The 138,650-nt window shown below is 33.5% G+C and overlaps 3 protein-coding genes, 1 long non-coding RNA gene, 1 other non-coding gene and 1 pseudogene across 6 annotated transcripts; 3 read left to right on the plus strand and 3 right to left on the minus strand.

Moving 5' to 3' along the window:
• Positions 1 to 4,183: 4,183 nt before the first annotated feature.
• LOC145242180 (uncharacterized) lies at positions 4,184 to 18,609 on the minus strand. The gene is made up of 2 exons (XM_080105175.1): positions 18,337 to 18,609; positions 4,184 to 9,784 (listed from the first exon to the last, which is right to left on the minus strand). The coding sequence occupies exon 2, from the start codon at positions 9,771 to 9,773 to the stop codon at positions 8,640 to 8,642; it is 1,134 nt and encodes a 377-aa protein (XP_079961301.1). The 5' UTR covers positions 9,774 to 9,784; positions 18,337 to 18,609; the 3' UTR covers positions 4,184 to 8,639.
• A 14,144-nt stretch (positions 18,610 to 32,753) lies between these two features.
• On the minus strand, positions 32,754 to 107,364 carry LOC145242773 (uncharacterized). The gene is made up of 4 exons (XM_080105911.1): positions 107,203 to 107,364; positions 99,868 to 101,228; positions 57,337 to 58,275; positions 32,754 to 37,225 (listed from the first exon to the last, which is right to left on the minus strand). Exons 2-4 carry the CDS (start codon positions 100,822 to 100,824, stop codon positions 36,335 to 36,337), a joined length of 2,787 nt encoding a protein of 928 aa, XP_079962037.1. The 5' UTR covers positions 100,825 to 101,228; positions 107,203 to 107,364; the 3' UTR covers positions 32,754 to 36,334.
• Positions 35,627 to 35,744, plus strand: LOC145243342 (5S ribosomal RNA; annotated as a pseudogene).
• On the plus strand, positions 67,231 to 73,085 carry LOC145242189 (uncharacterized). The gene is made up of 2 exons (XR_013862666.1): positions 67,231 to 67,450; positions 72,081 to 73,085. It is a non-coding gene; the product is annotated as an uncharacterized LOC145242189 (long non-coding RNA).
• LOC145242183 (uncharacterized) lies at positions 74,924 to 92,966 on the plus strand. Of its 2 annotated transcripts, none has more exons than XM_080105177.1 (2): positions 74,924 to 75,134; positions 89,573 to 92,966. In XM_080105177.1, the coding sequence occupies exon 2, from the start codon at positions 90,699 to 90,701 to the stop codon at positions 91,725 to 91,727; it is 1,029 nt and encodes a 342-aa protein (XP_079961303.1). In that variant the 5' UTR covers positions 74,924 to 75,134; positions 89,573 to 90,698; the 3' UTR covers positions 91,728 to 92,966. The 2 variants fall into 2 exon arrangements, with proteins under 2 accessions (XP_079961303.1, XP_079961304.1); XM_080105178.1 differs by having other exon boundaries at positions 90,694 to 92,966.
• A 17,103-nt stretch (positions 107,365 to 124,467) lies between the features above and the next one.
• On the minus strand, positions 124,468 to 124,585 carry LOC145243314 (U6atac minor spliceosomal RNA). The gene has a single exon (XR_013862855.1). It is a non-coding gene; the product is annotated as a U6atac minor spliceosomal RNA (small nuclear RNA).
• Between the last annotated feature and the right edge of the window lie 14,065 nt (positions 124,586 to 138,650).

Below are 138,650 nucleotides of genomic sequence, written 5' to 3' on the forward strand. Positions count from 1 at the left end.
ATCCAAAAGAATAATCTAAATCTTCTGTGGTGTAATGTATTTCTATAGAATATTTCTTGGTTTCTTTTCACGTGAATTCTAACGCCTCACTGGAGTTAGTATTCTTTTTTACAAGACCAATTCTAGCCCTTAAAATCGTTATTTCTTCCTCGGTGAAGAGGTAGATGTATCAGAATCGGCCATTAAAAATGCCGTATATGAACATTAAAATGCCGTATATGAACTTGAATAAATCAACTTACTATCTTTCGAAGCTTGTAACTACTTAAAATATGTAATTCAAACCCTAATTTTTTTTTCAATTAAAGGAGCAAAGACCAAATTTTATAAAAAAATTACAAGTTTAATAGCAAATTATGCAATATTTTTTTAAATCGGTTTTCTTTAAAAAAGATTTAAAGAAAATCAACGAAATTTTACTTAGTTCGATTATAAAAAATATATATAAATTCTAAAAAATCACTTACCTATAAAAATTTCTAGTCAGTGTGTACTTCCATTGTTCATTGTTAAGAATTTATCCACATTTATACTTATATTCCATTCTTTTTTAAATAAAATACTTTTTTAAACAAGGATCCCCTCTTCCCCCCCCCCAAAAAAATGCGAACTCAGATATATTCGCCTGTATCAACCCATAATATAAAATGGTGTCAGGATAAAACATCGAATCATCAACACTTACAGCCATATATCAATAGCTTCTCGAAAAAAAAAATAAATGGAATTTTTACCACATCCAAAAGGATTTAATTTTTCTTCGGATAATCTCGGACAGGAATGGAAAACTTGGAAAAAACAATTTCAATTGTTCCTGCAAGCTACAGAGTCAGACAAGAAACCGGAGAAGGTGAAAACTTCAATATTGCTGACCTGTATAGGAAACGAGGGAAGTAAAATATATTATACGTTCAACTTTGAAAATAACGACAAGAAGCTAAACTTAAAAAAAGTAATAGAAAAATTTGATGCGCACTGCCAACCAAGAAAAAACCTGACGTTCCTCACATATCAATTTCTCACGTGCAAACAGAAAAAAAACACAGAGATTTGATGAGTACGTCACGGAATTACGACAAAAGGCAAACAAATGTGAATTCGGTGACCTCACTGAAAGGTTAATAAAAGACATTCTAATTTGTGGCGTTAACAACAACATGTTGAGAGAAAGAATGCTCAGAGAACCTTCACTGGATTTATAGAAGGCGATACAAGCAGGCGTGAGTGCTGAAGAATTGAAGAGACACTCCAAGATAATGGCTACATGCAAAACAGAAAATATTTCAACAATTCACAATCCAAAGAAAAACAAGCTGTCTTCCAACATCATGTTCAAACATGAAGACACAAAGCCCGCCAAAACACAACAATGGATTGAAACATGTTTCTACTGTGCTGGGTCACATCAGAAAGGAAACTGTCCAGCATACAATAAAAACTTCACAAATTGCGGTAAAAAAGGACATTTCACTCGAATGTGTCGAACGAAAAAGAAAAAAACTATACAATGTCGGACATTCATACAATTCAGACCACGTTGAGCAACACCATTTTAACATGGACGCCATATTGGAAAAAAAGGTAGACGTACTACAAACTGACAAACGGAAAGTAAAGATTCGAGGCAACACTCATCAACTTCAAAATCGATACAGGTGCTGAAGTAAACGTATTACCAGCAAAAATATATAAACTATTGAACCAAAGCCAAAATTAAAGAAAACGTCTATAAAATTAACCGCCTACAACTGTACGCAAATTCCCACGATAGGGAGCTGTGTTATACAATTACAAAATAAAAATATAAAAATAAGTACGCATTTCATTGTGGCGAATACAAATGCAAACGCAGTAATTGGCGCAGAAACAGCGGAAGAGCTAGGACTGATAAAAAGAATGTATGAAATAAACAAGACAGACATAGAAACATTAAAAGAAGAAAATAATCATGAAAAGTTGTCCGTTTTGCAAATGCACAACGATAATTTTCAGGAGAAATTGCAGACGCTGCAAAGAAACCTTGAAAAAGAACAGCAGAAAATTTTTAACCTACGAAAGAATCGCAAAAAGTTGCAGGTGGAGAAGATACAAAATCAAAGCCATTGGTAACTGTAATGCCAGCGTCTTCTCAAGTCTTAGCAGAAAGAAACATTCAAACAAGTAAAAGAACATTAAAGAAATCGTTTGAAAGTAGACAAGACCCATACCCAGAAATGTTAGCATTACGGACTTCACCATTAAAAAGATGAAACTCCGTCACCAGCCCAACAGTTGATGAAAAGAACGCTAAGGACAAATTTTCCAAATATCATGCATAACAAAACAATGAAAAAGCATGAAATAAATCAAACGGTCAAAGAACTACCAAAATTAAAGAAAGACGATACTGTCCGTATTCTTTCACAAGAAAAATGGAACCTAAAAGGTAAGATTGTGAAAAAATTAAAAGAGCCTCGTTCATATCTAATAAAAACAGAACAAGGAAAACATGTACGGCGTAACAGACGCCATATTTTAAAAACAAAATCAAAAGTTTAAAGTCAGACATGACTATGAAAACATATTTAACCAAGAAAATAGTCAAAAGCAAGTATCACAAACGTGCTCAGAAAACAAAATAATATCAAACTTCATAAAGAAAGGGAGACCAACTAAACGTCCAGCCCGATACAGAGACTAAATGAGAAAACTTTAAAAATAAAAATACTTTTATTTTTTAGTAAAAAAAAAACAAAAACGGAGATGTTACATATGGAGTAAACACGAGTTATCTCCCTTTGACTTAGTAACTGCCACCGTCACTCTTGACTGCAACCTTCCACTACCATTGAGAGAGACTCTTTTTAGTAGTAAACTGCTTTGTTTCTATTCAGTTTAATTAAATTCCTCATTACGATACCATGTGCGTTTCGTTTTTACCAATGAATGTTTCACTAACAAATTACTAACATGATTCTAACTAATATCACCTGTATCAACCCATAATATAAAACGTTGTTACTGTTGATTAGAATCAGTTAATATTTCGGATTGCAACATTTATTAGTTATATAAGAACAAATTAATAAAACATGTTAAAAACACTTTACGGAGAGTTAAAAACATTTAATTTTCAAAAAGTAAACGCAAATTAAGTGGATTGTCCTTAATCCGTGGAGTTTCGAAAGAAATACTTTCCTTCTCGTCAGAGAGTAGGAATTAGCAAAACGCGGAATCAGATTTTGCTTGCAAAGTATTTAATGAAACTACAAGTAAGCCATAGAGCTTACTTGTTAAAAATAGTGAAACAGAGGGAATGGGGGGAAAAAGAAAATGATTTCACGTGAATGGATGGTCGGGTGAAGAGAAGAATATCCAATGACGGTAAAATCCAAGAAAAGTTTGTTAAAGTTCCGTATCCACAAGTAAAAATCCAAAGGAATTGTTAATTGTTGGTTCTTCTTCGTTATTGTGTTATGTAATAGGTCGAACACAAGAATATCCAATGACGGTAAAATCCAAGAAAAGTTGGTTAAAGTTCCGTATCCACAAGTAAAAATCCAAAGGAATTGTTAATTGTTGATTCTTCTTCGTTATTGTGTTATGTAATAGGTTGAACACAAGAAAGTGTCGATCTATCTATTTAGTTTTCTATTTCTGTATCTATCAATCTTGGCCTATCTATCTAACTGGAGAGATGGACGGGAGATGAATATGAAGAATATTTATAAGATCTGTCAAAATATGGTAAATCATATCGTAGACACATTTACTGGAAGAGATGATCAGCTGATCGGATCTGCGTGTGAGTCACGTGATCAGGTTAGTTGGAGACCAGAGAGTTGGAATTTGGATGTAAAGAAGAGCAGACGGTTTAACAGGTCATCCCCACCCCTTCACTGGGGAGGGAGCTGATGTGTGTGAAAATAGAGACCTAGAAGTAACCATGCAAGCAAAGATATTCACTTGCTATTCTTCTGCGATCCACACCTGGAAAATGAATAAAAACATATATAAACCAACCAGCGTTTTTGGAAGTGAATGAATATTCGTCCAAACAGGTTCCAGCCTCCTCTCCAAGAACAAGATGAATTCCAGGTAGACAAGATCAACGGCGCATGAAGTATGTCCAAAATACATGTATCACATACACACCCACATTGTTACGTCCACGGGTTAATATCAGAGTGAAGACGACACGGAGTTAGGATGTAATAGCAGCTTTATTGAGCGCCATGTTTTTTCATACAGAACCGTCTTCCTCCTTTTTCGGAGAGTTCATAGAAAGGGAAGGTGGGGGCAGTGGTGGGGGGTTTAGCTATACGCAACACACATGAATAATTAGATATGAATATATCATAAATAGACAGCAAAAGCATAATTCTAGGGTTCAAATAGTGAAGAAGCAACGACAATAGACATTTAGTGACGTGTATACACATCAGGATGAATCTTTTGTCTCAAGAATTCATATCAACAGACGATTATACAACATACAGCATATACACTGTTTTGGTGCCTTTTTGGTACACGAGTATATAACAATTGTAGTGAAATTTGAAAACTGAAATATTGAATTTCAAGGGAAACCGATGGTATCTACTTAATTGTCATGCCACAGTAATGAAAATATCCAAAAATTACGAAAAACGATAAGGTAGAAAATCAATTATTAAGGAAAACAGTTTTCGAAGAAAATTAGCAAAAATTAAGTTTTGCTAAATTAGTGAAAGAATTTCAGTTTTCCGAAAAGATTTATCTCCTTTTTGTTATGTTTTGAACTGGCTGGTTTCTTTTTTATTTAGAAAAGTTTTTTTTGTGAAACTCAATTTTCGCTAATTGTCTTTTAAAACTATTTTTGGTAAATGTTTACAACTACAACAGAACACCGACCAATAAAATTTAGTTCTCTATAGGTTTCCAGAGTTGCTGACAACGAAATTTACCGTTTCCATGCTATTAACCCCTGAACTATTTTGTGCCAACTCACTGCCATCGTTTATGCTATTCTTACATGATGCGTTCGCGCATGGACGCGCATAGTAAGGTAACTTGTCACATCGCGGAATAATTTTTTAGCAGACATTTGAAATAACGAGTTTTCAGAAATCAAAAAATGTAGTTCATTTTTCTATGTTACGTAGTTTTTTATACTTTTTAATTGATCTAAAAATATAAGTTTTCTAAGTTTAATTGATCTAAAAATATAAGTTTTTTAATTTTTATATATATATATATATAAACAAATAACAAATTGATATCGTTAGAACTTGGAAACTTAATTATTTCCACAGTTAACTCACTAATTCAAATCAGTAAATTTGGAAATCAAATCACTAGATATTTACAAATGCCTTTTTTCATGAATAATCATTTTCCTATTTTTATTGTGTTTTTGTAATTTTTGGATATGTTACTATTTACAACATAGCATTTCGTAGGTACCATTTGTTTTACTTGAAATTCAATATTTTTCGTTATTATAATATAGAAGCACTAATGTATATTTCAGCTGACTGTGAAACTGGGATGACAAACGTTCTTGTGAATGAAGGGATATAGTATATTCCAGCAGGACAAAAAATAAGTGATAAGCTATCACGAACATGCCAGATACAACAAACACTTCGGACCAAGATCAAAGTGTAGTATCTGTTCTGAACTACACTTCAATTTTGGGTTCTTGGCTAGTGGAGGAGAAATCCTTCACGACTGAGACAATTTTTATTTTTGTTCCTTCCCCCACATTAAAAACTGACCTTAGTGTCTAACTCTGCCCTCGTGGGGAGGCAAGTAAACAGGAACAAAACAGAATTTCAGCGTTTTTTAAGCATGATAAATTACTTAGGAAAATTCATGCCCAGCATCAAATAAAACTGCACTTGTTCATCTCTTGTTAGCAAAATAACATGTGGTTCTTTGACAAACCACAAAAAGAAGCAAAGTTATTGAAACTAAAAGCAATATTCAGAGTACAACATTAAAATACTTTGATCAGTATTTCTTATCAGTTTCTTCAGAGGCATCAACACTGGGATTTAGAGCCACAATAACAATGACAAAAGCTTCAGTGGCATTTGCTAGCCACTGTCTTACATAAACTAAGAGATAACTATTTCCTCCCTCCCAAAATCTTGTCTCTAGTATTTACCTGCAAACAGTTTTCATTTCTCTATGGACAAAACTTTCTAATAAATAATGATCACAAACCTCTTAAAACCACTGACACAAAATCAATTGCAAAAAGAAAACACTGACACAAAATCAACTGCAAAAAAAAACGAGAAAAAAATTGAACAAATGAACAACAATATAACAATATAACAAATAACAAATAAAAAAAAACTAAATAAAATATTTATAAAAAGCTTATTAAAAATTATGTTCTTGGAAAAGATGCAATTTTAGTTAATACTAAATTAAAGATTATCCCTTACAATATGATTTAATTATTTGTATTGAACCATGTAGCATAATATTACTTTCTGATTATTGATTAGTATTTATTAATTTATCTCATTTGGGTCAGTTCTATATTTAAACAACAATAGGCATAAATTTAACAGAAATGTAAAGTAACTCATATTTGCTGTGGGTTATTTTTCTGTCCAAAAATTTAATTTTTTGCACAATCAAGAAAAATATCAGCTTCATCAAAAAATTTGCTGGTTAATATATTTCTTGTTCGGTAGAATTTTCATGGGCCCTGCTGGGTCTTATTAAATAAACATTCCACACAAATGTATTAATAAATTACAGGCAATTATTTTTTCACAATAATAACTCTGGAAGTTTGTTGTTTCTGTTGGGAATGAATTTGACATGTCTCAATCAAATAGTTGCGTTTGTGGGAATTGTTTCTCTGAATTTCTGACTTTTCTTTCCTTTGTTTTTGCTGAAGATGGGGTAGACATTCATCAGTTATTTCCAAAAATTCCAACCAAAAGACTTTTTGAGGAATCTAACCGTTCTTACAACCCATTGGCTTTCATGTTCCTATTTTAGTATCAGAAGGATAATTAACCGTTTTTGTAATAACATCTGCATTTTAAGAGGTACTCCCAGTTAATCATATAGATTGGAGTGTTTTTTCAAATATGAGATATACTGTCTGATCTATATTGGTAAGACTGATGTTCTTAATATACTATGAAAAACCAGTCCCATCACTTATTCAATCAAAATTTTTAGGTAAATTGTTTTGATAACCGACTTACATTTATATCCAGGATGTCCACAATTTTATAAATGCGTTAAAATATTTAAGAAGTGCTATGAAGATAATTCCTTTTTACGAAATAATCAGTTATATAAATTTCAATATCACTTTAGAACTGGTCATGTAAAAAGAATTATTTTGACAGTACTTCTGTATAGTATAAGTGAATGCACTATTCTATAAAGTAAATCTTTGTGTCAAATTATATTGTAGTCCTAAAAACATTTCAGATTAAATTAGACAAAAATTTGTACTAATAGAGCAATTGGAATAGTTTGGATCTCTTGCCAATGCATATATATATATGAGAGCATTGAATATTTTGACCTATAATCGATATAATATATATTATATAATATACATGTAATATATATACTTGATATTTAATATATATCAAATTATATTCATAGAATATATTATATGTCAACTGAGTCTATTCGCCAGGCCGTTTTAAACATGATTTTCACTCAATAAGTACTGGAATGATTATAATCTTCCAAGGCTTTTGGTTTCTTCTGTTTTTTTTTTTTCTTTCCAGTTCCTTCATTCTTCGATTTTGCTGAAAATGGGGCATTCTATCAGATGCTAGAAATTTACCTCATTTATTTATGGGACTCTAACCAACATGTTTTTCTTTTTAGGATTATAACCATACCTTTCAGTGCGATTGTTTGTATTTTCCTTAAACATGATTCAATGAGTATATTAGCTTGGTAGTTTTTGTTTATAATCCATTGACGCCAATGATTACTGAAATGATTGCAATATTTTGGAGTTTCTTCTGCGTTTTTCTGTTTTACTTCAGTTACTTTTAAGAAATCAAGCGGCTCCCTCTTGAAGTTAACACTTTATTATGATTTTAATTTATATGTGAGGCTCTTTTAAGAATAGGCATTCTTCCCTTTATCGCAGCCATCTGTATTTAGCTACAGCTTAGTCTTCCAGGGATTGTTTCTGTTGTGTCCAGAGAAATGGGTTGTCAGAATCATGGAATATTTGAATGAAAAGTAAACAAGATCATTCCAGGTTAAATACTGTTTATTACAGTAAAAACACAAATTATATTTACAGCATGATATGCATATATTAGCGTAATCACCATCTTGTCCATTTTCCCTGGAACTCTCTAGTCTTTTTCTTTTCTATATAAGAGCAATAACTCTTACTTACTTTATTAGAGTTATTTCCCCTTTAGCTTTTGATCGCTATAACAGTTTCCAAGTATTTATAAGATTTTTTTTCATTAGGCCAGTTGCTCCTATCACAATCGGTGTAATGTTTATTTGTTTCAGAAACCATATCACCTTTAAATCATAGTTTAGGTCCTGATATTGAGTTATATTTTCCCATTGTGTGTATTCTCATGAATTTTCAAATGTGAACTCCTTGAAAACGATGTTCCACATATCTGACAAGAATATGGCTTCTCGCCAGTATGTGTTCACACATGTAGATTTAAGGAGGAACTTGCTGAAAATGCTGATCCACACACTTCACAGGAAAATGGTTTCTCATTAGAATGGGTTCGTATGTGGTTTCGCAGAGTTGAATGGTTTGAAAATGCTGACGCACACACTTTGCAGGAATAGGGTTTCTCGCCGGTGTGTGTTCGCCTGTGGTTTCTTAAGGTTGAACAATTTGAAAATGATAATGCACACACCTCACAGAAATAAGGCTTCTCTCCTGTGTGCGTTCTCACATGTGATCGCAAATTTGAATTCAGAGAAAATGACAATCCGCACGCTTCGCAAGAATATGGTTGTTCTCCAGTGTGACTCCGCTCATGTCTTTTCAAATGTGAACTTGTTAAAAAAGATGCATCACACACTTCACATGGATATGGTTTCTCTCCAGTGTGTGCACGTGTGTGTACTTTCAGAGATGAACGCCTTGCAAAGGTTGAACCACACACTTCACAGGAAAATGGTTTCTCATTAGAATGGGTTCGCATGTGGTTTCGCAGAGTTGAATGGTTTGAAAATGCTGATTCACACACTTCGCAGGAATAGGGTTTCTCACCAGTGTGTGTTCGCCTGTGGTTTCTTAAGGTTGAACAATTTGAAAATGATAACGCACACACCTCACAGAAATAAGGTTTCTCTCCTGTGTGCGTTCTCACATGTGATCGCAAATTTGAATTCAGGGAAAATGACAATCCACATGCTTCGCAAGAATATGGTTGTTCTCCAGTGTGACTCCGCTCATGTCTTTTCAAATGTGAACTTGTTAAAAATGATGCACCACACACTTCACATGGATATGGTTTCTCTCCAGTGTGTGCACGTATGTGTACTTTCAGAGATGAACGCCTTGCAAAGGTTGAACCACATTCTTCACAGGAAAAGGGTTTCTCTCCAGTGTGTATTCGCATATGGTCTTTCAAAGAGCCCCTTGTCGTGAAGGATGATGTACACACTTCGCAAGAATAGGGTTTCCAGTCACTTTTCTTTTTTTTCAAAGACCTACTCAAGGTTTTCTGGTGTGCATTCAAACTTGCCTCTTTTAGACATGATGATTCAAATGCTTCGAACAAATCAATTTTCTCATCTGTATGTGCTGGCGTGTGTTTCTTCATGGTTGCACTATCTGAAAATGATGATCCACAATTATTGATGAAAAAGACAAGCAGGGAAATGTATATGGAACCCTTAGACAGAAATAGTTTATATAACAAGGCTAAGCTTCTACATGCATGATATTCATATATTAAAAATTAATATTACCCGAAAAAGTTAAAACATAGACTTTACAGATGTATTATTTAAATGAGTAATTATATGTAGATGACAGTAATTATTTATATAACAGCAATCATATATTTTTTAAAAAGGGTCACCACTTATAAAAGCCAAAGCATAAGGGTTAATGAGTGTACAGTAATCAATAGAATAAGGTCATAGTAATCATTAGTAGTGGAAATTTGGTAAATTAGATTCCTTAAGGGGATGCCTGATCAAGAACTTGTTCACATTTAACTTGAAGACGACCATATTGTAATCAGGTGGAAAGCAGGAAAATGGAAGAGAGTTCCACGGGCATGCAGTTCTAAGAAAGAAGCTTTGTTCATGGAATCTATATTTAGGTTTAGACACAGATAATGAATGGGGGGAAATTATTGATAGTGGTTTCAGCTAGGTTTCATGAAAGCCAGATCAGGGGGGACTAACGATTGGAGCTCAGACGAGAACTTGCCATGAAAATAACAATAAATCAGAGAAGGCTTGCAACATCTCTTCTGTGGGAAAGAGGTTGCAGGGAACGAAAAAGGGTATCCCCTACTGAACTACAAAGTCTATTTTGAACTCTGTCAAGACAGGATAAGCTGCTTCTAGCAGCTTCTGTCCAGATGTGGCAACCGTACTCCATTCTTTGACATACTTGGCTCTTATACAGGTAGAGAATTGCATCAGCAGTAAGATATCTACTGGAGCATTAGAATGACACCACCATTTTTCCAGCGACCTTGGCAACAGATTAGATGTACGTATTCCATCTCAGATCAGGAGTAAAGGTCAGACCTAGAAGCTTGTCAAAACATAGAGCCTCCCCAAGACAAGAGCTATTCATTTAAATTGATGGCAAATGGGGATCAGAGCGTTGATGATGAAAAGATAAAAGCTTAGTTTTAGATGCATTAAAATTAACAAGCGACCTCTTTCCCCATTGTATCACATGATCAATATCAGAGGAGACAGAATCAGAGAGAACTTGGTCGTTTATGGCCTTTGAAGTGTTGCCATAGATGGTAATGTTGTCAGTATAAATGTCTACAAATGATCTTAGAATGTGATTTTTGAGATCATTGATATAGATCAGGAAGAGAGTTGGACCAAGGATTGACCCCTGGGCATTAATACTGTGAACTTCTGATTTTTGTCTATCAGCCACTACTTTTATGAACCTATTAAAAATATTCACCCCACATAAAAACATGTGGGGGCAACCCTATATATACCATCCTCTCCCCCTTCCCCTCCACCCCACATAAAAACCGACCTTGTGTCATATTTTGCTTACACAGGGAAGCAAATAAATACCTACATATGCACATGCACACACACACACACACACACACACATATATATATATATATGCATACGTAAATATACCTAATACAGAGTATCATAATTTGTAATAATTTTGGGAACAAATCACTTCAATATAACCTAATAATCGAATGATTAGTAGTAAAATTTTAATGGTTTCAGTATTTAATTTTAATAATTTTGAGCGATTATCAAAACTTCAAAAAGGCTGTATGTTTTTTTTTACAGAATTGCATCATGTGTAGAAGCTGATGTAATTTTATATGTTTATGCGATTATTGAGTGTTAAAGAAGCTATATATATATTTTTTTACTTATGCATATGTATGTTAACATGCTGAATTGTTAAAAATAAGTTGCCATTATTTATGAAACATTAGGATAATTTTAAAGTTACGAGTAGTTAAATTTCTGTTTTTGAGCAATTATTATGCTTGTATTTGTCTTTTGGACACTATTGTGTCCTGTAGAGAAGTGTTTTGTTTTTTTACATCATCTGTTATTAATTTGTAAGGTGAAAGTATGCAGTAGTTGCAAAACACTATCCCCTCACGTTTATAATGGAATTATAAATAATCACATGATTATGTTAGTGTGCTTCAATAAATGCATAAGTCCAAAAGGAATATAATGAATGTCCAAAGAGGAAAAGTATGAATTATATAAATAAAAAATGAGTGAACATTATTCATCAAATGGCAGCATATGTTTTGTGTAAACATTGTCAGATTATACCGAGTGAGTAAAAGGAGATGCAAGTGAGCAGACGGCTAGGTGTATCAGAAGAACTTGAATAATTACACTTACTATTTTCAAAGCTTATAACTACTTGAAAAATGTAATTCAAACACTGATTTTTTTTCAATTAAAGGAGCAAAGACCAAATTTGAAAAAAATAACAGGTTTGATAGCAAATTATGCAATATTAGTTTTTTTTATTAAATCGGGTTTCTTCAAAAAAGTATTTAAAGAAAATCAACCAAATTTTGCTTAGTTCGATTATAAAAAATATATATAAACTCCAAAAATCACTTACCTATAAAAAATACTATTCAATGGGTACTTCCATTGTTCATTGTTAAGAAGTTATTCATATTTATACATATATTCCATGGGTCATTCCATGTTAAAACACCAGCAAAAAGTTCAAATCTGCACACACCGACACCGAATTAGTTGAAATTTGGCACAAATATTCCCCTTCATGAGTTAGGAAAATTTGCCAACTTATTTGGTCCTAAACATTACTGTTTGGATTTTAGGGGGGTGTAAAATTTGCATATTTTGCTTCCAAATTTATGCCGTGCAAACCGTACGGAATTTCAGTGTTTATTAAATAAGAAAAAAAATACTTCCACTTATTCAATATTTCTGAAATTTGGTAGGAAGGGCATTTAGGGACTGTAGAATCCGAATATCTAATTATTTTAACCCCATACCTAGTAGAAAATAAAATTTTGTTCACCCAAAAGCATGTCCCCCAAATCATCAATTTTTTACCTATGTAGCTTATGATCAGTCTGGAGAAAATATGTCCTCTTCAATTTTCATAATATTTTGTTTATAGCATCTACTATGACTGCTTAAGTTCTCAAAAATATTTTGTGAGGGTTTCTAGCCTACTTCAGGAGATATGACCCTGCCAATTTTATAGGTTTTCTTTTCCTATGTACATTCAGTAATTCAGGGAAAGATTGATAAAGACAATCATCTTAATGTTCCCAAACTTCTCAAATGTTCATATTGTGTTAAGTAATTTCTTAAACTATTCAATATTTGTTAATTCAAAAAGAAAATAATTTAAATAAATTTTGCAGATATTGCATTTTGTATGGTATGATAAACATTGACTCATGCATTAGGATCAGCACTTTATAGAGTTTTTTTTAGATAGCATTAAGCAAATTAAAAAAAAGTAATTTTATAATTTTCACGAAACAAAATTATTTTATTTTTTTGTTTTAAATGCATGTGAATTTTTAAAACCTAGAATATTTGTAATTGGCACTAAACATTTATATATTTTTTATTCATAAGAAATGTTTTCAATTACATCAATCTAAAAATTATTTATTTATATTTTTTACAATTTTTCAAAAAGTTATTTTCATTAATCTAAAAATTTTTATATTTAGAAGAAAGTGATAACAATAGACAAATTTTAAACTATGCCATGCACCAAATTTTGTTGTGTACATAGATTAATTTGTTTTGTATACAATTCTTTGCACAGATGATTTATTCACTTTGGACAAATGATAAACTCTACCATTTGGTGTTGTAGAGACATCAATAGTGCACAGAATATTTGCTAATGTCACAAAGCATATATCCTTAAAATCCTCTTTCCAATAAAATGAATGTGATGGAAGAGCTGGATGCATGAACTTAATCAGCAAGTCCTTATTTTCCACATTAATTTTTAGGACCATGCCAATCCAAACGTTACTGTCATACCTGCAACAAACATATTCTGAAACAACAAATTTCATTGGTTTTTCTTCAACCCCAATAGAGAAGTCATATATCATTTCATAGTTTTCATCTTCACTACATTGTTTCATGGCTATTTTATCTCTGTCAAGTGGAATAAATTGATGAAAACTTCTTGTCCCTGGAACTGTGGATGCATTTTCAAACCTAATAGTGAGACTTCTCCTTGCTTCCTCCTTTTTTAATCAAAATGAATTTGATTCCTTCAATTGCAGATTTACAGTATTCAAACATAGTTTCTGTTGAAAGGATTTGTTTGGAATTTGGTCTTCATAGACTTTCTTTTGCTACTATCCTTTTCACTGTCCCACCTATGCCATCACATGGTTGTTTACCATGACTAGTTGCAAAGAAGTTCCATTTTGCATCAAGTCCAAAATCTTTTTGATGGTTGCATAAATTGGCAAAGTTCTTATAATTCTTGTATTGCGCTGCACAACCATCTGTAAAATATTCAATACTTTTCACATTTGGCAAATTAGCCTTGATCATCTCGATAATGTTTTTCTGTACCGTATAAACAAATGCCACATCATGGGAATTGTCACTTGATATAATACAAAAACTTTGACTTTGCATTGTGTTTTCAAGCTTAAAATAGAGTACCACTGGGTGTAAAGTACATTGAGAGGTACTCCAATGAAAACTCTGGATCTCATCTTGAACAACAAATTTGTAATTTTCAGCAAAATCCCCAAGCAATAAAACTTCACTATCACTGATATCTTCTTTTTTTTTGCTTTAAATATCTGGATTGTGATTTAGCCAAGTAAGAATGAGGTGCTAATTTATTTAATTACAAAATAACTAAATCCACATAAGTTTGACAGGATTCCTTGTGAGTTATTAAAGTTGATCTGTCACTTGTTGTCCACTGGGAGAACTCAATAGAGTTTCATTACCAATACATTCTCCAAGGGTGTCATTAAGAAATTTTTCCAGCTTCTGTGATGATTTAGGACAATTTGGGCACCTATGAACCATACGCTGTCTATTACTTGTATTGCAGACAATATACTTCAAGAGATCTTGATATGGTACATTCAATGGTTCCAGTAATAGTTGAATGTTTTGGTGGATAGTGCATACACATACAGCATGTGTACCTGCTCTACCAGCAAGGACACACCATTTTGGTCTAATACTACAAAATTTTGAAAACCCTAAAGATACTGTCGGATTCTGTTCCTTGAATGCTTTGAAGAGCTCATTTAGGTTGCACAATATGAATCTCTTCTGCTGATGTAAATTACGTTTAATACTAAAAAGCCTTTCCTGCCTGCATCAATCGAATGTACTCATCATCTTGATAAAATGCTTGCACTAATATCAGCAGGCAAAGACTTACCTTATTTTTGTTCGTGCACAGCTAAAATACCGCTTTTCAAACACAATTTGTGAGCATTGCATACAATGTGTTCTGAAACACCAAATACATTCATGACTTTTGTGTGACTAATCGATAGGGGAAAGTGTCAAGATCTGTACTTTCATTTTAGTGGATTCCACAGTCTTCACTTTCACTGCAAGAACCTCTATCATTTTATCAAAGCACTTAGCTTGATCTAAAATCTCACTTTTTAATTTTAAAGGTTCATCACATAACAGCTCAGAGTCAATGTTTAATGACCTACTGACTTTGGTCTTAATACTTTGTATTGCAGAAGAAAATTTTCTCTTACCTAAACGAGCCTTTCCAGAGTCATGAAGCCCTTTTATTTTCATTGGAAAAATTCCAATAGCAGAGAAACATTCATTGATATTTGTCTTCTCTGTTTCCGTCAAAGTACTTGCATCAAGCTCTTGCATTTCCTCATCCGATACATGCCTTTGTTTTTCATCACCAAGAAGTTTGCTGATTCGTATTCGACAATTAAGACAGAGTTTCTTGCCTGGAATAAGTAACAACTTAGCTTTTGCTTTATCTGCCAACTTCAAAGAAATTGCTTTCAAACTGCCTTTAATTTGCTTCTTATGATTTTTAAATGTTAACAAGGTCTGCTTGTGATGGTCACAGATAGTTTTTTATCCTCATCAAGTTCTGTCCAATAGGCAATAAGCTTTACATCCATTGTATCCAAATGATCCACTGAAATTAATCCAACCTGTTTATCATGGAATAAATTAGTACTTGTTTCAACTGTTAGGTCAGTACATTTAGAACAATTCATCTTTATCTGAAAAAAAAAAAACTACTTCAATTATTCTGTGTATTTTAGGTGCCACAGACAAGTTCCAGTCTGGGTCAAAGGAGGGTCATTCACTTCACGGTTGGCCTAATTCTAAATGTATTACAATTATTACCTATCAGATATCTTATGTTTAACCAATAGTCTACAAACAATTTATTGCTCAGTGTAGCTTAATCTTAGTGTTTTAAACTAATGAAAAATACATTTTATTATCACCTTCTTCTAAATGAAAAAAAAAATGTTTTAATTGAATAAAATTAACTTTTTGAAAAACTGTAAAAAAAAAAAATGTTTAATGCCATCAACAAAAACTCTATACAGTGTTGATCTTTATCAATCTTCCACTGAATTACTGAACGTACATAGGAAAAAAAAAACTATAAAATTGGCAGGGCCATATCTCCTAAAGTAGGCTAGAAACCCTCACAAAATATTTTTGAGAACTTAAGCAGTCATAGTAGATGCTATAAACAAAATATTATGAAAATTGAAGAGGACATATTTTCTCCAGACTGATCATAAGCTACATAGGTAAAAAATTGATGATTTGGGGGACATGCTTTTGGGTGAACAAAATTTTATTTTCTACCAGGTATGGGGTTAAAATAATTAGATATTCGGATTCTACAGTCCCTAAATGCCCTTCCTACCAAATTTCAGAAATATTGAATAAGTGGAAGTATTTTTTTTCTTATTTAATAAAACACTGAAATTTCGTGACGTTTCACAGCATAAATTTGGAAGCAAAATATGCAAATTTTACACCCCCCTAAAATCCAAACGGTAAGGTTTAGGACCAAATAATTTGGCAAATTTTCCTAACTCATGAAGGGGAATATTTGTGCCAAATTTCAAGTAATTTGGAGTCGGTGGGTGTAATGGCCTGGTGAATTGACATGGAATGACCCCCATGTCTTTTTAAATAAAATACTTTTTTAAACAAGGATTAAAAAAACAAAAAACAAAAAAAAAACACAAACTTAGATGTTTTTCACTGTTCAAATAAAGGGAGACAAATATCTGATTTTCTTTGCGTTTATCTTTCAGTGGCTTCTAAGCGCCACAATTAATGTCTCTTTCTATTGTGTGCTGTAAACCAAAATTAGTATTTTGGGCCACCTTAGGTGAAAATTGAACACATTCACTTATAAGTTTTTGGCGTTAAAAAAATCCCACTCTACCATTTTTTTTTATTTTTTTAATTCTCTTAATGAAATACGTGCGTTTTTTTTATTAATATATTATATTTCTACTTTATCGAGTGAATTTTTTTAAATATCTAAAAAAGGAAAACATTGAATGAAATAGAAAAAATTGTCAGCGTCCGATATTTACTTGACAATCTAAGCATAACATGAGCTTTCACTTAAAAAAAAAAAATCAACGTGGTTAAAAAAAAAAAAGGACTTTACAGGTAAATTTCCAAAGCACTTCTTTTTTATTATTTTTTTTTAAATTAGAATATTTTATTTGTTGATCTTTTATCTTCAATTTGTGATATATAAAACTTTGGTGAGTAAATTAATTATTTAAATTTTAATAGACATTTCAAAATAGGGGTGGGGTGAATTAAAAAAAAAACGTTTATCTAAAATATTATATTCGGTTTATTGGAAAGAGCAAAAAATTTCATATCGAACCTGAAAATATCATAATAATTGAACCAATATAAACATTTGGATAGATTTTTAAAGTGAAAAAATTGGAAAAAATATAACTTGTAAAATTACATTGATTTCATTACGTCAACAAAATGGCTGCATGAACGCGCGCAGTCACTTTGTAAACAGTTTTTTTAAAAACAAAAAAAATATTTCTATTATTTTTTAAACGTCTTTAATAGTTTATTTTTTTAAGTATATTCCATAAATAAAATAAACAATCCACTTTAAAAAGAGAAATTACGAGTATTTTTATATTTTATTCGCAGTTTTGTGTTAGGGGGTGTCAAAAATTCCCCCCAAATTCTGACACACCTAATGATGTACGTCCTCATTACAGAACAAAGATGTCATATTCCAAAAATTACGTAAATCGATCAAATAGTTAAAAAAAAAAAAAAATTTTAAACAAAGAAAACGCAAATTTGCAATTTTTAGCGATTTTACTACTAAACATAAGACTATTTTTTTTTTACCTCAATACTTCAAATGAAGTTGTCTCCCCCTTCTTTATTTCATCGGATTTTCATGCAGACACGCTTAATGTAATTTTCTTTGAATAAAAATAAAACCTACTTGATCAAATTAGGTAAATTTTGTAATATGACATGTTCGTTTTTTAACGAATACATACATCATACAGACTTTTCTGTACTTTCTTTTCCGCCATAAAGTTTCAATTTGAATAAGCGCTACAAAATAGTACTTATTTGTAAAGAATAGAACTTTGGCAATTTTATACTTACATTGTTTTTCTGCTTTTGAGTAAGATACAAAATAAAAAAAAAAAGAGGAAGAAGAGAGAAAAAAAAAATGTTATTCAAAATTATTTGAGATCATGAGAGCAAAATTCAGGGGAGATAATTGCTCCCGTACTATGCACCGGTGCTTCTTCCCAGAAAGCTGAAATTAAGCAACGCTCATTTGAAAATACCAAACGTTGTTGGGGGACGATGAAATCTCCAAGCAAATAAATAAAACGTTATCTTTACGATTTCGGTTTCAACTTCACTTCCGGTTGCTTCTTCCCATTTAATTTTTTTTTTTTCTAAATAATAATGTTATTTAGAAATGCCCGTCTGATATGATAATGTTGACGCATAGATGTCGACTGCCAATGCTCAAAATTGAAAATGTACAAACATTTTGACTCCTGCCTTGACTTGAAAATTCACCAAAAAATCAGGAAATGAACCAATTTTACTGAAATTTTCGCTGTTTATCAAATAATTATCACGGAATACCCATTATTTTTTTTTATTTAAATCTTAGTGGAGATGTATTATTTCGATTAAACAAAAACTACCTTTACTAAAGTTATGTTTTGCAGTAGTAAAAAAAAAAAAGAAAAAAAAAGCATGAATTTATTTTACTTTTTTTTAATGAAAATAAAGCATCGAAAATTATAACAATTAAAAAAAAAATTATTTAATTTTTACAGGAACATTACGAAAAAGCCTTTAAAGTCCGTATTAATGAATTCGATATAACTCGAAGAAAAATTAATTTCTCGAACTACTGATAGTATCATCGAATTAAGCATTATTTATTTAATATTTTTACACACAAAATTATAATTGCAAAAAATATTTTTTTCTTAAATTACAGGTTTCACATAATTTTTATATGTAAGATTCTAATATACAAACGTTCAGGATAGGAATGTACAGATGGAGATGCACGTCTGTGGAAAAAAGAAAACTAGCACCCACGTAGCTCCTTTTAATTACATGACGTCATTTTCAGACAGCCTTTCAACTGTCTCAGATTTGGAGCTTCCGTATAATCAATGTTTACAAAACTTCCGTTTGTTCTGATTTTGCGGAGATTTGAAATCTCTCGATTGGGGGGGGGGGGACTAATTAAGCTATTTTTTTTGTACAAACAAGGTGTTTTTTTTTTTTTTTAAATTCAATATCTTAGGATTCTACTAATTATCTTTGAAATAGATCCAGAAAACTAATATTTATCTTTCAAAGGATTTTTATACTGAATTTATTTAACTTTTAAAATTTAGCTGAATTAGTTAGCTCGCCATGAAAACATTTCTCATAACTTTTTTTTTTTTTTCCACATGTACAAATATTTTTTTCCTGGGCGGAATGTTCATAATGAAAGATTAGTGAAGTGAGAATAACACAAAGTTTGAAATTACTGTTTTTTTTATGATAAGACTGCCACATGCGGGCTTAAGGTCCTCATAGCTACTTTTGAGAACAGTCCATAAATCATATATAAATGCATGTGTGTGGGTGGGTGTGTTCATATCATAAGAACAGTATTTCGAAATAAAATTGTTTAAAGGAAAATTTAAGTCCTCGTTCAATGTGGTAAGCTTCATGTCTGTCACGCACAAAATCATGATGGGTGTTTGTATGGCCCCTTGGATGGAGTTTATGTGAACACGTGTTAACACTTGAGAAATTGAAGAGAAAACTGATTTGATTTTTGCCAGGCAAATCTTTATATACAGGCCTTCTCGAACATTCAAGCCTGTTTACTGTATTTATACATGAGGCAATGTAACATCGTTCGTTTTCTTTTATGTGTGCAGTGGTTGCATCACAACATCATGTACCTACGCATTCTTCATATAAGTGGATGTATCAAAGTGGTGATTGCTGTGAAATGTTCCTGCCGGGCATTTGTTTCAGCTAGGCATAGCAGTTTCTACACAGTAAACGCCCGGATTTGCCTGGTCATAAAATATGCTTAAATATATTTTAATACATAAATATATTTTAATACATAAATATATTTTAATACATAAATATATTTTAATGCATGCAGATTTCGTATTTATTAGTACAGAACTAATTCTCTATCGAATATAATGTACCTAATATATAGTACTGTTTTCAAAAGTTAAAAACATGACTTTGGTGCCATCAGCTAGAATCGAAACAAAAACTTTAGCACTCCACCTGCATTCTCTACTGTTTGAGCTATCGACAGCTAGATAATAAAGGTTTAAAATTAAACCCCTTCAAGCCTGTAGAAAATCGCAGAGATGAAAGACCTTTGAAGACACAAAATTTATAAGCCAGAACACTTACCTTTGAATAGATTTCTCATTTAATCTGTCGTAGCATGCCAATTGGTAGAAGCCTTTTCCAAGCTATCTATCCTACTTGATTGAGGCAAATCAAGAATTTGGGAGAATAGTGATTATTAGGCATAAAAAAATGACTAAGCCCATCATTTGCCGCCCCCCATTTAGCCCCAAAAGTCCCCAAGGCCTTAACATATTTAAATTTGAGTTCAACACCATGCCAAACTGCTTAATAGACATACACAGAAAAATTTGGACAAATATGGTAAAACAGTTCCAAAAATGGAGTGTTATTAGCCCTAAAAGAGCCCCTGTGGCACACCCAAGAGTTATCGCAAAGTATAGACAAACAAAATCATATAGAAATTAGTTACAACTTTTCAGAAAGTTTTTATAAAGATCCAAGGCAGCAGCTATTTTTTAATAAGCACAAAAGTGTCAATTTGAACCATTTTAACTCGAAAGGAACCCCTATGGAGGGGGGGGGGGCAACCGGAGTTTTCCCTCAAAATCCGTTCTGTTACTTTTTATTCATATCATGTTTAATGTTTGTGCAAAATTTCAAAAAATTCCAAACCATAGTTAGTGAGAAAAGTGTGGACAAGCGAACGGACAAAGGTGAATTTACAGGCCCACCTTCCTTTTGTCATGGGACCAATAAAAATTACTATAAAAAAAAATCAATTAAAAATGGAGCAACCGGAAGTGAAGTGGAAACAGTAATTATAAAGATAACCAAATAAATAAATAATGCAACCTTTCATAACTACTTTAATATAACCTTCTTATCCTCAAGTGTAGACATGAAGGTATCTATGAATAAAATAATAAAACTCCCAACCGGATGTTGACTCGTCTGCTGATACATACAAAGTGTACAAAAGCGTCTCTGCATATCAGCTCCACACACGTTTCTGCTAAGAAAAAGAAAAATAGTTAAAAATTAATCTGACCATTGGGTGAGTGAGTGAGTGAGTGAGTGAGTGAGTGTATTTGTTTAACGGCATTTCAACCTCTAAGAGTCATTTAATGCCAAAAAAGTTTTGTTGGTATAATAGATTTTCAGTTTCTTGTAAAATTTTTTTAAGTTTCTTGAAAAAGTTTATTTTTTGAAGCAAGATGTTTTAGGTTTTCTGAAAAATTGTTTTAGTTGCAAGAGATTTGTTTTTCTAAACTGAATTTTACTTGTTTGCTTTATAGGAGTTTGAATACATTTGTTTCTTTTAAATAGTTTATGATTTGTTGGGGTTCCACTTCCTGGAACACTTTTCTAATGTTTGTTGTTTTAAAATATTTCTTCTGAGTGTGTTTGTGTTTTCTACATTCTGTCAGTAGATGTTTAATTGTTAGTTGTTGGTTGCAGAGTGTGCAATTTGGTGTTTCCTCCGCTTTGATTAGGTAGGAATGAGTTAATTTTGTATGTCCGATTTTTATTCGGTTTAGTACAATTTCTTCTCTTCTTCCTTTAAAAATTTTTTGTTTTTCGTTTTTAATTATTGGTTGATGTTCATGCAGTTTGTTTGCAGTGCATTTGTTCCATTCCTCTTGCCACATGTTTTCTATATATTCGTTGATTTTTCTTTTTAGGTCTGTGTGTGGTATTTTAATTTTTTCCATTTGGTGGTTTGTGGCTTCTTTAGCCAGTTTGTCTGCTTTTTCATTTCCTGGAATGCCGACATGACTTGGTATCCAGGCTATTATAATTTTTTAATTGTTTTTTTTCGGTTATTTCATTGTATTCTTGTATAATTTCTGTGATAAAAGGATGTTTAGATTTTACTTCAAGGGCCATGATACAGAATAGCGAGTCTGTATATATTATGTCTTTTTGTTCGTTGATGTCTTTGATGTGTTTGAGAGCTATTTTGATGGCCTGCAGTTCGGCTGTATATATTGAAGCCTCGTTGGGCAGTCTTATTTGATATTGATTTTGTCCATCTGTGCATGCTGCGCTTGTTCCGTTTATAGTTTTAGACCCATCGGTGTATATTTCTATGTATTCTGCATATTTTTCTCTTAGTTATCCAAAGTTGCTTCTGTTTGTTATATTATTTGTAATGTTTTTCTTGTAAGTAGTAAGTGTTATGTCAGTTTCTGGTTTGTGTAATGTCCATGGGGGTCTGTCGTTTGTTTTCTGAGTAATTATATTGTCGGGGTTTTCATTGATTTGATGTATTATTTCTTTAATTCTGTGTCCAAAGGAGGGTATACTTCTTGGTTTCCTTGAATAAGAGTTTGTACATTGTAAGTTGAAGGTAGTTTTGTATGTTGGGTTTCCGGGGTTGGTTTGTAGTTTTGTTGCGTATTGTAACGCTAGTTTTTTCCATCTTAAGTGCAGGGGTAGTTCTTGGGCTTCTACATGAAGGCTTTCCATTGGAGAAGTTCGGTAGGCTCCCAGGCTGAGTCTTAAACTTTGATTCTGTATTGTTAGTAGTTTGTTTTTGTAGGATTTGTAAGTAGAGCTGTATATGGCACAACCATAATCCAGTTTGGATCTGATATGTGAGCGATATATTTTGAGCATTGTAGCTTGATCTGCTCCCCAATCTAGTTTTGATACTATTTTTAAGATATTTATTGCTTTTAAGCATTTTTGTTTTAATTTGTTAATGTGCTCCTTGAAGTTTAGTTTGTTGTCTAAAATGATCCCTAGAAATTTGGTGTGTTGTACTACTGGTATTAGTTGTCCATCTAGTTTGAGCTGTGGGTTAAGGTGGTATTTTCGTTTCCTACAAAAGTGGATACATGTGGTTTTGCTTTTGGACATTTTAAATCCATTTTGGTTAACCCAAAGGTCTATTTTGTTAAGGCAATGTTGCATTTGTCTTTCAATAGTTGGCATATTTGGTGATGAGTAAGTTATTGAAAAGTCATCAACAAATAGTGTTTTTTCGAATCCCATGTTAACATTTTCGATTATACTGTTGATTTTAATTAGAAAAAGGGTGGCAGATAGTACGCTACCCTGTGGTACCCCTGTTTCTTGTGTGTGTTGATCTGATGTTGTATTTCCTAAGCATACTTTAAATGTTCTGTGGGATAGGAATTCTTGGATAAATTTTGCTAGGTTTCCTCTGATTCCCATATTATGAATATCTTTCAAGATTCCATATCTCCACGTGGTGTCATACGCCTTTTCAATATCAAAAAAGATTGAGACCACGTGGTGGTTTCTTATTAGACCGTTACGAATATATGTTTCTAGCCGAATAAGTTGGTCATTAGTACCTTGATTTTGTCTAAATCCGCTTTGGTATGTAGAAATGAGGTTATATTTTTCTAAATGCCACATTAGTCTTGTATTGACCATCCTTTCTGTTGTTTTGCATATACAGCTTGTTAGAGCGATAGGACGATAATTGGTAGGGTTGGAGTGATCTTTTCCTGCTTTAGGAATTGGGATGATATTGGAGTCGAGCCAGTGTTTTGGAAAATTGTTAGTCCACCATATTTTGTTAATTATCTGTAAGAGAATGTTGAGAGATGTATCTGGCATGTGTTTTAGAAATTGATAGTGGATGTCGTCTGGACCAGTAGCTGTATCTTTACTTTTATGAATTGCATTTTTTAGTTCTGTTATAGTGAAAGAGGTGTTATAGTATTCTTTGTTATTGGATGTGAAATTGAGTTTTTCTTTTTCTGCGTTGTTTTTGTATTTTTGGAATTTGGGGGAGTAGTGGTTGGATGATGAGTTTTGGCGGAATTCATTTGCGATTATGTTTGCTATTTCTTTTTTGTCTATAGTTTGTCTACCATTTGGTGTACTTATATTATTTATTGGTGTTCCAAGTTTTTTTCCAGTTATTTTTCTTATTATTTCCCATGTTTTTTTTTATGGCGTGTTGTTGTTCAATTTGGAAATATAGTTTTGCCAGGTTTCTTTTTTGCTTTTTTTTATAATATAGCGTGCTTTTGCTCGTGCTTGTAGGTATTTTTGAAGGTTGGGTTTTGTAGGATGTTGTTTGAAGTGTTTTAGCATTTTTTTCCTGTTGGTTATTGCTTGCTTACATTCTATTGTGAACCATGGCGTTGATTTTGGGTGTGGTTTGGTGGAAGATTTTGGGATTGTCTTGGTTGCTATTTCGTTTAGTGTATTGGTGAAATCTAACATAGGATCTGGTTTGTTAACTATTTCTTGATTAATTAGATTTGTGCAAAGTTTGCTAAATTCAGTCCAGTTAGCTTTATTAATTTGCCATTTTGGTTTTGATTCTTCTGTTGTAGGTTCTTGGGTTTTGAGAAAAATTGGGAAGTGATCGCTGCCACACTGGTCGTTATGTACCTCCCATTGGAAGTCCATAAATATTGTGGGGGAGCATAGTGTTAGGTCGATAGCTGATGTCGTTCCTGTGCCTGGGTGAAGGTATGTATGTGTTTTGTCGTTAAATATAGTTACTTCAGGTGATTCCAGTAATGATTCAATGGTTTTCCCATTTTGATTAATATTCTCACTTCCCCACATTTTGTTATGGGCGTTGAAGTTCCCCATTAATATAAAAGGTATGGGGAGTTGTGTTATAAAATCTTCAATTTCGGTTTTGTTTAGTTTATGTTTAGGTGGAATGTATATTGAACAAATGGTTATTGGTCGGTGAAGTGTAACTTTAATTGCTATTGTTTGTAGGTTTGTTTGGAGTTGTAATTTTATATGTGGTATCTGTTTTTTTTATTATAATTGAAGTGCCACCTGTGGGTCGATTATCTGCTTGTGATCTGTTTGTTTGATTGTAGATGTGGTATCCTTTGAAGTTGATGGTGTCCGTTTCTTTTAGAAGAGTTTCCTGTAGGCCGATTATGCTGGGGTCATATTGTGCTATTATATGTTTGATTTCTTCGTAGTTTGGTTTTATGCCTCTGCAGTTCCACTGTATGTAAGTAAGTTCGTTTATTTATTAATTTTTTTCCTTTATTTTTCTGTTTGGTTTTTGTTTAGGTTTTTATATCTATTATTCTATTGGTTTTTTGTGTTTTGAGTGGTTTTTGTTTTGTGTTTACTTGAACTGCTTGGTTCCTCAGTCTCCATTTTCTCTTCCTGATCAGTTCTGTTTTTGGAGCTAGATTTTTTCCTGTGACTCTCGATTTCAATCAATTCAAATTTGTTTTCATTTTCGATTAATATTGTCTCTGTTTTTTGTTTACTTTGGTTTTTGGAAAGAGGATTTGTGTTTTCCCGTTCTGTTTCCATCTTTCCAGATATTGTGTTTTTATCTTCTGCTTTTGTCCTTGTACGTGATTTCGATCTTTCACGATTTATTTGTGGTTTTTGTTGTTCAGGTTCTTTTTTGCTCTTTGGGACTTGTTTTAGATCATTTGACTGAGTTTTCAAAGATACTGATATTTGTTTCTTGTTTTCGTTTTGGTTAGTTTTTAAAGTTTCAATTAAATTCTTGAGTTCGGAGATTAGTTTAAGTAGGTCTTGGTTTTGGGTTTGGTTTGTTTGGTTTGAAGTTTTTGTAATGTCTGCGTAAGTGTTTATTTTTTCTCGAGAGTTTGCTATTTTCCTTGCTTCAGGAAAGGGCACGTTTTGTTTGTATTTTATTTCGGCTATTTCTTTTTCTTTTGTGTAGATTTTGCATATTTTAGAGTATGCTGGGTGTTTTTCTTGGCAATTTGGGCATTTTGTTTCGTTTGGGCATTCACTTTCAGTATGGTTAGGTTCTTTTAAGCCACATTTTCCACATACTTTCTGTCCTTTGCATGCTTCTCTGCTATGTCCATATTTATGACACTTATAACATCTCAGAGGGGCTGGTATATATTGTTCTACTTTTTCTATTGTGTATCCGATTTTTATTTCTTTGGGAATTTTTGGTGTATTGAAAGTTAGTATGTAGGTTTTTGTAGGTATGGTTTGACCATTCCTTTTTATGTTTATTCGGACGTGATCGATTACTCCCTGTTTTCTTAGGGCATTTTCTATTTCTTCTGCTGTAGCCAAGGTTAATTCATGGCTTTTTATAACACCTTTTGATATGTTTAGTCTTTCATGAGCATAACTTTTGCATTTATAAATATGGAATTTTTCCATCTCTAAGATGTTTTTTGCGTCTTTATAGTTGTCGACTGTGACAAGTAGATTGCCATTTTTCATTTTTTTTTTGCTGTTTTTGGGTTGCTGTTTTGAGACAGAATTTTTTCAATTAAGAATGGAGATAGATCGCTGATCTTTTTTCCTTCTAAGGTTTCGATTACTATGAATCTTGGATATTTTTCTTTATCAATTATTTCATAGTTATATTCTTGTTCACTGTCTGAGCTGGTTACGTCAGAGTGGGTTCTTTTCGATTTTGTAGTATTTTTTTGATTTCTGGGTTTTTTGTTTGGGTTTATTATATCCATAGAAGTTTGTTTAGATTTTCATCTCTCTTGCTCCCCACCCTCCTCGGAGCCCGAAATTGGGAGATGTTAGGAGGGGAAACCCATTCGCCCTTTCATCCCAGGGATACAAAAGAGATATACTCAATTGATTGAGTTTGTTCCATCATTTCCTGTTTCCTCCTTTAGTTTCTTCTTTCCCAGTTTGATAGAAACGTTCGTTAGGGAGCAGTTTTTTGTCTCATCAATTGATTGGCCCTTGCCATCGCCTTCTGACACTTAACTGGTTTGTCTATGTTTGTAGTAATGAAATGTATTATCTTTGGATTAAGTTTTTTTTTTTTTTAAATTTTATTTAGATGTTATAATTGACATTTTCAGTGTAAGTGTTAGGGCTTGACATGACTAGCCGATTGGTTGGATCGGGCCTCTCCAACCGCCCGTCTAGCCTAGTACAAGGCCAAAGTAGAGTGTTGCTACAGGTACCTTTATTTTCCCTAGGCATCGGTTGCTCAGCCACCAGGATCCTTTTCCTAGGCATCATGGGTTGCCACCCACGGCCAACAGGTAGCCCCGTTGAGGGACTTTTACCCTCTGCAGGGGGGCAGTCGGCGTATTCTAATGCCCTGCCGACAGGGTCAACCGGGAAGTAGAGAAGGAAAAAAGGAGGGGGGAAGGGGAGGGGGATGTTGTTTTTATTTTGTTTTTTGTAGAACATAATTAAGTTTTACAAAAGAGAATAGAAAACAAAAACAGAAATCGATGTAGGTGCGTTTCGTCTCAGGAAGCCAAACTGACCATTGGGAAACGTGTGCCTAAAATAAAGTATGAATAGCCGGCATGTTGCAGGAGCTGCTTGGAAGGGATAAATAGCTGAGATTTTGTGAACCGAAGAAAAAAGAAATTGATTTAAAGAGAGTGTGAAGAAGGAGAGGGTTCTAGCACTTCTCTGACACTATTGCATTCAACTGAACAGAAATTCTAGAGTCAGTGGGTGAGAATATTTGAAGCTCTTTTATTTAAGTAGACGTGATAGCGCTTATCCATAGAAATTTAAAGCTATCAAAATATTTATATTAGATTTAATTTTTTTTTACATTTAAATTTCCGAGTTTTTAAGTATCATTTTCTATCGAGAACTATCTTAAATCATTCAAACATGGTAGTGTTTGAATATATGGTTAAGTGGCAGATTTAGTGATTTAGAACTGCTTTAAAGCTTCACCGCTCACTCATTTTTCGACCAAATTTCAAACAACTATCACAGTTTATAGATCACCTTCTCAGCTATATTGTGAAAAATATTTTCAATTTTCGTTCAGCAAAACAAAAATTATGATGAATTTTCTGGTGTTCAAAATCGTAACAAAAACGTAAGGAGGTAAGCAACGTTTTTTTATTACTGGTTTCCATAGCAACCACGTTGCTTCAGCGACTACTGTTGCTACTAATTCACTGCTGTCGCGAAAAAAGAAGTAACAAGTGAAACAGAGAGAGAATGAAAGCATGAAAGGGAGATAATTGGAGGGATTTTATTGAAAGCAGACGTGTGGCGTACACTGTTATTACATATGTGGGTGCTATGTTTAGGAGAGCAAAAATTAAGACTGAAATTAAACAAAGAACAAGTGAATTTAGTAGAAGCCTGAAAAAAATCATGGATTACAATAGAACAATGCGAGCGTGAAAATATGGTTAAGCTTAAAGATGGAAAAGTAAAGAACTAGTTGTTAAAACTGGAAAAGAAAAGGACAAGATATTCTAGTAAAAAAATAAAATAAATTTATAACTTAAAATATCGCAGCATTAAGAATTAAAAAAAAATGCAATTCATAACATTATATAATCAATTCTTAATGCTGCAATATTTTAATTTATAAATTTATGATATTTTTTACTAGAATATCTTGTCCTTTTCCAGTTTTAACAACTAGTCCTTTACTTTTCTATGTTTAAGCTTAACCATATTACTTTTCATGGTCGCATTTTTCTATTGTAATATATTTTTTATTCGTACCTCCTGGGTGTTATCTTTATAAATATAGTCATTGTGTTTCAGCTATGGATATAAAAGAATTATTTCCTTCTGGAAATAAAGTTTTGTGGTACTTGCAGGCATTATGTACACAAAAAGTGGGATGGAGTTACTATTAGGTTGAAAGAGGATAATCAGTTTATATGCAAATAGGGGAAAATGCAAAAAGGGGAAAACTCAGATGTAGAGTAAGTATATGTTATATTTCCGTTAAAGTAAAAGTTTCTATGGCATGTGATTTTGCACACGTTCCTTTTCCTTTTTAAAAGGGCTGAGTTTTTTTCTTCTTCAACATTTCGTTACTAACAGTTCCTGCGTTTACTGCTGCTACCTGCTCTTACGTTTACTATTTGCTCTTACGTTTATTATTGGCTGTGAAATCAGTTCGGTAAAGCCTAGTAAAGAGGTTTTGGTCTGTCTTCCGTTCTACGATAAAACACCACAGTATATCTGAATGACAAAACTATTTAAGTCGTTTATAGGTGATACCATTGGAACATAAGGGTGGGCAGATGCTAGTGTGATGGCAAAAGTTAGGGGTCGATGGGCAAGTTCATGGAACTTCTATTATTACAAACGAGCACAACGTTAACACTAGACCAAGGGAAAATATTTATTAAGCATGTGGACACAGTGTTGATGTATGAAAAGATATCAGGACGTGTGTTGCATCAAGAGAATTGATATGAGAGTGATATGATAAATGAGTAATGTGATTCATAAAAATCTGATGTCTTCAGAAGATTAAATGTGGATGTAGTATAAGCAGACGTATAGAACCCTTTATCAATAAGCAGATAGCAAGCAAGCGAATGTGCCATAAATAATATTGATTCTCAAATAGATGAAAATCTAAAAATGAAAAATGCTATTTCAGCCATTTGTTAAGATATGGATTATCTCATCTTGTTTTGTATTTTTAACTGTACAAATTACCTCCCTTGGAACATAATAAAAAATGAACAAAAAAAAAAAAATAGTTTCTGGTACCATAAAGACGTCTCGTTGTTATTTCTTCTTTATGCTTACTTATTCGTCCTAACAAATACAACACCATCAGAAGTCTAGATGTAGCAGAACAATGTGATAAGTTTCCACGAGGGTAATGAAGTTCATGTTTGTCACTCACAAAATCATGATGGATGTTTGTATGTCTCCCGGGATGAAGTTTATGTAAACACGTGTAACACTTGAGAAATTGAAGAGAAAACACATTTGATTTTTGCCAGGCAAATCTTTATATACAGGCCTTCTCGAACATTCAAGCCTGTTTACTGTATTTATACATGAGGAAACATAACATCGTTCGTTTTCTTTATGTGTGCAGTGGTCGCATCACAATGTCATATACCTACGCATTCTTTATATAAGTGGATGTATCAAAATGGTGATTGCTGCAAAATGTTCCTGCCAGGCATTTGTTCCAGTCGGGTATAGCGGTTCCTACACAGAAAACGCCTGGCCTTGCCTGGTCATAAAATATGCTTAAATATATTTATGCCAATACCGAGCCATGTGCGAAATGACGTCATGGTAAGAGAAAAAAAAAAACACTTAAAAAGGAGAGCGATCACGTTAGGGATGTGGGTGACATCACAGCCATAACAAAAAGTCACACGTGATGGGAGAATGAGGAAATAAATGTCAATAAAGAGTCAAGTTATTACTTGTCCTATGTTACTTGCGACATACTCTGCTACAAAGTGTAGGTTCCACGTATAAACGTAACATTACATAGAAACCACACCATGAAATTTTCCAGAAAAAGGAGAGTTGTAACTCATCCTGAAAATTAGTTTCTTTCAGTTTACCCAAACAAACCTGTTACAAGGAAGCAAGAATGAACACTCTCACTGGCAACTTGCAGCAGGAAAGAAACCCAAACTACTACAAACTTGTCGGTACACATAATCATCACACTGACTTCTACAAAGAACAATTAATCTGTCTGGCTTAAAAATCTATGTAGTGCAACAAACTGAGAATCAACCAGTTTCTAAAGACACTGGTGAGTTATTTCCCTTTATTAGACCAAATAATAACGGGGCTGGCAAATAAAAGGTGAAGCCTGGGAAGTTCTCTGGTCAACCCTCCCACCCATTGCTCAGTCCTGCCAGAAGCTGACAAAATGTTGTTGTACAGGTGAATCTTGGGGACAATGTAAATGTTATCGCTATACCCTGAAGTGCACACTAATGTGTAGCTGTAAAAACAAAGAGTAAAACAATGATTCAAGTTAAATTCAAGCAAGCCACTTCAGTCTGTTGTAGCATATTGTGCTTCTGTCACAACAATTTGAGATACCACATCGGTAACTTCACTGAAACAAAGTTAGTTCATATAATTGTCATCATGTCACAATAACGCTTAATGATATAGAAATTTTTATTGCAGAGTTCGATTCCTCTTGTCAAAAAACATATTTTGATGTACAGATCATCAAAATGTCATTACTTTGACAATATTTTGTGCAAATACTGTTTTGTACTGGTATGAATTGCGGCCATCTTGAAAAATGGCAGCCATTTGTTTTTGAAGTTGGCTAGCGAGCTTTTCTGAAAGAGGGAGTTCTAAAACACCTGTGTGCCAATTTTAGTGCCTGTATAACCACGTAAAAGATTGATTCAGCAATCTGCCCCACTATGCTGGGTAGCTACTTCTTGATTACTTTAACTTTCCTGAAAGATATTTGTTAACTGACTGTAAGCTAAGGTAGATGCACATTGTTTCCTTTTCTCGACTGAGCAGTTATTGGATTTTTTTAGGGAAAAAATTAATTATTTTTTTTCACATAACCTCAGTGACGTCAGATAAATCATGATTAGATCTTACTTTTTAATGTGTGAAAGATGACGCCTGTATGAACATTGACTAAGCATATTAATATGTAGATACAAGTAGAGAGACTTATTTTAAATAAAACTAGTAAAACTATTCTCTATTCATGTAAAATTGTAGAAATTTAATTGTAAAAAATCATACAAATAATTGCCTGCTAAATTATCTTTCAAATCATTAAAATGAATGTCATTTTTTATGTATTTATTTAATATCATACTATTTCAGTCAAGGTTACGACATAATTTGGTTTTGTAACAATTCTATTTTTAAAATGGGTAAAATTAAATTTTTTATCAATCAATCACAATTTCCAAATTGTAAGATCTCATTATTTGTTTAATTTTTGTGAAATAATGTACTTACGAACATGAAGTGGTGTAGTATATTATTCCTATTATATAGGTAGTAAACATTCATAATGTATATTTTCAATGTTTTAACTATATAGTTCTTCAAATGTTAATTTGAATAAGATTTATGAATTAGATAAATAAGTGAACGTTTCCAGTCTTAACATATTGGAATGATAATTGACATTGGGTGGATATTACTATAAGCTGATAAATGTTGAAAATATGATGTGGTGAATGTGACAATCCTGAACTCCGATCAAGCAGCAGAAGTGGCCACAACTTGCCTCCTCCCAACATAAAAGAGTCTGTCTTTGCCTAATGTGTAGTTTGAAAATTAAGGAAATGTGAAAATCATAGGTAACTGGTGTGGATCAAAGTGTATAGTTTAGACTGATAAATGCTTAAAATACAATATGATTTGCTGCAGATGTAATGATCTCAAACCCAGATTGAGCAGTGGACATGGTCCCAACTTGCTTCATCCTTGCCATAAAAAGGTTCATCTTTGTATGGCATGTATTTTGAAAATGAAATAAATGTTAAAATCTTAAAAAGAATGAACTGAGATTTTTTAATGTTTGAAATCTGTTGTATTTATTAATTTGAAAATAAAAAAAAAGTCAGAAAGGAGAAAAGTGAAAGAAACTTCCACTGATTTGTTATCTGCATTATTTTTAATCGAATTGACAATTTGATTATTATTTTCATATTAATCGACTGAAATTGAGCATTAATGGTCCTATTGAAATCAGAGGATAAATGATTCCTTAGATATTGGACTTCTGGAAGGATAAGAAAGGTTATAGAAAAGAAATCAATGAATAGGAATCAAAAGTCGTGAGAACAGAAGTAAGGATACAAGAAAGTGAAAGTGACGTCATAATTTGAATTTGCATAAGTGTGCATTCCTTGATCGAGATACAAATCTTTTGGAGATTTTGTCGTAGGTTAATATTAAATATCATAATTGCAGACAGATTAAGTTTATTTCTGGAGGAGGAAAGATTGAAGTTTTGCACAGCTTCTTAGGTGGGTGATTGCATTCCATGTAAGTTTGGTAGATTTTCCTGTTTGACATTCACGTTTTAGACAAACAAAAAAAAAATCTTATTTGTATTTTGCTATTTTGAGCGACGGCATGCATTATCTTCCAATGCTTTTCACATCATAATAATACTAATAATTAAACTAAAAACGATTCAAATAAACGATGAAACTAGTTTCATATTAAAATGCAAAAATAGAAGCACAGAACTGAAACATTAGGGTTATTTTAAATAAAAGTTGGCATCTATAGTATTCCTGCCATGCATGCAGTGCCGTCTGTCAGAAGAAATGATTATGAGGTGTTACATTGAATTCTCATAGAGCTTCTGAGCAAACCTGAATCGAAAAAAGTCTTGTGATTTTCAACAGACATAGACAAACAACCTGAACGATCTTGTTATGGAATGGCCCGAAGAAAAACGGTGCAAATCTGGTGGTTGATGTGTGGTTATAGTTATGCAATTCCACCAGAAAGAGGAAAGTTTAGCTGTTCAGTTTGTTGATCCGGAGTTGGGAGAAACTCAATTTTTTTGTGGTAATCATAAGCACAAGGTGCAACAAAAATTTCAGGAAGGTTGAGAGATGATGACTAGTTTGTGTGCAAGACTGTAAGACAATGCAGATGGGTGAGAACTCAGATGTGGAGAGAGTATGTCTGGATGGCGAAGCTATTGAAATCGTCCAAACATTTTATTGCCCTGATGATATTGTAACAAAGCCACTGATGCTGGTAGCAGCAGCAGCAGCCCCATAATACATATATGCAAATGATTAAACCAGTGTGTAATGTGACGTCACAGCAAGGGGAAAGAAAGAGCAGAGATAAAAAGACACATGTGGGCAAAGAAGAATGGGCAAGGAGTGACGTCACAGCAGAGACGAAAAGTCACATGCAGTCGGAGAAGCAAGGGGGGAAGCACATGTTCAAGACATGGCTGGAAAATAACAGCGGGCGACACGTGGGTGATAAGAGCATCTTAGAAAGACATGTCGGTACGAGAAGTGAACTGCTTAAAACAAGAGGAAGTGCATTGTTGGAAATACCAAGAATAAATGCCTTGTTAGAAAAGAAAAATGCTGAGTAGTATTTCTTTCCTTTTCTTTTCCTGTTTTTTATTTTGTGAGACTTTCATCTACAATGTTTTGGGTTCATTAAAATGGTACAATATCATTTGAGTTTAGAGAGCAGCTGGTATAATTGCGAGAGTTAGGACTGGATAAGGTAAGTTCAGAAAACTTTTGCCATTACGAAACAGTGCATTACTATCAGCCATGCGTATGCAGTGTGATAATGTATGGAAGTGACACATGGCCACCGAGAGTTGATAGTATGTGTTGCATGCAGAGAAATATGATTGATGCTAAATGTGAGTCTGAAAGAAACAAGTTAGATATGCTGACCTCAGAGGAAGATGAAATGAGATGTGAGCAGAACAGGAGACCATTGGTTTTATCAAGCAGAATAAATTCATACAACTTTATAGATGAGTAAATGTAAAACAGTTGAGATAGGTGAGTTGATAGGTGAACCCCAAGGAAAAGATAGATGATCAGTAAAACTCTGGTCAGAAATAGATTAGTTTGGAAGTCAATTTCAAAAATCACTCAATACACGCCAGCAAGTAAAACAAAATATTATAATGATGACGATGTTATGTTTAAAATACAAAGCAATGATATCGTTTTATTGGAAATGAATATAAATAGGTCATACATAATAACCACCAGAAAATTACTGCTAATTTCCAGCATGAATCGGTTTGTGAAATTTTACATGTCGGCTTTGTTTGGATGCATAGTAAAAAATATCTCAAGTAAATTGCATTTCTTTTTAGTTTTCTCATCATTTTGTGCTATCGGGGGGTTGTGGCATCTTACTAGATACCAGATATTCATCTACTATCTTAAACATTTCAACCACGAGATCTTTTAAAGATTCCAACCGTCCCTTCAAGTGCAATTGTTTGCATCTCTCTTACACTTGGTTTACTGTGTATATTCATTAGGAAATTTTTGAAATTCTTCCCAAGTTTGATTGCTCCTATAATTATTATCCAGAAGAGATATTTACACACTCGATTGTGTCACATTATATACTGGCCAACCCCAAATAGAACCTTATGTCAACTGAATATCAGGTGGCTCACACTCTCTACTTCTGTGTGGCAGAACCTGCACTTGTCATTGCTGAGACCATTCATCTTCTTGAAGGTATTTGTCATGAAGCTTGGATCTTGTCAGCCATTATAGTCTTCGGATCATAGTGGAGCGATCCTCCTTTGAGCCAGTCTATAAAGCATTCTTTATCTATAGTTTGTCTCTAATGCTGAGAACATTCATTACTAATTACCAGCATAAATCAGTTTGTGAGCTTCTATCGCATATAAAACAGCATATATGGCATAATCATACTGACACACCAGTTCTCATTAGATCACCAAAGGTAAGCAACATTGAGCCTGGTCAGTACTAAAATGGGTGACCATTTGGGAATTCCAGGTGCTGTATGTGCTCTCTGCTTATCTTGGCATTGTTTCCAGTCATCTAGCACTTCTCCTTGCCACTGAACTCAAGTAATGCCGATTCAGAAGAGGTGTGTTTTGGGATTGTGAAACCCTTGCTTCACAATAATATGTGTAGGTAGTCTTACAGAGAGTATCCATTGTCTTTCAAGACTGAACAGAGGCATACATACCTACAAATACATAATATATTTATTAATAAGTAGCCATCCCCAGTAGATCCTTACAATCGTATGTCAAATGGCTCACACTCTCTACTTCTGTGTGGCAGAACCTGCACTGTTGTCATTGCTGAGACCACTCTTCTTAAAGGGATTGGTCACCAAGCCTTGATCTTGGCCATCATTTTAATCGTCTCCTGATCCTAGTGGAGCGATCCTCTTTTTAACCAGTCTATAGAGCCTTCCTTTATAGTTTGCCTCTATTGCTGAGACCACTCAGTTCATAAACTTTATAGCATATCTATAGTTGAGTAGCCATCCCCCAGCAGAATCTTATAGTCGAATCTCAGATGACTCACACTCTCTACTTCTGTGTGGCAAGACCTGCACTTGTTGTCATTACTGAGACAATTCATTACTAATTGCCAGCGTGAATCAGTTTGTGGGATTTTAAATGTGAGCTTTGTTTGCATGAATAATCGCAAATATCACATGTGAATGGTTTCTCACCCGTATGTGTTCGGATGTGTGTTTTCAGGTTCGAACTGACCGAACACGAATATCCACAAATATCACAAGAATACGGTTTCTCTCCCGTGTGCACACGTTTGTGTATCCGTAATTTGGAGCTGTCCAAACCGGCATAGTCACAAATGTCGCACGCAAATAGCTTCTCCCCCGTGTGTGTCTGTATGTGTCGTTTTAAACTTGATGATCGTAAGGAGGCATAGCTGCAAAGCTGGCACGAGTACGGCTTTTCTCCACCGTGCGTTTTCTTGTGCCTTTGCAATGCTGACTTTTGTGAAAATGCAAATCCGCAAGCGTCGCAGGCAAATGGTTTCTCTCCACTATGAGTTCGCAAGTGCGTCTTGAAATACGAGGCATCGTAGCAAACATAGCCACAAATGTCACATGTCTGTTTTTTGCCATCATCATGCTTCTTGAAATGCGAGCTGTGATTAAATGCACGTTTACAGATATCACAGAAATAGGGCTTCTCTCCACTGTGTGTTAAGACATGTTCTTTCAGCTTGTAATTCTGTGCAAATTCGGCTCCGCATACTTGACACAAGTAAGGTTTTTCCCCAGTGTGTATTCGATAATGTCTTTTTAACGATGAGCTTTTTGAGAATGCATATCCACAGATATCACAGGGGTATGGTTTCTCACCAGTGTGTACACGTTTGTGAGCTTTCAGGTCCCAGCTTGTCATCGAGGCAAAACTACAAACATCACAGAAATGTGATTTCACTTTTATCTTTTCTGTTTTCTTTATTTCCATTTTTTCCCTTTTATTCTGCATTATTTTTTAATTTGGAATTTGGTTTCTAGTTTTGCTGTTTAAAATCTTTTTATTCATGCATTTTAACGTATTTTCAAATTTAAATCCATTCCCTCCATTTTACTGCTAATATGTTTTTCTAGGTTTCAAAGTTTGGACTAGAATTAATATTTGCACTGAGAAAGTACAAAATAGTTTGTACTTTATAAGTATGTTAGAAAATTAAACAAAATTTTAATTTAGTTTTTAATGTGTTTTCAAAATTAAATTTCCCCTTATTTCACTGTTGATATATTTTTTAAACATTTCATAGTTTGAAGCTCAATCGAGCACCTGCCATGAAAATCTTTGTTATTTTTAATATTTTGGTTGCTGATATGATTCCCAACGTTGTTTTATATCGTGGAAGCTATGGTGTTTTTGTTTTGTTTTTTATTTGAGAATTCTATTTTGAAATTATTTTATATATTTTATATAATTTAAGTTAATTTTTTTATTCAAATGGAATATCAAGTTAAAATAAATGAACACTTTTTCTATTCTTTATACCTTTGGGTTTTTGCCAATTGAAAATCTTATTAAATCTTGGGAAGAAGCCGAAAACAACAATGAAGAATACATTATTGATTAATTATTGTTTCTTATTAAACCTTTGAAAGTAAACAAATGGCTGCAACTCAATGGCCAACCGAATCTGTCTCTTTTGTGTGTGTGTGTGTGTGTGTGTGCAGAACGGTCTCTACCAAACAACTCTGTCAGGTTTTGGTTTAAAAACTTGTTTTGAATTGAATATAATGATTTTAAAATCTGCAAACAAAAATTCCAAGCTAAAATGATTTAACTGCATCTTAATAACTGATTTTTATGTTGAACTTTAGAATCTATACAGAATATCGAACTAAACCCTTTATATATATATATATATATATATATATATATATATATATATATATATATATATATATATTAACGGTATGTGTGTTTTGTTAGAATAAATACACTGTGTCTAGTTGAATTGTAAATTTTAGTTCATGTTGGTTTTTCACAACTTTTTTTTATTCTCTGGGTTTGATCCATTAAAATGCTTGATAATCCATAACAGGTGCTATGAAATCTTGTTTGAAAAGATGTATTTAAATGTTCATTTCATGCTGCCAAATTTTTTTATGACGGAATATTTTTTTTAGTTTTTCAGCACCTGGAAAGAGAAATTATATTAAATTAATTTAAAATTTTATTTTTGTGATTCATTAATATAAAATTAAGTTTTCAGAATTTTACAGATAAGGATTGGTAATTTGCAATGTTTTTTTATTATTCAAACTATTATTCTCATCTTGGTTGTTATTTTTGACCTTCGTTCAGATATATCATTTTGAATTTGCAAATTTATGTCTTTATGACAAATTTTACGAATCTATATAAAATTTTTAAATTAATGGTAGTAGATTGTTATTCTGTTAGCCATGACCTGTGGAAACAGCGAATAAAAATGATCAGTAACGATCAGTTCTAAATGACAGTTAATCTTACAGAACTGGACCCTTTAAATTCACGATTACCAGCCTTAACTTGGTAGAAGTGTTAATTTTTAGTTTAGTTTTATCTATTATTGTCTGTAGTAAGGATTGAACCTTATATCACACCAAACACACACCTTGCATATATTTATATATGTGCATGCAAATATTATGCTTTTTATAAACAGTTCACTTTTTGTAAGAAAAAAAAAGATAATCAAGCCGAGATCAAGCTAAAACCTAAAGACAGTGAATCAAATACAATAACCATTAGATCAGCTTGACATGATCTTTAAATGGTGTTTTCAAACCTGCTTATTCTTAACATAAGTAATTTGCCATGGATACCATTCACACATGCACATTCGTGAAACAGTTGACAAATAGATAGAAATCCGATCACCCCTACATACCAATTTTTCAATTTTGACCCCCTTAGCAGTTCTTTTTTTCCGGATGAAAATCGATTAAAAAGATTTCCATATGTCTGCATACTCCATAAGCTTCAAGTCTGTAGATAAAAAATATGTTGAGTATATAGGTTGAGAAGTGTCCTCACACACACATTCTCACTTTTGTAGACATATAGATTTAGGACAGATACCTTAATATCCCCCCCCCCCAATTATCCCCTTAGCTAGATGTAACATTGAAATGTTTGTAACCTAGCCCTTCTTCTGATGAGAAGCATTAGGCTTCAAAATACCTTGGTATAAAGAGCATATAACCTCCCCAATTATAGCTTTTTCTTATTCCATCGACAAATAAACCTATGTGTACCAACATATGTCTTTGTCTTGTCTTAAGCTCCACCGTACCTATTGAGCTTTAAATGTCTTGATAAGTCCTCATTTAAAGAAACCTTCACTACTTTTTTTAATCCTCTTCTAATTTTATAATTCATAATATTTAGTATATTATCAAGAACATATATATTAATAATCATGAAGCAACCCTTTTAAAAATGTATTATTTAACATAACTCCAAATTTGTAATATTTAATATAATGTAAAATTTGATGTAGACTAATTCTTTCTCTATTAAATGTTTTATATCTAATTTATTTTAAATGTTTAAAGAAAACAGACATGCGTTAAAATGATGACAGCCCTAAATCGTAATGTTTACAAAAAATAATATGCTCATGAAGGTTGTCAAAAATACTGATTTCTAAATTAAAGCTGATGAGAGCATTTGAGAATTTTCTTCCTTTTTTAGTTTATCCAACATTATATTATAATTCACCTTTTAAAATTTCAATATAGGAAAAAAATATATATTAATTCAATATAAATCAGCTACTAAGAAAGTTGTTGGCAAAAAATACATAAAAAACTGCTTTCTAGTTAATTCTCTCCAGCATTTTTCCTGCACAAATATCGCGTTATCTAAAGGACATTTTAAAGAATTCTTTGGTTGTTTTTGATTATTTTTTGTTTTACGGCATACCAACCCTTTCCAGGTTATTTAATGCCGAATCTAGTGATTTTGGAGAAAATATTTTTAGTAGAATGTTTTGTTATTGTTTTCAAGTCAGTTACTATTTAACCCATAGTTGGGACCCTAACAGGTACTACCACTCAGGGTCAGAGTGGACCTGGGAGCAATGGCAATTAAGGGGTTGCTGAACACTCCCCAAAGCCCGCAAGCTGGGGCCTCACCATCGGATATAGTTTTAGGTCATATCCAGGATCTCAAAGAATTCTATCACATTGAAAATAATAGATTACCAAACATACATGATTTGGATCTTATCTTCCAGCTTATAATATGCTATTAAAAAAAAACGCAATTCATTCCGGATTATACCAGTATTTATTGGATTTTACAACTGTTCCTGGATTTTCATTATTTCAACTATACAATATACTTTTTACACTATCACTTCAATTTTAATTTTCAATTCATGTGCTAATTACAAAATTTATAATTACTCACATATTTTGCTAATAGCATTTTCTCTGGTGAGATGAGCTATTCATTGAAAATCAATTGATTAAGGAAAAACTTGAATAATTATTTGTACTTTTTTGTCAAAAAATAAATTTTGTTACTGTATGTGGATGACTATAATGCTCCCTATCTTAGGTTGAGCATATTGGAAAGTGATATACAAATTACCATTAGCATATGAAGCGATGCTCTTTGTGTAAACAAATTGAGCTTAGGTACTTTGGACAATGACAAAACATTGTTAATTCATCACCCTTATAGCAGCAGCTGAATAACACAATGGTTAGAAGCTCCGACTGTCGTTTGGGCGATCGAGTTTCGATCCTGGCTTGAGGTAATTGCTCGTCTAGCCACACTGATGAGCTGTGAAACAGCGAAACCGTACTGTATGTGGAATACTATATATATATATATATATTTCTAGAACTGGAGGGAAAACAACAACTTTGACAGATAAATAGCGAGCTTACCTTTATTTTGTATAGATTAAATGATCAAAATAAAGTCAGCTCAATAGTAGAAGAAACGAATTTGCCAGAGCTATATATAAAGGTCATGGAAAAATCATTTACTTAGGCTCCAATAATTCAGCATTAACAACGAATATGTGTACAATCGTATCTGAGATGATACAAATTTTTATTGAAAGAAAGTTTCTTTGTTAACAAAAAGATTAGACACCAAATAGAAAACGTAAACGGCCTAACAAAAAATCTGTTCTTTGGTACAACCCCTGGCAAAAGAGGATGTGGAAAACCAAAAATAAGAATATCAGACAATATAAAGGACATCGCGGACATTATGCTACAGTGGTATTTTTTTGTTGAATAGTAATTTCAAGTTTTACGATATCTTTTAAATTGTTTGGTGAAAGTACAGAAAAATTACAAAACACCCTCCCCTCTCTCTGTTAAAAATGGCGGGTTTGTATTACTGTACACATAGATTCGAAAAAGTTGTCAAAAAATAAATATATAACAAATAAATGTCATCAAAGGCAAGATAAGTTACTTTTCTACCAAACTGGATATATTTTTCGTGTTTTTAATCAATGTAACATGTTTATTCAGCTCGAAAACCATACAGTGTTTACCGATGTATTGGAAAATTCAAGATGGCGCCTGACTCTCTTTAACACGGTAAGTTGTGGAAAAGGTGTTATAAATAAAAAAAAAAAAACGAGACAAAATACTATTAAAAACCCGCCGAATATATGTTGACCTATGTCACAGTAACATATATTGAGCGGGTTTTTAATAGTATTTTGTCTAGTATTTTATTTATAATACCTTTTCCACAACTTACCGTGTTAAATAGAGAGTCAGACGCCATCTTGAATTTTCCAATAAATCGGTAAACACTGTATGGTTTTCGAGCTGCATAAACATGTTACATTGATTAAAAACACGAAAAATATATCCAGTTTGGTAGAAAAGTAACTTATCTTGCCTTTGATAACATTTATTTGTTATATATTTGTTTTTTGACAACTTTTTCGAATCTATGTGTACAGTAATACAAACCCCAAAAAACAGTTGTCGCTATTTATTTCCCTCCCTACGAGGTCAAAATTAGACGTAAGGTCGATTTTTAATGTGAGGGAAATCCAGCTCATTCTAGATATTCTAGATTGGGACAGAAACAAGAACTCCGTCAGTCTAGAAGGATTTCTCCTTTACTTACAGAGGACACAAAAACTGAAGTGTGGTATCAGAACAGATACTTCATTTTGCTCATAATTTTTGTCATCTCTCTTAGATCTAAAGACTTCACAGAAGGAGGGGGGTATCTTCAAGTTTGTTTTTTTTTATCTCGTGTTTACAAAGGCGTTTTGTGCAGAACTGTCACCTGTAAATTGAAACAATTTTTTTTTTCGTTTTACTTTTCAGATTGTATATTTTTTTAAATAAGTGAACGAAAAAAAAAAAATAGCGTTTTCAATTTTTTTTTTTTTTTGTTCAATTTACTTATTTTAAAAAATACAGCTTGAAAAAAAAAAACTTTGTAAACATGGGGGTGAAGAAATATGAAGGTCTTGAATTATTATGTTGTTCTCAGCCGATACTGTTGAGCTTCATATACCTTAATATGTCCCCATATAAAGATTCATTCGAATTCTTTAAACCTACTAGAGAGAGAGAGAGAGAGAGAGAGAGAGAGAGAGAGAGAGAGAGAGAGAGACAGACAGGTTCCATCCTCAGTACGAGCGATACTAAGGTTGGTCCTCTTGCAGTTTAAGGAAACAGAAATGTGAAGAAGAAAATGGGACACAAGTCGTGTTACAGTGTAAACAGTAACACTGTAACACCGCACTTGATTGGATAGTGAAATTGACGTTATTACTATATAAAATATTGATAGCATTTAAAAATTGAAATTATTTTAAAAGAATTTAATTACTAAGTACTTAATAATTATTAGTAAAAAGATAATTATTGTAAAAGAATTTTTAAAAAGTTCAAGTCATAAGTAAGTAACACAATTCGATTGCCTATTTTTAGTGAACTATTTTACTTTATTTAAAAAAAAACAACATATATATTGTCAATTTCAATATCGTTTCTTTTTATCATTTCTAATCATTGTTTTTTATTTGTTTGTCATTCATTTATAAAATTACGTGGGAGTGATTCAATAAAAACAAATCTGAAGTGCTAAAAATCATTTTTTTTTTTTTTAATTCCTGTATTTAATTAAAAACCATTAAAAAATATTCTGTTTTCTAATATTGTTAATTTCAATATTTAATTTTATTTATAAAATGACGTCAATTTCACTATCAAATCAAGTGGTATTCTTACTACCGGTGTAACACGACTTGTGTCCCATTTTCTTCCTCATATTTTTGTTTCCTTAAACTGCAAGAGTTACGCCGGTCGGTTGATGGAACGAGAACAATATACCTTCATCTCCATAGATTAAATAAAGAGTTCAGTTCGAAATTTCTTTCTTTTTTTTTAGAAGACACCTGAAGAAGGCCGTGGATTACATCGACTAAAACGTTATGAGAATAACATCCAACATGAGAAGTGAGTCCGAATAATGATTATTCAAATTACCAATCTTCATCTAAAAATTCCAAAACAAATAAAGATTATATTTTTACTTACGTGTTTCTGTTTCCATCAGCTTTAGAAAAAAAGAAAAAAAAAGGCAGTTTAATAGTTTAAAAGAGAATCAATATTGAAATGTAAAAAGATGAGAAATATACGACTATAAATAATTATTTCCATCATGTCTTTGTTGTGCGGGGGGGGGGGGGGACAGATCTGTACTCCTCAGCAAATTAAGGTCAAGGGAGATAAGTCAGTAAAAATATAAATAAAAAATAAAACTTACTTTCGAGCAAATCGTAAAATTTATTCCTATTTATTGTCTAAATATAATAGAATATTTTATAACAAAACTGTATTTGGCATTATTGTAGATTGATACGCTCCACTAAATCACCTGTTCAAAAAAAAAAAAAAAAAAAAAACATGAGATTCAACATTTTTAGGCGATTACCCTGAAAAACTTCGCTGAAAAAAAGAAACAATAAAAGAAAGAAAGAAAAACAACAATTACTTTAGAATTCAGAAAAAAGGATCTCTTTCGCATTTAAATTTAACGTAAACTTATCTAATTTCCGGATCATTCTAGTGTTTTAGCGCAGTTTAAAACAATTCTCCTTAATTTCTCCTTAAAAATAAAATATTTAAAAAAAAAGTCTATACGATGTACTTTCCTGTGACGGAAAGAAAATATCGTTATTCTAAAAATGGCAACTCGGAATCTTAACTTATTGGGTTAAGGGAGGTAATTCTATTTTACTAAAGTAGTTAAAAATATTTTTTTCTTACAATTACTCGAATCTTTTGTTTAAGAAAACTTACCAATCGTCGCAGTCAGTACATATTATACATTAAAATATACATTAAATAAAGTAGTTGAAAAAGTATTATTTTTTTCTAACAATACTTAGTAAAACATATTTACCCCCAATAAAATATTCCGAAAATTGAGTAAATTGATCAGGTAATTTTATTTTTAAATTAGAAAATCAAACTTTATGGCTAAAACGAGCGGCGACTATCATCATTTCGAATAGTCTAAAGGGAGATAACTTCAAAACGTGCAATTTAATGGCGGGAACTGATTTGGAAACCCAGCTTAATTTTTTTTTGTAGGTTTCTGATTACTTTTTGATTGTGTTTTCCTAAACTTAACTTCTAGGAGAAGAAGAAAAAATTGGGGGGAGGGGGTTTGTATTACTGTACACATAGATTCGACAAAAAAAAGTTGTCAAAAAAATAAATATACAACATAAATGTTATCAAAGGCAAGATAAGTTACTTTTCTGCCTAACTGGATATGTTTTTAGTATTTTATTTAATGTAATATGTTTATTCAGCTCGAAAAACATACAGTGTTTACCGATGTATTGGAAAATTTAAAATGGCGCCCAACTCTCTTTCGCACGGTAAGTTTGGGAAAAGGAGTTAAAAAAAAAATGAAAAATACTGTTAAAAACCCACCGAATATATGTCAGCCTTACGGTAACATATATTAAGCGAGTTTCTAACAGTATTTTGTTTAGTTTTTTATTTATAACCCCTTTTCCCAAACTTACCGTGTCTGGACGCCATTTAAAATTTTCCAATACATCGGTGAACACTGTATGTTTTTCGAGCTGAATAAACATGTTACATTAAATAAAAACACTAGAAAATTATCCAGTTAGGGAGAAAAGTAACTTATCTTGCTTTTGATAACATTTATTTGTTATATATTTGTTTTTTGACAACTTTTTCGAATCTATCTGTACAGTAATACAAACCCAAATTTTTTTTTACACGTGAAAAAACAAACAAACAAACAAAAACTTACAATAAAAAGTATTTTCACTGCGGCGTAACCGACATGTGTAGCTAAATTTGGGAGTTAAATAAATTCATAGTAAAAAATCATTAAAAAGAAGTATTAGTTCTCACGTGATTAAATGTTACCTATTTAAAATTTGTAAAACATTTCTAATATACTCATATTGTTCATTTCATACATGTAAACAAACTTATGTTTATATTAATTGATATACCGGTGTTGTCCGAAAGAGTAGGTGTGTCAGAGTTTTGGGGGAATTTTTGACACCCCTAACAAAAAACTGCGAATAAAATATTAAAAAAAACTCGTCATTTCTCTTTTTAAAGTGGGTTGTTTATTTTCTTTATGGAATATACTTCCAAAATGAACTATTAAAGTCGTTCAAAAAATGATAGAAATATTATTTTTTTATTTAAAAAAAACAACAACAGTGTTTACAAAGTGCCTGCGCGTCTTCATGCAGCCATTTTGTTTACGTAATGAAATCAATTGAATTTTACGAGTTAATTTTTTCCAATTTTTTTCACTTTAAAACTCTATCAAAATTTTTCTATTGGTTCAATTTTTACGATATTTTCAGATTCAATGTGAAATTTTATGCTCTTTCCAATGAACTGAATATAATATTCTAGACAAGGGTTTTTTTTGAAAATTCATCCCCCCCCATTTTGAAATGTCTATTAAAATGAAAATAATTAATTTTCTCACCTCAAATTTATATATCACAAATTGAAGATAAAAGATCAATAAATAAAATAAGCTAATTAAAAAAAAACCAGTTATTTGCAAATTTACCTGTAAACTCCAAAGTTTAAAACCATTTTTTTTTTAAAAACATGTTGATTTTTTTTTTAATGAAACCTTATAATCTTCTTATATTGCACAGAAAGTTTCGTTTTATTATGAAAATTATTTCTATTTCATTCAATGCTTTTTTGTTTTTTTTTAAATATTAAAAAAAAAATTCACTCCATAAAGTGGAAATAAAATATATTAAATCAAAAACTCATGTATTTCTTTGAGAAAAGAAAAAAAAAAACTTCTTCGACTGTTTTTTTTTTTTTTTTTTTTTTTTTTTAAAAGGCAAAAACTTATAAGTAAAATGTGACTAGTTTCAGTTATGGAGACACAAATTTCTTCACGCGCAAGGCTAGATGGCTAATGTGAACATGTGGTTTTTACGTCCTTCTGTTCATCCGTAGTTCAAAACAAAATGAATCACCGGTTTGGCATTTGGCTAAACACTGTAATAATCCTTATGCATAATGGCGGGGTTTTCAAATACTTGTTTAAAAAAATTCTTTTATTTAAAAAATACATGGAATTTGAAATATAAATATGGATAAATTCTTAACAATGAAGAATGGAACTACCCATTGAATAGTATTTTTTTTATAGGTAAGTGATTTTTTGGCATTTATATATACATATATTTTATCGAAGCAAGTTAAAATACATTGATTTCTTTAAATCTTTTTTTTAAAGAAAACCGATTAAAAAAAAAAAACAAATATTGCATAATTCGCCATTAAACTTGTTATTTTTTAAAATTTGGTCTTCGCTCCTTTAATTGATAAAAAAAATTAGGGTTTGAATTACATTTTTCAAGTAGTTATAAGCTTCGAAAGATAGTTAGTTGAATTATTAAATTTCTTATCACGTCATTTTTAATGGCCGCTTTTGATACACCTACCGAAAGAGCTTCTTTTAGTGATTACATGGTTCGGGGATATTTGTCCAACTAAACGGCAAATTTAAAAGATTACTAGTAAAGTCTTTAGATATTGAATTAAAGGCGCCATTTTAAAATTTGTGATTGTGCATAGGGAGATAACATTCGTTTACTAAGAAATTTGTTCATTTTTTTCATCTCATAATTTAGGACGCTCGATTCGAGAGTATTTTTTTTAATCAAATCAAAACATTAAATACGAAAACTGCAGTGAATGTGTTTTAATGTAACAAAGCTGATAACATTAATAATACGAAACGTATTTTACGACGCTAAAACTAACGAACCAACAATATTTTCATTAGATGAAAACATTTAAAAAAAGAAGTTGCGGCAACATTTTTCTACGTTTTTTACGACTATTTTTTTTTTTTTTTGATTAAAAAGTAAATGTTTTTTGATTAAAAAGTAAATGTTATGGTAAGGTTTTTAAAAAAAATAATCTTTAACCTTAAGAAATACAAAGAATGAAACTCTTTAATAAAACAAAAATGAAACTTTTAAAAATGCGGTGACTTTTTTTTTTTTTTTTTACTGTAACTAGCTTATAATATTAATAATGCCAACATCTAGTTTTTAACATGTCATGTTGTATCTAGCGGTTGTATCTCGTGTTGCCTACGTACAGTTAAAATATTTCAAAATACAACCACTAGATACAACGCACGGCTCTTTACAGACTTCTGTCTCCAACTTTACAACATGGCAAGGAAGAAGAAGAAAAGGAAAAAAAAGAAAAGAAAAAACTGCACACTGGAGATGGAGTATACCTCTGAAATATATTTGTGATAAATTTCAAACAAGTAAAATATTTGTTTATTTTCTTAATATTACGTTGTGATTTAGAATTCAAGCGCACTTGATGCATATTTTATTTTATTCAAGACCTATGTTTTCTGAGGTGGCATCAATAATGACATTGACCTAATTATACAGCAATGTGCCATATGCCAAGAACTGCAGAGGCCCTCATGCCACATGAGATTCCTGTGTGACCGTGGCAAATCCTAGCCACTGACTTTTTCAACCTTAATGAAACTAATTATCTCCTCATCATAGATTATTACTGTAAGTACCCCTTTATCTGCAGACTCAGGGAATTCTCCAGCATGGAAGTCATTAGTTTTCTCAAGCAAATATTTGCTAAGCGAGGAGTCCCAGAAAAGCTTACGTTACGTTAGTTTGTTGGTTTTAGCGTCGTAAATTATATGAAAAACAGAAATGATGCTCTTAATAGTCCTGTGAAGATTACATTTGTATTATTAATGTTATCAACTTTGATACTTTAAAAAAAATTCGGCGCAGCTTTCTTTTTTTTAATGTTTTGATTTAATAAAAAATATCGTCGAATCGAGCGTCCTAAATTATAAAATGAAAAAATGAACGAATCTCTTCGTAAACGAGAGTTGTCTCCCTCTGCACAATGAGAAATTGTAAAACAGCACTCTCTATAAAAGGGAGCGCAGAAGTGATTTTCACCAATTGAAAGTTGAGAATTGAGAGTAGAGAATCCCGGTCGGAATCAAGGTTGGGTCTGTCCTGCACCTGCAACAGGAAGTGTGGTGCAGTGCAGTGCACCACACTTCCTGTTTACTGACCGTCTGATAAAGGGAGAATAGAAAATCGATTGTTGAAAAAAGTCCTGTTTGAGTTACCATTTAGCAGACTGCTAGTGAAAGAAGACATTGCATATATTTTTTATCTTCCTTTCCTCCTGTTCATAATTGTACAAAAACAACATTTTTCTTGTAATTAGAATTTATTATAATACTTAATCTATACAAACAAAACCCCAAGCGGTCCTGGATATGACCTTAAACTATATCCGATGGTGAGGCCCCAGCTTGTGGGCTTTGGGGAGTGTGGAGCCACCCTTTAATTGCCGTTGCTCCCAGGTCCACTCTGACCCGGAATGGTAGTACCTGTTAGGGTCCCAACTATGGATTAAATAGAAACCGACTTAAAAAAACAAATATACTCTATTAAAAAATTGTTCTTCAAAATCACTGGATTTGGCATTAAATAAACCTGAAAAGGGTTGATATGCCGTAAAACAAAAACAAACAAACAAAAAATCCAAGCTTGCATCTGGAGTCAGTTATTTGTCGCTTACAGAACTTGTGACTAACTTGCAGATGAACGATACCAAACTGAAGTAATTTTTTTCAGTGAGCAGCAAGCAAGAGGAGAGGGTGGCTAACTAAACGCCATGCATTTGGCCCGCAGCATTTGTATTCTGGGAGATTTTCAGTTGAGTAATTTCAACTTTTGGAGATGTTTTTTCTTTGATCATTCTCCTTATGCCTTGCAGGTCGTTGAATTATGCAAATCTCACACCAACCCTGTCATCATAGAAATTACTGAGACCATGCTATTGGACCTCTGTAGGTGTTTGAATCAGAACCACCTTGGGCAACATTTATGTACTGGTGAATACTATGGTCTTCATCCTGTTATAATTCTACTTTTTGTGAATTGCAAAAAAACAAAAACAAAAAAAACCCCAACAAACAAACAAATCCTACTAATAGGTAGATAACTCTCATTGCAATATGTTGTTTTATGTGACGTCACACCTATGGCTGATCTCATCCACATATTGTTTTCATTCTGGTCCATCTGACCTTTTCTCATAAAATCTGTCAAATCAGTTTAGAGTACACCATAAGAGTGTTATTTGTTTCACTCTAGGTGGATCATTGTGACTGTATTCATGCACGTGTGTCAAAATCTTTACTGATGGATCTACCATCCATGATCTAACAGCTTTCAAATCTATACTAGTGGAATAAATTGCCCCACACACACACACACACACACACACACACACACACACACATACACACACACACACACACACACACACATGAGAAGGGGGCAGGTTGGGAAATTTATCTTGATTTCAGTTTTTGGCCATTGGCTAATCACATCCCTTTTGATTGAAACATGAGCCAATACATTGGTTTACTTTATATTTATCTTAAAATATACCATTTGTACAGGATGGAACAATAAAGTTGTCACCATAAAGAAAACAACACTACAGCTTTATTTTAAAACTTTTATTGAAAAAAAATCAATTCAGGTAACTTGATTATGTAGTAGAGCTGACATCTATTCAATGTAGCTGCCTTCAGCCTCAATCACCGCCTTGATACAGGTCTGGAACTGAGGGCATGTCTTTTCCACAAGCGCCGGCAAGAGCTTGGCCTGGATGGCGACGATCAGTCTGACTTTAATGTTGTGGGAGGTCATGTTGGTGATATTCTCGACATATGATCAAATGAAGTAGTCGAGTGGGTCCAGGTTGGGGGAGGAGGGGGGCCAGTGAGAGAAGGGTACAGAGTCGTAGCACTCCTTCTGAAGCCAAGCCTGGATCTCTTTGGACTTGTGGGCTGGCATTGAGTCCTGCTGACACACAAAGTCTGTCATCGGCCAGCTGAATACACCAGGAGATCACCACACCCTTCAGCATATCTAGGTACACTTTGGTGTTGACTTTCAAGCTGACTTCGAAGATCTGAGGTATTATGATGTGATCCTCACTTGAAACCACACCAAAGACCATGAATCGTGGCTGGGGAGTTTGTTGAGCTGCATCCTCAAACGTTGAATCATCCGGATTTGCATTTTGAGGGTGCTGAAAATGGTCCTGTTGTCATAACTTGGATTGGTAAAGAGCATGAGTTGTACAGCGGTGCATCTCTGATCTTGCTTGTTGAACATGGATTCACTTTCAGACATGATAGAAGGCTTTTATCGCTCTTGGGATTTGTACAAAACTAATAGATGGTCTGCAACACGAAAGAAAACCGGTCCTGGATATGACCTTAAACTATATCCGATGGTGAGGCCCCAGCTTGAAGGCCTTAGGGAGTGTGGAGCCACCCTTTAATTGCCATTGCTCCCAGGTCCACTCTGACCTGGAGTGGTAGCACCTGTTAGGGTCCCAACTATGGGTTAAATAGAATACAACTTAAAAAACAAATATACTATATTAAAAAATCGTTCTTCAAAATCACCAGATTCGGCATTAAATAACCTCAAAAGGGTTGAAATGCCGTAAAACAAAACAACCAACCAACCCCAAAAGAAAACCGGTTTACATCAAATGGAAATGAAATCATGTCGCCTTTTATAGGGCGACAATTTTATCGTTCCACAGTGTACATCTGTCTAACCCGATATTTATTCACAAGCCTAATTGGTACTTGTATTTGTTTCAGCATTCACTTTGGAGCAGTTGGGCCAGTTTCATCCAGATAGTTTGCTGAGTCCCGAATGAATGCTCATCAGGTATGAGTCCACTGTGGTAGCAGATACAAGTGTTAGCCAATCACGGTTCCAGTGGCAAACCCCATAGAGACGAGGGTCCAGGATCAGCTTAGTATCTTGTTCCACCATTCTGAGCTAAGTATTCAGCTGACCTTCGTATCAATTTTTCCGGCCCTGTGGAGGAGGAGGAGGAGTTGGTTCAATTACTTTGTGGATGAAATCATCTGGGTAATGACTAAGAACGTAACTGAGCCAGTGAAGACGTCTTGAGAGGGGAGTTTGCTACAAAGAGGACATGAAAGGCTAAATCCTCAAATCACTACTAATCCGCATACACAAAGTAAATAGACGAACTTTACCTATTAATATGAACAGAATAAAAATTTATCTAACTTCATTAAACAAGACCATTTCTATCATCATTTTGTTATACTGGCACATCACCTTTATCTCTTTTTATCGTTACAATCTTAAACTGATCACACAATTTCGGACCCATATTTTAAATATTACAAGAGGTTACAGTCAAATTCTTTTAGCAACTCCTGGTCAGAGATATTTTGTAAACCTTGTCACTAATTGCCATTAATATATATCTGAAATTCTTCCTAGGCCTGGTGAGTTGTGCCTTACAAACAAGATGTGTGCTTTATGTTAAATCTAGTTGGTTCAGTAGAGGCCGTTTAAACCTCACACTTACCCAACCCTAACCCTAACCCAACCGCAGCCCATCAGGCCTGGTGAGTTGTGCCTTATTAGTACTTGAGATTAGTGTTGGGATGATTTATCCAAAACACAAAAAACTTATTTCCATTTTACAAAACAATTCTTTTTTAACTGAATTTTTCATTACTGCTAATAATTATGAAATGACAAATATTTATTAGTTTTAAACTATCAGTAAAACTAAAATCCTTGGCCCAAGGCCAAGGTCAAAATGTAGTATCTATTCTGAGGCTACACTTCTCCTTTTCTGTCCTCGGTCAGTGGAGTAGAAACAAATCCTTCATGACCGAGACAATTTTGATTTTCGTTCTATCCAGAGTGCCCCTTTTTGGGGAGCTGAATTTTCCCCCCATTAAAAACCGACCTTGTATCTAACTCTGCCCTCATGGAAAGGCAAGAAGTAAGAACATCAAAATATGATGTCAATTTATTCTACTTGCATAAAAATACAATTTTGCATCCATTCACTAGCAAACTTTTAAAAGAATGCAATTGATTTACAAGATTCGGAAAAATGCTTAACGATTAAATAAAACATTTTTGTCAAGAAAAAATACTGACAAATACTAACATTATGGAGAAAATTTGATGTGAATATTTGAAATATTAATTGTTAAATACCAGCACATGAAAACTGCAAAAGAATTCTTGTTTTCACATGTGCATTTTTATATTGTTTGGATTATTTGGACTACTGTAATTTTTAATCTTGTTGCGGTCCTTGCAGATAAGTAGATAAGGTATTTGGTAAAATTTAATTGTAAGTTACACTCTTCTGGAGGTTGAAGGTTTAATCATCAGTGTAGACAACACTAAACATACAATTGTGAATTAGGACTTGTACCCAGTTATGGATGATGAAACAAGAACATTTTATCCCTATACATTAAAGTATTCTATTAGAAATTCTGTGCAGATTCCTGAGTTTGAGAAAAAAAATCCTAAGTTCAGCAAGATACACCTAAAGAATATCAGAAGTTATATTGACTGAAATACTTCGCAAATAACACTCATGAGAACAGTAGTCTGAATAATCCAAATACGAATTATCAAGCCCTCATCTAAAAAAAAGTTGAAAACTCACAGCCTAACTCGATTGTCGCCCTTTAACTCAGAAGAGCGACCTAGCTACGTCACTTCCTGTTCCCTATATTTCTTCCTTTTTTGCGCTGGACCTTCAAGCAGTCAAGATGTAAGAAACATTGCTCTGGGTGACATGAGCCACCACAGCGCGCTGACTAGCCAGTCAGCCTTTCACAGCTACCGATCGCAAGTAACGAACTCTTATTCTAACGAACTCTCATTCTTTCATTCGCTTCTTCATATATATTTATGTAAATAAATTACATTTTTTTCACTCACATATAACGGTATATTTTTGTCCTCATTATGCAACCTTTTGCCTTTTAAATTCCTCTACCATTAAATACATCCATCACCATTACACATGGGGACGGGGTCGTCTATCACACAGCAGACCATCCTGTCCCCAACAGATTGGTAGACCGCCGATGTAATATTTCTTCAAAGGGTGACCTAACAAACGCTGAACAATCATCATTCCCAAAAACATTTAAAACGTTCTCACTGTCGCGATGAAACATACCATTATATTGTTAAATAATCAGCGAAATATACTCAAAAAAGAAAGAAAAAAAAACAAAAAACACAATTTAAAAAAAAAAGGAGAAAAAACTTTTTTGTTGCATTTTCAATTTTACGTCTAAACACACGTGCGTCAATTATCTATCGTCCGCCATTTTGATTTTTTTACTACTCGTGGACAACTAATGTAAATAAACCACCTCGAAAGAAAAAATAAAAATCTTTTTTCCGTTGCAGCCTAAATAATAATAATAATAATAATAATAATAAAATGAGAACAATAAGTTTTATCTATATTCATGCACTTATAAAAAATATAGGCATTTTATTCTCTTCTTCACATTTTTTATAATGAAGCGTATCTTTAAACAACGATAAACGATGTCTGTTAAAAAAATTGACGATACCAATGGACTACTTTCTTCACTTTATCAAAATATTTTTTTTGCCATGTGCAAAAAAAAAAAAAATTTCAGCTTTCAATTTCATCATGGAGAACGTGTGGCAACAAGCCCACTACAAAACTCAAATAGCAACTCCCACGCTATTTCAACTCCAGTTTTCCACAATTATGGAATGGAAAAAGCGACAACAAGCCTCTCCACGGCATATCAACCCTTTCCAGCAACACCTTACAGGATATCAACCTTTTCTAGCACCAAATGCGACAAGCAACACAAAGATGTTCATCAAACACTGTACATGTTTGGATCTCACAAAGACTCAACTCATCCCACCTCACCGAAGTTACCCAGCTAACATGAGTAAGCTGCATCACGCACACTGATACACTCATCGCTGGACGTTCAGACCGTACCGACCCACTGAGTACACCTGAGCACCTGAACAACGTTGACACAGCTCTCTATGGACGGACCAATTTCCTTGCAGACCCACTTGTGACCGTAGGCGTGTAGTCGACGCATTCGCGACCAACGCGAACCAACTTCAACCCATCGTGCTGACCCTTGCGCACGCTTCATAGACTCCGTGGCAATACAGTCTATGACCGCAACACTTGCACTCATACTCATAACGTCATTCCTCTGACTATCCCACAGTTGTACAAGTTTGAACACCTTTTTTCCTGATATCCTTTAACGTTGCAACTCTATCTTTTCACCCTGCTACTTAATAAATAAAAAAAATTCTTCCTCGTTCTCTATACAGTGGACATATGCACACACATATATATGCATGCTTTTTCTCCAGTTATCTTTTCTTTTCTTTAGTTTCCAGCTAACTAGGAAGGGAGTATTGTGGGAGTTGAAAATTTCCAGCCTAACTCGATTGTCACACTTTAACTCAGAAGAGCGACCTAGCTATGTCACTTCCTGTTCCCCATATTTCTTCCTTTTTTTGTGCTGGACCTTACATCAGTCAAGATGTCACAAACACTGCTCTGGGTGGCATGAGCCACCACAGCGCCCTGACTAGCCAGTCAGCCTTTCACAGCAAGTAACGAACTCTTATTCTAACGAACTCTCATTCTTTCTATCGCTGTTTCATGTATATTTATGTAAATAAATTGCATGTCTTTCGCTAATATATAGCGGTATGTTTTTGTCTTCATTATGCGACCTTTTGCCTTTTCAATTCCTCTACCATTAAATACATCCACCATTACACACATGGGGACAGGGTCGTCCATCAAACAGCAGACCATCCCGTCCCCAACACATATTTGTTTTTTTTCAAATGGACATTTATGAAAAAAAAAAAAGGGCAAGCTCCTCGCAAGAAATCCTCACAAGTTGCAGATAGATAATTTTCATTAACAAATCAATAATTCATTTAAAAACATTTTCTTGCTATAAAGAATATTTTCAATTTAATATCTGAGGTAAGACACATAGGATTCATACAAACATGCATCCTCTCTCAAATGTGGATTTAAATGTAATTTTTTTGAAGTTGTCTTTAAAAATAAATGAATAACCACATACTTTCTCACCTTTTTACTATTTTAGATCAGTTCGTTCTGCAGAGATCAAGGAACCTCTTCTTAGACTAAAACTCAATATATTTGATGTCATATTTATTTACCACCTTGAGTAAAGCAGCAGAGAACCTTCGCAACAGCCTTGGCAACGTCTTCTGTGTAATAAAAGCAGTGGAGAACCTTTTCTTATTCCAAACAGACCATTTAACTATGTTTATTTATTTATTTATTTCGTGTGGCCACTGCTTAGTTTTGCAAAATTTCAAGACTAAAACTCAACTGGTCTGGTTGGTCTATAACTTGTGCAAAGTTGTATTTAAGTAGGGTTTGCTAAACATATAAATTAAATCTGTCCCAAATAAGCTTCTCAATGAGAACTATAAAACGTCTGATTTACAACCTTTGCAGTAAAATTTTCTTGTTTCCAAGTAAGAATTCATGGAGAAATCAGTAGCCCTCCAATTGCCAGTTAATAATGGTTTTTCTAGTAATGCATATCAACATACTGTAAAACCATTTAATTACAACAAACAGGTGTTTCCACCTTGATATTTGTGGGAATTAAAGACCTACTGGATTCAGACAAACATGACTCCTCTCTCAAGTGTAGGTTCACGTGTATGGTTTTGCATGTGTTGGTATTTTAGTTCAGGTAATTCTCAGAGATCAAGACTAACACTGAATTTATTTTGTAACAAGTACTCTTTGAAAGATCTTCACCACTTAGAAAACCTTCAGCAAATTAAGCGGTTCAGAATTCTATCTTTATTATTTTTTTTTCTTGTTGTCTTTTCTGAAGTTCAAAACCAAAAAGTTGTAGTAAATTCTTGGAGTGGAGGAAAGCTCATTGGTAAATGGTTGTTTGCACCTAAATGACCTGGAATTCTGAAGTGAAATGGTTATAGAATATTTCATACTCTTGTTTTAAGTTACCTGAGGAGTAATGTTAGAATTTAACGTTTTCTGATATTTTTTTAATCTATAAAAAATGAAATTGCTAGAGAATACTGAATTTTAAAAGTAGGATTCACCGAAAAGACAGTTCCAAAAAAATTTGTTGTTTTTTATTTTACTTTGCTTAGTTTTAAGAGGTCAAGGAGCTCCATCCTGAATTTCATTATGATCTGAGTTTATATCCAAGGGCTCTTTTAAGGGTAGACGCTGTTCCCTTTATGGCTGCTATCTATATTTCATGCCAGCTTGGTCTTCCCGGGATTGTTTTTAAGCATTTCTTAAGATGTTTTTTCATTAGGACAGTTGCTTCTATCACAATTGTTATGTTGATTTCTTTCAGAGACCATGTCGTTTTTAGATCATGCTTGACATCCTGATATTTTGTCATCTTTTCTCTTTCAGCTCTATTAAGGCCACAGTTATTTGGGACAATGACATCGATAATGAGCGCAGTTCTTTCAGACCTGTTCCATATTACAATGTCTGGTTTAATGGCCTTGTCTTGCGAGAGAATACAAATTTTGAAACTAGAATTCCCCAAAAATACAGTCCCACAAAAATTGGTTAACTTCCTGTGTGTATTCGCAGATGTTTTTTCAAAGTCGACTTAACAGGAAATGCTGATCCGCAAATATCACAGGAAAATGGTTTTTCTCCCGTATGTTTTCGCAAATGCATTTTCAATGACGATTTAACGGTAAAGGCAGCATCACATTTCTCGCATGAATATGGCTTGTCGCCCGTGTGTATTCGAACGTGTCGCGTCAGCGACGATTCGATCGAAAAAGAAGATCCGCACGTTTCACAGGAAAACGGTTTCTCCCCTGTGTGTGTTCGCATGTGCATTTTCAGCGTCGATTTTTCAGAGAATGACGATGCACACACGTTGCATGTGAACGGCTTCTCACCTGTATGGATGCGGACGTGCACTTTAAGATTCGAGTTGCTCGTAAACGCCGACCCACACACCTCGCATGCAAACGGACGCTCACCCGTGTGAATACGCGCGTGTTTCGCCAGATTGTGCTTGTCAAAAAACGCCGACCCACACTCGCGGCAGGAGAATGGCTTGTCACCGACGTGGATCCGCATGTGGACTTTCAAGACAGACTTCCGCGTGAAGGCAGCACCACACTCGTCACAAGCAAATGGTTTCTCTCCGCTGTGTCGTCGCATGTGAATCTTCAGGTGCGTATTGCTTGAGAACGATGATTCGCAGATCTTACATGGAAAGGGTTTCTCACCTGTGTGTAGACGTATATGTCGTTGCAGATTGGAATTCTGGGAAAAAGCTGCCCCACATTCTTCACAAGAGTATGGTTTCTCTCCTGTGTGTATTCGAAGGTGTTTCGTTAGCGATGACTTCAAAGTAAATCGCGTGCCACAATCTTCACAAGAAAAAGGTTTCTCCACTGGATAGATTTCCATAGTATTTTTTTTGTCTTTTTTAGTTAAGAAAAGGGCTTGAGCCACAAGATGTTTTGGAAAAATTGCTGTTTTTTTACCCTGAGCACATTCTCATATTTAAATTTACAATTTCTTGTTAAAAGTATATTCTCATATTCCACTAGAAAATTTTGTATGTTCTATGTATAGTTTCATATAACATTCACTCTGAAATCTTTATAAGTTTTCATAATTTCCATTCATTAAGAAAAAAAAAACTGGGTCCACAAATTGTTTTAGAAAATTGTTTTATAGCCCAAGTGTATTCTCATGCAATATTTAATATTGTAATTTTTTGCAAAACTACTCTCATATTTCACTATAAAATGCTGTATCTCCTATGTGTACTTGTATAAAGTGATGGTCAACTGAGGACATGACTCGCAATGATCAAAAGCTATGACCGACCCTCACATCTTTGGTGTGTGATGATGAAACTGTCAATGGCTGAATTAGGCTTAGAAGACAGCAGCAAACAGACCTGGATGGACTGCTCTGACTCGTGATACAACAAATTCACTTGGAGCTGGCTCAACTCACCTCAAGTGAATGCTGTCACAAGTACATGCACAAGTGTAGTTAAATATCATGATCTGAAAAATATAGTAATAATGATAATATCATAAGAAAAACGTCAGAATTAAATTTTTGTTAAATATCTTAGTTATTATCAACTTTGCACATTATTTTTAAAATGATAATGTCTATTGTTTGTAAATGACAGTCTTCTGGAGGTCTAACATTCAATGCTACACAATTCTAATAATGAAATAAACATGCATTAATACGAGGGGTGTGCAATAAGTAATGCCCCTTACCCACTTCCCATAGCAGTAGAGCAATGAAACTTGGCATAGTTATTAGTCTTTCTCTACATAGGAACCACCCAAAGTTATGCATTTCTTCCATTGTTTGATGCAGCTCTGGAGACCGTTTTTGTAGAACACCCCACGTTGGTCCTCCAACCACGACGTGACTTCAGAAATCAAGGCTGCATCATCTGGGAAACGCTTTCCTTTCAAAAATAACTTCATGGCTGAGATGAGATGAAAGTCAGAGGGTGCAAGGTCAGGAGAGTAGGGAGGATGGGGTAGAATTTCATAACCACACGTCCGTGCTTCTGATCTGGTGACATACAAGTTGTGGACCGGAGCATTGTCCTGCAGGAGGAGGGTACCTTTGTTGATCTTGTCTCGCCTCTTGATTTTGATAGCTTCCCTTAATTTCCTCAAAAGTGAAGCATAATAGGCTCCTGTAATTGTGGTACCCTTTGCCAGGAAATCTGTCATCACTACTCTGTCCTGGTCCCAGAAGACTGTGAGCATGACCTTGCCAGCGGAGGGCTGCACCCTTGCCTTCTTTGGAGATGGTGAGTCCAAGTGCTTCCACTGCATTGATTGGGCTTTCGTCTCTGGATCATAGTGATGGACCCAGGTTTCATCCTGTGTAATCAGTCTTTTGAAAAACTTTGACTCATCTTCTTGGCACATCTCCAAATTCATCCTTGAGCACTCGATGCGTTCTGGCTTCTCGAATGGTGTGAGCAACCTGGGAATCCATCTGGTAGACACTTTATGCATATACAAATGGTCATGAATGATAGTTTCCACAGACCCTGTACTAATCTTGACATTTTGAGCTATTTGGTGAATAATAATGCGCTGATTTCCCAAAATGGCACCCTCAACTTGACGGACAGATGCCTCATCAATGGCAGAAGGGGGGGGGGGCGACCAGGTCTGGGAGCTGTTTCCACAGACTTCCAGCCATGTTTGAATTCACGATGCCAGCGTTTTACAAGGTCATATGATGGAACATTATCACTATAAGTTTCTTTCATTTCATCAAAAGTCTCCTGTGGTGTGCGTCCTTTCAAATACAAAAACCAGATCACTGCTCGACATTCAACAGGCTCCATTTCACACCTGACTCCGTTCAAACACCTGTAAAACAGAAACCACAATTAGTTCAGAGCTGTAATTTGCCACATAACCCATAGAGATAGAAATCATTGCACATGCAAAATTTCAGCTAGATCAGACAAATGGAAGTGGGCCAGGGGCATTACTTATTGCACGCCCCTCGTACTTGTAACCAGCCATGGTTAATGGAACAAGAACAATCTGACTCTATAGATTAGATAAGGGGTGCAATCACAATTTTATATAAATTCATAAGTTCAAAGAATTCTGAGTTTGAAAAGTTATTTAAAGGTTGGAGATCGTTTTGAAAATAACAAACAAGACGAGAGTCATCATTTGAATAATCTTAACAATAGAAAATAAATTATTTGTCCAATTATAAACACAAGGCACAGCGAATCCAGAATACAAAAGTTTGAAAATAGGAACACAATCTTATCCAGCTTTGAAATCTTTTATTTAAAAAGATAAATAGGATTCAAAATCGTATTTCGCGAGGTAAACTAAACAATGGTTGTAGGGGTTTGTGTTACTATACACAACGATTCGAAAAAATGATCAAAAATCAAATAAATGTTACCAAAGGCAAGATAAGTTACTCTTCTACCTATCTGCAAAATTTTTTAGTGTTTTTATTCACTTTAAAACCTGTAATTGTCTTTATCGATATATTTTAAAAAGCAAAATTGCGGTGGGCTTGCTGTTGATTACAGAAACTTTGGGAAAATTAGTTCAAACTAAATAATTATACAAACTATGTTAAAAACTCACTCAATATATGTTACTGTGACATAGGCTGACATATATTCAGTGGGTTTCTAACAGTATTTTGTGTAATTATTTAGTTTGAACTCATTTTCGCAAACTTACCGCATTCAACAGTGAGCCCAACACAATTTCGCTTTTTCAAACATACCGATAAACGCTGTATGATTTTTTAAAACTGAATACACGTTTTAAAGTGAGTAAAAACACTAAAAACTTTTGCAGATAAGTAGAAGAGTAACTTATTTTGCCTTTGGTAACATTTTTTTTGTTATATATTTGATGATTGACCACTTTTTCGAATCTATGTATATAGTAATGCAAACCCAGTTGTTCTGTCAGTGGAGGAGAAATCCTTCACGACTGAGATAATTTTTTATTTTTGTTCCTTTTCTCCACGTTAAAAAACGACCCTGGTGTCTAACTCTGTCCCGTGGGGAGGCATGGTAAATAGGAACATAGGATTTATAAATTTTAAACAACTTTGCTCGTTGTATCGGCCTGTGAGCAGGGTGATCAGTTAAAAACTCTTTCTAGCCTGAATCCTTACAAAATATTTACTTCAAAAAGGGCCATTTTAGTTTTTAAGATTATAATTTAAGGATACCAAACATAAAAAGAGCAGAAATAAAATGTTTTTTCTTAGATAATTCAACTATTTGGATTCTTTTATCAGCTTGAATGTTATTTGCGCAATATTTCACTCAATGTAAACCCAATCTGCTTCAGTTTCATTGTGTAAACTGAAGTTTTATCAATTATGCACATTATTTTAAGATGATACTGTCAATCATTTTTAAGGGACAGCCTCCTGGAGGTTTAACATTCAATGCTACATATAATTCTAATAATAAAATAAACATCCATTTTGGTCAATGTAACTGTCATCTTCTTCACGTGTATCTTGTCAAACTCAGGAATTGGCACAGAATTTCGAATGGAATCATTTATTTAATCCACAGGAATAGCATGTTCTTGTTGTGAAAGATGAGAATAGTAATTTGAATAATGCAAATAATAAGAATTATCCTCGTCTCTACATTTAAGAAATATAATATTTCACATACTTTCTGACCAATTTGAACTTTCATCAAACCAATTTGTGAGCAATAACTGAATACCAGTTGTGGAACTATCTCTTGAACTCCAAACATCCATAATTTAACTGCTACACACGGTAGAGACTTAATTTTGTTTGCTCAGAAATTTGAGGTCAATTTTTAGAAATAGAAAACTTTTAAATGTATGGATCAACATAATTTTCAGCCTATTTGATCACCTCTGGTCCGACCAAACAGCAATTTAATTTCCTAAACAATTTAGTATAAATTTGCCTCAATATTTGATTGTTCAACCAGTTTTTAGCTGAAATCACCGACTTTGACTTACATGACCTGAATTCATGTATAAAATCATTCCATGTTTCATCCTCATAAGAATTCATCAGGTTTATGTCAGCATAAGCCTGACGAATTCTCATGAGGATGAAACACGGAATATTCTGTGTAGCTTAATTGCTATATATATTTTCATATTTACTACCTAGCGCTACTTATGTACTGAGAACTGTTGAAGTAAATACTGAAAATGTACACATACAATTATATCTTCTTATATTAAATTATGTGAGTAAATGAAATATATATATATATATATATATATATATATATATATATATATATATTCCATACTATTTGTAAGCACTTTTTTCTTTTCTTTTTTTCCAAATTTGTGTTGTCACTTGACCTCAGCCGATTTCGTGAAAAAACTGTCTAGCTTATTTAAGGCTTAAAAGATAAAAAAAAAGGTTATCGTAGTCAAAGTTTGAGGGTAGTTTCTGGTCAAATTAGGGTATTAAATTGACAATCATATGGATTGATGTCAGACAATATAATGCAATAAAAAGGTGTATAAGTGATACAAATGGTTTTATGTTGAGTTTTTTTAAATATTATTAAATGAAGAACCATGTTGACTAAAAATCTATGCATGTAGAAAAATTATGCATATGACTGAAAGAAAAACACGTTTGAAATGTGTAAATATATTACAAGAATCGAGTCAAACGTTTACAAAATCGAGTCTATCAAACTGAAAGTAGCATCCAATGTAAAACTAGAGCAGAGTTAAACTGAAACGAAACGAAATTTTGTAAATAAATCATTTTTGTAAACCAATACAAGACTTTATTTCATTTCAGTATTAATGGTTTAATGATCTAGGATTGCCGCCATTTTCTCTTGTTGGCAAAAAAAAAAAAAAAAAAAAAAAAATCATTTTTATCGCTTATAAATTTTTTATCACGTTATGTTGTCTGCCATTAGTTTATAGAACTGCCATTAAATTTTTTATCATTTAATAACTGTGTTTTGTTGTCTGTTTTTTTTTTTCGATTTGACTTCCTTTGGCATTGTTCAAGTTCTGCATATCTTTGTTTACTTCCGTTTTCTGCTGACCGTTCTGCTGAAAAAGTCTCTTTTGATTAATGTTCACAAAGTACATGCAAAATGAATAGCCGATCATCAAAAGTGTATAAACATTTTGGCACCTTCCTTCACTTAAAAATTCATCCAAATTTAAGAAATCATTTAATTTTAATGAAATTTACAGTATTCATTAATTAACGATCACAGAATAAAATAAACCCATTATTTTTTTTTAATCTTAGAAATTCTTATTTGTGTTCAGGCATAAATATTCTAAATTAAATAAGCATTTCTTGTTTTATTACAACAAAATTAAATTAATTAAACGAAATTATTATACAGGGTGGTCACGATTGGAAAATAATTTTCAACGTTTGTTTTACAATACGCATTATTACGAAAAAGTGGCCCAAAACAAATATACAACAAATGAATGTTATCACGGGCAAGATAAGTTACTCGTATACCTTGCTGAATAGGTTTTTAGTATTTTTACTGACTTTAAAACGTTTATTTGGCCCGAAAAGCAAATAGTGGACAGCGACGACAGCGTTAGGTGAGAACAAGAAAAATGGCCGCGAATTAATATGTAAATATTTGAAGTTTTGATAATGACTTAAAAATAAAAGTAAAACAAAATACTGTTAGAAACACACCTAATAAATGTCACGGTAACGTTTACTGAGAGGGTCCCTAACAATATTTTGTTTTGGTACTAGTACACTTATTGATCCGTGCTGAAATCATAACGTTATTATTCAAAAAGCCATTCTTAAAATGAGGAGGGGGAGGGTGTTTTGTGCCTGTTCTGTACAATTTAATAAAAAACAGATTTCATAAAACTTTAATTAAACTTGAAAATACCATTTAAAAAAAATAGCGCAGATCAATAAGTGCACTAGCACCTTTATTTTATTTTAAAGTTCTTAAAATTTCAAATATTTAGGAGTTAAGCCGCGGCCATTTTCCTTGCTCTCATCAAACGCTGCTCGACACTGTGTGTTTTTGGAACAGAGTAAATTTTTTTAAAGTGGACAAAACCACTAAAAACTTTTCCAGATAGGTAGAAGAGCTTCTTATCTTATCTTTGAAAAGATTTATTTATTTTATATATTTGACGACCTTTTCGTACCAATGTGAATTGTAAAATAAACCCAAAATGTAAAACTAAGTAAAGATACATTGCCACCCTAAAGTAAGAAAAAATATCAAATTCTCAATCCCGAAAAATAATTATTGGGTCAAAAAACTTGTTTTACCTTCGACTGCTGAACGATATTTTTGTTTTCGCTTTTTTATTATAAATAAATAAATACTTACATTTTTCGCCACCGTCTACAATTTGGCGTGATTTCTTGCGAATAACACGCACGGAAAATAACGAATGAAAGTTTTTTTAAAAGTAAGATTTGTAAAACGTTAACCGATTAAATAATTTAAGAAAACGATGGATAAGATTTTTGAATTTTGTAAGAACGATAGTCAAGGAAGACAACTCGTGGAAACTAAAATCGGATTCTCATATTTTTCGCCTCTTTTCTTTATTTCTTTCTTTAAGTTGGTAGCATTTAAATGTCTTTTTAGCTACACTTGCCCAAAACAAGATAATACCTTTTTAGGCGATTACGTATGAACACCCTGAAAAACTATGGTACGTATGCAGAATACAGACCGTGCTGGAATAAGAACGTTATTATTTATAAACATATTCTTAACACGGGGAGGAGGGCCCCTCCCCGTGTTAAGAATGTGTTTCCAAAAAAAAGAAACCCCTCCCCGGGAGGGGTTTCTTTTTTTTTTGGTGCTTCTTAAAATAGAGTCGACAGATCGATTTTTTTTATGTGGTTTTAAGCAAAAACAGTAGTACTTACTTAATTGTCATGTCGAAAATATTAATATATCCCAAATTTACGAAAATTTATCGAGTAGGAAATTATTTATAGTTAAAAGTAATTTTACGGAAAATTGGAAGAAATTGCATTTTCCCTAGATGTGAACACCTTGAAGATTGCGAACACGGACATACTTATCTCCCTTTTTGCCACTGTAATAGCCAACGTAGTGTTTCAATGAAAAACGTGTCCCTTTTTTCTTTTTTTTTTTTTTACTAAAAAATCAATAACTGCTAGTTCTAATTTTTGTATGACAATTAAGTAAGTAGTTATTTTTGCTTAAGACCACATGTATTTTTTTTTAATTGATCTGCCGACTCTATCTTAACAAGCATTTAGTACTTCTACACTTTATCGCCGAAACTGGAGACGCAATTTTATTTCGCGCACCTGCTGTTAAAATTCAAGGGAGAAATCAGTATTTTAAACTATGTGCAAAGTATGAAATAAATAACAAAAACATTAAACTGGAGAACGATTGCTTCCGGAAAGAATAAATTAACCTAAAATTAAATGAAAAACTTTTCCGTTTTCATTAATTAAATCGAAACATTTCCAATTAAACAATGACGGATATATGTTCTCTTTCACTTTATTTACTTTTTTTCATAGTTCTTTCCGGAAGTTTATCTAGTTTAATTTTTTTGTTATTTATTTCTAACTTCGGCCATAGGTTAAAATAATGATCTCTCCCTCTGATTCTAATCGACAGGTGCTCGAAATAAAATGGTGTCTCCAGTTTCGGCGATAAAGAGTAGAAGTACCAAGCATTTTTTTTTTTTTTATTTATTTATGGTTATAGTCAGCCAACGTACTTCCATATTTTCTGTGGAGCGCTGCCGGAAGTGGTAACAAGGCAAATCAGTTCCTTCACTTTTATTGTTATTGTGAAGCGATTTATTAAAACAAAATGTATATTATTGGAAAATATTCAATAAAAATTAACAAAATTATAAAAAGATAAAAATAACACAATTATTCTTTATTTGCACTTTTAATAGCAAAATAAAAAATAAAAAGTTTTTATTTTATAAGAAATCTGTTATTATAAAATTATAAAAATAACATTTTTTTCTTTAATTTTTAAAGTTTTTTATTTGAATTTATATAATAAATTGTAGCAGTTGAAACTTGCTACAATAACAGGCAGGGGTGAAATCTCACAGCTCAAGATTTAAATCAACCGTCGCCCTGGCTTGTCCAATCACAAGCCAGCTCTCAATCACGTGACTTGAGTACATAAAAGGCAAAATCGGCAACACTTCCTCCTCTTTTTCTCCCTGCTGGCTGGCAGCAAACACTGCCTGGGGGCTTTGGCACAGGACACTAACCCTTAGCCTCATCTCTACGATCAAACACACACTCCTACAACATGTATACACTGAACATTTTTCTCTCTCTCTCTTTCTATAGGCTTGTCAGATATCTAATCTACATTGCAGGACTCTTTAATCCTTTGTCCACAACACGTGGTACATGCACAAACTTTATGTACGAGCTACAGGACTACTCACGTCAACACATAGACTAGACGCACACTGAATACCTTTCCCTTTCTTTATCTATTAACCGGCTTAGCTTATCTACATTGCAGAACTGTCTAATTCTTTATTCTAACTACTACTGACTACAAATGTGTGAACTGAACAATTCTCTCCATCAATAAGCCGACATGATATTAAATCTATCTTTATACACAAGAACACTTCCAGCTACTAACCCGTTTCTCTCTTGTACATGCTACTAACGAAGATAACAAATAAAGTTGCTTTTAAATGTTAAAATGAGACTTCCTTTCGTTGTCTTCATTATTAAACCAAACAAATTATGAAAGTATAAAAATAAAATAATTGAAATCAAAATAACAGTTGAAATTATTGAAATGAAAATAATAAAATTTCAAACACCATAAAAAAAAAAACGTATCCAATACATAATAAAACTGAAAAAAAACCCCAAAAAACTGCCATGTCACCACTTCCGGCAATGCTCCACAGAAAATTACGAAGTATGCTAGCTGATTATAATCTTATTTTGCTGCTGTACTTTTAATTTAATAAACAAAAGATACCATAAAAATTTAATTCAACTTGAAAATCCTACCTATAACAAATGAAAAAAAAAAAAAGCACAATCCGTATTCTGTATAAGTACCAACACTCTTATATGAAAATGATTTTATCAAATCTTGAATACAATCGACAGTGGTTTTTGATGCTGTCGGATTGAGGTATGTTTCTGTTCAGTGCTCAGGGGTTCATCCTTCCAGACTTTATCTCTGAGAAAAGGTTTTTTAAATTTTTGTTTGAGTCTTATTTACCTCGAACAAGGCCTATTGACACTTAGACATAAAGAGCTACTATTTGGGACCACAACATCAGAGATACTATGTAGGGAATTATGTCTGTATCAATAACAACACAAACGCAGAAAGTAAAGGTAAAACAAATATATTAAGATGAAAAGATAATACATATTTATAAAGGTGCAGTTGTACTGCAGTTGGAAGATTGTCCGGCAGAGGGTGTGTTAAAGTCTTTCATGGAGCAACTGGCATCTGCGTCTTGCCTATCCGGCGTTCGAACACAGCTGCCCGGTCTTGCTGACTTGATACCTTTATCTATACCTTTTCACCCATGTATGCTAATTAGTGGGCGTCTCCACAACAGGAATTGAGCAGTGAGATGTCTGTTCACATTACATTTAAATTTCTGCATGTTAGGGCAGTCAGGAAAATAAGATGGCTTTCCTGCATCCAGAAATCTACAGTGAAGGGTAGATTTTGCTGCTTGTGGGGTTAATTGGGAATATTTACCTCGAGGAGACATAAATGATACTATTTTTTTAAAGAAAAAAGTTTGAAAGGAATTGTTTGAAGGATATGACAATGCAGTCTTGTAGGATAACACTTTTAGGTACGGCCTTGTCAGTGGGGCATTAGAATACGCTGACTGCCCCCCCCCTGCAGAGGGTAAAAGTCCCTCAATGGGGGTCCTGGATATAACCTTAAACTATATCCAGTGGTGAGGGCCCCAGCTTGTGGGCTTTGGGGAGTGTGGAGCCACCCTTTAATTGCCATTGCTCCCAGGTCCACTCTGACCCAGAGTGGTAGTACCTGTTAGGGTCCCAACTATGGGTTGAATAGAAACCGATGTGAAAACAACAAATATATTCTATTAAAAAAATCTTTCTTCAAAATCTTTGGATTTGGCATTAAATAACCCGAAAAGGGTTGATATGCCGTAAAACAACCAACCAAACAAACAAACAAACAAACAAACAAACTTTTAGGTACAAGACCAGGAATTAAAAGGAATAATGAAAAAATTGAAAGATTTTAATAATTTTCAATCATAAAATATTTATTTACCAACCAGAATGGTAATGTAGTGTAAGGTTCCCAAATTTTGGGGTATACTCCATTTTTAAGAGGAAGAACAATATATGCGATCATTCAGTGTAGGTGTTTATGTTTATGCAAGAAGCCAGAAGTTGAGTGGAGTTATGCAGCCAGACAAGTTCAAATTCTATTTAAGTTATAACATTAGTGTTAGTTAAATTGTTTTTATTTATTTATTTTTAGGGGGGTTCAAAATGTTCAAATTTGTGTAGAAAAAATAATGTTTGATGCTGGTACTCCTCCTACATGCTAGGATGTGGAGGTAACTGACCGGCCACAATGTCACCTGTGGAAACTGCATGCGCATGAACCTGTGGATTGGGCAAGAGCAAAAATTAAAGACAATCATCATCAACTAGATTCTCAATGGCTGATGATAGAGCTTTTAGTCATGTGCTATGTGTGATTATGTATTGAAGTGAAATCTGGATAATAAGAGTTGAGGACATGCATTGCATGGAGAGAAATGATATGAGAATGAGACTATGAATGTGTAATGTGAATCTTGGAGACAGGCTTAGATCTGATGACTTCAGAGGAGGATTAACATGAGGAGATGTGTGCAGAACAGGACACTTTGATGATATGGCCATATTGAAAAAATGGATGAGATTTCTTGTGTTAATAGATACAGAATAGTTGAGGTAGCAACTTCAGTCCACGGAGGAAGAAAAAGGAAAACATAGGAGGAAATAATAAAAATTGACTTGAGAGTGAAAACCTAGCTAGATTATCTTTTTTGTTTTTTTTTATTTTTGGAATCTTTTGAGATGAGGCTTTATAATTTGTGCATTCATTCATTTCGCAGACTGTTATCCTCATCCTCAGACCACAACAACTACGAAGATGAGGATAACGGATAACAGTATGCAAAAAGAATGAATGCGCAGAGATAGATTTGTTTGGAAATCAGTTTTTAAAAGCTGTTGCTGCTGCTACTGATGATAATGATGATGATGATTATGATAATACTGCTGCAACATTATCATATCGGATTATGATCTTTACATTTGCAGCAAGATCTGTATCAATAGAGAAATCATTTATTGTCTTTCTGATCATGAAATCAAAAATTTCTAGAGATATAAATCCATAGAATATACTTTTATCTATATTTTCTGTTCAATCCTAAATGTTTGTATTATTTGCAAGAATATTATTTGCAGTGCACATGCCCCATTACTCTGATATCTCCATATCACCATACTGTTGAAAATAGGACATTGTCAAATGAAAGAATGACAGACTGTGAAGTTCTTGGAAAGAAACTCTGTCCATGGGAATTCTGTTTGATGTTAGGCACACAAAGATGAAAAGAAAATCATTTATAGTTGTCACAGTAAGGCGAGTTGTCTGACTGGCTAGATATTGATTCGTTTTTATTATTATGCAGAGATGGAGGTATCCTCCATATTAGTGGTTCTCCTTCCAGCTGACTGGCTTGCTGCATAAATGCTTGATCTCATACCATATTTCTATCTGGGTCAGTACATGGGATGAAAATTATTCACGTTACAGGCAGTAATGTTTTTGTTTTTTTTACTCTTGTGCACTCGAAATAAGATATATTACTGCTTGGATGTAAAGGGTTACCATTTGAGACTATGTGTATAGGGAACTATATAAGAAATGAGCAAGATATTTATTCACATTACATTTAAACTTCTGCATATTAGTACAGTCATGGAAGCAGGAAACAGGAAGTCCAGCATTCTGAGGGAAGAAACTATTAGTGTAGAAGTCTTTTTAGCGTTTAAGGACTTCTACAGTGAAACGGTGGGATTTTGCTGCTAGACAGGTTTGTCGTGCATATGTACATCAACGGTGTACAATTGCAATGAGTTTGTCAGAGCATATTCAATTAAAGTGCAGGCACAGGGTTGCGGTTGCAATATAACAGTGATGGGACAGGAGGTGGAGCTTGGGTGATTGTGTGGGATCTATTATATTTGAGGATTTTTTGGATCCTGTCTAAGAGGGAGATGCTAGTGGTAATTGCACCAGCCCAAGTGTTGTCTTTGATGACATCACACTGTCTTTTTGGTCTGCCAGGTTGGTGGCAACTATCCATGGATAGTTTCAGGGAATGCTTGATGACTCCATCAGGTCCTTGGTTCTTCTAATTATGGATTCAATGTCTGAAATAATAAGTCTAGACATCAGTTGCTTGAACAAGGTGGATATGATACACTCAAGTCTGATGTTGCAGGTTTTTCTGATCATGGCCCTGTTGTTACAATCAATGCAGAGTATGTCACTTTTTGACATTGGCCACATCTCTTTTTTTTCTTTTTTTTTACATAAGAGTCACCACTTATCAAGGCCTGGAGGCCACTTGAAGATAAGGGTTAATGAGTATACAGTAGCCAATGAGATAATATCGTAGTAATCGTTAGTAGTAAAAATTTGGTGAATTGGATTACTTAAGGGGACGACTCATCAAGAACTTGTTCACATTGGACTTGAAGACAATCAAATTGTAGTCAGCTGGAAAGCAGGAAAACAGAAAACAGTTTTACAGGTGTGCAGTTCTAAGAAAGAAGCTTTGTTCATGGAATCTGTTTAGGTTTAGGCACAGATAAAGAGTGGCGGAAATTATTGATAGTAGTTTCAGCTAGATGAGTGTTTTTCATGAGAGTTTCGTGAGGAGGGACCGTAGATTGGAGCTCAGACGAGCACTTGCCATCAAAATAACGATAAAGCAGAGACAGGCACGTAATGTCTCTTTTGTAGGAAAGCGGTTGCAGAACAGAAAAGAGCATCACTCACTAGGCTATGAAGTTTATTCTGAAGGTACTTAAAAAATGCAACAACAAAAACAAGAAAGAAGCAAGAAACAACCATCTAGAAGATAAAATAATTTATTTAAAAAAAAAAGAGGTTAAAAAAACAAGATGTAAAATGTTCACTTACATCAGCAAATGCCAAATTTGTCCCTTTAGCAAGGTCTAACAGACCTTAAGTAGCTATAAAAAAAAATAGAGAGAGAGTGCAGAATAGAAGGAAGAAAGAGATAGAAAGAAAACACTTACTGAGATACTTCTTATAATGGTCGACCAATTTTTATCTTTTTTACTTGTGTAAGCAAATAAGTCAATACAGTTACCTCCCCTCAACTGTCTTTTATCATGGTAAAAATCCTTGAAAGTTCTTCTAGATGATGAAAAATAACCACCACTGTTCGTTTAAAGTTCTTTTGGTCATTCCCGTAGAATTGACTCTTTGACAGCTTGGTGAAATTTTTTTCTTAATTGTTCACACCGCAAGCGATTCTACATTGTAATCTGGCCACTTAGCCATCCAGAGTCTCGACCTCATGTTAAAGACATAAACCAATTTCTCCATTCCTAGAAGAAATGTATTGTAATTATGTTCCAATATAGGAATGTTTCGGATTTTTATGTTTTCACTGACATTTTAGATTTTTATGTCTTTACTGAAATTTCTTCTTCTTCTTCAGCGTGTTCATAGTCAAGACACGACATCAGGATAAACATAACCACCACTTGGTTAGCTTTTCCAAACTTCCGAATTTCCAACTGGTTGTTAAGTCTATTTTTATACCTTTATTGACGGAGACAAAGTTTACATGTCTGCAGCATTGGACCACAAATCTCTAACTAATGAAAATGTCGCAAATCTTTAAACAAAACAAGCGGGAACTTTCCAAACCAATCAGTGAGTAGAATTCAGTCATGTGATACAAAAATCATCATCATTTTTGGCTTATGATCCCGCACAGTCAGGAGATTCTATTTATAAGCGATGCTGCTAGGAACTGACGAATCGAATTAATTCACGTTCCGCTACCAATTAATCAGAAACCAGAATTGCTTCATAAAAATGAAACCTTTTCTGTAGCAACTTCGCTTATGTTTTCTTCGTGTCAACACGGGGAAAAATCTTTTGCTCTGAGGCTTCCAAATCAAGAACTGTCTATGTGGTTTGAGTTGTCCCCCTTTGCAAATTGGCTGTTTGGAGAAATGGAAAACTAGATGGCTCTGGTTGATAGTCAATTTGCATAAGTGGAGAAATGGACAGCATAAAAACGGTACTTTTTTTTTTTTTTTTTTAAGCAGGGCGAAGAGCGCAGAGAGTGAAACGACGGTTGGAAGAAGTGACGGTGAATTAATTTTGGACGTTGAAGAGCTCAACCTTTTGGAAGGAACAGCTGTGTCTTATATATATATTTTTTTAATTTCTTTTTTTTTCTACTTCACTACAGTCTACTAAGAACAACTCACCTGCAGGACTTGTATAGAACATCTAACCATCGGAAACTGCTCTGAAACTAAACATGGCTTACAACATCATCATTATCAGAAATAGATAAAAAGTAAGAAGGAAGAAGAGGAAAAAGAAAGGAAGAAAGATTAAACAAGAATAAAATTCCAACAAATAAAATAAAAACTTATTTAAAAAATGTAGAAATATTGAAAGTGCAAATAAAGACTGTGTTATTTTTTATTTGTATGATTTAGTTAATTTTTATTGAATAATTTTTAATAATTTACTTTTTTATATTTAATAGTGGGAGAGGCAGGCGCCTGGCTTTACGTTTAAATATGACATCTTCATTTGTCCAGACTTCGTATATATTATTACAGAATCGTGATTTCAAAAATTAAAAAAAAAAAAGAAGAGTATTTGGGTGTCTTCAGCTAGAATCGAAACCAAAACTATAACATTTGTTGAAAGTCTGACAAATCTCATCTTATGATTATCTCCCTTTGATTGTACCTATTTACTATGCCTCCTCACGGGACAGAGTTAGACACCAGGGTCGTTTTTTAACGTGAAGAAAAGGTACAAAAATAAAAATTGTCTCAGTCGTGAAGGATTTCTCCTCCACCGACAGAGAACAAGAAATGGAAGTGCAGCATCTGAAGAACAGATACTACACTTTGATCTTGACCAAAAGTCCAATATGCAGATCTCCCTTTTATTGTAACAATCCCACAATTCCTTCTTCTTTGTTCAATAGTTTTCTTCCCTCGACTCTCCACACGTGCCATTTTTTTTTTTTATCAGAATTTCTGCTCGGTTTTAACCCCTTCCACTCAAGATGCAATTGTCAACAGCATTCAAAGCTTGTAATGTTACCACTGTACCAACGTGACATGCATATGAACTGATTAAAAATTAAAAATAAACTAAGATGAATGTACAAAATGTATATACCATTTTTTTTTCAGTTTTTACCCCTTAAAAACAATTTTAACCGGTTAAAGACCCATAAAAGAATGGCACATAAAAAAATCCAATCATTTGAAGTCCCTAGCGCCACTCTACCATTTTTAGTTTCGGAAGAGAAAGAGTTTGAAAATATGAAGACAGACAGACAAAGAAGCGGACAGACATATAGCCTTTTATATATTAGATTTTAAATAAATCGTTTCCCAATAAAAGTACTGAAGAACAATAAAAATGAAGGAACTGAATTGCCTTATCGGGTTTGTATTACTGTACTACTACACACATATTCGAAAAAGTTGTCAAAAAACAAATATATAACAAATAAATGTTATCAAAGGCAAGATAAGTTACTTTTCTACCTAACTGGATATATTTTCCGTGTTTTTATTCAATGTAACATGTTTAAGCTCGAAAAGCATACAGTATTTACCGATGTATTGGAAAATTCAAGATGGCGCCCGACTCTCTCTTTAACACGGTAAGTTCAGGAAAAGATGTTATAAATAATAAACTAGACAAAGTAAAGTACTGTTAGAAATTCGCTCAATATATGTTATCGTGACATAAGTTGACATATATTCGGTGTTTTTTTTAATAGTATTTTGTCAAGTTTATAATTTATAACACCTTTTCTCAAACTTACCATGTTAAAGAGAGTGTCGGGCGCCATTTTGAATTTTCCAATATATCGGTAAACACTGCATGTTTTTCGAGGTGAATAAACATGTTACATTGAATAAAAACACAAAAAATGTATCCTGTTTGGTAGAAAAATAACTTATCTTGCCTTTGATAATATTTATTATATTATACTTTTTGCGAATCTATGTGTACAGATATACAAACCCGCCTTATCACATCATCCGGTAGTTCTTCACAGAAAATAGGAAGTACGTTAGCCGACTATAATAAAAAAACAACAGCAAAAAATGAAATTGTGTTTTTCTTTTAATAAAACAACCTTCTGCGTGTGCTAAATATTTATTCGTAAATTTTTATACAAAATAAACAAGTGTTTAAAAACAGATACGTAATATGGGTAATCCATTCAAATTTTAAACACGTGATATATAACGTAACGGTGTAATTTCAAAAGTTGTCCCTTTTAGTCATGCAAGAACTGTTAGAGACTGTCTCAAACAGGCACGTCTGTCGATTTATTTCCCTTGATTTTGATTCTGTCAAACAAAAAACTCTCTCCATCTTCAAAGAAACCGCCATCTTCTTCGACATTTTCATCCGTTTGAACGAGTTAAAGCTTAAATGTCTTTTAGATCGAGCCATTTTTCAAGTATAGAATATTAAGTACCAAACAAATGTAAGTATTGTTACAGTACACTGTCTTAATTTGAAAATAACAAACAGCAAAAAAAAAAAAAAAAAAAAAAAAAAAAGTGCATGGAATTAATTATTCTAAAAAGATGTGTTAAAATGTGATTGACATTAGTTATATTGAAGCGGTTAGCTCCTAAATAACTGCTAAAATGTACTGATTTATCCTCTGATTTTTCAAAACCATGAAAGGGCAAATTATTTACTGTTACTTGTCTGGGTTTTTTTTCTAGCAAACACTAAATTGTTTCTGATTTTTTTTTTCTGATTTCTTTTTTTTTTTCTTTTCATTCTAATCGTGAAAATATTAAATAATAAAACCGAACAATGTTTATTAAAAATTATGACATTCTGACTTAGGATTAATGGTACGGTAGGCACCTCCAAAAGTCACCACAGAATTACCCCCCCCCGTATATGTAAAACGATGTAACATTATTATAAATCAATATTATCAATATAACTTTTGTACCATTTAAAAGAAGGGCAGAATAAACTAGTAATAATTAAAAAAAATTTTTTTTCATCAAACGAAAATAATGAAATTGCGAGACGAAAATCGTGTTTACATAATTGGCGCTTTAAAATAACGTTCCCATGTAGTAAGCATTTCGAACGTGAAAACATACCCGTTTTTAATTAATCTAGCAAAACTCAACTAATCATCAGATTTTCGTGAAATCTTCGATACTTAGCTATTTTAGAATGAAATTAAATATAAAATGCAGTTTCCGTAAAATATACGAGGGGGAAATATTATATAGTGCGTGCCCTCCCCCCATATATATTTTTTTTTTTCGAAATTTGAACAAAATATATTTAAATCTATCGACATTTCTATTTATTATGAAACATAAGAGTTCAAATAAGTAAAATATATTTATTTTTTAAAAATTTAAATACACATATTGAATAAAAAATTACCTTGAAGTTACAATTAAAAAAATTATATAAGCTTAATATTATTGTTTTTTTTTTAAAATAGCGTTTTTTCGAATTAATATATACTATAATCAGTTGAACTGCCAAGAAAAAGAAACTTCCTAAAAATTAATTAATTTTTAAAAGATTAAAACGAATAAATTCCATTATTTCAAAATGTTCCGTTACAACATAGATTTTTAATTAATTGTGTTTAATTTTTTTTTTTAGATATTAAGTTTTTAATATAAACATGACTCTTGTCAGCTATTTTATCGCCAGATTAAAACCAATTTGAAAATATTATTGCACAAATATTAAGCATTTTGTAGGCCTTCCCTCATATTTTGTATGTCTCTTTTTACCAAACAAAATATGGAACCCCGTAGGTAACCAAATGAACATTCAGTAAAACCGTATTTCGTATTTAATATACAAATGTTTATAATATTATTAATCGTTAAACTGTGCAAATCTTAAAACCTAACAAAATTATAACAAAGATTAATTATTAATTGCAGTTTGAAGAAGATAAACAAAGGTCTTAAAAAAAATCATTAAGTCGTATCTGCTTTTCCATAGTTCATATAGTTAACACAAATCTGACGTCACGGGAACATGCGGTTCATTTTTCACAATCGTTTGGCAGATCATATGGTACGGTTAAAGGGGGATGTGTTTTGTTTTGTAAGAAATAATTAAATTAAACCATGTTTATTAAAAAGGATGCGTGTGTGCATGTGTGTCAGTTTAAATTTAAAACAATAACAAACAAAAAATCTTGTGTCCGCTTCCTGTTTAACGAAAGCCATGTTGTGTATGCCAAGGAAGAGTACTTTTTAGGTAATTCCGATTCAATTTTAAAAGTTTAGATGCAAAAATAAAGAAAAAAGAAAATAATAACAAAAAATAAACAAATAAACTACTTTGAAAATATTATTTTGGAACATGATTTTATTTTTAATAGCATATGTTATTTTCTCTCTCTGCCTCTCTCTCTCTCTGCCTTTCTCTCTCTGCCTCTCTCTCTCTGCATCTCCCTAAAGAAATATAATATACACATTCTACTCTTCAGTTATGAAGAATGCGGTGACTGAACCATTATCGTCTCCGTTTGTAACAGTTCCAACTTTTTTCTCAGTATATTGACTTTAAGTATAATATGTTTATTTACTTATATAAGGAAAATAATAGAGTAGATAATTTTATTGTTTTTATTATTGCTTTATTTATTTTATGTTTTTAATATTGCAAATATTTAAAGGACACTAACTCATTTTCCTTTTGTCTTCAAAGCAACCACCGTTTTCAACATTTTCATCCATTTAAACGAGTTAAAACATTACTTTCTTTTAACTCAAACTTTTTTGGCCTCCCACAAAAAGTATAAAATATTGAGTATTAAGCAACTATAAGCATTTTTACACTCCCCTAATTTGAAAATAACAAAGTGCAAAAAAGGAAAGACCAAAATGTGCATGGAATTAATTATTCTAAAAAGTAAAACTTTCTACTTGGCAGTTTAAATTTTTTCTAAATTCTATTAAATTATTTTCTCAACTTCAATTTCCGATGACCTAAATAGATTACGCAGGTTTTCACAATCATTATTTTTGAAAATAAATAAATATGAATAAATAACTAATTTTTTAGATATAATATATTTTTAAAATTGTGCAAAAAAAAACATTTATTAGCAAAAAAAACAAACAATAACATAATAATCAAACAATAATATTTATTTGCAATATTGCAAAACAACAAAAATAAAAACAATGAAATTATCTATTATATATATATTGTAAAGAAAATTCACATCGGAGATAGGCCCTAAAAGGCACAAAATTCAGAACACAAAGGCACTCAATTCTGTAGGTGTTTGCATAAGCAATGTGCCTTTGCATGCCGATTGGGCTGATAGAGATTACTTTAAGTAATCCATTCTCTTTAACCAAGACAAGTCAAGAATTTGGAATAGTGATTTCGACTTTGTCGTAAAGCAGAAAGTTCAATATAGTTCATGTCGGAAATTATGCCGAATCAATAATTTCTTATACAAGTTCCTCACTAAAAATTAATTGAAGCTCCCTATAACAGAGATTCAGTTACAGAAAGCATGAATTCCCAATAATGCTCTCTGCTGGATAAAGTAGGAAAGTTCTCTTGATAGAGACAAATCTTTCACATCGACCTCAAAACTGGAAACTTGGGAATTAATCCAAATTCCTCAGAATAGGAAAGCATGAGTCTCTCTGGAATGCTTTCTGCTGGAATAAAGTGGGAAGAGATGCCTTGAAATGGAGATGATTTATTTACGTCCATTCGGTTCAACAGCAAAATGGAAACTAATTTTTTGCACCTTTAAATTTGGTGCAACCCATGATAATCACATGTGAAGTAAAAGGGAAAAAAGAAAACGTTCAATACAGCATCCAAAATGCTATAGCAGGAGTGTGCTAGGCATTTACAAATTTCAACATTACTTGTAATATATAAATTAATAAACGTAAATATTATATTTAAAGTCAATACTGAAAAGAAACAAGTTGTAACTGTTAGGAACAGGGACAATAATCATTCAGTCACCGTGTTATTCGACTTCTTGGTCTTCATAAATGAAGAGTACATTGAGTTATATTTCAATATCATATATATATATATATATATATATATATATATGTGTCCTCATTTTTCAGAATGGGTTTATGCATACCCTACTATACATACGGCCCCGTTTCTAAGAGGCCATTGTTTTTATTGTGAAAAACTGTGTAAGCTCGAGCCGCATACAATGTTGAAAATTTCAAAGGGAAGTAATTCAAAAGTAGTTAATATTAACTCTTGAAATAATGAATAATAAACTTTTATTTAAATATTTTTATATTATTTCATTCTTAAAATACATGTTTTTATCCATATAAAATGTTTTTCACCGCTTTTATTCATGTTAATTTACAGAAAAAAAGTACAATAGAGTAACCTCCCTTGACTTTTTTTTCAAAGACGTAAGCGATCTTTATGCTTACAACCATTTTTGCGATCGCTACTTGTTGAATTTTTTCTACCCGTTTGTAAAAAATATATATTATCTTTTTTAAAATATTGTTTAAGTTTTGTTATGATTTGCTTAACAAAATGGTGAACAAATGCATTGCATTTGGCTGCAAAACTGGTTATAAAAACCACGAAAATCTATCAACTTTTCATTTTCCACATCACAAACCCGACCTGTTTGAAAAATGGACAAAATTTGTAAATTGTGCTGATGTGATTGCAACAAAAAATTCAGTTTTATGTATAAAACATTTTGAGGAAAAATTCATTTTAAAAGGGAAAAGAAATAAGTTAAATTGGTTCCTACATCCAATACCAACAATTCATTCACCGTTAGTGAATATTAAGCCATCTCTTCTACTTACATCAAACACGATGAGAAAAGCCCCAAAGGATCGAAATTACCAAGATGATGAACTACCAAATTTTCTTTCAACAGATATTATTATGAGTTTTGAAGATTTGGAAGAAACAAAATGTTGCCCCGCTGGTTTCAGTTTTAAAAAAAATGAAAAATATGCATGGATTTTCTGGATACATTTTGAGACAAATTTTCCATCATAGAAAGAGTGCATTCAGATTGACAACAATTTACACGTTCAACTTCAGTATTATGGAAATCCAATATTGGTTTGTGAAGGGTCACAATGCAAAACTTACAAGGTATAACATGTTAGAAAATTTCCCCTCTTATATTCAAAACATTGTAGCAGAACCTCTAAATTCCATTCTAAAAGAACTATACAAATTTCAACATTTTAAACCTAAGGGTCGCCCTTCATTTTCTGTTGAACTAATCAGATTCTCTTTATTATTGCGCTATACTTCTCCTCAAACATATAAACTACTGGTTGAGCAATTACCATTTCCTTCATTTTCTTCATTAGAAAAAATACAAAAAGGTGATGTAGAATCTATAACTGCTGCAAAATCTCTTTGGGAAAAGGTGAATTTTCTCAGGATTGTATCTTGATGTTGGATGAAATGTACCTTCAAAAGGGAACTCAGTTTCATGGTGGGAAGTATGTTGGTGGTGATGAAACTGGCAACTTATATAAAGGTATCATGATATTTATGATTTCAGGGTTGAAAGAGACAGTGCCAAGTGTAGTTAAAGTCTGTCCTGAAGTGACTGTTACTGGTGACTGGCTCTCTCAGGGGATAATTGCATGCATTGTACAGCTTTTAAATGCAGGATTTAATATAAGGGCTGTAGTTGCAGACAACCATTTTGTAAATGTAAATGCCTTTAAAATTTTATTAAACAAATTTGAAGGAGATAAAAAACATTTTATTACTTATGCAGATTCTCCAAACAAATTTTTTTTCTTTTTTGACACTGTTCATTTGTTGAAGAATATTCGAAACACTTTACTAAACAAAAGCAAGTTTGTGATTCCTTCTTTCGATTTCAATATTTTGGACCTTCATTTGTGTTCCCAGTCAGGAGTTTTATCTTGGTCTGATATACATAAAATATATGACAAGGACAGGGTTTTGGATGCTACATTACAAAAAGCACCAAAACTAACTTTTAAGGCATTACATCCCAGTGACAATAAGCAAAGTGTCAATTTGGCTATTGCTGTATTCCACAAGACAACAATTGCTGCTTGTAAAAGCTACTTTCCAGAACGGACTGACATTGCCAATTTTCTTAAATTGATATGGTGCTGGTGGACTATAGCCAATTCTAATCAAAGATTTGCCCCTAATTTTTTTGAATAATGCTGTTACTGCAAGTGATGATAAAATCAACTTTTACTAAACATTTTCTAACTGGGCCGAGTCTTGATCAAAAACTTCTGACTTTTGCCTCACTGCACAGACTAGCAAAGCACTTGTCACAACTTTGAGAGCACAAGCAATGCTTATGAAAGAACTGCTGAATAATGGGTATGAATATATTCTCACTCGTAGATTTCAAAGTGATCCCCTTGAAAAGCGATTTTCACAGTATCGTCAAATGAACAGAGGGAGATTTTTAGTGGGTCTTCATGAGATTTATAGCAGTGAAAAGATTTTAATCTGTAGATCCCTTTTAAAAGAAAATATTAACATTTGGCAGGAAAACCTCAATCCATTGTCAAAGAATGAAAATTATAATAATCTTCTGGATATTTTGTCCAAACATGAGTCAGAAATAAATGAACTATGTTTATCACCTGACAGCAAAAGAAGTAGCATATTCAATTGCTGGTTATGTTGCAAAAAAAACCTTTGAAGCGCTTTAACTGTGATATTTGTTCTACTTTTATGGTTGGCAATAATACGGAGATCACTGAGAATCATTATCTTAATTTATTATCTCGAGGAGGTTTGACGATTTCATCCACTCAGATTGCTGAATTTATTTATTCTTGCTTTGCAATTTTGGATTTTTCTTCTCAATTCATTGAAAAACATGGTCAGTCTACAACTAGGAAGTCTGCAGAAATAATTTTTAAAACTTATTCGCCAAAGCGTGTATTTATATGTGAGAAACACATTGAAAAAGTACATACATTTGCAACAAAAATTGTTATAAATATATTCTATAACAACAAACAAAAACTTTCTTCAGATGAAATTAAAAAAGATTCATTAAAATTTTTAAAAAGTGGCAACGATCAAAATAAAAGTGAAATTTACTGTTGAACATTTACCTTTACAATTTTTATTGAATTTCTTGTGCTTTGTAAAGATACTTTAAAATTCCTCTTATAAGAAAGATGGCAGTTAATGATTTGGTAATTTTGTAACAGAGTGAAAAACAATTTAGTTTCCAATCTTTATATTCATGTGTTTTGTAAATATTCTGATATTCTTAAAAAAAAGATATTCTAATAAAATCTTTAAAAAACAAATAACCTGTTGTAGTCAAAGCAAAATTATTTTTTCATATTTATAAACAGCAAAATTATTGGAAAGGTCAGGGGAGACAACTCAAAATTAATTTGTTTTTGTTTTGTCCTGTATTATAAATAAATAAAAGGGAAAAATACATATAATTAATGGAAACATCTTACTTTGGACAGGATAACAGTAAAATATGTAAGTAGAATTCATTTAAGCATTATTTCAAATATTAAAGCCTGAAATAATTATTTAATTATCAAAGCATTAACATCTGAAATAATGTTCGATAGAAAACAATTTCTGGGTTACCTCCCTTTTTCTTAGTTTTAATGTTTTCTGGTACTAAGGTTTTTTATACTAAGGTTTTCTTGTACTAATATTTTTTATACTAATGTTTTCTTGTACTAATGGTTTCTTGTACTAATGTTTTCTTGTATTAATGTTTTCTTGTACTAATGTTTTCTTGTACTAATGTTTTCTTGTACTAATGTTTTCTTGTATTAATGTTTTCTTGTACTAATATTTTTTATACTAATGTTTTCTTGTACTAATGTTTTCTTGTACTAATGTTTTCTTGTACTAATGTTTTCTTGCACTAATGTTTTCTTGTACTAATGTTTCTTGTACTAATGTTTCTTGTACTAATGTTTCTTGTACTAATGTTTTCTTGTACTAATGTTTTCTTGTACTAAGGTTTTTTATACTAAGGTTTTCTTGTACTAATATTTTTTATACTAATGTTTTCTTGTACTAATGTTTTCTTGTACTAATGTTTTCTTGTACTAATGTTTCTTGTACTAATGTTTTACTTGTACTAAGGTTTTTTATACTAATGTTTTCTTGTACTAATATTTTTTATACTAATGGTTTCTTGTACTAATGGTTTCTTGTACTAATGGTTTCTTGTACTAATGTTTTCTTGTACTAATGTTTTCTTGTACTAATATTTTTTATACTAATGTTTTCTTGTACTAATGGTTTCTTGTACTAATGGTTTCTTGTACTAATGTTTCTTGTACTAATGTTTTCTTGTACTAATATTTTTTATACTAATGTTTTCTTGTACTAATATTTTTTATACTAATGTTTTCTTGTACTAATGTTTTCTTGTACTAATATTTTTTATACTAATGTTTTCTTGTACTAATGTTTTCTTGTACTAATGTTTCTTGTACTAATGTTTTCTTGTACTAATGTTTTCTTGTACTAATATTTTTTATACTAATGTTTTCTTGTACTAATGTTTTCTTGTACTAATGTTTTCTTGTACTAATGTTTTCTTGTACTAATGTTTTCTTGTACTAATATTTTTTATACTAATGTTTTCTTGTACTAATGTTTTCTTGTACTAATATTTTTTATACTAATGTTTTCTTGTACTAATGGTTTCTTGTACTAATGTTTCTTGTACTAATGTTTCTTGTACTAATGTTTTCTTGTACTAATGTTTTTTATACTAATGTTTTCTTGTACTAATATTTTTTATACTAATGTTTTCTTGTACTAATGTTTTCTTGTACTAATGTTTTCTTGTACTAATATTTTTTATACTAATGTTTTCTTGTACTAATGTTTTCTTGTACTAATGTTTTCTTGTACTAATGTTTCTTGTACTAATGTTTTCTTGTACTAATATTTTTTATACTAATGTTTTCTTGTACTAATGTTTTCTTGTACTAATGTTTTCTTGTACTAATATTTTTTATACTAATGTTTTCTTGTACTAATGGTTTCTTGTACTAATATTTTTTATACTAATGTTTTCTTGTACTAATGGTTTCTTGTACTAATGTTTCTTGTACTAATGTTTTCTTGTACTAATATTTTTTATACTAATGTTTTCTTGTACTAATATTTTTTATACTAATGTTTTCTTGTACTAATGTTTTCTTGTACTAATGTTTCTTGTACTAATGTTTTCTTGTACTAATATTTTTTATACTAATGTTTTCTTGTACTAATGTTTTCTTGTACTAATGTTTTCTTGTACTAATGTTTCTTGTACTAATGTTTTCTTGTACTAATATTTTTATACTAATGTTTTCTTGTACTAATGGTTTCTTGTACTAATGTTTTCTTGTACTAATGTTTTTTATACTAATGTTTTCTTGTACTAATGGTTTCTTGTACTAATGTTTTCTTGTACTAATGGTTTCTTGTACTAATGGTTTCTTGTACTAATGTTTTCTTGTACTAATATTTTTTATACTAATGGTTTCTTGTACTAATGTTTTCTTGTACTAATGGTTTCTTGTACTAATGTTTTCTTGTACTAATGGTTTCTTGTACTAATGTTTTCTTGTACTAATGGTTTCTTGTACTAATGGTTTCTTGTACTAATGGTTTCTTGTACTAATGTTTCTTGTACTAATGTTTCTTGTACTAATGTTTTTGTACTAATGTTTTCTTGTGCTAATGTTTTCTTGTACTAATGTTTTCTGTCGCTAATGTGACATATTCGGCCGTATTATTATAGTAGGCCATGGTTTATATCATGCAAAAATTATATTTTAAAAGTTTACATAAAAATAGTACTTACTTTAAAATGTTTTGTCTTTGTTTTTTTTTTTTTGTTTTTTTTTTTTGGTTTTACAGCATAATAACAAAAACGTTTTCAATAAAAAATATTCCCTCAAAAAAGTTTATCATCGATGCTCGCCAAACAAAAAATAAAAAGAATTGTGAATCATAATTCAATAGAGTATTTGTAATGTGAAATAAACATCTAAAATATTTTATTTTAGTAAAAAAATTCTGAAGGAAAAGACCAATCAACATTGTTAAAGGAAAAGACCAATCAACATTGTTAAAGGAAAAGACCAATCAACATTGTTAAAGGAAAAGACCAATCAACATTGTTAAAGGAAAAGACCAATCAACATTGTTAAAGGAAAAGACCAATCAACATTGTTAAAGGAAAAGACCAATCAACATTGTTAAAGGAAAAGACCAATCAACATTGTTAAACTTTCAATTATAAGAAAACTGGAAACATTAATCAAAGTGTACTTTATGTTTATATAAATCGGCATGTCTTCCGCTAAGCAAAAAGTAGATGTCAAAATGAAAGAAGTTTATTGAATTTGTAATCAAGGAAATTAAAATATATTACAAACTAAACATCGTAATAATATATCGAGGAGAGAATATTACTGAAGAAATTTTCTTTAAAAATTTAATCAGCAAAAATCAGAAGAAAAATAGATTTGCAAAATAATCGGCAAAAATCAGAAAATAAATTAAAACAGTGAATTAATTTGTTCTGTCACCATTTTGAAAATAAGAAAGAACTAGTCTTTAATTGTAAGCCGTGTTTAGTTTCAGAACAGTTTCCGATGGTTAGTTGTTCTATACAAGCCCTGGAGGTGACTGGTTCTCAGTAGACAGTTAATGAGTTGGAAGCCACAGAGCAAAAGATTCTTCCCGCGTTGACACAACGAAAACATATGCAAGGTGGCTAAAGAAAACGGTTTAATTTTTATGGAGCAATTCTGGTTTCTGATTGGTTGGTAGCAGAATGTGAATTAATTTGATTTGTCAGTTCCTAGCAGTATTGTTTATAGAATCTTTCAACTGTGAGGGACTATACCCCCATTATAATTAAAAAATATTGCAACAGCTAGTCACTAAAATTTGGGAGCAAAACGATTCAATATGACTGATATTTATTTTTCAGCTTCAAATAAATTAAAATTAAATTGTTCTTTTTTATTATTATAGTTAAACATCCTCAGTTGAATCCCACCTAATAAAATGACATATTTTTTATACAATTATATATGAACACAATGAAAACGCTTAGTAGAAAATTAAAAATAAATAAATAAATTTAGAGCAGGGAGATTGTTTCATAGATAAATTTAATGTAAAATGATTCCTTATTTATATTATTTTTCTTTCACACCCACCGTTTTTTTGGTAAAAAAATGAGATTCTATATTTTTAAGGCGACTACATATAAACAATCTGAAAAAAAATCTGCCAAAAAGGAATAATAATGAAAAAAATATTGTAGACTTTAGAATGAGGAATAATTTTTCTATATACAGTTAATGAAAAAAAAAAACAATTAGCAGTAGAAAGATTAGGCAACTAATTTTATATTTTAGTGGGGAATGTAGATTTTGTGTGAGCTAGGAAAAGGTGTTTGATAACTAGGGCTATGACAACAGCACATTCTTTTCATTGTTTTGACTCTCGAGTATATATCCGACACAGTTAATCAACCGAGAACCACATCACTCTATATAAAAGCATATAAGATATCAACAGATACACACTCGAAAGTCAAAACGATGAAAAGAATATGCTGTTGTCCTAGCCCTAGTGATAACTAAGCTTATTTTTTTCTGGCAAAAAAAAAAAATGGAAGTAATGTAATTTAAAGAAGGGGTATTTTTTTCTACAGTAATATAAAGTGTGGACACAATATTTAATGTTGATGCTAATCCCCGTCTGGCATCAATTAAAATGAATGGCTCTTGTCTTGGGGAAGCCTCAAGTTTTGACAGGCTTTTGGGCTTGACCTTTACTCCTGATCTTAAATGGAATACGTACATGAAATCTGTTGCCAAGGCCGCTGGAAAAATGGTGGGATCCTTCTATCGATCCAGTAGATATCTAACTGCTGATGCAATTCTCTATCTATATAAGAGCCGGATACGTCCAAGGATGGAATACTGTTGCCACATATGGGCAGGAGCTGCTAGAAAGGACTTGTCCTGCCTTGATAGGGTTCAAAATAGACTTCGTGGCCTGGTGGGAGATGTCCTTTTCTCTTCGCTGCAACCTCTATCTCACAGAAGAGATGTTGCGAGTTTGTCTCTGCTTTATCGTTATTTTCATGGAAAGTGTTCGACTGAGCTTCAATCTATGGTCCCCCCTCGCCAAACTTTCACAAGAAACACTAGACTAGCTGAAAACATTATCAATAATTTTCCCCACTTTATCTGTCCCTAAACCTAAACATAGATTCCATGATCAAAGCTTCTTTCTTAGAACTGCACGCCTGTGGAATTTTCTTCTGTTTTCCTGTCTATAATATGGTTGTCTTCAAGTCCAATGTGAACAAGTTTCTGATGAGCCGTTCCACTTAAGTTAACAAATTTACCGAACTTCCATTACTATCGATTACTATATTGTCCTTTTGACTTCTGTATACTCTTTAACCCTTATCCTTGAGTGGCCTATCGGCCTTGATAAGTGGTGACGCCTATGTAAAAAAAAAAAAAAAAAAAATTTCGAACAGGCATCCACAGATTAGCAATCATACTGTAAAAAGTTTCCAGTCTTACAAAGTCTGAAGACAACCAATACAAATAAAGGCATGGTTACATTTTGGCAGGCAACACTTTTATTTTTTTTTTATTATTTAAAAATAAAACTTGCGTTTTTGCATACAACTATTTTGCCTTCTGTAGAAAGTAGCATAAGTTTTTGCAAGAATAAAGGCTTTCTATGAAAGGATCTAATTTTCTTCAAAACAGTAACAAAAAAGGAGGCAACCTTTTCTTCTTTTTGGTTTGGTGTGGCAACGTCTTTGTCCATTGTCTGACCATAAAATGATGCCTAAATGAACACAGAGTGCACTTGTTTGCCCATGAAACAGAAACTGGTGTACATGTGAAGCACATTAACACTCGCACCTTAATTGTATAGCCTTTATGGATGTCTTGCGTCCCTTCCCAATTATTTTCATTAACCTAAAAAGAAAAGGAAAATAACCATCTTCTGTGCAAAGAAAAAAGTAACATACTTTACATTCTATAACTTGAATAAAAAGGAAAAATAATCTTTATCTCCAAATAACCACGAACCAACTAAAATAGAAACGAAATTAGACAATACACTTAGTACAAGAAAAAAAAATCAACACTTTTTCGTTAAATAAATTCTTGCCTTCCTCTCCACAAAAACAAAAAAAATATCCACTCATCCTCACCACCACAAAAAAAAAGAACCCAAATACATGTTTTGGTTAGTGACGCACATACCAAAAATGATATAAGCTTAGTTAATCCACATCTTCCTGCATCTCACAAAATATGCTTTTCCTTAAAAAAATTGAATCCAAATTAGTTACATGTCCCTTTTTGCTAACAACTGATTTGAAAGTGGGTGATGATTTTTTATGATAAATTTATATAGTAAAATGATCCCCCACTTAAGAGTCTAAAATACCTATATATTTTTAAAATGATATTTTTGCATACAGTAATAAGCAATCTCCTAAAAGTGTAGCATCTCATTTTTATTTTTGCTAATATACCATGAGTGTGATAGTAAAAGAGTTACTATTGATAACCCCATTTTCAGACAATTCTAGCGTTTTAGGGCAGTTAACCAATATCTTTTTTATTTGCTATGAGAGATTAAATTGAACAATATTTTCGTGGGACGGAGGTTCTAAATTTTTAGGCAATTAGCTGTGGTTTTACGACCTTACAAGTCAGACTTCTCCATTATAATTAGTTAGCTTTCATGGAACGCACATCTGACTCCATATCTAAATAAAGAAGAAAATAGGCAACACTAAAGATGTATAGAAATAGTTTTCATTTTGGGTTGTACTGAAAATAAATTTAAATTAAGTAAATCCTTGTATGCAATAAAATAAATATGAGGTACAAAAAAAAATATCCCCACCATCTGGCTGTGATTAATCTAGCTCTAAGTATTTTCCTTACATTACATATCTTTAATATAAATTTATTGTAATTTTAAAAACTAAGTTTTCATTTGAATTGTCTCCCTTGAAAAATTATACATAATATCTAAGAATTCATCCTTTTTAAAAATTGAGTTACTTTAATTACTGTTAATATCAACGAAACTATTATATATATATAGATTGATATATGACAGAAATGCCTCCTATTTTTATTCTACTTAATGTATCAGAAAATTACAAATTGCACTATTATAATGACTGAACTGATGCATTTTTGACCTAAAAGTGTCATATCTGTTGCAGATATTTATGCTGTAAGTCTCTAAGAAAATGACCCCTGTTATGAACATGTGTCAGAAGCAAGGATGACCCATTGAATTGTTTCATACAGAAAAAAATGAAGTGGTTAATATTCACCGGCGCCAGTGAATTTTGATGGCTTCAATTTGTATTTTTTTTTTTGAACGTTTATAAAGCCAATGCAGTTGATGTCAGCACAATTAGGAGATGAGTTTGTCGATTTCAGAGTGGCAACAGAGATGTGACCCACAAAGTGCATTCTCTGCTTTTACAACCGAGGCATCATTCATTTCTGGCAAAAGTTCATTGAGAATGATGATGACTATGTAGAAAAATAAATTCCAGTGCACAAAAGGTCACTCGGCTTAATGGCACTACACCTGTCTTCTTTTCTTGTAGTGTTCTTTTGATATTATGGGCAAGGAAATTTTTTACTTTTTTTCCAGAAATAATTCTTTGCTATTTTCAGTTCAATCCATGTGAAGGCAAATCAAATTTAAAACCTACATCATGTCTTATAATGTTGGATAAGCTTTTTTTATTTATTTATTTGTTTTGAAAATAAATCTATTGTTTGACTATAAAAGCTAAAATGTAATAATTTTCTATTCTGTTTAATATAATTACTTTTTTATTTACAGATATGCATTCTTGTGGTAAAGATGGATTTTAAAATTTAATAAACAAATGAAGTGTAACATTGTACAACTGTTTACACATGGGACCCACACATTGTAGTAGCCTACATCACAAAGGAGACCAAAGCAAAGAATAACTCGACTTTTTTTTTTGTAACAACATGTATTTCCTCATTCTTCCAGCACATGTTAGAGCCATCACATCACCTACCTCTTTGATGTGATCGTCCTCTCTAACATGCTCTCTCTCCCTTTTGTAGCCTTTTTCTTTGCACTGACATCATTTTGCATGCATTTTCATATATGCGCTCACACTCTGTTACATAGAGAAATCTTTAACTTGTTTTCATTCTTTAGCAAATTTGTAAATATATGAAAATAATAAGCGAACAGATACAGTTTTTAAATAAGATGTTGACAGAACATTAAGAATGTTTAAGCTCGAAAACCGTTCCATCAATGCACACATTAAAAATAAAGCTTTAGATAGTGAAACAAACAAATCATATAAAATTAGGCCTTTATTCAATCTTGATAGACAGTGGATGCTTGTGTAAGAAGTGCCTGTGCATGGAATCTATTGTGAAGCAAAGATTGAGCAATCTCTAATACACCCTTTCTGAAACTGCTTTGCTTGAGTATAGTGGCAAGGAAACGTCCAGGACAACTGGAAATATCAGGATAAGCCTCTTCCACATGCAAGTGGTCACCTACTGATCAGACTTAATACCACATAACTTTAATGATGTTATGAGAACCAACCTGATGTTGTATTATAGATAGAAATATACAGTTTTATACTAGGTTTTATGAAGTTTGTGAATGTAGATTCTAAAAAGATCATATATGTATAGAGCTTTAATAATAATAAAAACTATCATAAATGTGTGAAAACTATTTTCTAAGCTTCTCTTTACCATTTATAGAAATGCATAATAGAGGAATATGTGAACATATACTAAATAGAAATTGAAAATATTAAGATATTTTAAAAAGATAAGTCAAAACTTGTTGCATTTTAAATGTTTGGCTGAACACTTTTACCAATTTCAGTAAAAAAAATGCTAAGCTGCATTTTTAGGATATTCTAAATAAAAAATTTTTTTGTAAAAATTTTTTTCTAGAAAACATGCAAGTCGACATCCAAGAAAAAAAATATTCCTGTGAATTATGCACGTCTGTATTTTTCCACAAATCCTCCTTGACGAACCACAAGAAGCAAATACACGCGGAAGAGAAACGGATTCCGTGCGAAGTGTGCGGTGCAACTTTTTCAAAGGAATACAGCTTAAAAAGACATGCATTGATCCACAGAGGTGAGAAGCCATTCCGCTGCGAAATTTGCGCATTGACGTTTTCACAGGAATACAATTTGAAACGACATGTGCGATTGCATACTGGCGAGAAGGCATTCACCTGTGATGTGTGCGGTCGTTCATTTTTTGAAAAAACCCAGTTGACTGTACACATGCGGACACATACTGGGGACAAACCTTTTACATGCAAAGTTTGCAGCTCCGTGTTTTCCGACAAACCCAGTTACAACAAACACACGCGGGTGCATGCAGAAGAGAAATTGTTTCACTGCGAAGTTTGCAGGTCTTCATTCCCGCGAAATTCGAAACTAAAAGTCCACATGCGCATACACACAGGTGAAAAGCCTTTTCGTTGCGAATTTTGCACTGACGCATTTTCGCAAGAAGCACATTTAAAGCGACACACGCGTATACACACCGGGGAGAAACCATTTTCCTGTGAAACATGTGGAAGTTCGTTCTCAGAGAAATCCATCCTGAGAATTCATATCCGTACTCACACACAGGAGAAGCCGTTTTCGTGTCAAGTGTGTGGGTCAGCGTTTTCGGATAACTCTAACCTGAAGAAACATGCACGGACACACGCAGTAGAGAAATCATTCGAATGTCAGGTTTGTCAATCTGCATTTGCAAGCAATTCAGATTTGAAAGTGCACATGTTAATACACACTGGAGACAAACTGTTTTATTGCGAGGTGTGTGCCTATCCATTTTCTACAGAGTCACAGCTGGAACAACATATACGAACACACACAGGAGAGAAACCATTTCAGTGTGAGATTTGTGGATCGGCATTTTCACGAAATTCTCAATTAAAAAGACATTTTAATAGACATAAGTGATACTCTGCAAACCAATCGCATGAGACGCAAACAATTGCATTTAAAAAGATGGTTTCGATTATAAAAAAAGATGTCTAATTTTTAATGTATAAGATGGAGAGTTAATTTTTAGCATCCAGTAGGGTGTCCCAGTTTCAGTTAGAACAAAATTATAAGAAAGTTGAAAAAAAATCAATGTATTACATGAAGTAATAGACGGTTTCGGAATATTTGTGTTTCAAGATATGTGGAATCTGAAAAAGATGTCTATATTACAATGTATGAGAGAGTGAATCTCTGGCACCCAGTACGATGTCTCAACTTATAAGAAAGTTGAAAAGAACTTAATGTATCGTATAAAATATCTAGATATTTTCACAATATTTCTGTTTCAAATAAAGAAGATAAAATAGGTCTGTAAAAAAATCGACATATTATATGATTTTCAGAATTAAATTTTTTTTTTTACCTCCAAACAAGACATTGCAACTTGGACGTGAGTGAGTGACTATTTTTCATCATGACTAATATACATAGGTGATCAACATATGATGTGACGTACATAGATTGGCCTTTTAAAAAAGACATGTTAATACACATACATGATCAACATTTCTACACCAAGAAAAACGCTGGCTTAAGAACATTAGCTTAGAAAGTAAACCAAGAAAGATATGCATACAACAGCAGGATGGGGTTGATATTTAAACAAGTAGATAGAAAGAATGTAATGAAAAATATATGGATACAAAGAAGTAGTCTAACCTTTATGTAACATCATTATGTTCAAAGAGTGTCGTTACATATTAACACTTGGACTCACAAATTGTATTTGAGATAGTCTTGCAAAAAACCAGCAGAAAGGAAATGCATTTATTCATTCCTTCTCACAATAACACATCGCCTCTAGTTTTGAAAGTTTATGTCGTCTGCCATGAAGTTAAGTCTCTTACTACCACAAGCAAAACGTTCATCTTACCTGCACACAATTTATTTCAGTCCTCGCCACATAATGCATTTTTTTCTTTTTCTTTCTCTTCCTCTGCTGTGATGTCACATTGTGCACTAACTCGGTCATTTGCATATGTGTTACACATCTGCTGCTGCCAGTGCTAGCTGTTATGTTACATACTTTTATGTGCCAAAAACAATTATTTATAAGAATTTTATTAAAACCTGTGCTGAGGTAATAAACCTGTGCTGAGGTAATAAAAGCTAACCCAAAAGTTCGCACAAAAACATGAATAAAATGTTTCAGTATATAGTTTGTTCTATCTTTTTAATTTTGCCTTTTTGTTTTTTTATTCCTGTTAGAAATGTCTGCCTTTCTTTGTTTTCATTTATAAAAAAGAAAGAATTCCAACGCATTTTTCTAAATATTTAAAGACAATGTTTTAATATGTTAAAAATGGAAAAATCTCAGTTAACTGTTTCAATACCAAGAATATATATTTTGTTTTGCATTTTTAGAAATTTCACCTAATCAGTGCAAAAATTTTGCAGCTTTGTTTACAAGATTAAAGTTTTGAATGTTAACATGTTACAAAGCCAGTAAAGTTTAGGCAAGATCAAACCGAGCTCTGTTGAACAGTCTCTTGCAGGCCCTGTGTCTTTAAATGGGATATTTTTGGTCTACTGACTTAGGCGGATTTGAACCTTAGAATTCACTCTCGTCTGTTCGTCATTCCCAAAATTCTCAATAATTACTTGCTTGCATATATATATATATATATCATCCTTTTTGTGGCAATTTTATAAGTTCCAAATCTCAGCAACTACTGATCAAAATTTAACAAATGAAGGCTCGTTGGAAAGCTAATTACCTGACTTGTGTACTGGGTTATGTTATATTTGCCTTTAAGGTCGCTCATTAAGGGGACCATTTATCAGCAAGAGCTAACTTTTGAAATTTTTTTACAGCCACAAAATGTTGCAATCATAGTCATTTGTTTTCCTAGTTTTGCATATAAATTACAAAATATCTTATATTTCTCCAAAACCTCTGGCCTTGATGGAGGAGAGACTAAAACATGCTGCTATTGTTTAAATGATCTGAAATAACAGCGAGAAGAGACTCGATTCCAAATACTTCTCATGTTATATCTCCCCTCTTTGGTTTTCATACATAAAATAAATTTCACAGTGTATAAGGCTTATTTGATACTGTAAATATTCATAATCGTACCCTATTTACAAAAGTGCTGAGATATGAGAAATACTTTGAAGCAAGTCTCCCCTTGCTTTTATTTCATATCATTTGAAACCATAGCAGCAAGTTTCAGTCTCTTCTCCACCAAGGCCAGAAGTTTTGGGGAAATATATATTTGGTTGGTTTCCTGTTTGAAAGCGTTGATAAATAAGAAAATCAAATAAAACACATATTAATATATAAAATACATTTTGAAGCCAACCAACGCCCCCCCCAAAAAAAACAACTTAAATATAATGTTTATCGATATAGTTTGGCGAAGAAATTCAAGATTCTTTTTTTTCTACTTATGCCTTGTGATAGGACACGTTGTTTAGTTGTTGTTCAATGTTTTTTTTTTTCATATAGTCCAGGAACGCACATGGCATGTACTAAAGGAATAATTGGTTTCCTGTTTAAAAGCATTAGTAAATAGGAAATCTAATTGAACACATATATAAAATATGTTTGGAAGTCATCTAATGCAAAAAAAAAAAAAATAATAATAATGAACAATTAAAAAATGTATGTGTTTTATACACGTTTTCTATTTGATTTCCTATTTACCAATGCTTTCAAACAAGAAACCAACCAATAATTTTTAGCACGCCATGTGCATTCCTAGACTATATATATATATATATATTTATAAAAAAACAAATCGTTGAACAACTAAATGAATGTGTTCCACCTAAAAGTATCATCATGAGGTGTAAGAAAATCTTGATAAGGGTGAGTTTCTTCACCGAAATATATCGATAAATATTATTTTAAAATTGTTTATTTTTTGTTAGATGACTTTAAAACGCATTTTATATGTGTTCTATTTGATATATACGTTAAGAAGGCAGTGAAAATAACAACTCAAAACAACTTGGATGATATGTAGTAAAAACACATTAAAAAAATAATTTGAAAAACGTTTATTTTGTTTAAATATAAATATTTGTCGATACAAAAAACAGGTAAAATTATAAATAATAATAAAGTTAATTCAGTTAACAGGTCCATTTTTTTTTCAGATAATTTTTTGGTTTGTGAGAGCATTCCACTTTTATTAACAACTTCAATCAGTTTGCACTAAGAAAGTCAAAATCAAATGAAAGACACTAAATATGCATGAGGAGAAACAGGAAGTCATTCTTGATTAAACAAAAGTTTTATAACTTCTCTAATCCTGTCACAAATTTTTACGTGATGACTTGCCTCCATGACAAAATTAACATTTTCATTTTTTTTTTTTTACAAGGTGGTCACCACTTATCAAGGCCCGGAAGCCACTCTGGGATAAGGGTTATTGCATGTACAGTACATTAGTATTGGAGATTTGATAAAGTGTCTTACTTAAGGAGGCGGTTCATCAGGAACTTGTTTATGTTGGACTTGAAGACATCCAAGTTGTAGTCAGGTGGGAAACAGGCAAATGGAACAGTGTTCCACAGGCGGACACTTCTAAGAAAGAAGCTTTGTTCATGGAATCTACGTTTTGGTTTTGGTACAGATAAAGAGTGGGGAAAATTTTTGACAGTGGTTTCAGATAGACGGGTGTTTTTCATGAAAGATTGGCGAGGAGGGAACCAGAGATTGAAGTTCAGACGAGCACTTGCCATGGAAGTTTTCAGTGAGAACTGTTATAAGAGGCAACCTACTATCTTGGTTATTATTTTAATATATATATATTTTAACCAATTTAGTCCATGGAAGGCAATACAAGATCAGACAGAAAGAAAAAGAAAGCAAAAACAGAAGCGAAAGAAAAACAAAAAAAGAAAAAATAAATCTCATCAAATAACGATAAAATATAAGGAGGTAAGGTTATTTCAATTTGACAGAAATCAGTTTTTTTATATTGGAAAAGCAAGTTTTTAACAAAAAAATGCAAATAATTCATGGCAGACTTTAGTGTTTCAAGTGGAATGCCGCTTTTCCTGAATTTAAAAAAGGCACAAATCTTCTAACAAATCGAGAACGTCCATCCCAGACAATGGCAATTCTTACTATTTATAAGAAAATGGCTTCTACCATGTGTTCGAACGTATTTTTCCATTACACCAATATTTTTACAGTAAAATTGTTTCTTTGAAATACATACTTACATGAAATTCAAATGATAAGACAGAAATTAAATGCAATATTTTTCTGTTAAAATTTTAAATTCAGGCGTCACACATCTCTCATCTTAGTCTCATGTGTATTTCAAAGGAAATAATCTTTTTTACATTCTAGACAAATGCTATTTGGAGTATTCTATAAATAGCATTCTCCTGAGACTTTAAACTAAATATTTCCTTGTGCAGAGTTTGAGATTTTGAAATCAACAGCACATTTTGATAGTTATAAATAACCCAAATAAGCTACAATTATTCTATAGTCCACCGAATACTTGTTTGGTTTGGTCATTTCATTCTACATATAAAACTTTTTCGGGTTATTTAATGACGAATCAAGTACTTTTCGAAAAAGTTTTTATGCTTCAAGTTCGTAGCATCTTCAAATATTTATTTATGGTATTTAGTTAGATTGCTTTGTATAGGAATTTTTTTTTAATTTTGCAGAACATGATTGAATTTTGTAAAAGGAAAGGAAAATACAATAATATGAATGTTTGATGCACTTTAGGTTAGAAATCCAGTATCTTCAGATAAGCCTGCAAACCAAATTGAATTATGCTAAAATTTAGATTGCTTTGTATAGGAAAATTTTGTTTTTGTTTTGAATATTGAAGAACATGATTGAATTTTGGAAAAGGAAAGGAAAAACAATAATATGAATGTTTGCATTTTAGGTCAAAAGGCCAGTATCTTCAGACAGCCTGATTTGGTAACACCAGCAAACTTAATTGAATAATGATAAACCAGTAGTGAAATTGTAGATATAAGCGTAAAATATAAAATATAAATTTAAATAACCGATGCTATAATCATCGTTAAATTAATCAGAAAGCGGGAGAAAAAACAGTAAATCTTGAGGAAAAGCCTGCAGAAGAAGGAAAGAAATGGAATAAGTACAAAAAACTACTTAGTATTATGGTGATTATTCGAACTAATATTATTTTGTTGACTTAACAATTTTTGAAAACTTATGTTTGTTTGCTTAACAATATCTACAAGGTTGAATGATAAAATTGTCACCATAGAAAAGACACGATTCCATTTTCGTTTGATGAAAACCGGTTTTCTTTTTTTTTGTTGCACACCATCTACTAGTTGGCCAGTTGTGTACAAATCCCAAGAGCGATTCATTAATTATCATGTCTGAAAGTGACACAATGTTCAACGAGCGAGATCGGAGATGCGCCGCTGTACAACTCATGCTCTCTACCGATCCAAGTTATGACAACAGAACCATTGTTGGCATGCTCAAAATGCAAACCCGGACTGTTCAACACTTGAATGTACAGCTCAATGAAGTTTCTGACAATGGTTATGGTCTTTGGTGTGGTTTCAAGTTGGGGTCACATCATGCCGCCTCACATCTTCAAAGTCAGCTTGAAAGTCAACACCAAAGTATACCCGGGTATGCTGAAAAGTGTGGTGATCCCCTGGTACAATCAAATGGCTGCTGGTACATTCTGGGTGTGGCAACAGTACTCAGCACTGGCCTACAAGTCCAAAGAGACCCAGCCTTGGCTTCAGGAGTGCTACAACTGTGTATCTTTTTTTCACCCCCCCCACCCCGCTTCTTCCTCGACCTAACTCTGCTGAACTATTTCTTTTGGTTATACGTGAAGAACATCACCAATATGACCTTCCACACCACCAAAACCAACCTCATTGCGGCCATCCACCTAGCTTCCACCAGTACTTGTGGAAAAGGCATGCTCCCAGTTCTGAACCCATATTGAGGTGGTGCTTGAGGCAGTTACATTGAATAGATGTCAGTATTATATAATGAAGTTACTGAATTTATTTTTTTTAATAAAAGTTTTAAAATAAAGCTGTTGTTTTCTTTAGGGCAACACATTTATCCTTCCACTCTGTACAAAGCTAATTTTCTTTATATATGCAAGATTTTCTGAAGCCAGAGTTTTTAGTGACTTACTTTAAAGTGTTTTGTCTTGTCTTTAATGCCGATTTCAACAGGTGGCATAATTTAAACTGAACATTCATAAATATAGGTCTTATTACTATTGAAGCATAAGGGACCAGATTTATAGGGGCACTTTTATTATCTTGGTTAATATTTTCATGACACTTTGACCAATGTAGTCTTCAACCTTTTGATGCACCTTTTTGAATTGAGAATTATTGAGCTCAGGAACATATTTCAAAACAAACATGACTATGATAAAACATTGATAGTATAGATATATTATCTTGATTTATTATTAGATTTTGCTAGTGTTTAGGAGGTCAGATGAAATAATGTCAAATTTTAGGTTATTATAGCTTTCCATAACTAAGAAAAGTTTACCATTGACAAATGCTCAGTGTGATAAAATGTGAACCAATGCTTGCTGAAAAAATATGCCTTTTAATGGTGCATATTTTTCGAATAATTTAGATTAAATTATGCATTTGACAGATGACTTTTATAAGAAAAAAACTCTGAAAAAGTTGACATGTGTATTAAAAATAGGTTTCATTTTGTTTCAAAAGCTTGCAATTCAGAATTGTTGGAATAGAAATTTTGTTCGTGCATATATTTGTTACATAGAATGGACCACAAATTTACATGGAGAGAATGAATGATATGCAGCAATAGATGGCTGACTTCAGTGTATGGGAATTTAGAAAAAGAGATTCTTCCTTTTTCGAAGTCACACATCAAACAGAGCAGACTAAAAAAAATGCTGCTCCCCATTAAGGTTAGAGATGGTCGTACACTGTAACTTAATTAGTGCATTACCTAACCGTGTGTATATCATCTCTCAACTGACACAATAACTCACCAATGAAAATAGATTTTTTTCTCTTTTGGTTTCTTGTGACTGTCCATTTTGTCTAACAAATATTCCATAAAAATGATTTATTGTTTTCGTGTGAGATATTTGAGATGTGAGGAAAAGCTTTGATGTTACAATGAAAGGACATTGTAACATCAAAAGTGACTTACGTTAAAGAATATTAAGTTAAAGAATATCACGTTAAAGAATATCACGTTAAAGAATATCACATTAAAGATTATTAAGTTAAAGATTATTAAGTTAAAGAATATTAAGTTTAAGAATATTAAGTTTAAGAATATTACGTTAAAGAATATTACGTTAAAGAATATTAAGTTAAAGAATATTAAGTTAAAGAAACTTACATTAAAGAATATTAAGTTAAAGAATATTAAGTTAAAGAATATTAAGTTAAAGAATATTACGTTAAAGAATATAGATCTACATACTTTAAATCATGCAAATCAACAAACTTCAAAATACATTTTAATAATTGAGAATTCTTAAAAAATCTACAACATAACACTTTACAGGAAAATAGATTTTATGGTTAAATTAATCAAAGATAGTAGTCAAATGTTATCGTTTGTCTCTTTTTTCTCATTATACTTTAATTAGTAGTCTATTTTTCCAATAATATCTTTTCATTTTTTAGGGAAATGTCAAATATTCACCCGTTATTTGAGAGGATGCGATTTTTCCTGTATGGTTTTAGATTGTTTATTGAAATAATACCTACACATATTTTAAGACTCTAGAATTAATTAAAGATAGCAGTCACATAAACATTATGGTTTGTCTTTATTTTACTTCAGTTACTTCTCACAGATCAATGATACATCTTTGGATTAAATACTTGCTTTTGTTATGAATAATACATTTGAGTGTTCATCAAAAACTGATAGTGTACTGAGATGATTGTTTGAAAACTTTTGAGCAATAAGTCTTTTTTGTAAAATGTTCTTTTCTTTGTTTCTGCTGAAATGTCAGACATTCACATAAAATTTCACAAGACTCCAGATGAGAGTATATGTGTTGTACTGTAGGTTTTTAGATTATTATTAAAATGCATATCTGTAATCATTTTAAGAATATGGTTTCTCGATTGCATGTAGTCTCATATGTTTTTTCAAATTGGAATCCTGTGAAAAGGCATAACCACAAATTTTACAAATATATGGTTTCTCGCCAGTGTGTACCCTCATATGAGTTTTCAAAGTTGAATTCTGTGAAAATGATGAGCCACAAATATCACAAGAATATGGTTTCTCTCCTGTGTGAATTCGCATGTGAGTCTTTAAGCTGCAATTTTTTGAAAAAGCTGATCCACAAAGTTTACAAGAATATGGTTTTTCACCTGTGTGTATTCTCATATGAGTTTTTAGAATTGAGTTGTCGAAAAACGCCGATCCACACACATTGCAAGAATATGGCTTTTCTCCAGTGTGTATTCGCCTGTGAGAATTTAAATGAGAATTTTGTGAAAATGTCGATCCACAGATATCACAAGTATATGGTTTCTCTCCTGTGTGTATTCTCATATGTATTTTTAAACTAGAATATTTTGCAAATGTTGAATCACAGATTTGACAAGAGTGGGGTCTCTCTCCGGTGTGTATTTGCATGTGGGTTTTCAAAGTGGAATTCTGGGCAAAAGCTGATCCACAAATTTTGCAAACATATGGTTTCTCTCCTGTGTGAGTTCGCATGTGTGTTTTTAATGTGGACATTTGTGAAAATGACGATTCACAAATTTCACAAGCATAAGGTTTCTCTCCGGTATGAATTCTCATGTGTGTTTTGAGATTGGAACTATCAAAGAATGCAAAACCACAAACATTGCATGGATATGGTTTTTCACCTGTGTGTATTCGAACATGTGTTTTTAAACTAGAATTTTCAGAAAAAGCTGCTCCACAGACTTCACATGTATGCGGTCGTTCGCCTGTGTGTATTTTCATGTGTCTCACCAGTGTGGAAGACTGTGAAAATGTAGAGCCACACAATTCACAATAAGGTGTCTTTTTATCTTTCTGTACAGCCATGTCTATTGAAAACTGGACTTTTTTCAAATTAATTAACAATATCTACAAAACTAATTTTCTTTGTATATGCATGATTTCATGATATCAGACTTTTTGGTGACATAGTTGAAGATGTTTTAGTCTTGTATTTCAACAGGTGATATAATTAAAACTGTATATCCACAAACGCTGGAAGCAAACATATAATCATAACTTTATGTACCTTTTGTATATTTTAAAGTAGACCTAGACAGAGCTTTTGAAATGCATTAAGAGCAAAAAAATATAAATTAAAATGATTTCCTTTACTATGAATATTGGTGTATATTTATAATTGCCATTACATATAAACAGACTTGATACCTCTATTCATCATTTCTTTAATGGCTTTAAAATTTGATTCATTTCCAGACGAAACATTGTATCTGTAAAAAAGAAGAAATATTAATATGTATTAAAGTTCTTTACTCAATAAATGAATGCAAAATATACAATAAAACGGTGCAACCACACTATAATAGCGAAATTTAGAAAACGAGACATCAATTTAAAACAACAATGGTATCTTAACAAAGCAATGATATCCACTTAATTGTACTTATTACTATTATTAAATATTATTTTTAAAAAACGCCAGTTCTTGATCTCTATCATAAAAACGGTGCCATATTTCTTTGGGAAGACATGACATAATAACAGGTGAAGTAACTCAGTTATGCTAAAAACAAGGACAAAATGCACAATTTATTTTTTAAAAATTGGCTATAGTTAAATGCTATCTGCCTTGCTTTAGATTTCTCCAGTGTTTTTTTTTCTTGTTTTTGCTAAACATGTTATCTTTGCCAATTTTCATCAAATAATGTTTTCTTAATAATTTTTTCAACCTTATCATTTTCGTAATTTTTTTATATATTCATCGCTGTAACATAGCAATTAATTAGAGACCATTGGTTTGCCTAGAAATTCAATATAAAAATTTCGAATTTTACTATTATAATGTCGTTACACTAATAAAACAATTTGGATCATGTTCATGTAGGCATACTGGTTCTCATTATGATAGGTGACCATTTTGGAATATTCGGAACCGTATACCATCTAACTTAACCAGGACATATATGCAACTGAGGATCGCATGTAAATTTGATATTCAAACTTGATAAGAAATGTCTTCTTTTAGTCGAAGCCTGATGCCTTCTTAGGGCGAAGATCACACCAGATATTACTGAATGTATATATCAGGGCTCTATGGACAAATTTATCTTTAGTTGACCTTTTACAACTAAATAGTTTGGTTTACTAACCAAATACAAACGTTACTACCTAAACCCACATGATTTTTAGAATATGACATCTTCGTTCTGTGACGAGTATGTACATCATAAATATTTTTCTGTATTGTTTAAAGAAGTCTAATTCTAAATATACAAAAAATTTTATATTGATACTGGAAGCTATAAACATTCCAATTTCTTCAGATGGTTTTTTAAACAGCCTTTTATAAAACATAGTATGTTGTTCTATTAAATTTTATTGTTTAAATAATTTAACTTTTTTCACTCAGTAGTGAGCTTTGGAAAATTGTCAGTGAAAGAAATACAATCGCCAAAAGATAAGCGTTTCATTATTTCTAGTCGCCACTTTGAAAAATCATTTGCAAATGCGACTGTTTCACTTGCAATGTAGAGTCCTATATATATATATATATATATATATATAACTAGGAGCATTGAGATGGGATCATGGTAAAGTGAATAACGACCAGGATGTGTCAAAATCAAAACCAGTTGGTTCCATAGTTCCATTTGCACATGAATGCTGGCAATCTTCATATCGTCTTCTTTTAAGTCATTGATTGTATATAGAGTCACAGAAACTAATGCCAACAACAAAATTAAACCGGTCAAAATGGAATATATTACTTCTGGATATGAAGTTACTTATCTGCTTTAAAGATATTGATATATTGACGGTAAAACAGCTTAAAACATTGTATTCCCCAACCAAGAAAGCGAAATTAACCAATATAAGAGTATAAGAATATAATATAAGAGTATAAGAATATAAGAACTATGGAGACAAATTCTTCAATTTATGCACACTATTAGAATTAGTGCTCCTTACACTGACAACTCCGCTGTTAATAATACATATGCAATGTTTTTTTTTCTCCTCCACTCACATATTGTTGTAATATTTTTAACAACAAATTATTTAACAGCATAAAATCATTTAGAGCTTCATAACCTTTTGGGGTTCTTACTTCCTCTTTACATCGTACATGTGTTCGGACATGACGTCATTCAATACAACTTCATGTTTGATATATAACTTCCGCTACATGTAGCTCTAACTCAACTTTTAATGGAAAAATATACTCTGTACTTTATTTTAACTTTACGTAGCAATTTGTTTTAACCTCATCTTTACACATGTGTATCTAAATATTGCTACAAGAGGAGTGCTAAAAGCGAAATAGATATTCATAATTTGTGTCCATTCCATCTATGCATTTTGCATTGACAAGCCTATTGAAAGGTTATAAGCTCTACACCTAAAATGACAACACAAAGCATGTACGGATGCTATAATTGTCCAAAAAGTAATTGAAAATAAATCTCTATATAGTTTGGTATAAGCATAACGGAACAGATTTTAATTTTAGACACATGTTAACCCTCTCACACCATAGAAACCATCTATAATAATTAATACATATAATTAGTCAATAAATTACATAACAAAAATACACTCATTTCCACATCCATATTTGAATTATAACGGTCACATTTGCTCAAAAAAAAAAAAGAATATAAATGACATATCTTTTTAAATATATTAACGGCTATATGACGTTATGAAAAACCTTACTCTCTTCCACAACGCTATACCTGTTGTTTTTTTTTTTGTTTTTTTTTAAATTTCTAACAACTTTTTTCGTTCTGAAATATAACAAAGTCATACTTTTCATTACAACACAAGAAGTCTTACAATAAAGACGAAATGTTGATGAACACATAACATGGTTTATTCCTTTTTTTTAATCTCTCTATAGTTTGTTATGAGTATGTTTATATATTTATATGTACAGGATTCACTGTTAAAAGTATTAACTGATCATTATGCATTTTGGAACACAGCTGCTAAATGTAAGAGGGCCAAATCTAGATTAATTTAGTTTCATGCTAAGATGATAAGAAAAGAATGGAAGCCCTTTGTAAAAATGAGGATTACTCCAATTTTTGTGAAATTTTAACAATTGATTAATAAATATTCTTTAAAATTTCAGTTTTGTTGGAGTATTTTAAACGGTTTTTAGGTGAGGGTATAATATCAACAGAAAAAATTAAAATATTTCTTCTTTCCATTGAATTTGATTGATAGCTATTAGACCAAGGAAGCAAGATTCTTTGCATTTGAATTTCTTCTGAAAACCTCTTAAGTTTAAACCTTAAATTTTAGATGTTTTCTCGAATTTGATCCAAATTAGCAGAACGACTCTAGAATTAAGGGTTTGTATTAATATATCTTGATTTTAATCTTTGGAAGAGGACGTTGTTTGAGAAATTTATTTTATCTATCCTGTGACGGGTATTCAAGAGAGTCCAATTTAAAATAATTAAAATACTTTCAATTAATAAACTATTACTTGAGGCAGTTATTTTTGAGTTGATCCTATCACCATGGCTAAGACAAGAGTAATCAGGAAAGTGTCAGAAATTACAATTTTCCTAAAAAGTATCAAACCTTGCTAAGTGACAATGTTAAGCCAATTATTTCCCATATTGCTTTATAGAAGTTTAACAAATTCGGTTATGAAACGTGCCAACAACCCCTCAAAAATCTTGACCACTTTTTGCAGAGATTATGAATTTTTGATCCACAGACTTGAAATTTGGTATATTAGGTATTCAGATATGTGGAAAACTTTTTAATCAATTTTCATACGGAAAAAAAGCTAATAAGGGGTCAAAACTGAAAAATTGATATTTGAGTCATCAAATTTTTATCTGTTTGTCAACTGTTTCATGAATACACATGCATATTTCATGAATACACATGCATATTTCATGAATACACATGCATATTTCATGAATACACATGCATGATCGTGAAAAATGACAGCTTTTTTATGTTAAAAATAAGTAGGTTGCAAAACACTTTGTAAAGATTGTGTCAAGCTGGTCTAATGGTTATCATACTTGATTCACTGTCTTTAGGTTTTGGTTTCGATTCCAGGTTAAGTATATTCGTTTTACTTACAAAGAGTGAACTGTTTAGAAAAAGCATATTACTCGCATGCACATGTCTCAGTTTCTGTATTAATTAAAATATAATATTTATGTGTATTTTATGACTGGGTAATACCAGGCAGCCTGCTTATCTATAATATAAATCTCACCTGTCTGTTTAAATGTATGTATGTATGTATGTATGTTTTGCAAAAACTTTCAACACAGGCGACGGATGTTCACGAGATCGATATCGTTTTGAAGCTCAACCCTTCGGACGACAAATATTGAAAAATTGGCTGAAAACAGTCACTCCTTCACCCTCAACTGGGCAGGAAGAGGATCGTTTTTTTTTGCAGATATTTTCGGAAGTCATCCCCTCATTTTGACTTAATTTAAACTTTTGTCACTTACAGTTAGGCAATGAGTGCAACAGCAAAGATGTCACTTTTTTTTTACGCTCTTTTCCTCCTTCACGGTACGGGTTCAAGCCTGCCTGCCTACTGCCACTTTTTTTTTTTTTTTTAGTGTTTTTTTGTTCAACACACACCTCCAAACACCTGGGCAATGCCGAGCATGTGGGTAGTCTATTATATAAAGGGCAAAATGGGCGTGAGCATTTATGTATGTCCACGAAAGGCTTTTTGGCTAGGGGTTCTCGCATCGCTTTGATCCTGGGAGAAGTTTCTTATACTATCTAGATCATAATATCTCAGATTTGCAAACGGACATTGTCTCTATCCTTTTTCTGATTGAGTTTTAAAAAATTTGTTCGTTTCAAGAGTTTGTTTGTCTTTTTCGGATAAATAAAGCAAAACTAATTGAATGCAAGCACAAATGCCTGGCCTTTGAGCTGGGTAGTATCTGTTCTGTAATTGGTCCTTGGTCAATATAGGGGAAACCGTTCATACTGAGACAATTACTATTTATTTAGATCGTGCCTTCTTTTTGGGGGGAGCTGATCTTCCTCCACATCAAAAACGACCTTATGTCTAATTTTCTTTTGTGGGGAAGCAAATAAATACCAAGACAGAAAGCGGGAAGCTTAACTGGCTCTAAAAAAGCCCTAAAGCAAAGTTCATTTCTGTGTATGTGTGTCGACTCCTTTGATTCTTAAGTTAATTACCAACTCAGTGAATTCACTATCCTATTTGGCCTAATGGTTAGCGAGGAAGACTAATTACCCTACGTTTTTGAGTTCGATCCCACCTCTCTATCTTTAAAAAAAAATTTTTTTATCACATTCTATTCCTCCTTTGCTGTTTGGGTTTGAGCCTGCCTGCCTACCTGCACACTAGCACATTTTTGTTTTGCTCAACACATACCTGCAAACACCTAGGCTAATAAATATATAAAGATAGGTTGGATTGATCTAATAATTATTGCTTAATTTGATTGATTTTCATATACCACAAGATTTTTCAATCGTTGAAAGCCTGCATTTTTAGTTATACACTACAAAAATTAACTTCTAATCTTATAACACAAGTTTAATCAAGGCATTAAAAACTGAAAATATCAAAAAAGGTTATATTGTACATATCCGCATTGGACTGAAGATCTCTGAAAAAATTTTTTTTCGCTTAATTTGATTGAGTAGTTTTTTTTTTTACAGCGGAAAAACATGTTTTTATGACAACGCTTTGAAGGTAGACATCTTTGAATTATTTGAACATGCCACAGGAAGATAACTCAGTTAAAAGCATCGATACTCCCTCCCCATCTTTAATACTAGCTTTTCTTCTTAAAAATTTAACCTTTTGCTCGGTATCATAACAAATTGTTTTTTCGCTAAAAAAAAAAAAAAAAAAAAAAATCTACTTGATGAAATTAAGTGAATTTTTTTTTTCGGAGAACTTCATTCCATAACGGATACGTGTAATATAACCTTTTTTTTTTTTTTTTTTTTTTTTTTTTCTCGATATTTTCATTTTTTAATGTCTTGATTAAGCTGTACAAGTACTGAAAAATTTAATTCTGATCTTATTTTAATATATAAAAAAAAATAAATAATAAAATAAATAAATTTTAGGGGGTTTAAAAATATTTCGTTGTTACATTTTTATATTCTCTAATAATTTCAGTCTAATTTTTAATTTATTATTATTTTTTATTATTATTTTAGCTAACCAGCTTTCATCAACATTACTGTAAACTTAGTACTTACAGTTTGTCGTATTATTTCGTCTCTTTCTTGATCAACATAACAGCCAGTAAGTGTTAAGATTTGGGATAAACAAAAAATAGTGTGACATATACATCAGAAGTCGTTTTAAATCGAGAAAAACAGAATTTGAAAAGAACGGATGTCAAGGGCAGATAACTCCGAAATATTAAAAACCGGCCTTTTTAAAAAAAATTATCCACAAAAAATGTTGATAAACCTTAATATTGACTACCTGAACAGATTGCGATAAAAAAAAAAATCGGGTACTCATGCAAAGAGTGATCCGTGCTGAAATAATAACGTTATTATTTAAAAAGCCATTCTTAACATGGGGAGGGGAGGGTGTTTTGTACCTATTCTGTACTTTAACCTTACAATTGAATAAAAAAAACAAAACATATCATAAAACTTTAATTAAACGTGGAAATACGATTTAAAAAATAGCGCGGATCACTCTCTGCATAAGCACCGTTTTTTAACCCCCCCTCCCCCATTCTGGCATAGTGCATCTGCATCAGCAACAAAAATCGTACAAAGGAGATAAAAATGTGTTTATTCTTTTTCTTCTTCTAGTTTTAAAAATATTATTAAATGAGAAACCATTTCCAATTAAAGTATATTATTACGTAAGTAATCTGGAGAAAAACACCTACACTAATTCTATTCAAGTTTTTGAAGAAGCTGTTTAGGTGGTCAAACTTTAAGATCGTTCACATAATTAAGTAAACAATACAGGTGTTTGTGCACTGTTGCCACCGCGCTATTTAAAATTTTTTTTTCAGGTTAAATTCAAGCTTCACGATATATATATATATATATATATATATATATATATATATATATATATATATATATATATATATATATATATATATATATATATAATTAAATTGTTAGGTGGAAACACAATAGTTGCAAAACACCCTTCTTCCCCCATGTTAAGAATGGCTTTCAAAATATTAGGTTAGTGCAAAGTCAATATCGTTTTTTTCTCACATATGTTACTTTTATGTATGATTCTGAATTAATTCATTGACATATATATATATATATATATATATATATATATATACTAGCATTTCAGCCCGGCGTTGCCTAGATGTTTGGATGTGTATGTTGAGAAAAAAAAAAAAAGTGGTAGCAGGTAGGCAGGCTCGAACCCGTGCTGCAAAGGAGGAAAAGAACGGGGTAAAACCTAACGTTTATATTGTTACGACCACCGCCAAACCGGAAGCGACATTTTTTAAAATTAAGGCTAGACAATCTAAAAGAGAGGATAACTTTCCAAAATATCAGCGAAAAAAGTGACCCCCCCCGCAGAAAAGTGCCTAGTTGAAGGGGAAGATATTAATGTTTTTAACCAATTTTTCGATATTTGTCGTATGAAAGGTCGAACTTTAAAACGATACTGATCTTGGTAAAATCCGTCGCCTCTATTGAAAGTTTAAGGCAGACATGCAAACAGACATACATACATATATTGGTAACTAAAAATTTACGACCCAAACAGATGAAAAAGCTTGCCCTTTATGTAAAATTTCAAATATTTAGACCAGAAATTGTCTGAGTAACTTGGAAGAGACCGCAGAGGTCAATTTTTTTTTAAAACTTTGACCCCTATTATGACCCCTTAAAATTTATTGTTTTGGGCTCAAATCAAGTTATTAAGTTAGATCCATGTTCAAGGAACCTATATCTAAAATTTAAAGTGCGTAGACCCAAAATTGTCAGAGGAGTTTGGTAGAGTTCTCAAAAGCCAAATCGTTGAACTTTGACCCCTTAATCGCCAAATTTCTGGCCCAAAACTGATCACATCGATTTTCCCAAATCTCAGTACCCTGTATATCAAATTTCGAGTCTGTAGACTAAAAATTGACAGAGTTATTGCGTAGGGAAATGTACACAGACACACAAATACACAGATACGCAGACACGTTCACTTTTATAGATGTATAGATATATATATAGCAATGTTATATATCAGTTTGAAGCACGTTTTTTCGTTCTATTGAATCGTTCTCAATCTCTTCATTCATTTTTTTAAAGGCTTTTTGACAGCATGGACAAATTTAAATCCACACGATTTTCTTGTTCCTGTTCAAACTAGGCCAAAAAGCTGCTAAGACAGACCGTGATATTGTTGCGGGGCCATTTGTCCTGAGACAATCGACCCAATAACTAACAAGGTAGACACAGGCGGAAAAACGGTGAATTGGCAAAGAAGAATGATAGACACAGGATGTTCGTTTAAAGGACGAAAGATCGCCTTTTTAATATAGTTATTCTCAGGAACTGGTCTTGCTGGACGTTGGAATGGTTCGGAGATGTTGATTCAGGTCTGGAGTAGTCAGCTGACCGTACGGGTCATCCGGATCAGGAATCAGGAACGAGAACCTAGACGTTAGGGTGGTCTAGAGTCCTCGTCCTTGTCTGGATTGATCGGCTGGACGTCAGGATCTAGGGTCTAGACGTTAGGATGGTCTAGAGTCCTCGTCCTGGTCTGGATTGATTGGCTGGATGTCAGGAACTAGGGAGGCCTAGACACTGGAGCGGTCTAGGAATGGCATCCGGGACTGGAACAGGGAGGCAGCAGACTACAAGGCAGAACTGAGCTGCACCGCAGGTAGGAGGCTAAGTGCTGCAGGAAGCTGAAGCTGTAGGGAGAAGGTGCAGGAAGCTGAAGGCTGCAGGCAGGAGGTGCAGGAGGCTGAGTGCTGCAGGCGGGAGATGCAGGAAGCTGAAGGTGCAGGAGGCTGAAGTCTGCAGGATCGCTGGAAGTTGCAGGAGGCGACAGACAGTAAAACAAAGGGGAAGGTCTTTCGTAGGAACCTAGCCCTGAAAAGGGCTCTTTGGATTACTGCTGCGGCTGCGATCAGAAAGGCGAACAGAGTAAACAAAGGGGAAGGTCTTTCGCAGGAACCTAGTCCTGAAAAAGCCTCTTTGAATTACTGCTGCTGCGGCTGCGGTGGTGGTTCTGGAGTTGCTGCTACTGCTGCTCCTGCTGCATGAGATCCTTCAGCAGTGATTGGATCTCCCAATTCGGGGACCGGCTTAAAGTTGTATTTATTTGCTCCCCCACCGAGCAAATTAGGCACAAGGCCGATTTTTAATGTGAGGAGTGAAGGGGAACTGGGGCCAACTCCCCGGGGAGTAGGGGAGCTGGATAGTGACAATTGGTATAAAGGGCTGTTTTATGTATATTTCGTTTAACAACGAGGATGCTGGGGAAAAGGAGACATAAGTAGGTCAGCTGCCTTACTTTCAGTTTGTTGTTTATTCGTCCTCTCTCTTCTCTTCTTCTATCTCTCATTCTAGAATGTTGCATGTCTGTTTTGTCGTATGAAAAAGGTGGAGTGGGAGAAAGAAGAAGGTAGTTTTTCTTTCCCCCACCCCACAACAATATCAATGATCCGTTTGGCCCAGGAAGCACTAACGAATGTGTGGCACAACGGTGGCTCAAAAAATTTCACAATGGTGATGAGAGCCTCGAAGATGAAGATAGTCGTGGCCGGCCAACTGCGATTGATAATGAACGTTTGAAAGCCTTAATTGAAGCCGATCCTCGCAAAACCACGCGAGAAGTTGCTGCTGAACTTGAGGTCGACCACTTAGCAGTTGTTGCCATTCAAAGCAAATAGGTAAGTCAAAACAGTTGGATAAATGGGTGCCGCATGAATTGAACAATACTAAAAAAAAATCGTCATTTTGAGGTGTCCTGTGCAACAAAAACAACCCATTTCTAGAGTGGATTGTGACGTGTGATGAGAAGTGGATCCTCTATGACAACCAGCAACGTTTGGCACAGTGGTTGGATGCTAGAGAAGCTCCACAACACTTTCCAAAGCTGAAATTGCACTAAAAAATGGTTATGGTGATTGTTTGGTGGTCTACGGCAGGTCTCATCTATCACAGCTTCTTAAATCCAGGCGAAATGGTTATGGTGGAGAAGTACTGCCTACAAATTGATGAAATGGACCAGAAGCTCCAAAGTATGTGCCCAAGATTGTTCAATATGAAGGAACCAATTCTCCTCCATGACAGCATTCACCCGCATGTTGCTTAACTGACCCTGCAGAAGTTGAACGAATTGGGCTACAAGACCCTGCTTTATCCGCCATATTCACTGGACCTCTCGCCCACAGATTATCAATTTTTCAAGTATCTTGACAACTTTCTGCGCAAAAGATGCTTCAAAAGCTGAGATGATGCCGAATCAGCCTTCAACGACTTCATCACTTCCAAAACTCTGGATTTTTATGCTAATGAGATAAATAAACTTGTTTCTCATTGACAAAAATGTGTCAATTCTAATGGTTCCTGTTTTGATTAATAAAGTTTATTATAAAAGGAGTTATGATCTCTTGAAGTTGAACATTAAAAAACGACATTATTTTTGCACCAACCTGATAATAACGTTATTATTTCAACCCGGTGGCAAAAGTGCACAAGTACCAAAATACAATGTCTTTAAGATGTGCTATTTAGGTAATAACACTTTTTCCCCGGCACAATAATTTCACTGGAAAGACAATATGATAAAGAATATGTATAGCGTGCTGAGCGTATTGACCTTTAAAATCAACACGTATGAAATAGGGAAGAAACAGAGGCAAGACTAAAGACTAAGATTAAATACTAAGAATAAAAAACCTGGACTCAATTCCCTTTTGTTTAATACATTCCAGACACACCAACCTGTCTTCTATTTTTGTGTTTTTGCATTGATGAAGCTGTTAAATAAAGTTAATATGAATTGTAGAGAAGATGTTTGTCTTTTAAACTGGAATTCAAGTGGCCCTTTTCTCTTCCTCATCATCTAAAACAAGCCAATCGGATGAATATGGATATGGCAACGTTATTACAAAATGGTTATCCCAATAAGCATCTCACTTTACCCAAAACTCTACAACTTCATCTTTTCTGTCTTCAGTCAGTAAAGGAGAAATCCTTCTAGACTGAGGCAATTTTGATATTTGTCCTAATCCAGAGTGTACCTTTTGGGGGAGCCTGATTTTCTTCACCTTTTGCCTAATATTGCCTTCGTGAAGGGGGTAGGGGCATCAAATAAATAGCGACTTTCTACTCGACAATTTACTTTAGTACTTTCAAATTTTGAAATGATTCATTCATTTTTTTTCAATTATTAAGAAAAGATTAAAACATTTAAGAAACAGGAATGCGTTCTGGTTGCATAAATAATGTTTTTAAAAATAGTATTTAAAAAATTGCGTTTTTATTTCGGATACTTCATTTTTTATTCCAATAAATATTCTAATAAATGTTACTATTTGTGACAAATTTTTTTTTAAGGAAATGCAGTGAAAAAATAGTTAAAAATTGAAACTGTTAAATAAAATTGATTTAATTATAAAGATGTTTGTTGTTTCAACTGGAACCTGATCGCTTTTCTTCTTCATCACATGTAGTGCAATGGGGAAAGAGGTGGCTGGTTAATTTTAATACATCTAAACCAAGCTTAAAATGGTTTAAAATTGGCTGGAAGTCCATTGAGGGTTATTGATATCAACAAGCTATCGCTTATTATTTCACCTGAGAGTTTTAAGGCATTGGCAGTTGTTTCTGCCCTTATAAGGTAGTCGGTAATAGTTTCACCCTCGTTACATTTCAGAGACGTTAGTTCTGTATATAGGGATATAATTTGCGGTTTCCCTTTTGATAAATAATGTTCTCTTAATATGTTCAATGCTTTCCGTCCGTCATCCAATCCATCTCTTATAATCAGAGACGGACTTCTATCGTCTAAGCATTGAATCAGTTCTGCAAAAACAGTCGCATTCTTTTTGAGAAATTCAGAGTCGTTAGGATTCTCTGTTGGAGACTGCATCACTTTGTGTAGTTTTCGAATCCTTAGATATCCCAGAAATTTTACCTGCCATAATTTGAATTTAAATTCCGATCCGCCAAAGAAAAGATGATGGCTGAGCGCATAACCTGTTAAGCTTTGAGACATTATGTTGAACAAAGATCGTGGCGTAGTTCAGATCAGTAATTGGCAGTAACCAAGATGGCGGCCAATAATCAAATGCAGTCTGTGGCGTAGTTAACAGCGAACTGATTGAATCCAAAATTCGACAATTTTTATAATAATTTTGAAAGGTTTTCATTGGTTGTTTAGCACAGTCGGTGTTTATAAAATTGATTGGTGAATCCATTCGTCTCATACCCTCCCCCCCCATTAGTTCGTCTTTTGTGGGTATACGTTCTTTATTGAGCTTAATTGTTATTTATTATTGTTATTGCTATTGTTATCCTTGTTAAATTTGTTATTTCTTTCCTTTCTTTTCCCCCGTCGCTATTTTTTTTTTTTTTTTTTTTTTTTACATGGTGGTCACCACTTATCAAGGCCCGGAAGTCACTCAGGGATAAGGGTTATTGCAAGTACATTACGTTAGTGTGGAGATTTGATGAAGTGTTTACTTAAGGGGGCGGTTCATTAGGAATTTGTTAACGTTGGACTTGAAGACATCCAAGTTGTAGTAAGGTGGGAAGCAGGCAGACGGATCAGAGTTCCACAGGCGTGCAGTTCTAAGAAAGAAGCTTTGTTCATGGAATCCGCGTTTTGATTTAGGCACAGATAAAGAGTGGGGGAAATTTTTCACAGTGGATTCAGCTAGACGGGTGTTTTTCGTAAAAGTTTGGCGAGGGGGGACCAGAGATTGGAGTTCAGACGAGCACCTGCCATGGAAATAGCGATAAAACAAGGACAGGCTCGCAACGTCTCTTCTGTGGGAGAGAGGTTGCAGGGTAGAGAAAAGGGCATCCCCCACTAAGCCACAAAGTCTATTTTGTACTCTGTCAAGGCAGGATAGGCTGTTTTTAGCAGCTCCTGCCCAGATATGGCAGCAGTATTCCATCCTTGGACGTACTTGGCTTTTATTTATTTATTAGCACCGGAATTGTGTTCATTACGGCACTTTTTTACTGCTGGCCATGGCATCTGCCAGCTGTGCGCCGACGGTTCCTACTAAGGAAAAGACGGATACTGAAAATGAAGGCTGGAAGAAGCCCCCTGCAGTTAAGATAGATCTGGAGACATTCTTGACAGAAGCAAAGAAATACGTAGAGCATGTCACAGATAAAGGCATAACGTTAGAGCAACCAAGGTTGCAAGAATTTGCTAAGAAAATGATTTCTCTTCTCGTCATAGACCGAAAAACAAAAAAAACTTATCCGCTCAACCAAGGATACAGTCACAAAATTAATAGCAACCACCAGCATGAGAGCTGAAAGAATAACTAAGGCTCGGGGATACAATACCTGGGCAGCCCTGTTTAAAACTGAGGAGGAATGCGTGAAAATGTCCCAAAACGAGATAATTACAAATGATTACATACTCAGAATGGAGTACCTTGGGCAAAAGAGGAGTACCATCTCCATCTTTGAAGTTCCCAGCGTAGTTTCAGGGGAGTACCTGGCTGTTTACCTCCTCCAATTTGGAAATATAACTGGAGTTAACGTGGACCATTATAATGGCATCTGGTCCTTTGACCTGTTACTAAACAAGGAGACATATTTCAAAATCCCCTACTATTTGGAAGCGGAGAATGAGAACCTACCGATTGTAGTGGCAGGAAGGCGCCCGGCATGCTGGATATGCAGGGTAGTGGGGCACATAACATACACATGCCCCAAGAAACAACCAACACCTAGAAACTCCAAAAATCGGGTACTAGGCCACTTAGAGCCGGATGCGCAGGTCGGCGCAAAAATAACTGAGGAAGAGAAATCAAACAACAACACTACACCAAAATATCGCCTGATGAGTTTGATTCAGTTTGCAACACTGAAGCAGCCTTTTTGAAAAAAAAAAGATGAATGGAAGCTTGTTCTACCAAAAAAAAAACACCACCTAAAACATACGCACGATCCCTCACGAAGGAGGAAAAGCTGGAAATGCGGACAAGTAAGGACCCAGGTGGAAACAAGTTCAAAGAATTGCTAAAACTCAAGGACTCTCTTGATGAGAAACTCGAAACCAAAAAATCTGTCCCCTTCCCCGAGTCCTTGTTCCCAGAAAAACTAAACCTCATCCTGAAGGAAAAACGCTCTCCCAAAAAAGTCCCAGTCCCAGTAAGCACTACAGTCCCTACCAGGGGGAAAAAAAAGCCCGAGACCTTCCCCTTTTTGCACCCCTGCCAACACACCACAGAACACCCCCCCCCCTTCTCCCATGAAAACAGACATGCCCCCTCCCACCCCATCTGAGAAAAAGAGACAGAGAAGTCCTTCCAGTGAAACTGAGTCCTGTAAAAAGAAATCCCCCCCCTTTTTTTTTCGGCAACGTTGTATGCCAAATCTTAGCAGAACAAGAAATAATTATGAAGTCACACAAGTCTAAGGACTATAAAAATCTGTTAGCCTTTAAAATTTAAAAATTTAAAATTTTACATAATAAAGAGATTTCAAACCCTGAAAATTTCCCCAAAGCAAATAGAATTCTAATGGTAGTTAGACCTAGAGGGGAAGCCAACAGGGTTTGGACGATGTTGGAGGAGGCAAATACCACTTTCAACTTGTTTCCTCCCGCAGCTTTCTTTAACGACAGAGAAATCAGTGAAATGAAAAAATCATGTGTTGGACGGATCCCTATTAAAATGCACCCATCATTATATAAGGCCATTAAACTAACTTTTCCTCTTGACATTGGCGGTCTATCCCCTGACGGGTCAATCACCACTGAGATGACCACTGGATCCATCGGGAGAGCTGTCGGTGTCTTGACACCGTCTATATTTGGTCAGGAATCCCAACCCTAAGTAAACCAAGATGGCCTTAAGATTAGCTACTTTGAATATCTGAATTGCACGTGACATTCAACACCTTTGTGTAGATATATGTTGCTTACAGGAAACTCACTTTATTCCAAGTGATTATCAGGATGTGCTCCTTAGAGACTTTCAGCTCTACTCAGCACATTTTGATACCCACGCAAGGGGGGGGGGTTACCTGGCTAGTTAAGCGCACTCTTGATGCGTCGTGTGACCTCATTTATGCAGATCCGGAGGGAAGATTACACCTTTTGGATGTTGCCATAGAGGATGTGGCATTTCGTTTTATTGGGGTTTATACGCCCAATTACTGTAATGAGCTAGTTTCCTTTTTTTTCGGTGAATCAAGCCTTTCATGAATTCATCTCGTCAGTTAGTTTTAACGGGAGACTGGAATGTGGTCCTGGATCCCGAGTTAGATCACGGGGTTAATACCACAAGGGCTACTAATCAGAACTGGGATGCTAAAGCATTTTGTAACTTTATCGACAAGTTTGATCTTGTCGATAATTTCGAAACAAAAAACCCAGGGATTTAGCATGGACTTGGACAGGTAGATGCGGCTCTGATCCGGTGCAACTTTTGAGTTACATCGATCGGTTCTGTTATATTGCATATCCCTCCATATCTCCATGAATAAACCGGAAACCAGCAATGGCAACGCTAGGAGAAATCTGTTCGTTGGTACAACGCAAATGAACACAATAAATACACATGACAACTTCAAATCCCATTTCTTTAGATACACACATCATTAGAATAACTCGCACCTTACTTCAACAAAGAAAACCAATAGAGAAAGCCGCACAGCAAAAACAAAAAAAAAATATAAAACACAAACATCACAGTAAACGCAACTCCTAAGCATATAAACACCAATATATAATTCACAAATCATTGCAACCTCACAACACTGACTAGATTATATTCACAATTTTATTAGCTTCAAATCCATATTACACATGCATACATACACCAAACAGACGGTTCACTACAACACATTATAGCACGAAAAACAAACACAATCAAAAAACAAACTCAAGCCAGCGATTAAAAAAACTTTCTTTGCTTCTTACTACGTCCGCTTCATGACTATAAAAATACCAGCCTTTTCGACAACCGACAGATCGGCTCTAGTGTGGCGCGCTGTGAACTCGCTCCATCTTCAACCAACATCCGACCCCTCACCAACAACATCAGACACGGAGCTTAATACGCACAGCCAGCATCGCTCACGGCTACCATCTCACCCGCGATCCTGATACAAGCTCCTTTCCTTCTTCAGCTGATACCAAATCATCACCTCTCATCAACCCCACGCTAAGCGACATCAGCTAACAAGGATTGCCGCACACGCTAAGCCACATTTCTGCCATCACCACCCCACACCTAACCAAACCCAAAGAAACTTTGATCGTTGACAAGTTTAAATCTCTGATTTGGTGAGAAATAAAATATATATATATTAAACCTTACTTAGTTGTCTGTATTTTTCTTGCAACCATATGCTTGTTTATTTCAGTTCTTAGTTATGAGAGTCGACCTAGGGCTTTTAGACTGTGCAAGTTATTTGGACCATAGGCTTGTCTGGATTTGAGTAAACTTAGATAGTGTTAAACCTATGATGGCTAGTTACTGGAGGTTCAACACGTCGTTGTTCAATGTAAAGGACTTCCGGGAACAGCTTCTACTAACCATACAGAGGGAATTGATGGGAGCTATTATCGGGAATAAGTGGTGGGGTAACCTAAAAGAAATCATTAGGTCCTTCACTGCTCAACCTTAGTTCTAGAGCAGCAAAAGCGGCACTAGAAGATAGATTAGAAAGGGTGGTGGATGAGGGGGATAGTGCTAGTTATACTATGGTTAAGGCTGAACTGGACTCCTTGGATAACAGGGAGGACCAGAGATTACTAGTTAGATCTAGATTAAAAAGAGCGCCAAACGAGACAACAAATATGGCCGCATCACTGCGTCCGAAGGAGTTTCAACGTTCTGCTTATCAACATATCGCCAGTGTCACATTGCCAGACGGACAAACCGTAACATTGAACGACGGAATTTTGGAAGGTTTTCAAACTCATTTTCAGGAGCTTTTCACCAAGGAGCCTGGTCTGACTATTGAACAGTTTGACACCTATTTAGCCGACTTTTCTCGCCTTGAGTCGACCTAAGCGGCTAGATGTGAAGGTAGCATAAAAGAGGAAGAAATCCTTGAGGCCTTGAAACAGGTCAGGCTAGACAGGACCCCTAGGATTGATGGACTGCCCTACGAGGTGTATTTGAGGCTGTTGCCCATTTTTATTCCTTTGCTGACTGTACTTTTCAACTCCTGGTTTAGGAACGGGTGCATACCTCAGTACTTTACCAGGGGGATCATTAAATTGCTATGCAAGGATAAAAATGGAGGGAATGGGATAGGTAATTTCCGGCCCTTAATGATGTTAAACACAGAGTTAAAGATTTTGGCCAAGATCTTAGAAAATCGTCTGCAGATTGTCTTACACTGTCTAATAAGTCCTGAACAGACTTGTTCTGTTAAGGACCGGATGATTCAAAATAATTTGCACACGATACGCTTGATCGTAGAAAAAGTCGACACAGAAGTTGATCAATTTAGATCAGTCCAAAGCATTCGACAGAGTGGACCATCGTTACCTAGAGGCTGTTCTTCGCTTGGTCCCCAGTTTCGCTCTTGGATTCGCCTCTTGTATGCCAACCCCAGTGCTATAGTGGAAGTGAAGGGAGTGAGGTCGAAGCCCTTCATGTTAACAAGATCTATCCGTCAAGATTGTCCGTTATCACCGATGCTATATGTGCTGGCGCTTGGGCCATATTTGCGCCAGCTTCGGGTGAATCTGGTCCTTTGCGGGATTACTTTGCCAGGTGGCTCTACCCTGGTAAAGTATACCACCTATGCCGACAACGTGACCATGCTTGTAATGAGCAATGCCGATATTAGAGTCGTCGACATAGAAACAAGTCGGTATGCCAAGGTCACAGGGACCATAATTAACTATGTCAAGTCTATTGGCTTATGTATCGGTGCCTGGAGGGGTATGCCCCTTCAGGGACCCTTTGGTTGGACTGATGGACCATGCAAGCTACTCAGCGTCTGGTTTGTCCCCGACCTCCAGCTGGAGAGAAATTGGTTGGAAGTATTGGAAGTGGTCAAGGTCACATCTCATTTGTGGGCCTTGAGAAACCTGTCATTGAAGGATCAGGCGGAGGTATGTAATTCTCATATCTACCCCCGATCCTATACCGTCTATCAGTATTCCCACTCCTGGAGGCCTCACTAGTTGATCTGGTGTGTGCTCTTTTCGCGTTCTTATGGTGCCATGGTTACCCGGGAGATCTGTTACCTGCATCCGTCTGAAGGCGGTCTGAGTATGCCTAGTGTGGAAATACGTAGACACACTCTTAGGCTGATATACCTGGATCGAATGTGTAACCTAGTGAGGGAAACAGTGTCTTCCATCCAGAAGACACTAAGAAAGCCTTTCAGGCTTTGGAGAGTGTGCATTCGGCTGAGGCACACAAGTTGCCCCAAAACGAGTGCCCTTTCTATCGCGAGTGTCAGCAGGCCTTGAGATTCCTTCTATGGGTGAAAGAAAGCCTCTCTGACACCCAGCTGTTGTCTTGCAAGGCGCTATATTGGGCCTTAGTGAGGGGATCCATTCGAGATGAAAAGATTGAGGAGTTTGGTTTTACGAAGGAGGAGCGCCTTTTAGTATGACCTTGAGCGCCTGGGTGGAGCTGCTTCGATAATTATGAGGCATCACTCACCTGGCTGGTAATTCGAAATGCCCTCTGGGTCGGCAAAAGACTCTACGCAGCGGGTTTTACTGAGACACCTAATTGTGTCCGATGGGGAGATTGGGAGGAAGACCTTGATCATGCTTTCTTTCGACTGTTGTGTGAGTTAGTTGAAGGCTTCATGGTTCGCATGCTGAATGGGCACTTTTTTGTGCTGGATTTGGTTTCCCCATGCTGCAACTGGGCACCGACCATGAAAAAAGAAGAACGCTATGTTTTTCTGTGTTTGCTAGCACTTATGAGAGGTGTGATTTGGACGATGCGACAGAAGGAGGTTTATGGAGATGAGACCTTCACTGCTCCCCAGCTTGTTCTCATTTTCAAATATCGACTGAAAATGCGAATTAAGCTGGAGAAGGTGAAACTCGCTCCGGCAAATTTCAACGACAGGTGGGTGAAAGTTTTGCGACTGTGTAGATTGAATGGAGCTGATCTTGAGTTCTTTTTTTGAATTTGCTTAGGTTTCAAGAATTTTGCGTGACCTGAAAAAACATAGACATGCATCGGACCACCTAGAATAGGCTAGTTAGGCATTTTTGTTCGATTTTTAACTTAGCTAGAGTATGCATGTTGTCATCGTCCCAATTCCCCTTTTTAGTTCGCCCCTGTCCCATCGCCCCCGTTTTTTTTTTTTTCCCCCCTCTTTTGGTTCGATAATTCCCACTCCCGGCCCCATTAGGTGACGGATAGATTGTTTTGTCAGTGATGTAGGCCATTTTTGTGGTGTTTATTCAATAAAGTCAGTTTTCGGGGGACCTACATCTTTTCGACTGACAAAACTTTCTACCTGCCACAGTTATTAGTGAGAGGGTTCCTTTTACTAACCAACACTTTTTCATTGTAAATTTTCTCATTCGTTTTTGTAAATAAGATTTTTATCCCCAACCCCTCACATCATGTATATAATTGTAATTTTCGGGTTTTAAGTAGGATGTCCACAAAGTGATTCTGATATTTTGGTGAAAGAGTCTAGTTAAGTTAACGTTATGTTAGTTAGGTCAACATTACCCCCCCCCCTTTTTGGCCTTGTGCCATATTTTTATTGTTGTATTTTATTTATTTCAATAAAATAAATATTTACCCCCATTAGGAGTCAAAAACATTTTACATCCATCTTACCAAACTTTACCTTCTTTCTTTGAAGTTTTTCTATGGCAATGTGCACTTAAGCTAGTGTGCTGGATTTTCAAAACATTCAGCTGAAGCGGAGGTAAAAATGAATAAGATTTAGCATAAATAGATTTGAACGTTTTCTTAAATCTTTCTTGATGACTGACAGTATTTCATTTTATTTTATTTTTATGGAAATCTCTCTGGACAAGGCGTGAAGCCACTTGATGTAAGGAACTAACAAGAACGAAAGATGATTATCGCAAAGACAGGAGGTGACTATTGACCTTAGTCTTGAAAAGACCATGACTGTAGGTAGAAGGAAAACAGTGAGCAGGAAGAGAGTTCCACAATCTTGCAGTTTTTTGGGAAGAAGATACTGGAATGAGAAGCTGTATCACAATGAAGTATCAAAACAGCGAATTGATGGAGACTGTTGGATAGTGATTAGATGAGGATGCGAGGAGAGTGGAATGAACAGGTTTTATAGTCTCAGTCTACAAACCAGAACTGCTCACGGAAGAGGAGATATGGAAGAAGAGGAGGAGGATGGGATGGAGCTGCTACTACTGATACTACAACGGAGACCACTAGACTAACAAGTCAACTGATTTGGAACAAATGAAGCAGGGAATAGATCAGATAATTCTGAAGAATAGGTGCCATAATAGTAATTATAAAAAAACTGAGATTAACAGCATCATGTCTGTGAGAGAGAGGTTGCAGTGAAGAAGAAAGTGGGGGGGGGGGCAATCAAATTACAGATACGTTTCTGCAGTTTATCTAAAACCATCAAATGGGACAGAGATTCAGCAGCCCAAATATGATAACAATACTTCATACCTGCTCTGACAGAAGATTTGCAGAGATAGGGAATAGTCTCAGGTGTGAGAAAGCTTTGACGGTGATAGAGAGAACCGACTTTATGAGATGCAGAAAGAGCAATCGATCTGATATCTGAATTCTAAGAAAGATTTGATGAGAAAGAAAGACCAAGAAGTTTTAGAGTTGATTTCCCATCGAAAGCAGAGCCATCCATAAGAATTTTAGAAAGAAAAGGGACACACCTATGATTGAAAGACAGGAGCTGACTCTTAACAAGAGTTTAGCAACAGAGATCCTCGCAGATGCCAACTTCCCACTTTTGCCTTTGACTTTCTCTAATTTTTTTTTTATCTTAGAAGAACACCATTCTCACCTAAATTTCACTCTTATTTCTTATACTCTCACTCAAGTCTGACCATGACTTTTATTATGTTTGACCCACCTCAGATATATTGCAACTGAATCATAAGTGACTACTATGATAAGATCAGATTTATAGAGGAGAACCTGGATGAGGAGGTAGGTAGCAAGGTGCTTGTTCACATAAAATAATCGGCTTGTTTTCGATACAAAACAAAGCAGAAGAGTGGGCGGTTTACTATTAAAATTGGTCTTATTTACCTGAATCTGATTTTATTTGTTTGTTTTGTCTTTTAACCATTAGGAAAATTTTAACTAGGGAAGAAGAGTCCATAGTATGGACAAATGGTGAAAAAAAGGAACAGTGTTTAGATGAATGAGTCAAAAAGCGATTAGTTGAGAGTAGGATAGACAAAGGATGACCAATGACCCCTGCCCTAACATGCATGCAATTTTGATGTTCCTGTTGTCTAATGTCTCAGCGAAATTGATATATTTTTTTAATTCAATATAGTATCTTCTCTGTCCTCAGTCAGAATAAAGAATCTTCTAGATTGAAGAAAATATTATCTTTATTCTCAACCCAAGGTACCTCTTTTGAAAAAAAAGTAAATGTTACCTTGTGTTTGCTTAGGCACCGCCAAAACTGGGGGGGCAGGTCAGTACTTTTTGACGAACCGTCTTTTTAAAAATCTACCAAAAATCAGGTAATTATCCGATCAATACGAAATTTTCAGCGATTGTTAGGAGAAGAATGAACTTTATAACAGTGTACTTATTTTTCATAAACGATATTTATATATATATATTTTTTTGCTTACAAAACCCCCCCTTGTTTTGAAGGGGGAACAAATATGCTTAAAATAATCATCTGAAACGTAACAAAACATATTGTGTTGTTGTAAGGGACAGAATTATAGATTAAAAAAAAAAAAAAAAAAATTGTTTGCATACCTTATTTTGACGTCTGAATATCAGAACTTCGATTGTGTTTAATTATCCCGCTTTTGAGTTTTGAAGTGTGAAATTCGGTGAATATGTTAAGTAAAATAATTAATTTAAGTTAAGCAAAACAAAAAAATTTTTTTTTAATATTTATACGAAAAAAGCCATTTTAAAATTTTTGATAAATAAATTAACAATTTTTTTTTAGCGAGCCGAATAATGCATGACCATTATTAAACAGGGCATGCTTTGAATAATCGATACAAAAAAAAAATTCGATAAATATTGTGCCCTTTGTGTTAAAAATAGCATCATTTTTTTCGATCCCGTTTGAAAACGTTTGCCGCCTTTCGACTACGGTGGACCAAACGCGCTGAAATTATTTTTTTTTATTCTGCTTTAAATTGCCCCCCCCCCATTTTTGGGAGCCTGGCCCCCACACACATACACATTAAAAACCAAACTCATACAAATGGTCACCCATCTGGTACTGGCCAGCCTCAGCTTAATAATACATTGAAATTTTCGTCACTGAAAAATAAGTTTTTTTGGCCTGTTTGGTCTTCCATAGTTTTCTTATTATCAAACGAAAACGTAAACAGAGTCGATCTGAACTCTACGTCGACGCGAAATATCTGGTTACCTATATGAATAAGTGGAATTATTTGAAATTCAGGTACTTATATTATAATATTTTTGCATATTCTCTTAGAAAATCATCCTAAATCTTAGTTAGACAATAAATAAATTAATTAATTATTTCAAAAACCCTTTTTTTTTTTAAATATTTAAATACGTTTTTTGTGCAAGACAAAAAATGTCAATTGTTAACTTTTTGGGAAAATTTAACATTTAAAATTGAATTAAAAATAGTAGAAAAAGTTTTACATTATTCTGTTTTCTATATGATAAAATTCAGGGTTTTATCTTTCTGGAAAAAAAAAAGTTACTCAGAAATAATGGATTTTAATAAATGTAATTTCGTTTTAAAAAACAACTTGATTTTGCGGCCATTTTTGGCGGTGCCTATGTTTGCTATACACATAGATTCGAAAATGTCCCCCCCCCAAAAAAAAAAACAAAACAAAAAACAAATTCTTTTACATCAAAAACTAGTCTTGTATTTTTTCAGCTTGTCCTTTTGTGAAAACTAATTAATATACAGTAGAACCCCGGGATACGGTGTTACTAGGATACATTTTTTTCAGGTACGATGTGGAATATAATGTTTTCTAGTCCCTAGTTACGGCATTTGCCCCGCCTTACGGTGTCATTTATAATGTTATTTGATTATATGCATGTGTATTATACCATGGCTACCGTCACGATTATACACTGTTTTGTTACTAATTTTTAATGTCGTATCCGGGGTTCTGTTGTAGACTAGTTTTAATATTTTTTGCGAAAATTAAAAGATTAAAAAAATAGGTTTGCTTCGAAGTAGGAAGCAAATGCCATATGTGTTTAGAAGATCAAATGATCTTTTTCCGTCCTTGTCAAGGGGAGTGCTAACCGTCTCTCCTTTTTTGCAACACAAAATACTACTATGTCATCTGCTATTTATACTAACTACACACCTGTACAATAGAAATATCAGCCCATCTAATTTGAATATTAATAACTATTACAGCTAATAATTAAATTTAAAAGTAATTAATTCATAATAATTTGACTTTTATTCAATAAAATAGTGATAGTACATTCATTCATAAAATTAATTTCAAAGAATATTTATCAGAAAAAAGATTTTAAAGAAAGTATTTTAGAATTTATTCTGGTAGCGAGCGCGAGCGACTTTTTTTTTTTTTTTTTTTGAGTAAATCAAGGGAGATAATTCGAACGCGTAATTTAGTCGGAATGAACAATAAAATCCGTTACGAGAAAAAATAAACATATTAATTGAGGTGGTCCTTTTTAATGGTGGGAAAAATCCTGCTCCCTTAAAAGGGGAACTCTGGATTGAGACAATAATTAAGAATACTTCAAGTCTTAAACGATTTCCCCTTCACTAGTTGAGGACAGTATCAGAAAAAATACTACATTTTGCTTAGTTAATGTATATGATAACGCCCTTCCTTTGCTAGTTCTCTTTCTCGACTGGTGATGACGATTATATTTTTTTAAAGTGAGTTTCCATTTTGATGTCTCATGGTTTAAATAAAAACAAGTTATTTAAAAAAAAAAAAAAAAAGTAAATGTTACCTTAGGTTTGTTATACACATAGATTCGAAAATGCTGCCCCCCCCCCAAAAAAAAACAAATATATAACAAATAAATGTTATCAAAGGCAAGATAATTTACTTTTCTACATAACTGAATAAGTTTTTAGTGTTTTTATTTAATGTAAAATGTTTATTCTGTTAAAAAAATCATAGTGTTTATCGGTATATTTGAAAACTGCTGAAACTTTGGGAAAATGAGTGATAACTAAAAAATTATACAAAATCCTGTTACAAACTCACTCAATATATGTAACTGTGACATAGGCTGAGATATATTGAGTGAGTTTGTAACAGTATTTTGTATAATTTTTTTAGTTTGAACTCATTTTCCCAAACTTAACGTATTCAACAGAGACCTCGCCGCCAGTTGTCTTTTTCAAATATATCGATAAACACTGTATGATTTTTGTACCGAATAAACATATTAGGTGCTTCTACATTATTGGCATGAGATTTTGTAGTCGATAAATGGAGTTTTCAGATAAAAAACAATAGTTTTAACCGATTTTTTTGTCAATTCTAATAAATTACAATGGTAGCTTCCAAATGTAATCTCCAAAAATACCGTTAGGGCTTACAACATGGCCGCCAAAGAGTCACGTGATCCGGTTGATCCAAAACATGAATAGCCGTATTACGAAACCGGAAAACGCAAATTTAAAGTAAACTTTGACAAACAAGCATAATAATTAAGTACAAAAACAGTTTTTCAATATCATAATAATAAATAATTTATTTAGAATGGTCATTTAATTTTTTGTTGAGAAACAATCACAGTTTGTTTGTTTTTTAAAACAGTGTTTATAAAAAATATTTTATTCAGAGTTTTTCATAAAAATGGTATTTAAAACAAGGTGTTCATTTTTTTTAAGATGTAATGTTATAAAAATATGATGTAAAAAAAAACAGTTTATATTTTTAATTTTCATTTTATAAATTTAGACAGAATAGATGGAGGCGATGCAACAAATTAGCTCACAAAATTTATTTGGGCCGACTTTTTCACGCCACATAATTTCATTTAAATATGAAGTGAAGTGAGCCTTTGATGTACCGAATTGACAACGAAGTTTTTTCTTCGCTCGCATCCACGTATTTTCAATAAGTTGAGTATTTATAGTCGCGTCGTTAGGCTCCACAAAATTTCTTTCGTGGACAACAACATCGTGGCTGTAAATACCAAAGTCAATGTCTGCTACGGTTGCATAAGCGCTCCACCCATCGCTTATTATACGAGTCCCGGGTAAGATCCATTGGCGAATTATAGGGACCAGAGTTTCACGTTTTCTGTCTGGAACCTCGATCAAAAGGCAATTCTTAGAGCCTCGTTCGATGGCGCTGAACACCCAATGGCTACGTCGGACAGTTCTTCTGTGATATTTCCGAGGGTAAAAATGGCTTTCATCAATTTCAACCTCTTTTGGGGTCCAGGTCTCATCTACACCCCCCAATTGAATTGGGTTTTGTTCAATGTACTGAGTGCACACTTCCCTCAAAAAGTTGCACCAGTCGCTCACTGTGTTGGCACTCACCTCACTTTCTGTTGCCATAGTTTTTTGTGGAAAATCCATGCTCCACATATACATAATTATTACAATGGTTCTTAGATTGAGGTTGCTTCTTTGAAAAAAAGAGTTTGTTCTAATTGTATTACGATATCCATCGTTTCGGCAACGCCATCTCCAACCATCCTTGGATTCGGAATATCGAGCCAACACGCATGGTGACCCACAAATTTGACAATTGCATGAATTGGCTATCAGACGTCTCTGTGCAAGCCATGTCAATATGTGCACGTCATCTGGCATTGCTAACATTAGCCGAGACAATGTCATAGTTTCGCCAAGTATAGCGTTATTGTCATGAACACGAGGAACGAGGAACAAGGGTGATACGTTAAGGGCCATTGATACATTGATATTTTTGTAATTCTCTGAGGTAGGTAGCAGTTCCAATTTCAGGAATCGTCGTGGTTCAATTCCAGGAATTGTCATGGTTCAATTGTGTTCCGTCGACCATGACCACTTGTTTGTTCTGAATAAAATACTTTTTATAAACACTGTTTTAACTAAAAACAACCTAAGATTGTTTCTCAAAGTTTGCCTATTTTTATAACAACATTATATCAACAAAAAATTAAATTAATAAAAATTAAATAAATAATTAAATTAAATTAAATACAAACAAATTGTGATTGTTTGTCAAAGTTTGCCTTCAAGGCTGCGTTTTCCATTTGCACGATTCATGTTTTGGATCAACCGGATCACGTGACTCTTCTGGCGGCCATGTTGTAAGCCCTAACGGTATTTTTGGAGATTACCCTTCCAAATTATGCAGTCGAAATTACCTGAATATTACTGAATTATTTAAAAAAAAACAACTTTAATCGTGAAAAATTGTCGCCATCTTTGTTTAATTCGAACAGAAAATTACCTCCCTGTTGAACTCTCCTGTGTTTTACGATCGTTTTCCTCAAATTCTATTTTTTATTTTCTTTAATAAAAAATTTCTACCTTATCAATTTTCGTAATTTTTGGGTATAATCAAAATAAGTAGATACCATTGTTTCCATGTGAAATTCAGTTTTACGATTTCCGAAAATCTCATCCCAATTCTGTAGAAGCACCGCATTTTACATTTAAACACTAAATACTTATCTAGTTCGGTAGAAAAGTAACTTATCTTGCCTTTGATAACATTTATTTGTTATATAATTGTTTTTTTTTTGTTTTTTTTTGACAACTTTTTCGAATCTACTTGTATAATAAAACAAACCTTGAATCTGATATTCAAACCCGTCGCTAATTTACTGTTTGCATTGTATTAACCCTTGGATCCTGAGACTATTTTGCGCCATTTCACCGCCTTTGTTTATGCTACGCTCAAGGTAGCAGTTTCTAAATGAAATGTGCGTACACACGCGTAGTCAAATGACATTTCACAAGGCGCATGAATACATGGCAGCCATTTTAAATTATAAGAAATACTTTTCATAAAATAAAAAAAATAGTTTTCACCTCATTTAATAGTAAAAATAATACTGTCAGTAAGTTTTCACGAGCAGTTTTTACAAAAACATATTTTTATGTTTTTCGTTCTTTTTGGGGAGGTGTATTCAATTACAGAACTTGTATAGCTTAACAGGTGCTTCTGCAGTTTATTAAGCCTTTTTTCCGTAAGTAATGCGCCGACATTTACTCAGTACCCCTCGCCCTCCCCCCAAAGAACGAAAAACATAAAAATGTTTTTGTAAACTGCTCGTGAAAACTTTATTTTTTAAATTAATTAAAAAACATTAAAAACTATGTAACAACGCAAAAAAACCCCCAAAAAACAAAATGAACCTCAGTTTTTTTTGTTTTTTTTAACTTTCAATTTATTTAAAGATTCCTCCGCGATATGACAAATCACTTTACTATGCGCGTGCATGCGCAAACGCATCATGAAAGAAAACTGCTACCGTGCACTCGTGCGTAGCGTTAACGAAGGTGGTGAAAAGGTACAAAATAGTCCCATGTCCAGGGGTTAATACCATGCAAACGGTAAATTTGCGATTGCTTTGAATACCAGATTCACTGTCAGCGACCCCAAAAACCACTAAAATAACAAATTAGAGTGGTCGTGTTCTGTTGTAGTTAAAGGTAACATTTACCAAAAATACTTTAACTAAATGACTAAAATAGGAATTTACTTGACAGTGAAGCATATTTACCTATCCAAACCTCTTTTTGTTTTGAAAGTTGTAGACTCTTTGATAACGGCCTCGAATTATCAGGTTCTTTACTCAAAAACTTTGTGTCTTTTTTTAATTTATTTATTTTTTTTTTTTCGCCAAAACATCGGTACTCTTACATAATTTGACCCGAATTCTCGTGAATTCTCGTCAAGCATGGATCGGGCGAGACCGGCAATCATCTGTGTCAGCAGCCGCAAGCATTGTTCAAATGTTGAAATGCTAACTCAACTTTTTATTTTATTTATTTAAATTTTTTTTTTCTGTTATATTTTTAGTAATTTTTAAGGTGATATTAAGGGGTCGGGGGTGACTTTTTATTTTCTGATTAGTTAGTTATTTATTATTTATCATTATTTTTAATTGAATTTTTGGGAGTTTGATTAGCCAAAGAAAAAGCAATATCCAAATGGGAGCAGATGACATTCGAATTGGAAGAAAGCGACTAAACCAACAACAAAAAAAGAAAAGCTGACAAAAAATATATTTTCAAACTCGACAAACAGAAAAATGACAAGCAAGAAAATAAATCTATACATGTTAGAAAAAGAAATGAAAACATCGATACAGACAATCTCATATTGTCAGGAGAAGAAATTGCTGTTCCCCAAAAATGAGGTGCAAAAACACAAATGTTTACTTAAAAAAAGATTGTGTGTAAAGGATGGTTTCTCCTGAAGACGTACAAATGGTCAGTGCCACCAAAAGAACTTGACTGAAACAAAAAGTCTTAAAAATAAAAAAAATATATAAAAAATCGGTTACAAAAAAGGGTACTCCTGCAGTATTTTACCCACCGATTTCACGATCTTAGCCGAGCGTTGACGAACGCTTTCAGCGTTAACGCCGACGAAAGACGAGAATTCGAAGCTACGGTGCAAGAACGCTAAAAGTATGTGAATAGCAACAACATTACAAGGAAAAGATATTACACACACACACAACAAAATGGATAAAATTAATACAAAAAATTTGGATAAAATAAATCACAAACACTTACCGTAAGTTTTTTTAAAGTAAAATAAATTTATTTTGTTGAATATTTTTTTTTTTTGGTTCATTTTGTTTTCCGATAGCTTTTTTTTTGGGGGGGGGTAAGCAACAGTAATAAACACTTCAATGTTTTTTTTTTGTGTGTTTTTAACAAAACGTTATTAAACAGTAACAACAATTTTTTTTTTTTTTTTTTTTTTTTTTTTCAGTAATGTTTGGGGGGGGGGAACAACAATTACTGTTTATCTTTAGTTCCGACTGGAAGATTTTCTACTGACTGTAGAGAGGCAAAGTAGGGAGCAAAGGGTTTTCAGAGGATGTGGAAAGAAGCTCCTTCCCAAACCGGGTAGCCTTCCGCGATTTGATTTATTATGGAGACAAAAGGGTTGTGTCCAAATTTTTGTCTCCACATAAATTCGCATAAATATGTTTCCAACACTCCCGGTTTTTTTTTTTTTTTTTTTATCGCTAAATTAAATAGCTGAAATGAAAGGCTGTGTATTTTTACTTTGAACAATAAAATAACTGAAATGAAACGCTATGTGTGTAATTTCAATGAAAATTATTCGTCTGCTGCGCGTTCGTTTGAAGCGCCCTGATTGGCTGATAGAGTATCGTACCGCTCTCGCCATGTTCCGGCGTTTTCCGACGGATGTCGATCAACGCTCGGCTAAGCTCGTGAAATCGGTGGGTAAAATACTGCAGGAGTACCCAAAAAAGAAAACAAAACAAAAACTTGTACTTACATCTAACAATTATTGCGGTTAAAAAAATCTTTTCTTGGAGAAAAAACAAACAAACCTCCTTGTGATAAATATTTTGAAAAAAAAAAAAAAAATTAAATACTAAAATGAAATAAACATATTTTCATTTTTCAATGTAGTTATTTTTTGTTATTTTTGATTATTTGCATTTGTATTTTTTCCGGTTTATTTATTTATTTATTATTATTATTTTTTTTTTTTCATTAGTCTGCGTCTGTTACAACGCTGCTCGGCTGACACCGATAATTGCCGGTCTCGCCCGATCCATGATTGACGAGAATTCACGAGAATTTTGGTCAAATTATGCAAGAATACCGAAATATCTTATCGTTTTTAATAAAAATAATTATTCATGAAAAGCAGTTTCTATAAGTTTAAAGAAAATTCAAAAAAAGTTACAAACGGTCGGACATTATAGGTCACGTGATGTACCTATTTATTATGCCTCCCCACGGGACAGAGTTAGACACCAGGGTCGTTTTTTAACGTGGAGAAAAGGTACAAAAATAAAAATTGTCTCAGCCGTGAAGGATTTCTCCTCCACCGAAAGAGAACAAGAAATAGAAGTGCAGCATCTGAAGAACAGATGGTATTTATTTGCTCCCCCACTGAGCAAATTAGGCACAAGGCCGTTTTTAATGTGAGGTAAAAACCAGCTCCCCTAAAAGTAGGCAAAAAGGGGGCACTCTGGTTACCAAAAATAATAATTGTCCCAGTATAGAGGGTCTCCCCTCCATTGACTGGTACAAACTATCTTAAGTGCAGCATCTGCCGGAACAGATGGTATTTATTTGCTCCCCCACCGAGCAAATTAGGCACAAGGCCGATTTTTAATGTGAGGAGTGAAGGGAGGGGAAGGGAAAAAGGGGACCAGCTCCCGAGAGGTGGGAAATGGGAGCTGGTTAATGGTCAGGCATGTGGGGTTGCCCCCACATCTGGTCTTTGCTAGTCATAGCTAGTCATAGCTAGTCATAGCTTGCAGCATCTGCCGGAACAGATACTACACTTTGATCTTGGACAAAAGGCCAAGTACGTGATGTAAGCAAAAGGGGAAGTAACTCAATTAAAACAATTTGTATCATACAGAATTTATTCAGAAAACAAAAATAAACATGCCGAATATACATAATTTGTGATTTAAAAAAAAAAATGACTTTTTTTGAAAACTTACCGGAAATCACTTTTCCGAAATTGGCATAAGATTTCCGAGAAATTGAAAACTTAATTACCTCCCCTGTTAACGCTCAAAATTCAAATTGGTAGATTCTCAAATGAAATCGCTAGATTTTACAAATGTTTTTTTTTTCATGAATAATTAATTTTCTACCTCATCGTTTTTCGTAATTTTTTAATATGTTGCTATTTGAAACCTAACAATTACGTAGGTACCATTTCTTTTACTTGAAATTCATTATCTTTTTTTGTTATTATAATATAGAAGCACCAAAATTTTAATAAAATAAGGCTTTAAGTATAGAAAGCTTACTTGATTTTTGTAAATGTGTAGTTTAGCGGCGTAAATTATTTGACTAACAAAAAAATTATAAAAACTATTTATTTTTATATGAAACACATTATTAGACACACAGGCTGAAATAAAACCAGACAATTTTTTTTTAATTATTTTTCATCATTCTTTATTAGACTAAATGTACGACATTCGAGGCCACCATATTGCTTTTAAAATTTGGCCTTTCTAAGGTAAAATTTAACCTTTTTTATGCTCTTTAATGGAACTATGTTTTTGGCTGCGATATTTTTTTTAATGAAGGCACAAAAAGGCCAAATCTGTCAAACTTTAGAAAGGCCAAATGTTAAAAGCAATATGGCGGCCTCGAATATAGTACATTTAGACTAATAAGTGATGAAAAAATAATAAAAATCACATTTTTTTTTCTGGTTTTATTTCAGCCTATATAATGTGTTTTATATAAAAATAAATAGATTTCATAATTTTTTGTTTGCCAAATAATTTACGGCACTAAACTACACATTTACCTTAATTTTTTTCGACAGTCATTTAAAATCATCTTTTTTTTTAAATTATAGGGAGTGTTTCTTAGCTCCGTTTTCATCCAAATTCTTTTGTAAAGTAATTTTTTAATCAAACTATAATTAAATGTTTTAATCAAGACCATTCAAACAATATTTGTTGCAGAGGGGCAAAAAGTATGAAGGTGCCGATCGATCGAATAACTAATAAATAGACACAAGACAAAGAAAATAACAGCAAGAGCCAAAAAAGATGACAAATACAGATAATCTGTTCAAGACGATGTGTATTATGTTTTATTTTTACCAAAACAAAGGTAAAATGTGTGGTAGTGAGTTTAGGATCAGCTGGAGCAAGTACGGGCATCTTGTGAGGTTGATATTCTTGGATCTTTGAGGTATGAACCTTAGTGGGCACTGGAACAGTTAGCTGGACGCCAGTGGCACTGGTATGGACAGTTAGACGTCAATAGACACTGAAAAGAATAGCTGGACGTCAGTGGGTATTGGAACCAGTAGCTGATGGCTGGAAGCACTAGAACTGCATGAATGAGCTGGGACAGCAGGAGTAAGCTGGGGAGCTACTGAAGTGAGCTGGAAGCATCGATCGCTGCAGGAGTAAGCTGGAGTGGCTGGAAGAGCTGCAGGAGAAAGCTGGATTCGCTGGAAGCTGGAGGAGTAAGGTGGGGGTCACTGGAGGCTGGAGAAGTGGGCTGAGAGCTACACAAGTGAACTGGGGCACTTGTCGCTGCAGGAATAAGCTGGAGTAACGAAGTGAGCTGAAGTTACAATTAATAATAAGTAAAGAACATGTTATATTAATGTGGTTTTCATATTTGAGTAAAAGAAAATAATTTAGCGGGGGGTGGAGGTTTTCAAATTAACACTAGGTACGGGCAAAAATGACAAAATAAAGATGGGGGACCTAGTTTTGAAAGTCGATTGATCATAAGTTTTTTGTAGGTTTCCAACTACTTTTTGATTGTATTTGAAAGATTGGAGACTAAAGTAAATTTCCAAAGGAAAAAAAAAAAAAAAATACTTGTACACATGAAAAAAAAAAGTTATGAAAAATATTTTCATGGCGAGCTATCTAATTCAGCTAAATTTTGAACTTAAGTAAATTCATTGTAAAAATCCTTTGAAAGATAAGTATTAGTTTTCTGGATCTATTTCAAAGATAATTAGTAAATTTCTAAGATACTGAATCAAATAAAAAAAAAAAAAACTTGTTGGGACAAAAAATAGCTTAATTAGCTCCCAAAAGTGGAAAGTCTCACTTCGTTTAACCAAAAGAAAACAAAGTCCTTGACACATTGATTATACGGAAGCCTAAAATTTCAGATAGTCGAAAGGCTGTCTGAAAATGACATCAGGTAGTTAAAGGGAGGCAATGGGTGCTGGTTTTCTTTACTTTTTCTCCCAGATGTACATTCGTACATTTCTGTTATGAACGTTTGTCTAATTTTTACCATTTTTTTAATTTAATTATTTTTCAATGTTCCTGGTTTTTAATTAAAAAGAAAAGTTTTATTTTTCAAGCTTATATAAAAATTATGTTACACCGAAAGTTTCATTTTCATGCTAGTCAGAAAAATATTAGAATCGTACATATAAATATAGTTCGAAACCTGTAATTAAAAAAAAGTAGAAATAGTTTTTGCAATTATAATTTCTTTGTGTGAAAATATTAAATAAACAATGTTTAATTAAGTTATAATATTGATATTATAATATCGGTAGCTTGAGAAATGAATTTTTTCTAGTTGTATCAAATTCATTAACATGGGCTTTAGGGACTTTTTTCATAATGTTCCTATAAAAATTAAATATATTTTCTTAATTGTTACAATTTACGATGCTTTATTTTCATAAAAAAAGCAAAAATAAATTCTGGCATTTTTTTTTTTATTACTGAAAACCATAAATTTAGTAAAATTATTTTTTGTTTAAGTAAAATATAATAATACATTTCCACTAAGATTTAAATAAAAATAATTAGTTCATTATATTCCGTGATCATTATTTGTTAAATAATGAATATTTCATTAAAATTGGTTAATTTCTTGATTTTTTGGCACGTACCTAAGCTACACTATAACAGTGAAATTTGAAAGTTTGAATTTCAAAGCAAACCAATGGTCTCTTATTAATTGTCATGTTACAGCATATAAGAAATTCTGCAAAAATAAGCAGGCTCTTTATTGGATGGTTTGTCCGCCCATGAATTTGTTTGAACCAATCAAATTGCATGTTATAACTAACTGCTGAGAATATTCTTGGCGCCAAAATTATCCTTTCAGATCACCAAAATTCAAAAAGACGCAGGCTTGAATGGACTCAAATTCTCACTTGAAGCTTGAAGTAGCAAAATTACTTTGTTATTTTGTAGACGTTTTAATGCCTTATATTGGGCAAATTATTATATCCTTGCATGCTTCATGCTCTGTAGATCTATTGACTTTCTCTTTTACAAATTAATCTCTGTCAAAGATGAAATTAAGGTCTACTGTTTGACCTGCTTTGGCCGCCATTGGACTGAATCAAAGAGGACACCACGAGGCTACCTGACTTGCAGCATCCATCTTGGAAGATTTCTCAACACTTCAACCTGCACAGTTCTTCGTCAGCAGAATTTTTTCTGCCCAGTTTTTATCAAAGATGCACTATTTTTCCTTCACGGACATTACCAGTTTATAGAAGCAGATAGCTGAAGATGACGCATCTTTTGTAACTTGGATCTTTTTGCTTTAATAAAATTTACGTTGAAGTTTAAAAGGTGAGCCTGTTGTAATTCTGTTTGGTTTTTGTTATGGGGTTAAATGGTAATAAGAACACAAGAACACAGGACTTTTAGGAATAAAACATGTATTCACATATATTACAGGCAAAAGCAGGTTGAGCAATACCATTCTTCAACAGTAGGGCATTTGCACACGACCTCCTTGGCCACATACCAATCTCTGACTGGCAGCACCGGTACTCGTTACCAGAATTGATGTCACTAGAGGAAGTGACGTCATGAGATAGTCCATTAATCCCACGGAGGGGCGTCTTCAACAGTTTTCTTCCATTTTGCCAGAGGAAAAAGCCTACTTGATAATTTTCTCACAAGCAATGAATATATCCAAAAACTACGAAAAATGATAAGGTAAAAAAAAAAAAATTATTAGCGGAGACATTTTTTTGTCAAAGTTAGCGAAAATAAAATGTGGCTAAATAACTGGGAAGTTCCAAAGGGAAGTAAATAGCATGTAACTATTGTTAATTTTTGTGCAGTAACACTCATAAATATGAGCTACTTGCCTTGTTTTTAGCATAAGTGAGTTAATTCCCTTGTTATTATCTCACGTGTTCTCAAAACAATAAAATTTCAGTCATGTACACAATTTCCATTACGCCTACGCACGCTCTGTGAAGAACAAAAACAAAACTGCGTTTTCCACGTGGATGTAACAGGTGACATACCATGTAACCAGAAAACGTGACTTACTGACCAGTCAGAGACACAATAAATTAAATATTTCTGAGCCAAAAACTGACTATAAAAGGAACCCCTCCTTCGACCACGAGGCAGTCTTACCGTTCTTGGGGTTTGTCGTGACGTCGCCGTCACCAGCTCACTGCGAATATCTTGCTATCGTCGCCATTGCCAACTTACTGCAAATATCTTGATGCCATCGCCATTACCAACTTACTGCAAATATGTTGCCATTGTCGTTGACACCAACTTCCTGCGAATATCTCGCCATCATCGCTGACACCAACTTCCTGCGAATATCTCATTAAAATTGGTTAATTTCTTGATTTTTGGCACGTACCTAAGCTGTTGTCACCATCACCAACTAACTGTGAATATCTCGCTGTTGCCAATTTATTGCGAGTAACTCGCCAACATCAAGTAGACTCGTTGCTGCTGACAACGACGCCTCTACCGCTATAAATCTTTTGATTTGGTGAAAATAAAATATATATATTTAATTTTATTCAGTTGTCTGTATTTTTCTTGCAACCATACGCTTGTCTATTACACTGGTGTCAGAAGCGTACAGCAAGTTTAATATGGAGAATTACACAAGCTTCACACGGATCGAACTTTTCACCCTCATCAGAGAGCAGAAAACACTCCTGTTCAATTTAAAGACAGGGGCAACACAGCCATCCAAACATGCGGTTCGAGAAGCCATCTGGGACATCATGAAACAGCAGAAATTATTCCACCCAGGAAATGATGGAAAGCTTGGAAAGCGAGTTCAAATCTGAAAGAGTTACTTGACCAAGGTATCATTCAGCAGATGGTTGACTCGAAAACAGACTCCTCCACTTGCAAAGCACTGAAAGAATATTTGCAAGCAGCCCATAGTAGCCAAATGACGAACTTCCAGCACCTTAGTCAAGCCTGGGATCTGGAACAACAAGATGAGGAAAAATTGACGGATTTCGTGGGCCATCTGAAAAGTACTCTGAGAGAAGCAGCTGTCCAAATAAAAACCAAATATAAAAAAGACAAAAACACGGAGTTGACCATGGACGGATTTATATCTATCATAGGCGTGATGCTGATGAGTGAAAAGGTGAAGGTCTGGAATTCAAACCTCTACTCCCACCTTGTAAAGACAATGGACAACCACTACAGTGCAACCAGCATAGCCTACGAAGCCTAAAGGTACCTCGATCGCAGCATAAGAGCCAACATCACTGCTTCTCATGAAATTACATACTACACACAAAAACCACAGCAGTCACGTCAAAGAGACACGCCACTCATGCCCCCATCGCAACAACAGATGATGACCTACCATCCACAAAAGAGGATTTTTACTTTGGGCAGGACGAGATGTGATGCCCCGTTCACCCTATCCCTACACCAGCCATCACGTCTTCAACTTTCAGGGACTTGCTCACCAATCACCACTCGTCCAATCCATCTTCAACATAAACGATGTACACTCCTCTGGGATAACAATGCTAGACTTGGGATGTTCCACGTGCATCATACCTATATCGCAGTTACCCATAGAAGCTAAGAAATAAATGACCTACACCGACGTCCGAGTGAAAGGTATAAACAACAGCATCATCTGCAGGGTGGATTTTTTCTCATTGTGTAGCAGAAGCATAGCCATCACATGACATAGTTATGTCATATGATAACATTTCAGCTTACATTGATGACAACTTGGTTCATGCAAGGACATTTAATAAGTACACACACGCTTTGGAACAGCTCTTTATAGCCCTCCGAAACTTTGGATTAAGATTAAACCCTGACAAATGCCCCTTCCTCACATCTGAAGCAAAGTTTCTCGGACGTATTGTAACCAGTGAAGGTTTCAAGCCTGATCCGGAATATGTTCGAGCAATCAGAGAAATGCAACCCTTAACGCCAAAAAAGGAGTTACAAAGCCTCATCGGCTGACTGATATGGATTAGACAGTTCCTGGAGACACGTTTACAAGAACAAATCAAGTTGAACACGTTCTCAAAACTAATGGCTCCCATACACTATCTCAACAAGATCAATAAGCCATTCACCTGGACAGGGAAAGCTGACAAGTCTTCAGAAAGATCAAAGAGCGACTATCCTCGCCACCCGTCATCTCATTCCTAGACTTCTCCAAGCTTTTCACACTCACCACCGATGCCAGTGACGTTGGGTGTGGAGCAATTTCCATGCAAGAAGTTGACAGTGAGAAGAAAAACATCATAGCGGTCGCTTCCAAAACATTCAACTCTACAGAACAGAACTGGTCCACAACGGAACGAGAAGCATACGTTGTAAAATGGGCTATAACAAAATTCGACTATTTCGTTATCTTCCCTGACCATTGATCGTTGACATATCTGGTTCAAAGAGAGTTCAACAATGCCTAAATACGGAGATGGCAAGAGGAAA

The sequence above is a fragment of the Euprymna scolopes genome, chromosome 21 (genome assembly GCF_053919585.1).
Source record: "Euprymna scolopes isolate OS-2025 chromosome 21, ASM5391958v1, whole genome shotgun sequence".
Taxonomy (NCBI): domain Eukaryota; kingdom Metazoa; phylum Mollusca; class Cephalopoda; order Sepiida; family Sepiolidae; genus Euprymna; species Euprymna scolopes.

Excerpts from the sequence above, each read along its gene's own strand:
- LOC145242773 (XM_080105911.1), bottom strand. The coding sequence starts at position 100,824 with ATGGCTGTACAGAAAGATAAAAAGACACCTTATTGTGAATTGTGTGGC. Across the intron at positions 58,276-99,867 it reads CAATCGAGAAACCATATTCT|GGTAAAAAAACAGCAATTTT; the intron begins TAAAATGATTAC and ends GAATGTGCTCAG. Across the intron at positions 37,226-57,336 it reads TGCGAATACACACAGGAAGT|AAAATAATGCAGAATAAAAG; the intron begins TAACCAATTTTT and ends ATTCCAAATTAA.
- LOC145242183 (XM_080105177.1), top strand. The coding sequence starts at position 90,699 with ATGCAAGTCGACATCCAAGAAAAAAAATATTCCTGTGAATTATGCACG.
- LOC145242180 (XM_080105175.1), bottom strand. The coding sequence starts at position 9,773 with ATGAAGAAACACACGCCAGCACATACAGATGAGAAAATTGATTTGTTC.